The sequence below is a fragment of the Loxodonta africana genome, chromosome 11 (assembly GCF_030014295.1).
Source record: "Loxodonta africana isolate mLoxAfr1 chromosome 11, mLoxAfr1.hap2, whole genome shotgun sequence".
NCBI lineage: Eukaryota > Metazoa > Chordata > Mammalia > Proboscidea > Elephantidae > Loxodonta > Loxodonta africana.
The window spans coordinates 56,553,899-56,698,077 of NC_087352.1; the positions used below are offsets into that span (position 1 = coordinate 56,553,899).

At 46.1% G+C, this 144,179-nt stretch overlaps 1 protein-coding gene across 1 annotated transcript; it reads right to left on the minus strand.

Moving 5' to 3' along the window:
• Positions 1-16,957: 16,957 nt before the first annotated feature.
• MAPK4 (mitogen-activated protein kinase 4) lies at positions 16,958-75,518 on the minus strand. The gene is made up of 5 exons (XM_010586733.3): positions 74,035-75,518; positions 29,684-29,828; positions 25,832-25,993; positions 22,752-22,953; positions 16,958-18,690 (listed from the first exon to the last, which is right to left on the minus strand). Exons 1-5 carry the CDS (start codon positions 74,662-74,664, stop codon positions 17,994-17,996), a joined length of 1,836 nt encoding a protein of 611 aa, XP_010585035.2. The 5' UTR covers positions 74,665-75,518; the 3' UTR covers positions 16,958-17,993.
• Positions 75,519-144,179: the final 68,661 nt, after the last annotated feature.

Consider the following 144,179-nt stretch of genomic DNA (forward strand, 5'->3'; position numbering starts at 1 on the left):
CAAAAGTAAAGGCTTGGGGTTCCTTTAACAATGGCCATTGTTTCTCCTACTCACCCCACCTCTTTTATTTTCAAGGCAGAAGGGAGCTAGGAGGGGACTGGGAGCCACCAGGGGTTACAGAAGGTCGAGGATGCCCAGGGCGGGTGTATGCATAGTGGGGACCGCGTTACTCTGAGTGGCAATCTGGGTGACTACTCTCTGTGGGGCTGCTTCATCCTGGGGTACTTGGCTGAAAGCGTTCTTCTCTTGGTTGCATGTAGTCACGACATGAAGAATGACAGCTTGGGCTTTCGCCCCAGCTCTCAAACCCTCAGTCCTTTCCAAGCCCCCCCCCCCCGCCCACTTTCTTGTAGAATACCCTACTTACCTCTCTGGACTTTCGCAGATGGTTTTAACTTCAAATAGCACAATTTTCCTCTGGGCATTGTCTCAGTCCCCCCCCCCCCCCCCGCCGTGAACTTATTCAGCTTTTGTCTTAGGTGGTTTACAGAGCTAAATTTATACATGATACTTAATAAACCTTTCTGGAACCCTGGTGGTGTAGGGGTTAAGAGCTACAGCTGCTAACCATAAAGGTCTGAATCCACCAGGTGCGCCTTGGAAACTCTATGGGGGTGGCTCTACTCTGTCCTATAGGGTCGCTATGAGTCGGAATAGACTCCACGGCATTAGGTTTGTTGTTTTGTTTTGTTTTCTGCTTTATAATCTTCACGTAGAACAATCCATCCTAAGAAACATTTTCACAGCATCCCTGTGATGGAAGTACAGCTAGTAAAAAAGGAGACCTTTAAAAAATCGATTTGGACTCACAGTGACCCCATGTGACAGAGCAGAGCTGTAATCTTTACAGCAGCAGATCACCAGGTCTTTCTCCCACAGGGCTGCTCAGAGGGTTCAAACTGCCAACCTTTCAGTTAGCAGGTTAGCAGCCGAGCTCTTAATCATTGCGTCACCAGGGCTCCTTAAGCCTCGGTTCCCATTACACCTCTGTAGTGCTTGCAGGTTATGAAAATGGACAGTTAAAAAGAAACATCATGCTTTCCCAGTAAGGTAAGGGCTGACATTGGCATAGTGGAATGAGTGGTGGCATGGCGGAGGAGGTGGGGTGGGGGGAGGTGGGGATGAGATATGGAAGCAGTGTGTAAACTCAGGGTCCCAACTCTTTTCCTCTGTGAACATCACTCTCACCTTTGGTTCAACGGGTGGTGTCTGGAATGAGACAACTTGCAATGCCAGTTGGGGACCAGGAAATGGGACAGCCTGGTGCTTGGCAGCATGGTGAACACACAGGATTATTCCAGGGTTGCTGAAGTTAATAGCTGTTGCTATTGGGTGCCATGGAGTTGATGTTTTACTCATAGGGACCACATGTAACAGAGCAGAACTGCCCCATAGGGTTTTCTAGACTATATTTTTATGGGAGCAAATTCCAGGTCTTTCTCCCAAAAGGAGCCCTTGGGTAGGTGTTATGGATTGAATTATGTCCCCCCAACATGTGTGTCAACTTGGCTAGGCCAGGATTCCCAGTATTGTGTGGTTGTCTTCCATTTTGTAATCTGATGTAATTATCCTATGTGTTGTAAATCCTAACCTTTATGATGTTTTTTTTATGATGATTAAGAGCTTGGCTGCTAACCAAAGGGTAGGCAGTTTTAATCTACTAGCTGGGAATTCACCTGAAGGTAATGGGTTGGTTTATGATGTTAATGAGGCCGATTTAGAGGCAGTTATGGCAGGACTCAATTTACAGTATTAGGTTGTTTTTTGAGTCAATCTCTTTTGAGATATAAAAGAATCCAGCAGAGAGGAGAGGAAACTCCTACCCCCAAGAAAGAAGCACTTAGAGCTAAACGTGTCCTTTGGACTGGGGTTCCTGTACTGAGACCCTTCTAGACCAGGGGAAGATTGATGACGAGGACTCTCCCCAGAGCCGACAGAGAGAGGAAGCCTTCCCCTGCAGCTGGTGCCCTGAATTTGGACTTGCAGCCCCCTCAACTGCAACAGAATAAATTTGTTTGTTAAAGCCATCCACTTGTGGTATTTCTGTTATAGCAGCACTAGATAGAAGAGGCAGTGGGTTTGCTAGTCACATAATAAATCCCCTCGAATAGAAATCCTTGTAGGATGCCTCGATTTTGGTCTTGCCATATTCATACATCCCTGTGTAATCCTCCTTGGTGCTTTATTTTATTAGTAACCTGTCACTAAATCAGATGGTGAAAGGATGGCACTCTTGGGCTAACCTGGCACATCTGGGCTCTAGCTAGGATTATCTGGTGAAGTGGAGTTCCCATTGACAGAAGATAAGATTCAGTTGGCGTCAGAGAGAGAGCCCGAGATAGAGAGCAGGCTCTCCTGTCCAGAGCTTGATTCTGATCCCACAGTCCCCTCCTCCCTAGGAATCCTCCTCCCTCCCTGGAAGGGTCAATTCAGGATTCCAGCCTGTGCATATTGATGGCAGATCTGCCATCCCCTGATTTGTGCAAATGAAATATCTCCCCCAGGCTGGGCTGGAGCAGGTGAGAAAACAAGTGGTGGGAAATCACTGAGGAGATTGATTTTGGCCAGTGGCCACCACCAAGGGATGTGAAAAGAAAGGAAAATGAAATTTACATTCAGTAACTTTGAGGTCTTCACAGCAAGCAGCCAGGGGTGTTAAGAGTAAGAATTCTCTGCTTGGAATTGCTCTGGGCATCCTGCTTGGTCTTGGAGTGGGGGAGGGCATGGGAGAACAGCTGGTGGCAGTGGGATAATCACGCACACAGCCAGGCCGGTGTTCATAAAACTTTAATAGCAACTTTACAGAGCTTAATCCTATAACCCTGTTGTTGTTGTTACAGAACGAAATGCTACCTGGTCCTTCACCATCCTCACAATTGTTGATATGTTTGAGCCCATTGTTGTAGCCCCTGTGTTAACCCATCTCGTTGAGGGTCTTCTTCTTTTTTGAAAACCCCCTACTTTACCAAACATGATGTCCTTCTCCAGGAACTATTCCCTCCTGATAACATGTCCAAAGCACATAAGGTGAAGTCTTGCCATCCTCTCTTCTAAGGAGCATTTTGGCTGTACTTCTGTCAAAACCGATTTGTTCTTTCTTCTGGCAGTCCATGGTATATTCAGTATTCTTCCCTGACACCATAATTAAAATGCATCAATTCTTCTTTGCCTTCCTTATTCATTGTCCAAACCCTAGCAGGTTTTTCCCCCCTCCCTCTTTTGAATCAACAGACTTTCTTTCAAGAAGAAAAAAACCAAGTAGTGACCTATTTCTCACTTTCAAGGCAGGGACTCTGGCTTGAGGCCTAGGAGCGGGGAGGCATGTCTGGGCTTGTTTGGAGGCCTGGTGAGGAGACCCTGCCGGAGAAGACTGTCCCCTCCCCCTACCAGTGTTGAAGGGAGAGAGCCTTCAAGCAGTAGGAAAAGACAGCAAAAGATAAAATGGCTGTATTTATATAATTTATGGGAGACCCTGGCAGCCACAGGAAGGGGCTCTGTGTGGTATACCACCACCACTTCCTTGCAGCTCCTGTGGCCATAGCAGCTGCCGCTTGGACATTAGGCCCCAGTGGCCTCGACAGCAGACAAGACCTCTCAGAGTCTGAGCTGCAAAGGGAGGAAATGGTAGGTGTCATGAGGTGGCCAAGATGGCTTCTGTGGTGCACACAAGAGGTGCACCCTACGGACTCCAGGAACGATTGAAGAAAGAATTGGCTAGGGCTGGAAGACCGGCAACGTGAGACTACAGAACAGACAAATAAATGCTATCTGCTTACGAAATAAGGCTAGTTTGGTTCTCAGGCTTCAAGGCCTGGGAAACATGGCAACATAGCTTTTAAAAGGATAAATAATCTGCCAAGGACAGATCACTAAAGGGCTTCAGATTAGTAACCAGGCCAACCCAAGGAGACAACACCCGAGACACTCATCTTCCACAGTTTGGATGAAGCGAAGGTCAAGCTGCAGGGCCAAGGTCAGGCACACAGAGGCTCCATGCTCCTGGGGTTTTTGATCCGACTGATCCTCCTTCCCTGTCTCCACCAATCTTTATTCTATACAAGGTTTCATCTTAGGGCGGGACTGACTTTCTCTGAGGGACTGCAGATTCTCTGTCCAGGAAAAAAGTCTTTTCCCAGAGGGCCTTTTCCCATCGCTCCCTATGGAAATGCATTCTCAGTACAGTTTAACCTCGAGCTCTTTCACCAAGGGATCAGTGCTTCTTCCACCTGGTTTTTATCTCTTTACTTTGAAGAGAAGTCCTGTTGCAGGCTCGCATTTTTCCTGACCGTCTCATCAAAATTGGACTGATCTCTGACCCTCAGGCTCTGCTGTGACCCTAGCTAAGCTAGTGAAGGATCTCATGCTAGTCGAGATGTGTAGTTCCTTCCAAGTAATGTGGTTTGCACGTGACCTCAATGGAATGATTGTGATGGGAGAGATTTGGGCACCCTGTGACAGACTGACAGTCTCTGGGTAGCACAAGTGGTTTGCCATTGGCTACTAACCTAAAAGCTGACAGTTCAAACTCACCCAGGGTACCATGGAAGAGAGGCCTGACAATCTGCTTCCATAAAGATTACAGCCAAGAAAACCCTATGGAGAAGTTCTGTTCTGTAACACATGGGGCCGCCCTGACAAACTGGAGTGGGAGGGTGGGTGAAGGGTTTTCTCTGGGGAGCTTTGTTTACTCCATTGGGGGTGGGCCTGACTGCTTTTTGTCTAACCAAGGCCCATTAGATTTTTAAGGAATGCAGTTTTGTATCTACCATCTTCTACATATGCACATCTTCATAATAATGACCATAAGGGTGCTCCATCCCTTCTGACCTAATTTTGCAAGACTAGAGACAAGCTCCCTGAGAGTGGAAAAGCCTGCCCCCTATTCCCCGCATTAAATCAGAGAACACCCTTGGCAGCAGCTCCTTCCACTTTCAGATGAAGACTGAAATTTCCTCTGCATGCACCAGGCAGACTGAGCTCATTGGCAAGTCTAGTAAATAAATCACAGCCCAGAGCCACGGGACCCAAATGTACAATGCAATGTCTGGCACCAGTGGAGATGAAGTAAATTACCTGTAATCTGGTAAGCAGGTCATCTTGATTCCCCACTCTATTCTGGTGGCTCCAGTGATTGATTTTGTGAAACTCAGTTGAAGCAGAAGGACGTTCAGGTTTAGGGCCTCAACTGAAATGAAAGCAGTTGGACCAAGAGATACATGATAAAACCTTTTGCCCAGGGAGGTGAAGAGAAGAACCTTAGCTCTTGGCTTCTCAAGGGCTTGAGTTGAGTCCCGCATGAGGCCCAATTCTGCTTCTTGCCCTCAGATTCTAAGAGATACCAGTGTATCTATTTAAACCCAGTTAAACCAGTTGCCATCAAGTTGATTCCGACTCATGGCAACCACGTGTGTGTCAAAGTAGAAATGTGCTCCATAGGGCTTTCTTCTCTTTTTTTTCTTTCTAAATTTTGTTTTGTTGTTGTTGTTGAGAATACACACAGCAAAACATACACCAACCCAAGAGTTTCTACATGTATAATTTAGTGACATTGATTACATTCTTTAAGTTGTGCAACCATTTTCACCCCTCTTTTCTTATGTTTCTCCCTTATTAACGTAAACTCATTGCCCCCTAAGGTTCCTAACTATTCTTTCAAGTTGCTGTTGTCAACTTGATCCAATATAGACAGTTCTTAAAAGAGCATAATATCCAAAACCCATTGCCATTGATTCCGACTCATAGCTGTTTTTGCTTGTTAAACTAAACTATTGTTAAGTTTTAAGATGACTTCAGGGCATATCTTTGGTTTAAGGTTTAAACATTATCTCAGGGCAATAGTTTCAGGGGTTTATCCAACCTCCATGGCCCCAGAAAGTCTAGAATCCATGAAAATTTGAAATTCTGTTCTCCATTTTCCCCTTTTTGATTAGGATTCTTCTTCCATAGGGTCTTCAGTGGCTGATTTTCTGGAAGTAGATCACTAGGCCTTTCTTCCAAGGTGCTTTTGGGTGGACTTGAACCTCCAACCTTTTGGTTAGCGGCCGAGGCATTAACCGTTTACACCAACACAACTTTTTTTTGTTGTTGTTTAGGGTAGCTTAAGTGAGTTAGCAAACAATCTTTAAGACAAGAGCCCAACACTTCTATGATACGATTGGAAAGAAACCTGTCCCACAAAGGCTGCATGAATCCAGGAGTTCTACTCTGAGAGTCACACCTTCAGGTTGAGAGATGAAACCCCCACTGAAATGAAATATTATTGTAAGACGATTAAAGCCATAGTCAGCCCATAACACTCTGTATCTACATTATACAGTAGAAGTATAAAGTAAGCCACATGTGTAATTTAAAATTTTATATTTAGCTGTCTTAGTTTAGTTATCTAGTGCTCCTATAACAGAAATACCACAAGTGGATGGTTTTAACAAAGAGAAATTTATTCTCGCATAGTCTAAGAAGCTACAAGTCCAAATTCATGGTGTCAGTTCTAGGGGAAGTCTTTCTCTCTCTGTTGGCTCTGGAGGAAAGTCCTTGTCATCAATCTTGCCTTGGTCTAGGAGCTTCTCCACGCGGGGACCCCAAGTCCAAAAGACATGCTCTGCTCCCAGTGCTCCTTTCTTGGTGGTGTCAGGTCCCACTGTCACTCTGCTCACTTCTCTCTTTTATATCCCTAAAGAAATTAGCTAAGGACAAAATTCAATCTTGTAGATTGAGTCCTTCCTCGTTAACACAACTGCCACCTATTCCCTCTTATTAATAGCATAGAGGCAGGATTTACAACACATAGAAAAATTACATCAGATGACAAAATGGTGGACAATCACACAACACTGGGAATCACGGCCTAGCCAATATGATACACATATTTTTGGGGGACACATTTCAATCCATGACATTAGCCAACCACATAAAAAAAAGAAACACGTGGAGTTAGTTTTAATATAATTAATTTAACACAAGATGCCAAAAATATTATCATTTCACATGTAATCAACCTAAAAAATTATTAATGAGATATTTTACATTCCTTTTTTGTTACTAAGTCTTTGAAATCTGATGTATATTTTATACTTACAGTATATCTCAATTTGCACAAGCCACATATCAAGGGCCCGATAGTCACATGTGCCCAGTGGCTAGTGTATTGGACAGTGCGGATTGGTAACTTCCATTAAGCAGGATTTTAAAGGGATGAGATGTCGTGTGCCATCAAGTCAATTCCAACTGATAGTGACACCATAGGAGAGAGTACAACTGCCCCATAGGGTTTCCTAGGCTGTAATCTTTATGGGGGCAGATTGCCAGGCCTTTCCTCCTGTGGAGCCACTGGTGGGTTCAAACCACAGACCTTTCGGTTAGCAGCAGAGTGTTTAACCATTGCGCCACTAGGGCTTCTTGGATGAGACATAGAAAAAACCCAGTGCCCTCGAGTCGGTGATGAGACATAGGGCAAGTAAATTTTGATAAGAAGAGGATTGCATAGAGAAGGACCTCATTAAAATAACGGCCGAGAACAGAATGACTGTTCATCATGTACAATTCTTAGTTCAGAGTCATGACTGTCTGTCCTACATAGGGAATGGCTTAGGGAACAGGGGTCGAGAGTGTGTGATTCTCCAGGCTTCTGGGCTGGGTCTGCAACGCTCTCTCATGGTCTCCTCTTTCACCACAGCCACTCCTCATCCCTCCCTTTGAAGGAAAAATAAGACTGGAAATCATGAGGGAATGGGACTTTCAGGGGGGTTTCCCTGGATGGATGTCTGTCTTCTCTAAGCAAGTGCAGAGGTGGGGGACATGGCAGATATTAAAGTCAGGGAGGAGGACTTGCAGAACGGGGAATGAGGTTATTCTTGAGAGGGGCTAAGTGTCAAGTAAACATTTCAAAAAGTAGGCTGGAGAGATGCATGGCTAGAGAATTATAGGTTAAGGACATAATAAATAATGCAAGGTTTTCACTAGGTGGCAGGAGGGGGTAAGAATGTATATACTGGCCGTAGGTAGAGTCTACAACAGAGCCAAACACTCGCTGTGGCTTGAAACTTTTGGTTCTGTATTCTAGGAAAAGTCATGTTCTATGTAATTAAAGGCACATTGCTGGGCAGATAACTGCCCCTGAGGTTAACTGGTGTGGCCACAGCATGTAAAAAAATGTGCCAACTGTAAGCATCAAGACTGCTCCAAAAATCTACTATGCCACAGGGAGCCCAGGCTGCAACTCCTTGGATAATGCAGCAGAAATGAAGCAGAAAAAGACAGTGGAAGGATCAGGGACTTTCAAATAATCCCTGTATTCACAGGGATGCCTTCACCTGCAAGTAAAAGAAAACTTGCAGCTAAGGACTGTGCCTAATCATAAGGATATTTATTATTTCCTCAACAAAACATGTGCATATAGGCAGTTGCAGGGCTGGCACAAGGAGTCCTGGTGGTGCAACTGTTAAGCACTTGGCTGCTAACCTAAATGTTGGGGGTTTGAACACACCCAGTGGCTCTGCTGGAGGAAGACCTCATGACAGTCCGTTTCTGTAGAGATTACAGCCAAGAAAACCCTATGGGGCACTTCTATTCTGTCCCACGGGGTCGCCATGAATCAGAATCGACTCATGGGCACTAAACAACAACAACAATGACAATAGGGCTGGTTCAGTGGCTTAATGATGTCATCGTGGACTCAGGCTCTTTCTGCTCCTCTTTTCTACCTCCCAGGTCTATTTGCCTTTTGTCCTTTGGCTTGTTGCCTCATGATCATAAGACGACTGCTGTAGTTCTGGCATTGCATCCACAGTCAAAAGCAGAGGCAGAGGTAAAAAGTATTTTCTTTTTTTTTTCCTTATGAGGCCCTTTTAATCTGAGCACAGGTGCTTTCTTAGAAGCTTCTCAGGAAACATCCCTTTATATCTCATTGGCCAGAACTAGGACACAGGATTGTGAATTGTTTCCGGAAGGCTGGGAAAGCTAGTTTTCAGCCTCTGTGGAGGGAGAGAGATCAGGGAGTTGGAACTGGTTTTTGGGTAACCAACCAGAGTGAATGCCCCAAGCCCCAAGAAAAGGCCTCATGCTGTAGAAGAAAGAGCACTAGATTATGAGCCAGGAGCCACCAGCTCGCTGTGTGACCTTGTGTCAGCCACCTAGACTCTCAGAAGCTCTGACCTGATCTCTAGGGTGAGACAAGGGTAATAAAAACTTACCATGATTTTATTAAAACTCCTTGAGGGCTTTGAATGAACTGCCCAGTAGTAGTGTAATTAATTTAATGAGATCCATTTGGTAAAAACAGCTGTGGCTCCTCTCCTTCCTATGGTCAGGAGACATATGCTGGCTGGATAAATGCTTATGCTAACAGGTTTTGATGGATGTTTAATTACACCAGTGGCCTGGTGTCTTTGGTCTCTTGATATTCCCAGCTGGAGCATAAGGCCCAGGATGGTGTTGAAAAGACCTTACATATGTGCTAAGTCAAGGTAGGGTCTGTCCTAGGTAGGAGTGAGGAAGAGATGACATGGGCTTCCCAAGGTCTCTCCACATCACTCTTTCTCACCTGGCCTTCAATTTTCTTCTACTATCTGCTGGCTTGGAAGCACCCATGGTTGGGGTGACCCAGCTCTGGCCCAGATATGGGCTTCATCTAAACACTTCCCAAAGTCCTTCTCCTCATAGAGCTGCTGACCTCCTCCCTTTCCTCAAGGCTTGGCTGTCAGGGGAGCTGCTGTGATGAGCTAATGCTGCCAAAGTTTGAGTGGATGCAGAGGGAATAAGGCTCCCCCAAGCCCAGGTTGGATATGGGTGCTCAAAGAGGGCTCCTACAAACTAGGCAGGCCAATAAAAGCAGCTGAGTCAAGGCTCTGCTGGGTTGCAAATAACAGAGTCCACTATTCTAAGATCACAAGGTACCTGATGGAAACCAGGTCAATAGGTGCAGTCAGCCCTACCAGGGACTGAAACCAGGGAGAAATCTGACCAACACCAGGGTAGCTTTTCTCTTTGTCTTTCATTCCTCTCTCTGTTCTCCTACTTTGTTCTTCCCTCTCTGTGATGAAGGACACACAATGAACTTGGTCACCCCATAGTTCCTTGGTTGGCTTATCCTCAGTTCAAGGAACCAGCAAAGAGTGACAAACATCTCTGAATCTTAACTCTAAATTCCCAGGAGAGAGTATGATTGGCCCAACTTGGGTCAGGTTGTCCCCTTAACTCCCCGTTCAATCACTAGAGTGGGGGTATGATGGGTGAGTGAGGAAGGTCACCATGGTACAAACAAGGATGCAGAGGCCTCCCCTGTGGGTGGAGAGGGTATCCTCCTCAGAGACGGGAGGATGTAGGCAGGCAAATACTCCAACCCATTGCTGTCGGGTCAATTCCAAGTCATGGTGACTCCATGTGTAACGGAGTAGAACTGAGTTCCACAGGGTTTTCTTGGCTGTAATCTTTACGGAAGCATATCGCCAGGACTTTCTTCCATGGTCCTGCTGGGTGGGTTTAAACCACCAACATTTTGGTTAGCAGCATCACCCAAACCAAAAAACCTGTTGCCATAGAGTTGATCCTGACTCACAGCAACCCAATAGGACAGAGTAGAGCTACCTTCTAGGGTTTCTAAGGAGCAGCTGGTGGATTTGAACTGCCAACCTTTTGGTTAGCAGACGAGCTTTTAACCACGATACCACCAGGGCTCCATAAATGTTCGTTAATGAAAATAATCACAAATACTACAGCCTCCACCAGACTGAATCCAGCACAATTAGACGGTATCTGGCTATCACTACTGACTGCCCTGGCAGGGATCACAGCAGAGGGTCCCGGACAGAACTGGAGAAAAACGTAGAACAAAATTCAAACTCTCTCTCTCTCTCTCACACACACACACACACACAAAAGACCAGACTTACTGGTCTGACAGAAAGTCTGGAGAAACCCCAAGAGTATGGCCCCTGGACTTTCTTTTAACTCAGTACTGAAGTCACTCTTGAGGTTCACCCTTCAGCCAAAGATTAGACAGGCCCATAAAACAAAATGAGACTAAATGGGCACACCAGCCCAGGGGCAAGGATGAGAAGGCAGGAGGGGACAGGAAAGCTGGTAATGGGTAACTCAAGGCCGAGAAGGGGAGAGTGTTGACATGTCGTGGGGTTGGCAACCAATATCATGAAAAAATATGCGTATTAATTGTTTAATGAGAAACTAATTTGCTCCGTAAACCCTCATCTAAAATACAATTAAAAAAATAATAATCAAAATGAAATAAACAAGATTATATTAATAGTAAATGGTGGACCCAAAATTTGAACCTAATAACAATTTCAATATTGTATGTTCTCTGGGATTTTTACATTACTCTAGATCAAACAATGTGGAAAATATATTTCCCCATTAAAAACAAAAATCAACAACAAAAATAGCCCCTTTGGAGCGTTTCAGGTAAAAATCTCAGAGAACATATAACCCTGAAAGCGTTATTAGGTTCAAATACTGGGTGCACCATTTAGTATTATAAGTTTGTTTATTTTATTTTTATTTAACAAGCACTTACGTAGTATTTTCTACATGCCAGAGATTGTACTGGTTTAAGTGATTTACATATTTTATTTAATCCTTGTAATGACTCTATGGAATGCATATAATTATTATCCCCATTTTGCAGATGAGGAAACTGAGGCATAGAAAGGTTAAGTAATTTGCCCAGGTCACACAGATAGTAAGCGGTGAAGCCGCAATTCCATCCCTGTCTGTCTGGCTCTATTGCCCTTGCTCTGAACCCCTGTTATGCTGACCTTCCATAAATTATTGAAACTTTCTGTGTCTCAGTTTCCTCATTTGTAAAATGGACATAATAACACCTACCTCACCAGTTGTTGTAAGGATTAAAACAAGGTGGCAGTGTAAAGCCCTGACCCCTCTAATCATGCCTGGGTTGGGGGGAGTGTTGCTGTCTAAGTTTCCAGGTGTTGCCGTAACAAGAATACCATAGGTGAGTGGCTTTAAAGAACAGAAAGTTTATTTTCTCACATTTAAGAGGCTAGATGTCTAAATTCAGGGTGTGGCTCTAGGGGGAGGTCCTTCCTTGTCTATTTCAGCTTCTAGTAGTTGGCAATCCTTGAAATTCCCGGGCTTGTAGATTCTTCTGCCTCCATGGTCATCAGGCTGTTTGTCTTCCCCAAGTTTGTGGTCACTTGTCTCTGTGTCTATGTGTTCTTTATATTACTCAGAGATTAGGTTTAGGACACACCCTACACTGGTAAGGCCTCATTAACATAACAAAGAAAACCCTATTTCCAAATGGGATTACATCTACAGGTATAGGGGTTAGGAATCTAACACATATTTTGGGGGACATAATTCAATCCATAACAGAGCCCATATGTGAGGAGTCAGAGCTTTTTCTTTCCTTCCCATCTTCCAGGTTCCCCAGAGAACCCAATGATTCTGCATGTCTTTTGACATCTCCTGAGGGTGGAGCTGGGAAGTGGCTCAGCCTGGCTGTTGACATCCTCAGCTCTCGGCCTTGACTCTCGCTTCATGTGGCTCTCCCTCAGGCAGCAGCTACACATACAGAGAGTCCCTGTGGCCACAGAACTCTGTGGACCCCCGCTCTGTGATGCTGTAGAGCTCTGGGTAAGCTGGAAATGACTGCTTTCCAAAGCAATCCATCATGCACGTAGCACAACCACCCCAGAGGTGAAAACCACGCTAATAGAATAAGCAGGGAGCTAGCTTGCAAATCTGTTGACAGTCTCGGCTTTCGTAAGCAGACCTTGATTTAATAACAAAAGAAATCTCAGGTGTTAAATCTGCTCTGCCTCAGCATGCGTGCTTCTATTATTATATTTTAATAACATGGCATATGCCTAAAGACATGTAGGCATATTGTTCCAAATAAGATCTTTATTATACGGGTAGTCCCCCACTTAAAGTCGTATTCAAGTTACAACAAACCACACTTATGTGGACCCCTATCCTATGTCGGGGGCTACCTGTACTATACAATGTTACAGCATTGTAATGTTTCCAACCTCCCAAAGATAAATAAAGATTGCATTTATAATAAAACAGAGCAATAATAAAAGACAATAATAATGACAATTAAAAAAAAAAAAAAAAAGAGGTATTTGACTTACATCAGAACCGACTTACAGCGGAGTCTCCGGAATGGAACCCCATCGTAAGTCGATGACTACCTGTGTTGCCTCAGCTTTGCTGTGATGTTCATGTTAAACTAACTCTCATACAACTTTAGAGTTGTGTTGTTGTTAGTTGCCATCGAGTCAGCTCCGACTCATGGTGACCCTATGTATAACACGACCCTGTGTTGCTTGGTCCTGCACCATCTTCATGATTGTCGGTAATTGGACAGTATTCTGTTGTGATCCATAGGGTTTCATTAGCTAATTTTTGGATGTAGATTGCCAGGCCTTTCTTCCTAGTCTTAGTCAGGAAAAAAAAGCTCTGCTGAAATCTGTCTATCACGGATGACCCTGCTGGTATTTGAAATACTGGCGACATAGCTCCCAGCATCACAGCAACATACAAGCCACTGTAGTATGACAAGGAAACACAAATATATTCAATATCACTGTATGGTAAAGGGTTAACTCAGCAGGCCCTGGTTGCTCATACCTAAAGAAAAAAAAAACTGGCCACATTTTATCAGTTTGAGCTGGGAGGAGCGGGGAAGGGCTGGAGACTGAGTAGCTAAGGTCAGCCACGTGGGTGCTCTGTACCTACCTTACTGATTCCCTATAAAAACTCTGGACACCAAGACTTGAATGAGCTTCCCTCATTGGCAACACTTTACACATGTTATCACACATCATTACTGGGAGTATCAAGCAGGTCCACACGTGGTTGCACTTAGAGGGGACACCTGGGAGCTTGTGCCTGGTTTCTCTTGGGCTTTGCTGATTTCGATATTTCTTTCCTTTGTAATAAATTATAACCATGAGTATAACAGCTTTTCTGAGTCCACTGAGTCCCTCTAGTGCGTCATCAAGCCTGAGGAAGGTTTTGGGGTCCTCCAACATGGTCTTTCTGCTAAGGGTTCTGTGGTGGGAGCAGTGGTGAAGAAGTAAAAATTGGGAATGTTAACAGCAGGAAATCAGTAATGAAGGGGCTAGAATTAGGCCTTGGGGTGTTTACCAGGTGGGAAGCTTTGAATATCTTCCACTTGCACCTCAGAAAAAAACAAAACCAAACCCATTGCCATCGAGTCAATTCCAACTCATAGTGACTCTATAGGACAGGGTAGAACTGCCCCATAAAGTTTCCAAAGAGCACCTGGTAGATTTGAACTGCCAGCCTCTTGGTTAGCAGCCATAGCATTTAACTGCTACACCACCAGCGTTTCCCAGAGGTCTTATATTTTTCCCCTGTTTTTCCAAAGTATAAAAATCCTCTCGGACAGGTCCTTCTTCTACCTCTTTATCCCATAGTGCTTAATGCAGCTTGTTCTTTGCCCAAATGGTCAGTATACCCATCCCCCAGCTGCTGTGAGTTCTAGCTGGTAAATGGCTCACAGCTATCTTTGGGAAAATTGCCTTTGGCTGAATAGGTTTAGCCCCTCTCCCCCTGCCCCGCCAGCCAGCAGGCAATGAATGATTGACATGGGTGTACAAAAGGCCTTCTCCTTTTCCTCCAGGTGGGATCAACCCTGTGTACAAATCATGATCCCCATGGGATCAGGCTTAAGCTGATCTGTAGCCCAGGCCACATGCTGGCTGAGCGTTCTTCCTCTGCTCTTATCTTCTTCTTGTGGTCCTCTTCTTTTTTTAAATTTTTATTGTGCTTTAAGTGAAAGTTTACAAACCAAGTCAGTCTCTCATACGAAAATTTATATATACCTTGCTATTATATACTCCTAGTTGCACTCCCTCTAACGAGACAGCACACTTCTTGCCTCTACCCTCTGTCTTCATGTCCATTCTACCAGATTCTGACCCCCTCTGCCCTCTCAGATCTTCTCCAGACAGGAGCTGCCCACATAGTCTCATGTTATCTACTTGATCCAAGAAGCTCACTTTTCACCAGTATCATTTTCTATCCCATAGTCCAGTCCAATCCCTGTCTTAAAGAGTTGGCTTTGGGAATGGTTCCTGTCTTGGGCTAACAGAAGGTCTGGGGACCATGACCTCTGGGGTTCTTTTAGTCTCAGTCAGACCATTAAGTCTGGTCTTTTTGCGAGAATTTGGGGTCTGCATCCCACTGCTCTCCTGTTCCCTCAGGGGTTCTCTGTTGTGTTCCCTGTCAGGGCCGTCATCAGTTGTAGCTGGGCACCATCTAGTTCTACTGGTCTCAGGCTGATGTAGTCTCTGGTTTATGTGGCCCTTTCTGTCTCTTGGGCTCATAATTACCTCTGTCTTTGGTGTTCCTCATTCTTCTTTGCTCCAGGTGGGTTCAGACCAGTTGATGCATCTTAGATGGCTACTTGCTAGTGTTTAAGACCCCAGATGGTGTGGTCCCCTTCTTAGAGCATTTCTTCAGTATATCACTTTCCCAAGAATCCCCATCTCTCAGGGACTGCTTTGAGGGAACCAATTCCAGTCAATGATGACCCAACTCTAGCGGCCACAACCATACTTTTGAATACCAGCTAAAATAGCCTGATAAATGTCATGGCCCTCTGTCCTTATATCTGCAAAGATTTTTCAGGCATTTAAAGCTTTTTCTCAGTATTGAGCCCCTGATGGCATCTGTGAGATATGGCTCTGGGAGGTATTTTTGGGTGGTTAGCTCCTGTACATCTCAGGATGTAAGCACCTTTTATGACTGAAAGGAAAGAGCAGCCCTGGTCAGGTTTGGAGGTGCTCCAAGATATGGTTTTAAATCCATAATATGGACACCAGGCCTGACCCAGATGATTCTGGAGTCACTTTGATTACCAGTCTGTGTGGGTTCCTCCTCCCCTCCAACCTCAAGCCCACAAAACAACTGGCCTTCAGGGAGAAACCAGCCAGGTTCTAATGAATCAACTGCTGTCAAAGACAGGATTAGATAACACATAAATGAATGAGTGTGATTATGTTCCAATAAAACTTTATTTGGCCTGTCCAGATCAAGTTTCAAAACATTTAATAGATTTTTTTCCAAAACATGAGTAGTAATAACAATTCCTCTGTAACAACAATTATATATGAACTGGTCCAGGTCAGCAGCTTGTTCCTTTACCAAAAAAGTAAAGCCGCCCCATGAGGACAAAATGGCACATGAAGAGCGGCATACATTTCCTTTTCATTAAAAAAAACCCAAACACTTCATATTTACATATTTCCCATTTAAAAATTGGTCACTGTGATTAATTCTGTTTTTTAAATATAAGTTTCTACCGTGTTGCAGGTTTCAATTTACAAATTGTAGTGAGCTGATTAGGTTTAAGGTGCAGTGAGGCGAGGATGAACACAGTCCAAGACCAATCCTTGGGAATCCTCTACTTAGAGACTGGCTAGACTTCCTGTGGGTATCTTTGGGGGCTTTGGGGTAGGTGTGTGAGAAGAACTGAATACCATTGGTGGAAATGGCAGAGTGCTCCAGGAAACTGGTTTGGGACTGGGGGGGAGGCTGTTGGTTGCCCCTCTGCTTCTGCAGAGGACCTGCTGTGTCCATGTACCACCACCCCATGCTCTGGGTATGATGGACCTCTGGGTTGGGTGCTACAAAGGCATCCTGGCCTAAACTATGAGGGGCATGGCTGCCTGGAGTCCCTTCCTTTGTCCTGGGGTCCCCATGCTGGTGCCTGACCCTGAGGGCCCTCACTGTGGTATTCCACCTTTCCTTGATTCTTTGCTCCAGTACATTGATTTGGGGCCTCCTCTTTGCCAAGTAGATGCTTACATGGATGGGCTAAACGGGTGCCCAAACCGAGGGGCAGTGTTCAGGAAGCATGACGGGTTCCAGTGAAACCCCATGGTAACACGTTTGCTCTGTGAGGGCACATCATTGCTGTCACCCAAATGAGCAATTCATGCTGAGAACAGGTAGGTCCCGAGGTAGGCTTGGAGAGGAGCTGTGTGTATGTGGGTGGGTGGGTGGGTGTGGGCGACTGTCTGGTGGTGGTGGTGGTGGGAGGGCTGAGGGGATTCTTGGAATTGCTGTCTTCAAACTCACCTGTGATGACAACCACTCAGAACAAGGGCTGTCTCTTTGTTTCTGCGCGTGTGTTAGGAAAGTGCATAGGGTGTGCTGGGGAGGTGTGTGCACAGATCTGGGAGACCCCAAACTGGTCTGGTCTGAAACCAAGACTTCTGACCAGATTGGGGAGGAGGGGTCCCCAGCAAATACAGGGGTGTGGCAGATGAGAACATTTAAGTACTTGAGGAGCCAGAAAAAAACTGCTTGGTTACCCAGGGAAATTTGCTGGCTCAGTTTCCAATTTCTGAATACAAGACACATTGCTCTGAATAAAAAGATGTTGAATGGGTTAGATGGTAACATGCAGGGAAGAAACATCTTGGATCCGGTACTCTGACTGGAAAGCCAGAGGGACCCTGGTAGAGGAAGACATTATCTAAAGACAGACATTGGCCTGGGGTCAGGAGACTGGAATTCCAGGCTTGCCCTGACACTGACTAGATCTGAGATTAAAGCAAGTAGCTTTGCTTCTTGTCCTTCCTACTGGGGCCACATGGATTCAAAGCTATGTCTGCAAGATTCCTCTGGCCCAGCCACACTGGTAGGGGCTGCAGACAGCTAGAAAAGATTTTTCCCTGCACACTACCACTTATAAAATGCACAGCCCTCCCCTCCGCTGGGAAGCCCCCAAGAGAGGCTCCTGCTCCAACCCGCTCCCAGAGGTTAAAGGCTAGTTATTAAGGCAGTTTAGGAAATGGACATTCCTCTCCCTCCTAGGATCCTTCATGTGTTCTGCTAACCCCAAGGCAGCAGAGGGGCGGGAAGAGTGGTAGAGATGCCAGGGCGGCTGCCCCATCTGGCCCAGCCCAGCTTCCCCGGGGGGGCAGCCCCTGGGGTCTGTGAGGACAGTCCTGGGGCCTCGGGCACCCCCTCAACCCTCACCACCTTTCTTTGGAGAAGGCTTCAGTCTGCACGAGGTCGCTAGGGTGTTCGGAGATGCACGCGCCATTGAGATCGCCCAGTTTATTGTCCGGCAGGTCCTCGGGCTTGGTGCAGAGCTTGAGCGCTCGGGAGATAAACACGTCCAGGTCGAAATGGGGGCTGGCACTGTCAGTGCCAGGGGCCGGGTGGCCTGGGGGTGAGGCAGCCAGGCGGCGCTCGGGGCCGTCAGGGGGTGGGCTGGAGCACTCGGGACCGCCCTGAGTGCTCTTGACCCACTGGGCGATCTCCAGGAAGAGGCTGGCTGGCTCTTCATCGCGGGTCAATGCATCCGCCGCCACCGCGGTCGTAGGGGGCGCGGCGGCCGCCTGCTTCCAGTGAGATAGGTCCAGGATGAGCTTGGGCTCCGAGTAGTGGTGCGGCTTGTTGTCGCGCCACAGCAGCTTGTCCAGGTAGGACGGTGAGCCCACCTTGTAGTCGCAGGAGTGTCCATAGTCTGTCTCAAAGGCGCGCTCCATGGACGAGTGGGACTGCTCCAGGAAGCGCTCGGAGCTGCTCTGTGAGTCCTTGCGCGGGTCCACCTGCACGTCCTCTGCCAGTGGCGCAGAGCCCGCGCGTGGGTCCCGCTGCACCTCGCTCGCGTCCTGGCACCTGTCGGGCCGCCACTCCAGGTCGGATGACAGGCTCACAGGGTACCTGCCAGGGGACAAACGGGGCAGTGATTGGATTCCCAGCGCGGATGTCTTCGCAGAGGGTGCTAAGCCCCCTAACCCCCATCTGCCTCCCACAGGCCCACTTTCCACCTTGGGGGGAGGGTGAGCGGACAAGATAATAATGGGCATTAAGGGCTCAGGTTCGGCTTGGCCCTTGAAGACAGTTAAGTTTCTTTTGTATTCATTCAGTACCCTACAAATATTTATTGAGCACCTACTATGTGTCAGGCATTGCTCTAGGCACTACCATCACCACCAAAACAAAAACCAAACCTATTGGCCTCGAGTGATTCTGACTCACAGTGACCCTATAGGACAGAACAGAACTGCCCCATAGAGTTTCCAAGGAGGTGGACCCGCGCAAGGACTCACAGAGCAGCTCCAAGGGCTTCCTGGAGCAGTCGCACTCCTCCATGGAGAGTACCTTAGAGACAGACCATGGCCATTGGATTTGAACTGCCAGCTTTTTGGTTAGCAGCTGTAATGCTTAACCACTACACCACTAGGGTTTCCTACTACCGACACGGGAGTGGGCAAAACAGGCACTTACTTTCTAATGGATCCACCTATGCAGTGTTCCTAGACCGCTGAAGGGCACACAGATCACCTGGGCTTCTTGTTAAAATGCAGATGCTGATTTATTACCTCTAAGGTGGGGCCTAAGAGTCTGTGTTTTTAACAAGTTCCCAGGTGATGCCCATGCTTCTGGTCCTTGGACCACACTTTGAGTAAGCAAGGCCCCAGTGAGTGCTTCTTAACCCTGGCTGCAGATCAGCATCACACCGAGAAAAAAGAAAAAATGCCTGCCCACACCCCCAATTCAGATTCTGTTGGTGTAGGGTGGGGACCTGCATCAGCGTGTTTTTAAACCTTCCAGGTGACTCTAAGGTACCCCTGCCCTAGTGGATCTGGCTGGATACCACACATCATCCTGCAGAGATGCAAAGCAGACAACCTTGGAAGAGGCGAGAGATCCTTGGGATTCAGACCCCTGCTGGCTGCTCTGTAGCCATGGAGATCAGGGTCAGTTCTTGTTGTTGTGTGCCCTCGAGTGGATTCCGACTCACAATGACCCTGTTGGACACAGCAGAACTGCCGCATGGGGTTTCCAAGACTGTAATCTTTATAGAAGCAGACTGCTACATCTTTTTCCCACAGCAAGGCTGGTGGGTTTGAACCACTGACCTTTTAGTTAGCAGCTGAGCTCTCTAACCATTATACCACTGGAGCTCCTAGCCAAAAGGAAATGAAGGGCAGATAGGCTGTCAGCTTTGGCTGAGCCCTCTGCTCTTGTACCAGGTGCTCCATGCTGAACGGAGGGGAGGCAAGGAGCCCAGGGGAGGCGTCAGCCAGCAACCAGCTAATCCCCTAACAGGAGGTCTAGTGTTCACACAGGATAAACAAACCAACTAAGGACAGACCGGCTTAAGTGTGTGAAAGGGCAGATGGGTCACTGGCAGTGCCCTGGATGTGGGCTGGAAGTCATGGAAGGCCCCCATACTGACCATCTCTGACTGAAGCCATTTAAGCAAGAATCACTCCTAGAGATGAACATGCCCCCTTGAGTGTCCTTGAATCTGCAGAGATTTCTAGGAAGAACTTGTGAGGACCCTAACCCTTGGCTGCTCCACACCAGCGTCATGCATCAATTATTTGTAGTCTTCATAGCAACCTTGTGGGGTTTGTGTTATCACTCCTGCTTTACGGATGAGGGAACTGGGGTGTCAACAGGTTAGTTTGCCCAAAGCAGCAGAGCCTGTAGGAGGGGGCTTATCATCCCCTGAAATTCCTGTTTCCTCCCTTGAGCTCATCATCATCCAACTCATGAGTCAGAATCAACTCGACGGCAATGGGTTTGGTTTGGTTTTGGTTTCCCTCGAGCAGGTGTGACAGCAAAGGTTGGGAGTACAGGTGCACCAGGTTAGAGGTGGTGCACCAGTTGATGGGTGGCAGCCAAAGAAACTCTGCTACAGTTTTTCCTGGCACCCACCTTGTGACACAGCCATGATAAGCACAGCAGAGACCTCAGAGATCCAATGCTCTGCACCCCCAGAATGCTGTGGAGTGGGGGATATTGCAGGGACCATAGTCAAGGGAAGGCCTTGTATGGGGCGGCAGAAGAGTCATCATTAATTTCTATTTGCTGCCAACTGCTCAGAACAGTAATTGACAACAACAACAAACCAACAGATCTGTCCAAAAATACAAGTGCCACCCTAGCCCTCCCCTCGGTGCCTCCTTATCTGAAAGCCATCATCTGTCATGTGACTAAAAAGAAGAAACTGCTCATCTGTCACTTACGTAACTAGCTGTCACCTCCCACGGCAGTGGGACTCCCACTTGGTCCCCCTCAGAGTCCCAGCTGCACAGCCCTCGGGTTCTATTTCCACACTGAGCAGCTACCAGCGCTGCCTCCCAGGATTAGCAGGTGGGGATGCCCCAGAATTTAGCTGCCAGATCTAAGAACCTCAGAACAGGAAGGGACCTAGGCAGAGTGTCTAAGAAATGTGTCTTCTCCCCAACCCTGACTCATTGGCAGTGGCTTCCTGTGTTGAGGAGTATTCTGATGCTGAGGCTCCCCCCAGTTTAGCAGGAAAGAGTTCTGTAATTGATTAGCAGTGTCTTGCATGGATGCAGATGGGGAGGGCTGCACACAGGCCAGGAATTACCTGTGTGACATGGTGCAATCTCTTAACCTCTCTGAGCTCTTAACTTCCTCATCTGTAAATGGGCCCTCACAATAATGAAGCCTCTCTTAATAGCACTGTCAGGAGGTGCCAATGATGTCACACACATGAAAGTGTTTTGTAATGGTAAATTTTACATTTTTTTCTTGCCTTGCATTGTTGTGTTGACTTTTCAAGGGCAAACTCCCAGCCTGCTGGAAGTGAACTCCTTCAGTGGGGATCTTCAAATAATTTTTGTTTTTGTTAGTTGCTGTGGAGTTGATTCCAACTCATGGCGACCCCATGTGTTTAAAGAGCGGAACTGCTCCACAGGATTTTCATAGCTGTAATCTCAACAAAAGGAGGCCTGGTGGACCAATGGTTAAGTGCTCAGCTGATAATTGAAAAGTTGGAAGTTTGAGCCCACCCGTGGCTCTGTCAGGGAGAAGACTTGGTGATCTACTCCCATAAAGATTACAGCCTTTGAAACCCTATGGGGCAGTTCTACTCCCTCCACAGGGTTACGAATGAGCCAGAATTGACTTGATGGCACACAACAACAATCTTAACAGACAGATCACTGGGCCTTTTCTTCTGCAATATTGCCAGGTGGGTTCAAACCAACAACTTTTAGGTTAGTACCATCTGTACCACCTAGGGACTTCTATAAGGAGCCCTGGCGGTGTGGTGGTTAAGCATTCGGCCCCTAATTGGAAAGTCAGCAGTTTGAACCCACCAGCCACTCCACAGGAGAAAGATTTGACAGTCTGCTTCCATAAAGATTTACAGCCTTGGAAACCCTATAGGGCAGTTCTACTCTGCCCTACAGGGTTACTATGAGTTGGAATTGATTCAATTCCAATTCGGGCTGCTAACCCAAAACTCAGTGGTTTGAACCCATCAGCTGCTCCAGGAGAGAAAGTCGTGTCAGTCTGCACTTCAGTAAAGATCACAGCAATGGAAATCCTATGGAGCAGTTCTACTCTGTCCTATAAGGTTGCTATGAGTCAGAAACAAGTCGACAGCAGTGGGTTATACACAGTAGGTGCTCATTAAATGCTTGCCGAATGCTGTACTGAACCCTGTGTTTGGTACACTCAGGTGGTGAGGGAAGCTGGTGGTGGCTGTATTGCACAGAGAAAGGCCCTCGTCCCATATATGCAGGACACACCTGGGCACACTTGGGGTTTGACCATTTACTGGGAGTGTCTGGGGACAGGAGAGGGAAAAACAGGAAGTTAAGTTGGAGAAAACACCCAATGGACTATACAACTCGGAAGGCAAAAGGAAAGATCACAGAGGACCAGAGGCAAAATAGATATGGGGGGGCAGGGGATGTGGACTATAGACAACAGGGCTGGGGCCCCTGGAACCGTACCTGTCCCAGTTGGAGAGCTGGCTCTGGTTGGTGGCCATCAGCAGGATGTCGTCAATCTCATCCTCGATGCGGAAGGGGTGTTGCGAGGTGGGCTCATCCTCAGGGCACGAGTACGGGCTCATATAGGGGTGCTGCAGCCCCATCTCGGCCGTTAAGCGATCCATGGGGTTAAAGGTCAGGATCTTCTCCAGAAAGTCAATGGCTGTGGGAAGCAGAGCAGGACACGCAGGTCACTCGTTGCCCCTGCTAGGCTGAGAATGAGACTCCTCAGCATGGTGACATTCCCTGGTGTTTGTAATTTTCTGTTTGCAAAGCAGATTTCTAGCCATTTTCTTTCTGAAGATCCTCACCACAAGCCAGTGATAAAGGCACAGTAGAGACTGTTTTTCGACTTCACAGGTCAATAAATAGAGGCCCAGAGGGGGGAAAGTGACTTGCTCAGGATCCCACTGTGGCTGAGAGGAGGTCCAGGCTAGAGCCTTGCCTTAGGCTAGATTTGCTAGAGAGAGAACCAGAATAAAGATTTGGTGTAGGTCATTTATAGGGCAGGTGATCCTGGGAAGCACTGGTGGGAGTGGGGCAGAAGTCAATATAGGATGGCTGAAGAGCAGCTGGGGCTTAGTCCCACTGGGGCCCTCCAGGAGATGGTGTAGAGCACACCTCAGGGGTGGTTCCACTTGAGGCGTGAGGGAGCTGGGATATGTGTACACCCACTCCCATTTGTCACACAAGTTGAGAGCTGCTGGGGTGCAGTTGAGCACGCTCCTGAGAAAGCCCTCGGGCTGAGTCACAGGTGCCTGTCCTAAAAAGCCTTAGGGATGGGGCCTTGCTGGCCCAGCGCTCCCGGTATATATCCGGTGTTCCTTCCATTCTCTGCTGCCGCTGGAGTTTTGAGGAGCACATGAGGGCAGGCGTGATGTTCAAAATACTTAACCACCAAGCAGAACCCTGTCTGGAAGTTCCTCCGCTGTGTAACCCTTTAGTGGCTAGATCGATGGGCGGCTCTGGGCAGCTGGGATCTGGGGAAGGGAAGGGAAGGGGCACTTGGTAGCCTTGTGCAGTGGCTACTGGTCAACAAGCATGTACGTATTTCAAGGTTTCAGCAGTCAGTAGGTTGTTATGGGTGTGTGCTGGTTGAACATCAGCTCTGCACACAGGTTCCGGTGCCCGTTTCCTCTAAGCAGGGGTAGGGTGCCCATCTGCCCTATGAGCTCTGCCCTGGGTTATCTCATGGCAAGGTCTAGCCTGGAGGCTCATGTTACTTCTCAGCACTGGAGTCCCTGGAGGCCCCACTGAAATCATGACTTGGCTAATCATGCTACAGCCCACACAGAAAGGGAGAAATCAAGCTGGGCTCAGGCCTAGACTGCTGTCCCACCCCCACCCCTCACCTCCCAGTAGGCCTCAGTTGGCACCATTAACCTGACCCTCCATTGGCCCTGGATCTCTTTGCAGAAGAATTCATTAATGATTCAGGAAATCGATGGACTGAGAAGGTCACTGGCCTCCCAGAAGAACACAGTGCTACTTGGTAACGCTACACTGAAAGGTTAGTTAAAACCAAAACCAAACCCGTTGCCGCCGAGTCGATTCTGACTCATAGCGACCCTATAGGACAGAGCAGAACTGCCCCATAGAGTTTCCAAGGAGCCCCTGGTGGATTTGAACTGCCAACCTCTTGGTTAGCAGTCGTAGCACTTAACCACTACGCCACCAGGGTTTCCAAAAGGTTAGTTAGGCAGCAGTAACTCTGACGGCCCCACATCTCTGGTGTCCCCAGGGTGATTCGGGGTCCAGGGTTGAGGACCTGAAAGAGGATCAGCCTCAAAATTCCCAGGATTCAGAAGAATCGGCTACTGCAGTACAGGGCCCAGCTCTAAACCTGGGTACATCTTTCCCTCTGTGGGCTCAGGCCCCCCCCCATTATACTCTCTCGGCCCCACCCACTACAGTAGAAGTTTTGGTAAGGCAATGAGAGAGTTAAAGCCCTACACATTGGTAGGCATCATCAACCTATAGCTGCTGAAAGCTTGAAATAGTTTCATGCTGGTTGGCCATTAGCCATCGCACAAGGCTCCCGAGTGTCCCTTCTCCCACTGATGCTTCATTGATGCCTTGTTATCCTAAGGCCAGAGACCAATTGGGGTAACTGTTCAAGGTCAGAGAATTTTGGTTGAAGTTGGTCCACTGGGACCTGGGGAAGGGGAGTACTCTCAGCAGCCTCTCAACCATTTTCAACTCTCTATCTTTACTTCCTACAATCAGGCTGTGAGTCGTCCTGCTGATGGGGGCCCTCACCAGCTGTCACAGCTCACCCAAACCCTGCCTGTGCCAGGCCAGGTTCTCTGACCCTTTTGGTACTTGCTGGTCTCTCTTACCATGCATCCCCCAACCCCACCCCCCCAACCCCGCCACTGAATACCAGGAGCTCTCTCTGACCCCTTAGGCCATGTCCATTAATACTCCTATTCATCTTTGACAGATATTCCCTGTCTTCCCAGCTAGACCAGACTGTCTTATGTCTGAATTTCTAGCCATAGCACAGTTCTCTGCCCTCAGTGGGTTCATAAATGTGGCTGGTGTTGGGAATGACAGTGAGATTCATGGAACAACTCGACTGTGCTAGGAACTTTTACAACTTCTATTTTACTTTATCCTCACAACCACTCTATGTGATGGGTATTATTATACCCATTTTACAGTTAAGAAAACTGAGACTCAGAGAAGGTTAGTAACTTGCCCAAGGCAACACAGCTAGTCACTAGTAGAACTGGGAATTGAACCTGGGTCTATCTCTCAAAGTGGGAAAGCTCATGTTCTTTGCACCATACCATGCCTTCCAAGGGAAAAAAAAGTAAGAAGAGGGGAAGAAGACAAGAGAGAAAGAGAAGGAAAGGAAAGCAAAAAGAGGAGGTAGAATAGGCAGGACCACAGACTCCAGATTGCATGTAGCTATGGCAAAGGCCCTATGCCGGGGAGTCTCAGCTTCTATATCCAAGGACTATGCTTTTTCTCTTGTGGAAAGAGACCTGCCTGCCCCAGCCCCCAAGGTGCTAGGCCTGATGGTCAGCCTCAGGTACCTTCACTGTTCACTTCGGGGAGCAGCTTGCGCAGTGGCCTTTTCACCTCCCAGGTGCTGTTGACGAAGGAAGGCATCACCCTGAGCAGCTCGTCCTTGTCCTCCTCCCTGATCACAGGGATGGTCTCCAGGATGAGCTGCATCTGCTCCAACTCGTGAGCCCCTGAAAGGCAAATACAGACGATCACAGGTGCCGCCCAATGGCTGGGTGAACAGAAGGCCAAGAAGTGGCTCCAGGTGGCCTGGGAGGGCAACCTGGGGCAGACAGTAGGGCATACTGGGGACCAGAAGACCAGGGTTATGGTCTTCACTCTGCCACTCCCTTGCTGTGTGACTGTGGGTAGGTGGCTTCATCCAGTGTAGAAAGAAGAGGTTTGATTCTGGTCATCTCTGAGGCCCTGTCCATTCCTCTAATGTTCTGTGACTTTGATTGGCTGGTCTGCATTAGAGTGAGTCAGCCAGAGCTAAAGAGATGGGCATAGCCTGGCCCACGGCTTTCCAAGTGTCCATTCCTATATGCCTCTCTGCACACACTTTACCAGGCCAGAGCAGGAAACAATTTTAAGGCTAGGAATGAGCCTTATTCTTTAGTTTCCAATGAGGATATTTCCATCCAGAAAACTCTCAAGAGAAAAAACAATTAGGGAGAACAAGTTTGGTTGGGATGCGTCTCGGTCAACTGAGTTGACAACACAGCAAAGACACTGCCACTATGCTCCTTGGGGCAGAGGGAGGAAGACAGGTTATGCCAGGCCTAGGAAAGGAGGGTGGCCGGACAAGAAGGATCAAGCATGCACTCATGCATTCCCTCACTCATTCATTCAAAAAATATTATTTTACTGAGCACCTTCTCCACGCTGGGCATCATGGTGGATGCTGGGAAGAGTTAAGCATAGTTCTCAGCCTTGAGAAGCTTAAGTCTTCATGTGTCTCAGCAACTCATCTCATTCTATCTTTCACCCCAGGCAACCATAAACAACTGTCTCAGAGCTTTAGCAATGCTGGTGTTGGTCAGGCCTGTCTCCTTGCTGGCTTCCTCTGACTTCTAGGCCATTCTTAATTCCATTTTCTCTTTTGCTGAGTAGCCTTTCCACTTTCCTCTAGCACGTTAAATCTTCATCCAATCCTCTGCTTTCTCATGCAACCTCCCGACTCCCCTAGCTGTGCACAGGCCCTCCTTACCACTGACTTGCATGGGATTTTAGTCTGTCCGAAGCTGGTGGCCTAGGGTGGGGGGTCCCATTCCCTCTATCTTCTATGTTCCCCATGATGCCCCGTGCTGCATGAAGCATATGTGGGTGTTGTGAATGCTGACTGGACAGGTGCCTGCAGAATCAGGATCTACCTTGGAGGTCTCACCTTGGCCTTTCTGTGCAGTGGGCTCAGGAAGAGTCAGTTCAGGGACTCTGGGAACCCTCTGGGGGTACCCTCTCCAAATGAATGTCCAGACCCCCACCAAGGAGCACTGGGGTCAGTGGGCAGTCCTGCTGCAGACAGAGGAGCAGACCTTGCTTACAGCCCCTGACCCTACTCCCCTGTGACACACAGACCAGTGATCATGGCCTTGTGTTCTGAGTGGTTTCTTCAGCGACCAGGGAGAGTCTGCACAGAAAGAGCCCCCTTACTTGTTTGCTTCTGCCAGGGTGAGGGAGGTGGGAAAACCCTTAGGCTAGGATATTAGGTGAGCTAACCAGGTCAGCCACATAGCCCAGAGTGATGGTGGACAACGTTGGAAGGGGAGGCCATGTTGTTGGTGCCAGAGTCCTTAGTGTGGGGAGTGATGAGGACATCGGTGGGTGTCAGCACAGGGAGGATGAGGCGGGGACATAGAGAGGCCATCTGGTTGGCATGTGTCACAGAGAAGGGGTGGTTTGCAAATAGCAAAGCGTCAATGGTGGGCAAGGAGGACATGGGCTTGCAGCCTCTGCAAAGTTAGCCTGAGGTGGAGGGGGCTGAAATTCCCTGAGTGCATGAGAATGGCATTGAGGGTGAGGATGGAGCTGGGGGAGGATTGAGGGCCATGGGTCCAGAGGAAGCAGAAGCAGTAGGGGTGAGAAGCTACTGAGGAGGACTAGCCAGACAGCTAGGAGGAGGGTGCAAGCAGAGGCTAGTGAGGGAGGGCTAGAGTGGGGCACTTGCCCCCGGTACAAGTCCAAGGGGGCACCAGATGAGGTGCAGAATGACATCCTGAGATGCCACAAATATGAAAGGTGCCTGACTCATGCAGTTGGACAAGGGTGGGGGAGTATTTCTGCCGATGCGTCACTGCTATCAATATCTATTCATCTTCAAATTGGGTGGGGGGGTGCAATTTAGAGGTTGCCCTGGGTGCTTGTTACCCTCTCTATGCCCCTGGGTGCATGTCCAGGCAGGACAGAGTGTCGAGAAGGAGAGGCCTATCAACACTGAGCAGAGCTACAGGGTGAGGGCTAGAATGGACTAAGAACATGGGGCCTGGGTGGGCAGCTTCAACACGATGGAGAGGGGTGGAAGTGGATTACAGATGAGTGAGAAGAGAATGGGAAAGAAGGAGGAAAGAGAGTGAGTACAGACTTCTTAGCAAGGAGAGAGAGAGACAGACAGATAGACACATGTATACACACACAGAAAATGAGGAGAGAGAGGATGGGTACAGAGTACACTGGGGGCACAAATGGGTGACCCACACCTTGAAGAGTTGGGGAAGGCATCACCAAGGACAGGACACAAGCTGGGTTTTGAAGGTTCAGTAGGAGCTTTCCAGGCAGAGAAGGGACTCTGTGCCAAGGTGAAGGAAAAACTGATAATGTATTCAGAGAGCAGTGGGTGATGGTGTGGCAGCAAAACAGGGGACACAGCAGCAGGGAGGGAGGAAAAGGGGCCTAAAAATGTAGGGTGTGTGTCTTTGGTATTCAATCTCAAGGTGTTCTGATACAAGTAGTTACTTGATTTCAAAAGTTCTATGCTCAAAATGCATTTTTTACCCTCTCTAATATTTTGCCTGAAATTATAAGGTACATCAAAGTGGTACCCTAAGAGCCATACAGGTCATTTCAAAGAGCGAGGTTAGCATGTTTTGTGATTACCATGAATGGAAAAAAATTCAGCTCTCCCTTTTTATGAAATGACATCATAAGAGTGGCATCTGGAGTCTTAAATGCTAGCAAGTGGCCATCTAAGATGCATCAATTGGTCTCAACCCACCTCAAGCAAAGAAGAATGAACACCAAAGACACAAAGTAATTATGAGCCCAAGAAACAGAAAGGCCACATAAGCCAGGGACTACATCAGCCTGAGACCAGAAGAGCTAGATGGTGCCCGGCTACAACCCATGACTTCCCTGACAGGGAACACAACAGAGAATCCCTGATGAAGCAGGAGAGCAGTGGGATGCAGACCTCAAATTCTCATTAAAAAAAAAACAGACATAATGGTCTGACTGAGACTAGAAGGACCCTGGAGGTCATGGTCCCTGAACTTTCTGTTAACCCAAGACAGGAACCATTCCCAAAGCCAACTCTTCAGACAGGGATTGGACTAGACTATAAGAAAATGATACTGGTGAGGACTTGAGTTTCTTGGCTCAAGTAGATACATGAGACTATGTGGGCAGCTCCTGTCTGGAGGCAAGATGAGAAGGCAGAGGGGACAGGAGTTGGCTGAATGGACACAGGAGATACAGGGAACAGGAATGTGCTGTCTCATTAGGGGGATAGCAACTAGGAGTACATAAAAAAAAAAAAAAAACAAGGTATATATATGTTTTTGTATGAGAGACTGACTTGATTTGTAAACTTTCATTTAAAGCACACACACACACACACACACACAAGACACCATAAGATAACAAAGGTGGCATGGTTACTAACTTACCAGCAAAGAGCATTCTCCCCGTGAGCATCTCTGCTAGGATGCAGCCGGCAGCCCACATGTCAATGGCTTTGGTGTAGTTGTTAGGGGAGAGGAGCAGGCGAGGTGAGCGGTACCACTTGGTCACCAACCCTTCTGACAGATAACCCTGAAAGACAAAATACCCCATTTTCAACAATCCATCATTTTCAACTACCCTCTGTTATGGATTGAATTGTATCCTCCAGAAAGATATGTTGAACTCCTAACCTTTGTATTGTGAATGTGGCCCTGTTTGGAAATAGTTTTTCTTTTGTTATGTTAATAAGGTCATAAAAAAATACTGGAGTAAATAAAAGGGGTAGCTTAAAAAAGGGAAAACAGCAGGGAGAGACACACACATAGGGGAAAGAGACCATGTGAGGCACCACCTCCAAGACTAGAACGCCAAAGAACACAAAGGAACACCTGGGGCTACAGATGAGGAGCGATCCTTCCCTAGAGAGCTGATATCCTGATTTGGACTTCTAGTTTCCAAGACTGTGAGACAATAAATTTCTCTTCTTTAAAGTCACCCACTTTGTGGTATTTTGTTATGGCAACCCTAGGGGACTAAGACTTCTCCCTGCCTCCCTCCCTCTCACACTTCTAGTTTCCCCCAACATGGAAACAGGACCCCTTTCACTCTCGTTCCTTTCCTGTTGAGATCTTGAAGGAGGCTTAGTGAACAGAGGTTTGGTTATGGGCGCTGGGCCTGATTTGTGGGGCTCCCAGGCTTTGGTGGGGATTATTAGGTCCTGGAGTTCTCTGTAGAATGAGATCCAGGATATGGATATTTTAAAACGAATGATTTCCTACCCCAACTTGATGTAACTATGTATATGATATAAATCTGCACTCATCTAGTAAGAAGATGCATAAATGGAAACCATGCTCAAGGTCATTACTGCTATCAGCAGAGTAATGACAAAAAGTTTCACCTGTCCAGTGGCCAAATCTCAGAAATAGCCACAAATTCAAAATCAAGCTTTGGGTATTACCAGTTGCTTTGCTGACGATAATTAGAATTAATGCCACTATGACGCCAGACATCAGACCCCTGCTGAGAATGGATAAGGCCATCTTCATCGTGCATGTAGGTAAATGGCACATAGATGCAGCCTTAAACAGCAAAGCTGAATCAGCTTTTGTTGGTCCAGAGGATTATGTGAGTTCAACATCATATCTTTTGGGGGAAGAGATGTTTCGGTTGATTTCAGCCACTGCTCAGTGATTTGTGGTCTGGGATGGAATCCTTCACTCCAGCATATTGTGATGACATACGTGTTTCAGCACAGTTAGGAAAACATATTCAGGAAATCAAGACATTGTTTTCTACATAATTCAGAAAGCTGGCTCAACAGTGAAACTTGAGAAACATCCATTTGGAATGCCTGGAGCGGTCTCTCTGAGTAAGGAAACAGACCCACGCGGGGTCAAGGTGGGGAAACCTTGGTGGTGTAGTGGTTAAGTGCTGAAGCTGCTAACTAAAAGGTCGTTAGTTTGAATCTACCAGGTGCTCCTTGGAAACTATTGGGCAGTTCTACTGTCCTATAGGGTCACTATGAGTTGGAATCGACTAGATAGCAATGGGTTTGCTTTTTTTTTTTTTGGTTTGGGGTCAAGGTGAGACAATTAAGACCAAGGAGACCCCATGCAAGATTCTGGGCATGATCTGGTCATTCCTGCTGTGCAGTTCCCAGTTTTGCACATGAATTTTCCTTTTTACCGATGTAAAAATTATCACCAGACCAAAACAAGCAAACAAACAAAACCCATTCGGAAGCCTAAGTACCAAGAGCTTTTGATCAATTAATCTGATATCTTTTCATTTGCTGAGCAAAGATTAAATGTCTAAAACCTTCTGAGAGCCCTGAATTATGAGCACAGTTTTCTCCCCTCCGTGGTACATAGTTCTTTAGTAATAGGGCCTCCAACTGGCACCTAGGTGGAAGAAAGAAGAAGAGAGGAAAACAGCCAGGACCTCAATGCTCCAACCCAAATAAACTCCTGACAATGTTTTAAGCAGGTCCCTCTTTCTATCCCCTCGGGCTGTTGCATGTGCAGGTTCCAGCAATGGAGGTCCTCATCCACTGCCCTACCTGGCTACCTCACCCTCAGGCCAGCTGCCTCTGGGAAGCTTCAGACTCCCTGGGATGGGGTCAGATGCCCTCCCAGGTGCTCCAAGGCCCTGGTATGGCTACGGTTGCTTTATTTCACTATAGCAGCCCTCACCTGTCCCTGCCCCCTCAATAGTCTATAAGCCCCTCATGGGCAGCAGTTGACTCTTGTTCCGCATCTATTTCTGCATCGCCCAGCACCAAGGCTGCCTCCTAGAAAGAGTTCAATAAACACTGCTGAATAAACAAATAAAAAGCTGAACGAATAAGATACATCTCAAATGGTCTGAATCCCTTCAAAATTAGGTACCTTCTACAGGAGCCATTGACACTCTTCTGTGACATCCTTGATTTGATGGCAAATTCCAATTCCCAGTTTGAAAAGTAGAGAGGAGTTTATGTTCCAAGAGGGACTGGAAAATGTAATTTCTATAGTTTACTTCTTATAAAGTCAGGTTCATTGTAGTATAATTTACACCCAGTAAAATTCACCCTTTTTAATATACAGTTCTATGAGCTTTGACGAATGTATAGAATTGTGTTAACACCATCGCCATCGAGATATATAACAATTTCCCATCATCTCAAACAATTCCCTCATGCCCCTTTGCAGCAGGGCTTTAAATGGGTTCCAAGATATACTGAATGGGAATCTACATTTTAACAAGATCTCCAGGTGATTCTTCTGTATAACTTCCTGGGAACTTATTAGAAATGCAAATTCTCAGCAGGGGCTTGAACCAGAATGAACTGGTCCAAAGCCCAGCTTTTAGTCAACACCCACTCTGCCCTTAGCAACCTCTGTTCTGTTTTCTGCCCCTCTAGTTTTTTTTTTTTATAATTTTTATTGTGCTTTAAGTGAAAGTTTACAAATCAAGTCAGTCTCTCACATAAAAACTTATATACATCTTGCTACATACTCCCAATTATTCTCCCCCTAATGAGACAGCCCGCTCCCTCCCTCCACTCTCTCTTTTCATGTCCATTTCGCCAGCTTCTAACCCCCTCTACCCTCTCATCTACCCTCCAGGCAGGAGACGCCAACATAGTCTCAAGTGTCCACCTGATCCAAGAAGCTCACTCCTCACCAGCACCCCTCTCCAACACATTGTCCAGTCTAATCCCTGTCTGAAGAGTTGGCTTCGGAAATGGTTCCTGTCCTGGGCCAACAGAAGGTCTGGGGGCCATGACCACGGGGGTCCTTCCAGTCTCAGTCAGACCATTAAGTCTGGTCTTTTTATGAGAATTTGGGGTCTGCAACCCACTTCCTTCTTGCTCCCTCAGGGGTTCTCTGTTGTGTTCCCTGTCAGGGCAGTCATCGGTTGCAGCCGTCTGCCCCTCTAGTTTTGCCTTTTCTAGAATGTCATATAAATGGAATCACAGTATGTAGTCTTTTTAGTCTGGCTTCCTTCACTTAGCAAAATGCATGTGAGACTTATCTAGGTTGTTGTGTAGTTTGTTAAGAGTTTAAGTTCAATTCTTAAAAATACAGAGACAAACCAAACTGGCTGCAGAAGTTCCTTCCAGGTAGGTTGGTTAGAAATCAAGAAAGGTCTGAATTTATTTTCCAGGCAGAGGGTGAGATTGTCAGGAAAAGCCTAAAGCAAAGAGAACCTAAAAGATAGGTGACATAAGGGCAGTTTTCTTTGATATGTCCATGGACAGTTTTTTCATGAAACGGAATCTCCTGTAATTAATGCCTATTTATCTGCAGAGACTAGGGCTAGAGAGAAGAAGGGACACAGGGGTACTTCCTTCTGAAATATCTGCCCTAAAAGTAAAAGAAAGACATTTGCATGGGCAAGCCTGCTCCAGACCATGCCATGATAGCAGTGAAGAAGGTTGTCCTGGCTTTTCATCACATTTGAACAATGACCAAGGACCTGCTGGGTTTTTGCTACCACTGGCTGCTTCCCTATGGAGTGCTGTTCTACTCTGCACATATGGGGTCGCCACAAGTCTGAATTCACTTGAAGATAATTAACAGCAACAAGCTGCTTTCCTGTCTCTCAAGCCATTTCAGAAATTTAAAGGAGATTTAGTCAGCCCTGGTTAAGCGCTCGGCTGCTAAATGAAAGGTCGGCGATCCAAACCCACTAGTGCCTCCGTGGGAGAAAAGACCTGGTGATCTGCTCGTGTAAAGATTACAGCCTAGGAAGCCCTGGGGGTAGTTCTACTCTGTCCTGTAGGGTCACTATGAGTTGAAATAGGGGTGACCGCACACAACAACAAAGGGGATTTACTGATGTGTGTCAGAAGCCACAGGACAGAGAAGAATTTGTGAAGTTGCGGTGTCTTCTCCCCAGCCCTGATCAAAAAAGGAGCCCTGGGGAAGGGCAGCTAGGAACCAACAGGAGGCCCCACTCCTGGGTCTGTGGGGGCAGAGGCAGAATGTCAAGGGGCCCTGCCCTCAGCCGAGACAAGCCCTGGGTGTCTGAGCGGGAGTGGCTCTGGGGCCCACACGTGATGCTGGTGATCTAAATTCAAGACAGAAGTTTTAGTTGAGTGGATGGGGCAAAAGTCAGAATTGTCTAGGATAAAAAAGAAAAAAATCTTTAAAGAATACCCAGGAATAGGGACTCAATTTTATCAGAAGGGCTCATAAATCAACAAGCATATTGGCTCCAAAGAAATCTTCAAATGGCCTTTCTGCCTGAGCCTGCAGGATGAGAATAGTTTCAGCCCCATTTGAATGTAGAGGGGGACATGTACTTGGTATGTATCAGATTTGGGCTCCCTGAGGAGGGCTTGCTCATCTGCAGGCTAAGGAGGTGGGGGTGGGTCATACCCCAGGCACAGGTGTTACGCCCCAGCAGGCACTGACTGCATGCAAGTGTCACAGGCCAGCTGGGCCTGGGTTCTGTGCGTGCGGGTGGAGGATCACTGCTCTGCAGATCATGAAGCCGGCATTCCTGCAATCCCTGCAATTCTCAGTAACAACTGGTCAGTATGCAAGAGGCAGGATTGAACACCAGCCTGAGCCCAGAACAACTAGATGGTGCCCAGCTACCACCACCAAACACTCTAACAGGGATCACAGTAGAGGTTCCCAGACAGAGCAAGAGAAAAATTTACAACAAAATTCAAGTTCACAAAAAAAAGACCAGACTTACTGGTCTGACAGAGACTGGAGGAACTTCCAAGCCCATGGCCCCTGGACACCCTGCTAACTCAGAACTGAAGCCACTCCCAAAGTTCACCTTTTAGCCAAAGATTAGATATGCCTATTAAAAAAAAAAAAGGTAACACACGTGAGGAATGCGCTTCTTAGATCAATCAACTATACGAGACACCAAATGGGCAAGACCTGCCCAAAAGCAAAGATGAGAAGGCAGGAAGGGACAGGAAATCTGGATGAATGGAAATGGGAAACCCAGGGTAGAAAAGGCGAGAGTGCTGGCACATTGCAGAGATTGCGACCAGTGTCACAAAACAATTTCTGTATAAATTTTTGAACGGAAAACTAATTTGCTCTGTAAGCTTTCACCTAAAGCACAATTAAAAAAAAAAAAAAGAGGCAGGACTGGAGTTGCTCCTTCCAATTGTCCCTTCCCTCCTGCTACCTTGGTGCTCCCAGCAGAGAAGCTGGCTCTGGAGGGGACACCAGGAGGCAGCTAGGCACCGTTTCCTTTCTAAAACTCATCATGGGGACCTTCTTCAGCTATTGTTCCAGTGGTTGCTTCCAACCAGGCCATTTCACTGCCCTTTAGTCATATAGAGCCAATGGGAGACTTTGACTGTGAAAGCATCAAAGGTGTTTGGAAATAATCTAGCAGCAGCTGCCCTGTGAAAAGGATAATTAGGGGCCCCCAACTGATCCAGAGGAAGGTATAATTAAAGTGCTGCATTATCTTTGCAGAAGGAGCATGCAAAAGGCACTCCATCCCAGCTGCCTGCCAGGGAATTCAGAACAGCCTCCAGCAGACTTGCTCTGGAAGGTGGGCATCAGCTCTGTTCTGGAGCCATGCCTCCTTACTTGCCCCCTCTATTCCCCCACCTGCCTGCCACCCCAAACCCTCTGCCCCCAGTCTGACCTCTTGTGTCTGGGAGTGGGAAGGCTGGCGGGGGAGGCATGCTTCGATAAACCATTTACTTGACCACAGGGTGTGGTGAATTTAAGTGGGAACAATATCCCCCCAATAGTAAAAACCCAGTAGAGAGAGAGAGTGTGTGTGTGTGTGTTGGTGGGTGGAGTGGGAGGGTTGTTTCTCCATCATACTCCATCATACCTCTGCTCCCAAGCCAGGAGGTAGGGCTCTGACAGCCTCACCTTCCCAACCCAAAGTTTCCAGGAAGCCCAGAACGACTCAGTGCCTGTGTGGAGGTTAGAAAGATGATTACAATCATCCCTGCCTTCAAGGAGCATGTAATGTGGTTAGAGACAGGAAATGTTCAATATGGAAAGACGATCATCAGGGCCAGGAAACGATCACGGTCAACATTTATACAGGGCTCACAGTGCCAGGCACTGTGGACGCATCTTACACTGGTTATTTTTGATTCAGTAATCTTTGTTCTAGCTGGGGTTCCCACACTGGGAGGGGGCTTCCGAGGTGCTTAGGGAGCTGATAATAGATGCAGGTCGAGAATTCCACCCTGAAGTTCCAAGTCTAAATGACAATCTGCATTTCTCACAAGTACTGCCTCCAATTCTGATGCAGGGGTTCCTTGGACCACACTTTGGGGAACACTGACTTTCAGAACAAAGGTCATTCTCCTCAACCCTCCTGCCATCTCCCACTTGCCCATAGATCCAAATGTCTCACTGTCCCCTGTGCACATTCTAGGTATTCCCACCTCCATATCCACACTGCCTATCCATCATCACCTCAAATGTTTCTCCAACACAACTGTCTAAAACGTCCTCCTCTGTCAAGACCAACTCAAATCTCACCTCCACAAAGCCTTCTCTAACCCACCTCAGGGCAAAATTGAGCACCTCTGTCCACCACCTGTCTGTCAGTTTGTTGTACTCTGGTGGCTTTCATGTTGGTGTGATGCTAGGAGCTATGACATCAGTATTTCAAATACCAGCAGGGTTACCTATGGTGGACAGGTTTTAGCAGCACTTTCAGACCAAGACAGGCTAGGAAAAACGGCCTGGTGATCTACTACTGAAAATTAGCTGATGAAAACACTATGGATCACAACAGAATATTGTCCAATATAGTGCTAGAAGATGATCCCCTAGGTTGGGAAAAATCATCGCTAACGAGTCAATTCTGACTCATAGTGACCCTATAGGACAGAGTAGACCTCCCCCATAGGGTTTCCAAGGAGTGGCCGGTGGGTTTGAACTACCAACGTTTTGGTTAGCATCCAAACTCTTAACTGCTATGCCACTGGGGCTCCCCTGGATTGGAAGGCACTCAAAATACACAGTGGTCGCAACAATGGACTTGAGCATACCAATAATCTTGAAGATGGCGCAGGAGCAGGCGAGGTTTCACTGTGTTATAAATGGGGTCTTAATGAGTAGGTGACTTGAGGGCGACTAACAACAACAAGCACTCCATAGCATAGTTTTCTCTGCATCTCCCTTGCCACTTACTATTTACTCTGTAGGATGTCATGGTGGTGGAAGTCCTGCAGTGTTCACCTTAAAGAGCTTGGGCTCTGGAGCCAGACACCCTCCACCACTTTCCAGTTATATGGCCTTGGAAAGTTTCACCCGTGAAGAACCTACATCAGAAGGAACAAAACGATGATTGTCGAGTAGGGAAAGGTTGTTGAGTGGGAAAAGAGGGACTGTGGGTAGGGTGAGTTTCAGTGCCGGCTTTTTCAGTGTTGGCACCCTGCCTTTCTCCTTAGTCCTGGGTGGGCCCCTGCCCTGTCTGAGGGCGCCGCTGACGTGGTTGTGGGTTCTCACTAGTGGGTGGGATATTCGTGGAGACAAGGCGGTGGCAGGCTCTGCACTCCCATTGCTCAGCCTGTAGAGGCTCGTGCTGCTCTCTGGAGAGCACCAGGCCACCGGGTGCAGGAAGGCCTCGGGAAGACCCCTGGCATCACACTTCCTCGGAAGAGGGAAGGAATACAAATGTGCACCCTGTCTGATCTAGAAGAAACTAGGCCAAGCCCAAAAGAAACCAGGCTACGGAGAAGGAAAACTTTAGCCGAAGGGGGTAACTGGAGGCCACTGCATGGATTCTTGCAAGGACATGAGTTCCCAGGAGTTCCCCTGGTAGATGTGCAGTGTCACACAAGGAAGGGCACAGCCAGGCACTTTAGCCTGGAGAACACTATGGGGAGGGAGGAGACAAGAGAGCTGTCTTCAAACCTTTGCAAAGCTGTGGTATGGAGGAGGGGTTAGGCTTGTTTGCTGAGGCTCTGGGGACAGCTGAAAGCTGAGGGGTAAGGGACAAAAATCTACGCAAGAGAATAATTAAAAAAACAAAAACCACACAATTGCTGGTGAGTTGATTTCTACTCATGGTAACCCCAAGTGTGTCAGAGTAGAACTGTGTTCCACAGGGTTTTCAGTGACTGATTTTTCTGAAGTAGATTGCCTGGCCTTTCTTCCAAGGCACCTCTGGGTAAACTCAAACTTTCGGTCAGCAGCTGATTATGTTAACTATTTACACCAGCCAGGGACTCCATAATAATAATAGCTAACATTTATTGAGCACTTAAAGCTGTTCGAGTTGCTTTGTATGGATTAACTCATCTCATCCTTATAACAACTCTGTGAGGTAGGGCTCTTATTATAGTCATTTTTTAGTGAGGAAACTGAGGCCTGGAAGAGGTAAGCAACATATCCACATTCACACAGGCTCTCAGTAGCATGGCCAGGATTCAGCCTCATGCTGTGTGGATGTAGCATCTTTGATTTGAATGTGGGGCTCTACTGCCTGTCTCGTGAAAGGTGTCTAAAGCCATCAGTGCTGCCCAAGGAGGGTGGTGGGATCTCGGGACCAGCAGAGGGTCCAAGCACAGAAACGACAATCTTGTGCCAACATCTCCCCACCTGGTGAGTCCCCCAGAGCAGGGCTTTTCAAACTTTGGTGTGCAGTCAGCCACCTGGGGATCATGGCTGATTAAATGCAGACTCTAGTCGCCCATCTAACAGGGTGACGCAGATGCTGCAGACCAGAGGACCACACCAGCATGGCCCTAGAAGATCTTCAGTACCCTGACCTGCCCAGAGAATTTACGATTTGCCTTGTTACCTGGTCAGGTGGATTTTTCAGACTGAGCAGCAGTCTGGCCTATGATAGGGGTTAATTCTTTCTCCACAGACACTCATCTAAAGATCATTTAGAAAACAATACCTTCCCAGAGGCCCGGTTCAAGCAGAAATAGATGGCCTCCCTCTCCACAGTCTTCTCCCTCTGAAGGTATAATTCTTATTTGTGCCAATATATACATCAGGCATGTTAGAGTCCTTTCTAAAAAGGAATAATACCACAGCCAAATACCCTTTCTTACTGCTGGTTCCAAACTCATTCTATTAAACTCATTCTCATGAAAATACGCAATAAGGGATCTCTCACACTGAACACACAATGTTAATAGCCCAGCCCACACCACAATCACTGTTAAGTCTTCTCGACACTTTCCATTTCTGCAGCTAAAATAAACACGAGTGAAGAAAGAATACAGTGAAACCAGACTTGCTGAGTTTTCATTAACTTCTACCACCAACAGCACCAGTTGCGGCTGGGTTGAGCACAACTGGTGGCACAATGGTTAAGCGCTCACCTGCTGCTAACTGGAATTTCGGTGGTTTGAAACTACCAGACGGTCTGCAGGAGAAAGATGTGGTGGTCTGCTTCTGTGAGGATTCCAGAAAACCAGAAACCAAACCCGTTGCCACTGAGTCGATTCCAACTCATAGCGACCCTGTACGACAGAGAAGAACTGCCCGATCGGGTTTCCGAAGAGCAGCTGGTGGATTCGAACTGCCAACCTGTTGATTAGCAGCTGAGCTCTTAACCACTCTGCCACCAGGGCTCCTTGTAAGGATTACACAGCCTTGAAAACCCTATGGAATAATTCTACTGTGTCCTACAACTCGATAGCAACGTGTTTAGTTTTGGTTTGGTTTTCTCATGTGCTCTGTAAGCTCTCTCTACATGTTCTTTCAATCACGATGGCAGCCACAGAAGGGGCATTATTATTATCCCTCCTCTACAGATGAGGAGGCTGAGGCGTTAGCTCTATGGTGCCAATGTCGCAGGGCTCCACATGACATTTCAGTCCCCAGAGTCCTCTCCTCCTACCTTTCACCTCATGTCTGCTCTCTCCTCCCCCTCACAGCTGCTCTCACCTCCTTAACTCACCAGAGGATTAGAATTCTCCCCCGTTCTGCTTGCAAAGCCTGCTCAGAATAAACGGAACTTCCCTAGGTTTGCCCCTTCTCAGAAGGCTTTGAGGTATAAGCCACAAGTTTTGTTGTGGTGTCTTGGTCATCTAGTGCCACTACAACAGAAATACCACAAGGGGATGGCTTCAACAAAGAGAGGTCCACTTTCTCCAGTAGGCTAGAAGTCTGAACCCAGGGCGTCAGCTCCAGAAGGCCCTCTCCCTCCGTTGGCTCTGTGGGAGGTCCTTCACATCACTCTTCCCCTGGACCAGGAGCCTCTCTGCACAGAAACCCTGGGTCCAAAGGAGGAGCTCTACTCTCACCGCTTCCCTCCCGGTGGCATGAGGTCCCCAACTCTCTGCTTGATTCCCTTTCCTTTCATCTCTTGTAAGATAAAAGGTGGTGCAGGCCCCACCCCAGGGAAACTCCCTTTACACTGGATCAGGGATGTGGCCTAAGCAAAGTGTTATATCCCACCCTAATCCTCTTTAACCACAGGCAGAGATTATGATTTATAACACATGGGAAAATCACAAAATGGACGACAACCACACATGGCATAACCAAGCTGACACATATTTTTGGGGGATACGATTCAATCCATTTACATGTGGGTAACAGATGGAATCAGTAGATTAAGAACAGTAGAGAGAGAGAGAGACATAGTTGTGGTGAAATGAGTTCCTTTATGTGGCCTTTTACCTTGGTTCTTTGGAAAAACACCTTGAGAGATTTTTTCCCCTAAATCCTGAGGAGTTACCTTTGCTGTAGTATTCTACCCCAGAGGGTCTGTTACATTTCCTGGGTAAGCTATAAACAACTTGGTTTGATCATTTTTGTATGGTTCTGGGTTGCAGCCTGCCCTATGATTGGTATGTACCTTGCAGGGATTGGTCAATATACTATGCAAATGGCTATTAACTATGCAAATGAGGTGGCTATAGCCTACTATGCAAATGAAGTGTCCATGGCCTACCAAGAAGGGATTGGTCAGTTTGTGGCCCCCTGCTGGGAGGGGCCATGCTTTGAAATAGAAATGGAGTTGTGTATATATGCAGCCAACCCCACAGAGGTTTTTCACACAGAAAGAAACGGAAGAACAGAAAGAAGAAAGAAGAGAGAATGAATGAGAGAGAGAGGAGGCAAGGAACCTTCTAAGATAGGTGTAACACGGGTCAAGGGTTGTAATACTGAAGACAGTGAGAAGCCCAGTGGCAGAGCTGGTGGCATCAGGCCCGGAAGAGGCCCTGTGGCAGAGTGGGTGGTGACAGATGGCAGGGCCAAGAGGAGCCCATCCTGAGGAGGGCAAGAGGAGCTGAGAGAGCTGTCCTGCACTGAAGAAGGGAGACTTTGCCTACATGCTTCCTGATCCAGGTGCTGAGTTATATAGACTGTTGATCCTGTACCCTGTTACTTCCTTAATAAACCACTTAGCTGTAAATATGGTCTGTGAGTTCTGCGTGGCCACTGCAGTGGATTACGGAACCCAGAAGAGAAGTAGAGCATACTGTGGGAGGGACAGCTAGTGTCAGAACTGGTAAAAAGGTTGGAAAGTAGAGGTATGTCTGACTTCCACCTCATGGGAATCAGCTTTGTGCTGATGGTGATTCTCATCACTCTCCCGCATAGATTTAGACAGGCTTTGATACTACTACTACCCTTTTACAGTTGTCTTGCCTTTTTCCATTGATGCAGGACCAGGTGGAACATAGACGGGTTTGAAGGCTGTAACAGATTTTAGAGCACCCAGGTGGCTAAATTATACAGATGGCTGTGGGACGTGCCTGAGACCAAGCCCAGAGGAGCTTACTTGAAGGTGTTAGGGGTACCTTTCTCCCAGAGTCAGTCTGGGGAAGGAGAAGCACCTTGGTCAGTTCCAGGCTCCCTTTGCAGGAAGGTCCCTGACCAGGGCCCCACCTCTATGCAGGCAGGAGGTGGCTGCCTGAAGAACATGGTAGAAGGATCCAGAAGAGTCTTGCTTCCTGTAAACTTTGCTACCTGCTTGTCCTGGTGTCGGAAAGTCTCACCCACAGGGTCACTGCTTTAAGTTAAGGCAGTGTTTTCCGCAGTGGGTTCACATCCCAAAGGGCTAATAAGGGTGTGTGGCCAACCACCCTTGTGACAGGTTGTCAACAACCAACATGCTTATTTATAGTCTTTGAATTTCCTAGAAGAGAATTTAGTATGTGACACTTGCCCAACAACCTCTTTGACCACACAACCATTTCTCCTAGGTGCATCTTGGGGACCTGTCAGTGGTGGATAAGATTTCCAGAAGGTCCCTGTTATATGTAAATATGGCACCTGGGAGGGGAACATATTGACCTATTATGTCCACTGTCATCTGTTATTACATTAGCAAAGAGTAACTATTATGGCACCTACTGAGTTCAACACTGTCTGGATGGGACATGGTGCCTCGGGCCTGCACAGAGATGTGGAATACATGATGGCTGCATGCTACAGAAGTCACTTGAAATGTTAGCTGCTCTCACTTCACAGGGCTCTGCCCTGAGAAAAAGAAGATGGGACATTTGGGTTGGGAATGGGGAGGCTAGGTTAGGTGGGGAGGGCAGGTTACTGGAGGGAGGACAGGCCTGCTGGGTGACCGGAAGAAGGAGGCTGTAGGGGATGGAGGAAGGGTGCTGGGATGAAGAGGAGGGAGGCAGAAAGGCCCTGAGGCCATCTCTATTGTTGTTGCTAGCTGCTGTCAAGTGGGCCCTGACTCACGGCGATCCCATGCACAACAGAACAAAAATACTGTCCAGTCCCGTGCCGTCCCCATGAACAGTTGTGTATTGGACCACTGTGGTCCACTGGGTTTTCATTGGCTGATTTTTGGAAGTAGATCACCAGGCTTTTCTTCCTAGTCTATCTTAGCCTGGAAGCTCCACTGAAACCTGTTCAGCATCATAGCAATATACAAGTTTCCACTGACAGATGGGTGTTGGCTGCACATGAGGTGCACTGGCCGAGAATCAAACCCGAGTCTCTTGCCAGGAAGGTGAGAATTACACCACTGAGCCACCGCTGCGCCAAGGCCAACTCTAAAAAACTAGCTCCCTCTAATGTTCTGTCAGGGTCAGAATCCAACTCTTGCTCAATAACCCTGTCTGACTCAGACTTTCAGAAGGGCCTTCTCACCAGGCCCGGTACAGCTGGGGACCCAGGCAGCCTGCGTGGGTCACAGTATTAATCAGAGGCCACACCTCTCATCAAGAACACTTCTCTTCCTAGAAACACTGCAGGTACCCCCAGGCTACCACCTTGGAAATGCTGCACCTGCTGGGAGGCTGCTGGATTACCTGCTTCAGGGACACAGGTTCTTTCCTCAGGTGTTTGTGAAGTGTTTCCTCGGGGGCTGGCACTGTGCGGGGTGGCCTCAGTAGCGGATGTTTTCAGGGGGCTTATATCCTGCTCTAGGTGTAAGTTCGCAGGTTCAACTGTGAAGACCATCAGGAAGCCATGGGGCAGTCAACACTGGTTGAGGGAGGGAGGGAGGGTAAGGCATTCACTGTGTGAAGGGAAAAGACACAGAAAGGGGGCCAGGGATGGGTCCAGGATTGGGAGGCCTCTTAAAAAATACGAAATTACGAACACAAAGTTAGGTATGGAAGGGAACATTTATCTTTAACTGGAAATGCAATTACAGCAAATTACAAATGATAAAAAAGCTGGCAAATACCACAAACATCACAAAATTCATAAAAATAACACTTTTACTAATTAGCTGCTTGGCAAACCCCTGTAATCCTTTTTATCCACACGAATTTACTGCACAACCTTTGATCTCTTCTACAGCAATAATTTTGTAATATATTTTTTTCACAGAGAGAATTGAAAGATGACTCAGTCTTTGAAAGATAATTGAGAAGATAACTCCATCTTTCCTGGTTGGTTGATAGAATGGGTAGTTTGCATGGTTAATATAATTTTTTTAATTGATAGTTTAAAAATTTCTGCTTTAAAAATGGTTATGTTTAATATATATATAATTTTTTCTTAATTAATAGTTCAGAAGTTTCTCTCAGCTTCAAAACTAGTTACTGGTAATGGCGTAATGCCATGTCTTTCTCCCTTGGAGCAGCTGGTGGGTTCAAATCACAGACCTTTCGGTTAGCAGCCATGTGTTTAACCAACGTGTTCTTTTTATAAATCTTTAGGATTATAGTCAAATTTGGGAAAATCTCTGTTAAGTATTCTTTTGCAAATGAGATGCAAGATTTGGGGCCATTTCAAGTTTTCTTATGTAGTGACTAAACTAGTATGCTCTTTGAATTGATGACACTCATTAATCAGACTGTTGATGTTCTAGTTGTCGTCACATATTATGAGTTGTGGGGTTAGCCTGCTACTTTGTGCCATGATACCCCCTGTGTGGATTGAGCAGGCCATTGGAGGATTCCTAGAAGCTATTCCTACGCCAAGTAGGCTAACAATGACTTAACTATATATAGAAGTAACTGCAAACCAACCACATCAAAGTATCCCATTAAACCTACACAAAATGTTATCTTTAGCTGACCCTCCCTTTAGTCAGAGTCTTACAATGCTGTTCATGCCAACATTGTCCAACATTGCCCAACATAAGGGGAAGTGTGATGGAGGGCAAGTCAGAATGGAAAAAGGCTGCTTTCTAACCAACAGCAGTCAAAGTATCTTTCTTTGCAAATGCTACGAAAACACGTGACCATGTGAATACACCGACAGAGTTCCTCACAGGGCCCTGGAAGAGGTCGTGTAAGTAAGGGGCCCTGGGACTTAAGCTTCATTAGCTCCATGGTAAATTTGGCTCCGAATAAAGCAGTAAGAAGGGCAGAATAAGAGGACGGCACAGGGAGGCATCTTGTCAGAATTTTTAAGACAGGAACGTAGGTACATATTCTAGGAACCTTCCTTGAAGTAAACCATGGTAGAGCCCATCTTCTCACAGGCTGAGGCGAATTATCTAGAGTGCTGGTCACTCCGGAGAGTTTGTGAAAGGCTCTAGGTATTCTCCAGGAGAGGAAATATGTGTGCAGATTAAAGAGGAAGCTAGAGTCGTTTTGAAAGATGTTTCTTTCCCTCCTTGTACCCACAAGTGGGTGTGATTTTTGGCCACCAGGAAAGGTCTCTCTGCTTCCCTCCCCTTGCCACCTTAAACTGTGTAGCAAGGGAGCCCCTTGAGCCCTTAAATTCCTTTAAACCAAAGAACCAAACCCGTTGCAGTTGAGTTAATTCTGACTCACAGCGACCCTATTCCGACTGGTGGCACAGTGGTTAAGCCCTCGGCTGCTAACTGAAAGGCTGGCAGTTTGAACCCACCAGTGGGAGAAAGATGTGGCAGTCTGCCTCCATAAAGATTACAGCCTTGGAAACCCTATGGGGGAAGTTCTACCCCATCCTACAGGATCACTATGAGTAAATTCCTTTACCAAGGGCCAAAACCCTTTGTTTCACTTTCAGAGGAATAGCTAGAAAAGCAATTTTCCTCCCTCCCCTGAGAGAATATGCAGGGGTATTATTCTCCACACTCAGCAATGGACCTGACAGGCTTTTGGACAGCTAAGGGAGGTTAAGGAGTCCCCGAGGGGTGGCAAACAGTTAACACACTTGGCTACTAACCAAAGGATCTAGAGGTTCGAGTCCACCCAGAGATGCCTTGGAAGAGAGCCTGGCAATCTACTTCTGAATAATTGGCCATTGAAAACCCTATGGAATACACTTCTACTTTGACATACATGTGGTAATCATGAGTTGGAGTTGACTCTCCAGCAACTGGTTACCTGGTGAAGGGGGTTGGAGAATACAGGAGCCCTGAATACTTAGAGGGAAGTAGGTCTCTGAGGGGCAGGGGCACAGGAAGTGGGCTGTGGGCTCTGAAGATAAAAATCTGCCTTCTTCACAGCTCTCCACAATCCTGCTTTGTGGGTCCTGCCCACCCTCCATAGAAGAGGGGTGAGCTTTATTTCACTGTTTATTACATAGTGCTGTCAGTGAATTTGGTTTTCAAAAGCTGTAATACCTGTCACAGATGATGTGTGAACCTATAGTTGATCCATTTTCACAGCTGTATAGTACTCTGCTGTATGTATACAGAGAGCTTTGCGAGAAACACCAGATAAAGAATGATGCTATTCTTAGATTTACTTCCAGGTACCTTGTATTTTTGGCTTCTATTATAAATGGTATATAGCTTAAAACTGTTTTCTGCTTTCAGTTATTGTATGGAAACGAATTTTTTTTTCTGTATTGACCTTATCACCAGTAACACTGCTAAAGTCTTTTTAAAAAATTAAAAAAAAATTTTTTTCTTGTGCTCTAAGTCAAAGTTTACAAATCAAGTCAGTCTCTCATACAAAAATTTATATACACCTTGCTATATACTCCTAGTTGCTCTCCCTCAATGAGACAGCACACTCCTTCTCTCCACCCTGTATACACCATGTCTATTCAGCCAGCTTCTCTTCCCCTCTGCCTTCTCATCTCCTCTCCAGACAGGAGCTGCCCACATAGTCTCATGTGTCTGCTTGAGCCACAAGGCTCACTCCTCACCAGTACTCTTTTCTATCTTATAGTCCAATCCAGTCCCTGTCTGAAGAGTTGGCTTTGGGAATGGTTCCTGTCTTGGGCTAACAGAAGATTGGGACCATGACCTCCAGGGTCCTTCTAGTCTCAGTCAGACCATTAAGTCTGGTCTTTTTTTCGAGAATTTGAGGTCTGCATACTGCTAGTCTTTTATGAAAACTATTAATTTGTCTGTAGATTGGAGTTTTATCTAGACAATCAAATCACCCGTGGATAATAAATCTTGTCTTATTTGCTTGCCAGGAACACTAGTGCAGCGAGGAACAGAAATGGTGCTTGTGGGCAATCTTAGGTATGTTCTTAGTTTTAAAGAAAAAGCTTTTAACGTTTCATTGTTAAGTAGAACATTGCTGAAGGTTTTTGGTATCAGTCATTTTTGGATGAAAGAAGTGTTTTTTTTTTATTCCTAGCTGGTGTGCGTTTTTATCATTCACAGATGCTGAATTCTCTAGAGTGTGTTTTCTGCATGTATTAAGATGATTACATGGGGTTCCCCCCAACCCCCATCTAATCTCTTTCTGGTAAATCAAAATAATAGATTTTCTGGGATGAACTCAATTTGACATGACATATTTTTATTATGTATATTGCTGAACTGGGTTTGCCATTGTGTTCAGAACTTTTGCAACTATGTTCACACGTGAGACAAACCTGTAACTTGCCCATGTTACCCTTGTCTGATTTTTGTACCAAGGTTACAGTGTACGGGAGTATTCCCTCTTTTTCTATTCCCTAGAAAAGTCTGATAAGATCAGATTTGTTATTTAAAAGTTTGGTTAAAGTTGCTTGTAAAACTATTGGGTCTGATGTCTTCCTTCTGAGATTTTTAACTGGTGACTCGATTTCTTTAATAACGATCAAATGTTCTGGTTTTCTATTTCTTTTTGAGTCAAATTTGATAAAATCATATTTTAAATAATTTATTCATTTCATATAATTATTTAATAAAAATTTCTTTCATATATATATTGTTAATAAATAAAAATTTATGGCCATAGAGTTCACCCTATTAGTTTTCGAGTCTCTGTTGTGTCTGTAGTTATGTTCCTTGATAATCGAGGACTGTCTGAATAGTCTGGTGCTATTTTTTTTTTAGAGGCCAGTTGGCCACTCTGTGGAAGGCTGATACACAGAAGCTGACTGTCTGCCAGCTTTGATTTTCTTTTATGTTGATTAAAGATATACCACACGCAGGAGTGTTGGGGGCAGGGCCCAAAAATGTAATCTAGTCCATGACTGGGTTTTGCTATTTGTTCCTTCGGGAGAATGAAAACCATGATCAATTTTTATTCCCAGAGGTAAAGAGTACTATTGTTGCTTCAAGAGCTGATTGTTTTAGTGTTAATGTAGTATTTTCTAGAATGACAGGGGGTGGTGGGTCATCTCTAACTGAAGTGAGTCAAGAAGGTCCTGACAAGCCCTTTTCACAGACAGCTTTGGAACACTGCTCCCAGAGCAGAGCCCAAGAGCCCTGAGGCCCAGGAGCCCTGAGGGCAGTTTCTCAGGCCCTCAGGAGCCTCCGTGTTGAGGGTCTAGGACTCAGACTCAGCTGATATGAGTGACTTGGGCCGTTGAAACACACAAGCAACTCAGGGGACCATTGAGCTCTCTCCAGCTGGGTGAGAATGGCTCTGTAATGGGTGGGCCCAGAGGTTAAGTATAACATTGTTTAGTATAACACTGCTGAATGTTGCCCTGCTTCCTTCTGTTTCCCTCTGTGGACCCACTGACAGCTTAGCTCCTCTCCTCTCACTATTTAGATATTCTGAGATAAGGTTAGAAACCTCAGAGGCAGTGCATCTGACCTGTCTCCTACTCTAAAGGAGACACTGTAGGTCATTAGATGCAGTCTCTCCTTCTGCAGAAAAGGAACTTGACCATCACCATCATTACCAATAACAGCAGAGATTACTACGCACTTACTATGTGCTGGCCAAGCACTGTGTAAGAATCTTAGGTAATACTTTACCATAACCCATTAGATTATTAATACAATAATGTGGTACTAGGACAGAGGGGTCAGCAAAGCAGATAAACTCCCCCTCCTGTGGTATCTACACGCTATGCCTGTAGACCAGGTGTTCTTATTCCCATTTTATACATGGGTAAAGTGAGGCTTAAGGAGCCCTGGTGGCCAAACGGTTAAGCGCTCGACTACTAACCGATAGGTTCGAACCCACCCAGCTGCAATTACAGCCTAGAAAGCCCTATGGGGCAGTTTCTACTTTGTCACATGGGGGCTGCTACGAGTTGAAATTGATTCAACAGCACCTAACAACAACAAAAGGAGGCTTAGAAAAGATAAAGTGACGAGACTAATCAAGTGTTGATTAAACCCAGGTCTTGTTTCGAACAGCAATGCTATGTGCTACATCAGCAACTCTCAAACTTAAGCACATATCAGAATCACCTGGAAGCTGTTAAAATGCAGATCGCTGGGCCCATCCCAAGGGTTTCTGATTCAGTAGGTTGGGGTAGCGCCTGAGAATCTGCATTTCTAGCAAGTTCCCAGTTGATGCTGCTGATCTGGGGACCCTACTTTGAGAACCACTGCTCTGCACTACAAAACCAGTCTCCCAGCCTTGGTTCACTGCTCCTTTCACACCCCACTTCCTTCTTTCCCTTGACCTCTGAGGGGCACATGTCAGGGGCCCCCCACCAGGCCGGCTCCCTGCAGATCCCCTGTGTTTCCACCCCACTCCCATCAGCTAGTGGTGGTGTGTGCTGCCTTCCACCATCTGTGTCTATGTGTATAATTACCCTAATTAAGCAGGTTCTCACTTACAATCCATGTAAACAAGTTACACTGCAAAAAAGGGCTGTTTATTGCACCTGATTTCTCAGGCTGTATTACAGGCAACACACACAAATCACACCAGCTGATGCTGGACACTCTGGCTCTAGGCAGATGATGAGGAAGTTCTCTGGATTCAGGAAAGAACAGAGCTGGAACCACATAGTCCTTCAGGGTAAGTGCTGCCAAGCCTTATTCTCTTGTACCTGCAGGTTCTGCTGAGGGTGCACTGACTTTTCTACTCCTTTAAGGAAACCCACAGAGCCCTGGGTTGTGCAAACAGTTAATATGTTCAGCTACTAACCAAAAGGCTGGAGGATTTGAGTCTATCCAGAGGCATCTTGGAAGAAAGGCCTGGCAATCTACTTCTGAAAAATCAACCATTGAAAAACATATGGAGCACAGTTCTACTCTGACACACATGGGATCACCATGAGCTGGAACTGACTCCACGGCAACTGGTAAGGAAGCCCACACTTTTTACTCCTTGAAATCCTAGTGTTTGGGCAGCAAGATTCATTGTCAAGGGCGGCATCGTCTCACTCGTCCTCTCGGGTCTCAGGTGTATGAGTCTCATTCCACCTGGAGGTCAGGATGTCTCAGCTCAGTGGGTCCACAGCCCAAAAGTTAGGAACTGATACTATTATGGGACCCGTCTCCTGTATGTAACTCAAATAAAACCAATACAAACCGTAAAACAATGTAAGGAAGGCTAACAGAGGTCTTGCGGTCTTCCCACAATGACTACTTGGATTTTTTTTTTTAAATAACAAAAGTGAAATTTTTGACAAATCTCATTTGGGTGGCCCTGCTCTGTGGGTGCTCTGACTCTTGCTGCTCCAGCACTGGGGGTGCCTGGCATGCGTTTTTGGCATATCTTAGCAGAAGAACCTGGCTTTGGCCTTACCTAGTGCAGCCTGACTCACCTGCCAGACAAAGATTCTTTGGAAGTGGCATATTTGTGTTGAGAACATGAGCATTGGACCTAAGTTTAAATTCTGGGCCAACCACTTACTTGCTGGTGACTTCGAGCATCTTTTTTAACCTCTCTAAGCCTCAGGTTTCTCATCTGCAAAATGGAGATAATATCTACTTCATATGGTGGTTGTCAGGATTAAATGGAAAAAAGATGAGGAGTCCCCAGCTTTGAATAAATAAGTAAATGAATAAAAAATTTCTTCAAATAAATAAATAAAATTTTGATCAAGAACTTCAATGGCTTGCATTTGCCTGTTATGTTATGTCCAAACTCCTCAGCCTAATTTCTCTGGTCCTTCATGGGCTGCCCTCTTCTCCCCGGAGGACTCATGTTCTACTTTGGTATGACATGCCCACTTCTAGCCCTTTGATTTTTTTAAGTTATTATGGATATATAAAACAAAACATTTACCATCCGAACCTTTTCACGCATACTATTCAGTGACATTAATTACGCTCACCATGTTGTGCAACCATCCTTTTCCAAATTTTTTCGTCACCCTTAATAGAAACTCAGGGCCCCTTAATAACTTCCTGATCCTCCTCCTCCTACCTGCCCCCCCCCAAACCCAAACCCATTGCTGTCAAGTTGATTCCAACTCATAGCGACCCTATAGGACAGGGTAGAACTGCCCCCCTAGAGTTTCCAAGGAGTGCCTGGTGGATTCGAACCGCTGACCTTTTGGTTAGCACTGTAGCTCTTAACCACTATACCACCAGTGTTTCCCACTCGCCCGCAATAACCACAAATAAGATTTTTGTCTCTACATATTTGCCTGTTCTAGATATTTCAGGTAAGTGGGATCATGCAATATTTGTCCTTTTGTGACTGACTTATTTCACTCAGGATAATGTTTTCAAGGTTCATCCATGTCATAGCAACAGTTAGGACTTCATTTCTCTTTATTGCTGAGTAAGATTCCACTGTTGGTCTGTACTACATTTTGTTTATCCATTCATCTGTTGATGGACATTTAGGTTGTTTCCATCGTTTGGCTATTGTGAATAGTCCTGCAATGAACATTGGTGTACACGTGTCTGTTTGTGTTCCTGCTTTTAATGCTTTTGGGTACATAGCAAGGAGTGGAATTGCTGGATCCTGTGGTAATTCTACGTCTAACATTTTTAGGAACTGCCAACCTGTTTTTCACAGCAGCTGCACCATTTTATAATCCTATCAGCAATGGATGAGGGTTCCAATTTCTCCACATCCTCACCAACACTGGTGGTTTTCCGTTTTTCTGATAATAGCCATCCCTGGGTAGGTGTGAGGTGGTATCTCCTTGTGCTTTTGATTACCAGCCCTTTGCTCTTGCAGTTGCCCTCACCTGGAATGGGTCCTCCCCTGCTTCCTATTCAGAGCCTAATGACCCACAAGGCTCATTTCAAGCCGCATGTCCTTCAGGATGTCCTCTTCCCTCCTTCCCACTCCAAATGACTTACTTATAGGAAAAGTAGGGCCAGGCAGGGAGGAAGGGGATAGGAAAGTTTCCCGTGAAAGCCCAACCCTGTCTCACTCATTCTACGCCAGGTATATATCACCTTGTCTGACTTGTTAAGTTTCTAGTCTATGTTCTGTCTTTCCAGTTTGATTATAAGGTCCTGCTAGGCAAGGTGCACCAGCAATAGTAAACACTGCCATTTATCAAGCACTTACCATTTAGACTCATCTAACGATTTGCTGAGTGGCCAGGCGAAGGAATGGGGGTAACATTCCCCTCTTAAAATACCCAGCACAGAAACAGATTTCTCACATTCAGTAGGTGTCTATTGATGGCAACAGCAGTGTATATGTTAATGATGAGTATCTGGATGCCACTTTTATACTCTTTCATTTTCTCTCAATGAGGGTTAGGTGGGTGCAGAGTAAAGGAGCAAGCAAAGCCAGAAGTCGGTGACGGGATAGGCAGGCCAGAGCTATACTGGGGAGTTAGTAGCCAGTATACAGTGTCACCAAAGGCCTCTCTATCCAAGTAACTCTCCCTGGGTGCCTGATATTCCCACCTGCAGAATGAATTACTTGGGGTAATACTCTAGGTTTGCAGGAGGCCACTGTTAAAATGCAGAATGACACCCATCATTCATTCGGTAAGTATGAATGGTCGCAGGTGCGGAGATACGTACAGCCACGAGCCCACCTTTGGGGGTCTGCAATAGGGCTCTGCTGGGTGGAGGCCACACAACGTAGAATAATCACATTTTATGAGCTGAGTGTCATTTAGGAGTTTGTGAGCTATCTCTCTGCAGGACTTTGAGGAAAAACAAGCAGACAGGGGACTCTGGAGGTGCAAGGAAGGGATACATTTGGCCCATGGGACAGGGACTGTGAAGGGTACTGATGGCCCTGGGCCGCCTGAGGACCCTGAGTGATGGGGGCAGGGTGGAAAATGGAGGCTTAGAGCGTTCCCTGTACCGTCAGTGACAGTCGCCTGGGATAGTCCTCAGAGAACCTGTGTTCAGTAAGACTGTGAAGTCATCGGGGGATGTCATTTTAGATGGTTGAGTTTCCAGAGAGTAGAGAGTTTGCCCTTTTATGCACATAGCCCTAAGACTTTCTTTTGATTTTAATTATTTTGGATAGAAATGTTCCCAAGATGTTAGGGACACCATTTTCAGTAGTTTAAACTTCTTCCCCCATCTCTTACTCTTGTTTTCATCAAACAAAGGACTTATAAATTTTCCCTATACAAAGTCTCCTGCAAATAAATACGGAGCACTTCTCATTGACTCAGAGGTGGAGAAGCCACAGCCCTGCTCACAGGCCTCCCACCACCCCTGCGGCAGTGGCCCCTCTGCAGAACCCTGGGGCTCCCAAGAACAGTGTGAAAATGGCTGTGGTGGAAAAAGCATTGGAGCCCCAGTCAGAAGTCCTGGGGTGAAGCCCCGTTCTACCACTCACTACTTAGATAAGCTGGGCAAGTCTCTTAGTCACTCTTAGCCTTAGTTTGCTCATCTGTAAAATGGTAGACAGTAGTACAAACCCTACCTATATCACAGGCCTGTGGATGGTGCAAGTGGTTTGCACTCGTCTACTGACCTAAAGGTTGGTGGTTCGAACCCACCCAGTGGCACTGTGGAAGAAAGGCCTGCTGATCTACTTCTGAAAACTCATCCAGTGGAAACCCTATGAAGCAGAGTTCTACTCTGACACACATGGGGTTGCCATGAGTTGGAATCAACTCAAAGGCAATTAGTTTGGTTTTAAAATATCCCTGAGTGGTGCAAACGGTTTTGTTTTGACTAACCTAAAGATTGGCAGTTCAAACCCACCCAATGGCACTGCAGAAGAAAGGCCTGGCAATCCACTCCCAAAAGATTCCAGCCCTAAGGAGCACAGTTCTACTCTAACACATGGAGTTGCCATGAGTCAAAACGGAGTCAACGGCAATGAGTTTGTTTTTGTTTTACATATATCACGGCATTATCAAGGGAATCAAATAAGGTGAAAATGTGAGAAGCATGTGAACACCTGAAAGAGCTGTTGCACCCAAGGTACTATAGTTCATATTATACACACAACTGGCATCTTAAAATAGACTGCAATTTAGCATCGATCTACAGGGTCAAGGTTTTGAATATTGGTTATCATTCTGGGCCATCACCTAGTGCCACTCTCAGAGATGGAAGCAGGGGAGGAACTCCTCTAAAGGGCCTAATGCCAGTTACTCTTTGTTAATTCTCATGTCTGCTTTATGTTTTCTGTCTCCTTCCTTGTCAGACTATGAACTGTCACCTCTCTCTGCTCTAAGTGTACCTGTCTACTCCCTCATTTGCTGCCTCTAAGGCACTGTGGATTTGGCAACCAGATAATTAAGTTTATTAGAAATGTGTGTAAAGTGAGGGTACTCAGGCTCAGGTACAGTGTGTGCACTGAGTGTATGGACTGAACCATCGCTTAGCAGCTTAGAATCTTCTTAACTTCCATCCTGCATGTGTTTCAGATGAGTGAGGCTACAAAACAGAGGAGCCTGGGTTTAAAACTCCTGTTCCACAACACAGGAAGGAGAGTCAGGAATAGAGGAGAAAATGGAATGTGTGGCTAATTGCCTGAATGAACAACTGCCCCCTTTGCCATAAGATCAGAACTGGATGATGCCGGGCTACCACTACTAAATGTTTTGATCAGAGATTCTATAGAAGAACCTTGATCAAAAGGGGGAAAATACACAACGGAATTTAAAATTCTCATGGAATCCAGACTCCCTGAAGTCGCTGAGGCCAGATGAACCCCCAAAACTATTGCTCTGAGATAATCTTTAAACCTTAAACTAAAAATATCCCCTGAAGTCTTCTTTAAACCAAACAACACTTTAGCTTAATTAGTGAAGAATGTCTACTTTGAGCATTGTGGTCTTTCAAGGTCTACATGGGATCAAATTGACAAAAGCAATTTGAAAGCTTAGACAGGAAACTTAGGGGGCAGTGAGTTTATGTTAATGGAGGAGGAACAACTCGGAAAAGGAGGATGACAATGGTTGCCCAACTTGAAGAATGCAATCAATGTCACTGACTTGTACATGTAGAAATTGTTGAATTGGTGTATGTTCTGCTGTGTATATTCTCAACAACAACAAAAACCTCCTGCTCCAGTTGGGAGCCAAGCAGCTATCTCTACTCAGTGCTCTACCCCTTCCTACCTCAGGACCCTGGAGCAAAGGTGGAGATGATAGGAACAGGTGTTCTTGCTCCACGTTCTCTAACCCCAGCTTGGCGTGCCTTGGTCCCTTTGTTTTCTTTCCTCCGACATGCCCCTGGCTCCACTCCACCAGGAATAAGAGGAGCTCCGAAGAACTCACATTTACTGAGGACTTCCTCCCCACCAGCCACTGAGCTGAGCACTTTGCATCCTTTATCTCAGTTAGTTTTCAGAGCAACCCTATAAAGTAGGTACTATGATTATTCCTTCTTCACAGGTTAAAAAACTAAGATAAATAACTGAGCTTGGAGAGGAGCAACAACTTGCCTACGGTCACACAATTTTTAAGGAACAGAACCAGTGCTTGTACCCTGTCTGCTACTCCCCAGAGTTATTTCTCCTGGGCTCTCAACAGTGAATCCGAGGCTCTGTTCAGTCCTGGATGTCCAGGTTCTCTCTAAAAAAGATGCCGTGGCCTGTGAAGTTGTCTCATTCTCCTCATTTCATCTGCAGAGAGAGGTAGACTTCCCCCAAAGGAGCAGAGAGGACCCACCAGGACTGGGCAAGGCCTTGCACTGAGGCTCCAGGTGAGAATACTCAATGCCTAGGCTACACCGTGTTGGTACAATTTCTGGAGCAACAGAAGGGAAGGTTGCTCAGAAAATACTGCCTCCACCTGCTGGCTGATGCCTGAATTCCTTTCACTGGGACTCCATTTTCTTTCACAATCCAAAGTAAAACTTCAAATATAAACATCACCAGGTTATTTGGCCCTTCCTTAAAATTCATACTAAAGTGTAAATAACTGACTAGCTTCCTTTTTAAGATTGATAGAGGGCTTTGAGAGGAGGAAGAGGCACTCAATGGCTTTCTGTGAGTGTGTGTATGGGGGCTGGTGGCGCTAAAAGACAGCAAACTGTGGATGGGAGCCGTAATGTGGAGAATGGGTGCAGAAAAGGGACACTTGGAGTTTTGTCTAAAACCACTTCTGGCTCCAGACAGGCTCACTCTCTTGACAATCCGGCAGATCCACTCCCTTCACAAAGGTACGCTGAGCCACAGCCTGCTGAAAACCTATAGGTAAAACCTGAGAGTGATAAAAGCCTATTTTACCAAGGAATTCTCCAGACTAAATGCTTCTTTCTATATGCTCGAACTGGAGGATGATGGGTTTTGCTCAACTGTGACTTTCTTGAGTTATTTTACCCTCGTGGGCATGTAAATTACAACGTGTTCATATATGGGAAATTCCGTACATACATAGACTAGGCTCTTGAACATAATAAAAAAACAAAAAACCAAACCTGTTGCTGTCGAGTCGATTCCGATTCATAGAGACCCTATAGGACAGAGTAGAACTGCCCCATAGGGTTTCCAAGGAGCAGCTGGTAGATTCGAACTGAGATGGGAAAGCTCAGTTGAAAACTACCACTTTAAAATATGGGGTACAGCTATCATTCTCCTTTTCTACTACTCATAAAGGAGTTTCGGGGTACTGCAAACAGTTAATGTGCTCAGCTGCTAACCGAAAGGTTGGTGATTCAAGTCCACCCAGAGGCATCTTGGAAGAAAGGCCTGCCCATCTACTTCCAAAAAATCAGCCATTGAAAAGCTGTGGAGCATAATTCTACTCAGACACACATGGGGTTGCCATAGCTGGAATTGACTCAATGGCAACTAGTGCTATTTATTTTAAAAAGGCCCTGGAGAGAAGCAAGGTCAAAGCTGCCAGCTGGGAGGTCACTTCAGCGATCCAAACTGATGAGGCAGGTGAAGAGGGCAGGCAGAAGAGCCCACCCTGGAGACAGAAGCCTTCTGGGGCTCTAGCTCAGGTGAAGAACAGGACAGGACACCTGTCCCCTCTTCTGCCTGCTCATCTCCTGCCCCTCACACCTACACAACCAAGCCTACAGCTGCTTAGCATTGTTCACACATGGACCCAGCTCTGATACTGGGCCTCAAGGATCCTGTCCTAGAAGGGTTGACCAGACCTCAAGGCCCACTGTGCAAACTCTGCTCCCCCTCCTCGAATCAGCCAAAGCTGAGCAGACAGAACCAGTACACCCTACACCACCTTTCTTGGATGGCCCCAACTGACAGACTTCAGGAGTCTCACTTCATATAGAAGACATGCCCCTGAAGAACTACACCTGTGCTGGAAGGAGGAAAATTTGATCTGTTTAACAAACGTAAGTTTCAAAGGAATTTGCAGAAAAGTCCACTAGCAAAATGAATAGCAGTTTTGTGATGTGAACTAACACCCCTTAGTTAGCTACCCACCAAGTACTAAGCTGGGTGGATTTGGTTTGCTTAAATCAGAAGCCACATCTAAGTAGAAAATCTATCGTTTAAAAAGGAAGCAGGATGCTGCAAAGGGTATAATGTGGACAAAGTTTCGGTGCTGTTCAGGAGGCAGTTTGGTGTTCTGGCTAAACAAAGGTTAAGTAGAAAAGACTGTGTTTCAACCCTTGTTGTTGGAAATAGCTCTAAAATGTCCTCATTCAATTTCCTGCCTTGGTACATCATGCCCAAGGAAGAGAATTTAATTTTTGATGACTAACTGACTTCCTTAACTTCCGGATCTTTCTGAGTTTTGGGTTATTATGGTGCAAGGCTTTGGTAGAAATGTAGAAAACTTGGGAGATGTTTGGCAGCTTGGTCTACAGAATATTCATACTAGGAACCCATTTGGAAGTTAAAACAAAAACCAAAGAGCAATGAAATGTCTGATGAGATTTATTTTTGTTCTGTTGTCCTTTGCTTTATTCCTCAAAGCCAAATCCAGATGCTACCATCACCTTCGGCAAATGTTTGCTTGTTTTTCTGGGCCTCTCTGGGTAGTTGCTGTTGTTGTTAGCTGCCATTGAGTTGGCCTCTGACACATGCACAATGGAACAAAACGATGCCCAGTCCTGTGCCATCCCCATGACCTGTTGTGGATCGGACCATTATGATCTACGAGGTTTTCATTGGCTGATTTTCAGAAGTAGATTGCCAGGCCCTTCTTCCTAGTCTGTCTTAGCCTGGAAAGCTCCACTGAAACCTGTTCGGCATCATGCCAACACAAGCCAGAATCTCCAGGGTCTTCTACATGGAAGGTAAAAATTCTACCACTGAACCGTCACTGCGTAAACCTGGGTAGTTAGACGAGCTGATTTCTGAGTTCTTACCCGTCTCTCACACTCTGTGTCTTTGAGAACCACGCAGCTCAAGTTAACTGTGTTCCTGTATACGGATATTTTTTGCTATTTGCTGCATGCCATGATCTCATCAGGAAACTCACTGAGCATGGACATGCTGGCTCCCACAGCAGGATGCATTACACAGCACTGACATATGTCCCTGAAGCAACGGGACACTCCTGGAGAGCTGGGCATACTTCGAGTGTCATTATCTGATGCCTAATCTCGAGAGGATGAGAGTCCTTAAACTCAGCATCTCCTCCCAAACACAGGCTAGAGTCTAAGGTGTGAAGGGAATGGAGCTGGCCTCCCAGGGTGGATGCAGGGCCAAGACAGAAGTTCAAGGATGGAGACTGTTTCGATCTCACACATCCATGCAGCTGGAATCTGGGGTCTGTCTCAACCAACTCCAGGGGAGTTGCTGGGACAAGAGCCCTGGTTGGTCTGACCTCCTCACCCTTGTGCTGTATGTTCATATCATATGTTCATCTGCTGTTCACATCTCATATGTTCATATGCTGTTCAAGTCTCATAGCACATGTTCACCTGCTGTTCACATCTAATCTCATATGTTTATCTGCTGTGCATGTCTTATATGTTCACCTGCTGTTCACATCTCATATGTTCACATGCTGTTCACGTCTCAATCACATGTTCACATGCCGTTCACATCTCTATCTTGTCTCTTAATGCTGATCTACCCCGCAGCCATGTTTGGGGTGTGGGCCCCTATTCTTTCTTTAATTTGACAGTGAGGAAACTGAGCCTCACAGGGTTGGGTAACTTGCCCAAGGTCACATAGGTAATATGTGGGAGGTAGGGCTGGAACCCCTGATGCCACCCCAGTAGCCTTTCTTCTGGTGTTTGAAAAGACCCCACAAATGCTTGAAGTTCTAATACTGCTTCATTCCCCTTGGGAGAGAGGGAAACCAAGGCACAGAGCAGTTATATTTGCTCCTGGTCACTTGGTGAGTTGGGGGTGGATTGGAGACAAGAAATGAGATCGTCTGAATCTCAGGCCAGGGTTGAGCAATTTCTTTCATCCTGTGTTTTCCTAGTGGGCTGAAGAACGTCCATCAGGACTGCTGTGAACACGGAGGCCCAGCAGAGGAAATAGGAAGACATGAGGGGGTAGAGAAGACAGAGCAGGAGAGAGAGGAAAAGCAAGTGAGCACGCCAGAGCCAGCCACCCCCTCCTGGGGTATTTATGTATGTTCAAGAGTTGACCCAGGGGTACCTCAAAAGAAAGGTCTGGCGATCCACTTCTGAAAATATTGGCCATTGAAAACACGGTGGAGCACAGTGCTACTCTGACACACGTGGGGTTGCCACAAGTCTGAACCAACTTGATGACAACTGGATTTTAGGGTTAGGAGGTACGACGGAATTTTGGAGCATGACAACTAATGGGAGCAAGGCTCCTTTTTAGGGTGATGAAAATGTTCTAAAATTGATTCTGGTGGTGGATGGACAACAGTATGAACATACAAAACCTTTGAGTTGTATACTTTAGGTGGGTGAATTATGTAGTATGGTCATTATATCTCAGAATAGCTGTTTTTAAAATAAGAGTTCAAAGGCAAATATAAACCATTGTTCTACTGAAAGTAGCATCCCAGCTGGCGGCCTTTTTCCAGCGGGCTGTGTGCTGGGGCAGCGAGCTTGGTCTCTCGGTAGAAATCAGCATTCCTAAAAAGCAGCCCATGGGCCTCAGTAAGCTTCCAGAGGGAAGAGTCGGGAGGAGGGAGCATTGTGGGAACGCTGTGGGAGGACAGCAGGAAGGTGGGAGCACGGCGAGAAGGCTGGAGTCTGTGTGGGGAGCCACAGAGAAGGAATGGCCCAGGACACAGGCATTAGAACTTCCTGCCCTGGCTCCCTCTCTGCTCCCTGAGGAGAACAGACAGGGCTGTTCTGTTCTAAATTTTCCTCATAGGGAGAACAGAGGCAGGCATCCCCAGTTTCATGACTCTCTTCCTTCTTCACATCACAGCAAGTGCCAGAGGAGTCCGGGAGCCGAGCTCAATTGCATCAGCTGCTGCTCCAGGTCCCTGGGGGTAGGTCTGGTCCAGCTCTGCCTCTCATCATTGGCAGCAGTGCCTTGGAGGACCTCCTCAACCCCAGTGGAAGGGGCCTGGAGGCACAATGGTTAAGAGCTGGCTGCTACCCAAAAGTTTGGCGGCTGGAACCCACCAGCAGCTTCGCAGGAGAAAGACCGGATGATCTGCTTCCATAAAGGTTACAGCCAAGAAAACCCTATGGGGCAGTTCTACTCTGTCACATGGGGTCACTATGAATCGAAATCAACAGCACCCAGCAACAACCACCCCAGTGTGCTCCCTAATCCTCATCTATCAAATGAAGGCAATAATTAATCTGGTCTGCTTCTCTCCAAAGGTTGATGTGAGAACTAAGAGTTAACCATGGGTAGGTAGGAAAGAACCCCCAAACCAAAATAATCCATTGCCATTGGGCTGATTCTGACTCAGAGTAACCCTAGAGGACACAGCAGAACTGCTCCACAGGGTTTCCAAAGCTGTAATCTTTACGGAAGCAGATGACCACATCTTTCTCCCATGGAGTGGCTGGTGGGTTCAGATCATCAACCTTCCCGTTGGCAGCTGAGGGATTAACCACTGTGACACCAGGGCTCCTTGAAAGAACACCCAGGGTACATTATTTTGAACTGCAGGAAATACTTCAGGGTAGAAAGACGCCCTGCTTTGTATATAAATATGATGCTACTGATCCCCAGTGATAGGAGTCATCGGTGGTTCATGATCTCTCACTAGCTTCTGATCTACACTAGACACGATCGGCATCACAGAGCAGAATGCGCCCAAGGGTCTGTGTGAACATACTCCCGGGCCAGATGCTGGTATGCTTGACCCCTCTCCTGATAACTGAGTAATTTAAGTTTACCCTTCTTTTTGCAGTAAACATGTTCTTGGTATGTTTACTCTTGCAGCAAACTCCCCTTACCACCTGCTTGAAAAAGTTACTATTATAAAACAATGTATGCTTGTTATGCAGATTTTTGGGCAATTACAGCAAAACTAAAACAAGGGGGAAAAAAACCACATGCATTTTCCAACCATTATTAACATCTTGGAGTTTTTAGCTTCTAGTCTATTTTCTATGTACAGTTTTTTTCTCCTTGTTTTAAACCGTTAGGATCAAATCATCTATACAATTCTGTATCTTGCTTTTGAAACTTACATTACTACATAAAAATGTCCCATGTTATTGTCAACTCTCCAAAACCACCACTTAAAATAGTTGTATAACGTTCTATTGAGTGATGAGCCATGGTGTACTTAGCTGTGCCCTAACTATCCAACGAGGAGCCCTGGTGGTGCAGAGGTTAAGCACTTGGGTGCTAACCAAACGGTTGGTGGTTTGAACCCACCAGCTGCTCCTAGGGAGAAAGATGTGGCAGTCTGCTTCTGTAAAGATGAGTCTTAGAAACCTTATGGGGCAATTCTACTCTGTCCTGAAGGGTTGCTATTAATTGGAACTGACTCAACGGCACCGGGTTTATGGGTAACCACGCAACACGATTTTTAAGTTTAGATTTTCACATAGCAGGTTTTCTCTAAGCAAATTGGCGATGCTTGCCAACATCTGTGTTCTGTGTATCTAGGAATTAAAGTGTTACATCTGATCAGGCAGTTCGAATTTGGCTTTTTTTTTTTTTTTTTTACCTCTAGGGTACATTTAAAATTATACCGAGGCAGAACAAGAGAATTCTATAGAAAATGTATCCGAACCTCAGTAAGGCATTTAGCTAAATCTCTTAGGACATCTCCATAGATAATGAAGAAACAGCATCAGACAACTGTAAATTCATAACCAGTTGGACGACTAAGCCCAAAGAATGCTAGCTTAAGGCCAGTGCCACTTTGCAGGGAAGTGTCTAGTAGCCATGAGGTTAGGCCTTTGGCCTAATCCCATGACACTTTTTTTTTTTTAATCAGCAATATGGGTAAAGTCCTAGAAGGCAGGCTTATAAATTATAAAGCTGTAAGGGATAAGATTGTGTGACAGAACAAAGATCCAAAGAGATCTCCTCAGGTTTGAATATTTGCCTGAAGCCAACAAGATGAAATCTACCAGGGATAAGGATAAAGTCCGGGACCTGGGCTAAAAAATCAACCACATGAATGTAAAATAGAGAAAACTGGGTTTAACAGAGGTTAGTTGGCTGCACACTCATTATGAGCCAATATATGAGATGGCTGCTAAAAACAAACAAAAAACCTCCAAACAAAAAAGCCCATCGGCAGCATTAATAGGGTGTCATTTCCAGAGCAGAACTGTCACTCTCCCACTGGCTCTGTGCTGGCTAAATCACATAGTGGCTGCTCTGGAAGCCACGTTTTAAGAAGGGGGCTGACAAGTAGGTGGTGGTCAATGAACAGAGTGTGAGCTCTGGAAAGGCCGTCATCGAAAGAGCCATCTATGCAGGGTAGCTCAGTGCCTAAAAGCCTGGCCTCTGAAGCCACTGCTGGGCTTTGAAATCCAACTCTGCCATTTACTAGCTGCGTGGCCTTGGACAAGTTACTCTCTGTGCCTGTCTTCATCTATAAAATGGGACAATAGCACCTATCACCTCAGGCTGTTGTGATAATAAAGGTTGACCCCCGACAAGCACTTAGAGCGGTGCCGGAACATCACTGTATAAAGATGAAGGTAGTCTAGCCTGCACAAATTTCGAGGGACAGGACAGATGACTTCAAGTATTTGAAAGATGCCCCAGGGAAGAGAGATTACGCTTTGTCCTGAGAGGCTCTTGAGGAAAACACTCAATCTCATGGAAAAACAGAGGCTTGGTGGCTTCTTCATTAGTCAATAGTCAATAAGCATTCCGTGTGCAGGCACTATGGGTCAGATATTGTACAAGGAGCCAGGAATACAGAGATGAATGAGATACATACTCTGTCCTCAGGGGCCCCACTGGATCTACTGGGGAAGAGGCATGTAAATTAATAATCACGTTGGTATGGGGATAAGTGCTTTGGGCACCCAGAGGAAGGGGTGAAGCTTCACAGGGGTGGGACATTTGAGTAGGATCCTTAGGAATAAGTAGGAGTTTATGTGGGAGCAGAGAGAACAGTGTGTGGAATGAGAGTTGTCACAGGGTATGGTGTTTTTCAGGGAATGATGACAACCCTTGGTTGCAGTAAAAGGTGAGTAGGGTGGCAGCAAATGAAGCTGGAGATAGGCTGATCTCAACCAGGTCAAAGATGTGTGGTACTGATGGAGAACGTGGCCATGAAATTCAGGATGATCACAGCAATATGGTACTCATCCCCCAGACTTCTATTTCTATACCACTTCTCAACAGTTTACCATAGCAAAGATTGAATAAAGAACCACATATCAGGGAAAATGGAAAAGGACTTGATTCAATTTTCTGATCATCCTTATGTATAAATGCAGGACTATCTGCCTACAAAATAAGAGAGTGTCATGTTTCTGAGACATTTATAACTTGGAGTGCAATGTACAGACCCAAGAAGCTCAGCAAACCACAAATAGAATAAATAAAAAGAAACTCACACCTGGGCACATCACCGTCAAACTGCTGAAAATCAAAGAGAAAATCTTGAAAGCAGCCAGAGAAAAAAGACACATCACGTACAAGGGAGCAGGGGTATGCGTGAAGACCAACTTATCTTCATAAATAATGCCGTTGTATGCCATCGAATCGATAGTGACTGTAAATGGCGTGGTGAGGGTGTTTGACCTCCTCTAACTTCACAAGGGGGAAGAAGAATAAAACCAACAGCCCAGGGCTGATTACTATGAGACAGAAGTCAGACATACCTTCTTTCTCCAACCTTTTTACTAATTTTGACACCAACTGTCCCTCCTACAGAACTCTCTACTTCTCTGCTGAGTTTGATAATTCATTACGATGGACACACAGAACTCACAGACCACACTGAGAGTTATGGGGCTCATTAGGGAAGTTAACAGGTTACAATTCAGGCCCAAGAATGCTCAGGATAACAGCTGTTTGATCAGGACAGCTTCTTCTCAGCTGTGCCACAGGCAGTCTTCTCTCTGGCCCTTGGCCCCTCAGCCCCTCAGGCCTCTTGGACCGGCCTGGCCTCTGCCCTGCTTGGGCAAGTGTTAACAAAGATCTTTTAAAATTAGCAAAGGGTCATGGGTCAATGAGCCTAGCTCTACTGCCAAGTGCTTGGAGGCACCGTACTCTACCAGCAAGCCTCCTGCTGGAAGGTGCTTAGCTCTTGTTCCATGGGTTAGCACACCCATTGCACCCACCATGCTCTGTGGGCCAGGAAGCCCACTGTGCTGTCTCATGCTGGTCTCCTGATTCTGCTGCCTCTGCTGTTGCTGTTTTTCTGCTGCTGCTTCTCACTGTCTCCAGTGTTACAACTATCTGTCTCCTGGGTCTGGGAGGTTTTTCAGAGCAAGACTTCCAGGTCCAAAGGAAGCTCTACTCCTAGCTCTTCTTTCTTGGTGGTAGTGAGGTTCCCCCTCTGCTCTAGGATTGGCTCTCTTTTAAGCCTCCTGGGATGGCAAAACTGACCAATCCCCTTGTTAGGGTTCCATACACCTTATTTGCATGGTCCCACCCCCACAAGGGTGTCATGCACCTTATTTACATTAATAGCAAGCGATCCAATTCCCTTGGTGGGCCACAAGAACCTCATTTGCATAGTCCCACCCAGTCATTTGGTGGAAGTTACAAAGACTATGGCTAGAAGGGCCATATTAAGTAATTCACGGCACTGCAGCAACCCTATATGACAGAGTAGAACTGGCCCATAGGGTTTCCAAGGCTGTAATCTTTATGGAAGCAGATCGTCAGGTCTTTTCTCCTGCAGAGCCAAGCGACCTTTCAGTTAGCAGCCAAGAGCTTAACCATTGTGCCACCAGAGCTCCTTAGAAACAAGAACCAAAAAAAAAAAAAAAAAAACCTGTGGCCGTTGAGCTGTTTCTGAGTCATAATGACCCTATAAGACAGAGTAGAACTGCTCCAAAGGGTTCCAAGGCTGTAAATCTTTACGGAAGCAGACTGCCACATCTTTCTTCCAAAGAGCAGCTGGTAGGTTCAAGCCGCTGACCTTTCGGTTAGCAGCCATGCTTGGCCACCGCACCATGGAAAATAAAGCAGTGACATTTTTTAAGTACCAAAAGAGAAAAATACTCTAAATTCAGAATTTTATAACCAGAGAAAGTAAAAATGAGAGTGAAATACAGACATATTTTAGATAAACAAAGCTGAGAGAATTGTTTACCAGCAAGCCTGTACTATAAGAAATAGTAAAGGAAGTCCTTTAGTCTCTCTCCAGCATCCACAGCAGGCAGGCTGACTTCCTGCTTCTCTTCAAATTGTTCTGGAGCTTGCCATAGGACTGGTAGCTCTAATTGTGAGTGAGCAGTAGTCTGGTTGCAGTAAGGGGCTCAGAAGTGGGAGCTCTTGACCCCTTAGCACTCTCAATCGTTCACCTCAAGTGAAGAACAAGGTCCACAGGCACACGTGAAAGGGTGAGCTTTGAAAAGTGGAGGAAGCCAGCAAAGCCTGGCTGGTATGCACCAGTACAGCTAGGCCAGTTGTTAGAATAATGAAATTCCCCCCAAATGGCTGGGACATAGCCACTGCCCCAGGCTCCTGACTACCTCCCTCATCACTGTGGCCCTATTTCCAGATACTCCCAGACCTCCCTAAGATTCAGCAATACCAAGCCAAACCAAACCAAACCCAGTGTTGTTGAGAGATTCTGACTCATGGTGACCCCATATGTTACAGAGCAGAAGTGTACTCCATGGGGTTTTCATGGCTATAATCTTTATAGAAGCAGATTGCCTTTCTTCCGCAGTGCTGCCGGGTGGGTTCAAACCACCACTCTTTTGGTTAGTAGCTGAGCATAAGCTGTTTGTGCCATCCAGGGACCTATGAATCAGTAATATAAAGGATTAACTCCTGGTAAGCAGGGACCCCCCCAGGACCTGCCTCAGCACTCTGGCTGGCTTCCTTTCTGATTGGTAGGGGCCTGGGGCTAAAGATTTATAAGATCACCCCTGGAGTTAAGTGGAGTTACTTCCCAGGAAGGGAAGCCTGGATGTGGGCTTCTTCTGGAAGAGGGTAGAAGAGGACCCTGGAGGCTCAGGGACAGAGCGAAGACCCTGCTCCTGGAGAGGGGACTGCAGTGGGAAAGGGAATGGGAGGTACAAAAGCCAGAAAACTGGCTTTCTAAGTCTGAGTGTTCAGGGATACTTGACTCTCTAGTACACCCTCTGTTCTAATCCTTAGGTCATATTTTCCCCTTTAAAAAGGGATATTTCATAGTCTTTTAAATAAGTCTTTTCAGCTCCACTGATTTGGAATAATGTGCTTAGCGGTTTAAGAAGAAAGTGACCTTCCCTGCTAGCTGGGCCCTTATCAAGCTGTCCTTCCACGAACCACTTTCTCATGGCCCCTCCCAGCACCAGCACTGTGGACCCCAGTTCTGTTGCAGGATTCTGGGCCAGCCCTTCCCCTACTCCCTGCACCTTGGGGTACATATGGAGACCACCAAAATGTAAGCACGTGGGATACCAGATGGACACTCTTTTGATCACCTACAAAGACTCTGCTTGAGCCACCAAAATGAGCATTCATCTTTCTAGGTTCGGTTTCAAGGGAATTCGTGCTGTAGGAGAGCTTTCCATATATCTGCCTACGCAGCAAGGGAGAGGCTCTCTGGGCTTAGACAGACAAGAAGCCGCTAAAAGAAGGCACAGTGGCCAGGAGAGGGAGGAGGTGAGGGTGATCAGTGTGACCAAACCAGTGTACACTCTGCCGCCCAAGCTTCTGTGCAGAGCCTTTTTAAGGTGGCTTTATGTGGTTAAGAGCTTGGCTGCTGGCCAAAAGGTCAGCAGTTCGAATCCACCAGCAGCTCTCTGGAAACTCTATGGGGCAGTTCTTCTCTGTTCTATAGGGTCGCTATGAGTCAGAATTGACTTGATGGCAACGGGTTTGGTTTTTTTGGTTTTATATGTTCAGCATCATATACCTCTTGTCCTTCTCTGGGGCCTTGAATTGAACCACAAGCCTTAAACTACAGCAATCTGCTGAGCCCTCAACCAAACGCTCAATTTTACTGAACTGTGAAACCAGTGTTTTGTTTTTAAATAACATCTAGTGAAGCAGTTTATACCAGAATGAAAAGTATACGCTTTCCAAAATCATTGTTCCATATCGTCTAAATATTGCTGAAAATCAAACCTAACCAGGACCCGTTATTTCCTTTGGGTTTAGGTCTCTGGTTTGTGTCACTTTCTGCCAAACTTGTGTGAAGGGGGAACGGGAGTTTCCAGTGTGATGCGACTGAGGCCATACAAAGTCATCCTGCCCGAAACAATCTCCACAGACCCTGGCATCATGCCTCATAATCCACCATCAGCTAGCCCTTTGGGTTAAGGTACCTGCCGCAAATACACAGGTGATACCAGGGGGAAGTTCCTGGCCAGTCACTGTGCTGACATTTGAGAACCAGAGCTTCAGGGCATGAGCAAACACCCCAGGAGCACTGGATTTCTGTCCACAGATCAACTATTCCATCTCTTTAGATCGGTAGTTCTTTAAGTTAGCAAGCATTACAGTCACCTGGAGGTCTTGTTAAAACCCAGATTGCTGGGCTCCACCACCAGATTTCCTGATTTAGTAGGTTTAAGGCGGCACCAGGTTCCCCAGGGGGCACAAACAGTTAATGTGCTCGGCTGCTAACTCAAAGGTAGGAGGTCCAAGTCCACTAGAGGTGCCTCAGAAGAAAGGCCTGGTGATCTACTTCTGAAAAATCAGCCATTGAAAACCCTACAGAGCACAGTTCTGCTCTGACACAGATGCGGTTGCCGTGAGTCAGAATTGACTTCCCAGCCGCTGGTTTAACTGGTAAGATGAGACCTGAGAATTTGCATTTCTGACAAGTTCCCACGTCAGGCTGATGCTGTTGGTCCAGGACTATACTTTAAGAACCACTGGACTTGTTGATTTTTATGGACTCTTCAGAGTGACTCTGGTGTGTGATTCTATGAAGCATGGAGACAAAGTATGGAAGCGTTCTGATGGTGAATAAGGTAAGAAAAAGACAGAGGGCTCTGAAGTAGAAAGGGTTTAGGGCTCAAACACAGGCCAGTCCAGCAAAAAACAGACTTGCTCAAATGATTGCTCAAAACGCAACAGCTTTTGGTTGCCCAAATCCCAATGGACCCTGTACTCTTCCTTTCTCCCCTGGATATCTTCTGTCTATAGTCCTAGGAAAGGCCTGTCTGCTGGCAGCCTCCGGCAGCCCCGAACAAGGACTCAGTGCCAGGATGGAAGGTTGGCCTTCCCTTGTCCAGGGCTTGGGGGTCTGGGACAGAGCTTCCTCGGGTGGTTCTTGCATGGAGGGAAGCATTCTCCCAGCTAATCAGTCTGCCTGCAAGCCGTTCAGGCCCTCTGCACACTCTCCCCAGGGCTCCTGGCATTTCTTAGAATTTACACAGGGCTCAGGGAAGTCTTAAACGACAGACTCCCCCCACCTCCCTTTTTTGACATCTTCTACTTCCTAATAGTATCAATTCTAAAGAAAACACGCTCTGATCCTTCAGCCGCCTCTTCTCAGACACAAACAGCAAGGGACTAATTAGTGGGCCTGGTGAGGTGGTGGGTGGGGAGGATTCGGAACAGGACCACAGGCTGGGCTGCCCTGGGGTGGAGGCTGGCTGTGAGGCCACCCTCCAGGTAGGGCCTCCTGACTCAGCCAGTGGCCATCAGGTCAGAAATTGGCTCCCTATTTCAGTGGAGGGGAAACTGATATCTGGGTATCTGCCTGGTATTACCATGGCATCTGTTTAATGTTACTGATTTAGCCCCTGGTACATCTGAAAGCACTCTGATATCCACAGTCACATCTGACACTATGAATAAACAGAATGGGAATGAGTATCCCCATTTGGATAGAACAATTGAGGCTCAGAAAAAAAGTGGGCATGGAGTCAAGACATATGCATTTTACTGCTTGTTCAGCCACTCATGGTGTGACCTTGGACAGATCTCTTCCCTTTTAGGCCCAGTTTTATCATCCATGAAACAAATGGAACGGAGAAGATGATGGTGAGGTCCTTTCACAGATCTCTTTTTCTAGGAATGAGCTACCCAAGGAAAAGAACTTGCCTGAGGTCAGTTTGCAGTGGTCTACTAACCTAAAGGTTGGCGGTTTGAACCTATCCAGTAGTACTACAGAAGAAAGACCTGGAGATCTGCTTCTATAAAGATTACAGCCAAGAAAACCCTATGGGGGCAGTTTTACACATGCGGTTGCCGTGAATCAGAATCCACTTGATGGCAACGAGGTTTTTTTTTTTTAGGTCATGTAGTTAGCAAAGTGAATGCTAATAACATAACAGACGGGCGTTTCCCATGCCTCCTCTGCTGAGAGAAAACCATGAGAGCATCCCACCACTGCCACCCACTGACCATCCACCTCCATCAGCAGTGCAGGCTACAGGGGCCTCAGGTTGCCCTCTGGACTTTGCAAAGACCTGGGCCCATAGAAGCAGTGTGGGAGAGTGACACATACCCAAAGTGTCACTTGAAGCACCAGTACTGCTCGGTGCTTGTTAGAGAAGAGAAGGCCATTTCCTTTGGCATCTCCTTCACTCGACAAGCACAATGGGCTACTACCTGTGCCAGGCCCTGTGTTAGATGAAAGGACATGGAAGCGAAGGAGACTCACTGTCCACCTTGAGAAAGTCCCAACCAGGATAGCGAGAGGCAGGCTGCGGCACATAGCTGAGTAGGTATGCGTGGCCACACAGCAGAATCCAGCCCCCACTGGATTCCTAAGACTGTCCCTGGCACTGGGCAGCACCGGCTGAAAAAAGGAGTGCCCTTTTTGTAGCCCACACAAAGGCGCCAGCTGTGACCCCGGTGAACACAGTCTTCTTCAAGGGTGTTATGGACTGAATTGTGTCTCTCCATAATGCGTTTCAACTTGGCTAGGCCATGATTCCCAGTATTCTGTGGCTGTCCATTTTGTAATCTGATGTGATTATCCTACGTGTTGTTAATCCTAACTTCTATGGAGCCCTGGTGGAGTAGTGGTTAAGAGCTTGGCTGCTTACCAGAAGGTCAGCAGTTCAAACCCACCAGCCACTCCTTAGAAACCCTATAGGGCAGTTTTACTCTGTCCTATAGGGTCGCTCTGAGTCAGAACCAGCTCCATGGCACCTAACAACAACAATGATGTTAACGAGGCAGGACTTAATCTACAGGATTAGGCTGTATCTTGAGGCAATCTCTTTTCAGATATAAAAGAGAGAATCAAGTAGAGAGGAGAGAGACCTCATTACCACCAAGCAAGAAGAGCCAGGAGTGGAGCACGTCCTTTGCACCTGTGGTCCCTGTGCTGAGAAGTTCCTAGGCAGGGGAAGATTGATGACAAGGACCTTCCCCCAGAGCTGACTGAGACAGGAAGCCTTCTCCTGGAGCTGGTGCCCTCAATTTGGGCTTCCAGCCTCCTAAACTGTAAGAGAATAAACTTATTTGTTAAAGCCATCCACTTGTAGTAGTTTTGTTATAGCAGCAGTAGATAGTTAAGACAAAGGGAATCCAGGGTCCACAAAACTTTAGGTAGGGTCAAGTTAGAGCAGCTCACATGTATACATCGTCCTCTAAGCACACATCTGACCCACCATTCCAGTGGCTGAAAGAAGGATGTGCTCCTTTCCTGAGAGTCAAAGCCTTCTAACCACATGGAATCAATGATGCCAACTAGCGTTCTATCTGTAAGGTGCCGGTAAATGACTAGGCTTACACCCACTCAGTATTTGCTATTGTTGTTAGTTGCCACTGAGCCAATTCCAACTCAGGCAACCCCATGTGTGCAGAGTAAACTGCTCCAAAGGGGTTTTAAGGCTGTGATCTTTTGGAAGCAAATCACCAGGCCTGTCTTCCACGATGCCTCTGGGTGAGTTCGAAACGCCAACCTTTTGGCTCGTAGTCAAGCACTTAACCATCTGCGCCACCCAGGGATGCCTCCATTCAACATAGTCAGCAAAATAAACTGAGAGCCATGTCTCAGGCACCAGGGAAATCAAGATGAATAAGGGACTGTGCTCAAGAAGGCAGAGGGACTGTCAGCTCAGAGAGTACGTGGGGCATAGCACAAATACCCAGAAAGCTGAGCAGAGAATCGTCAGTGTTAGAAGATACGGGTGAGGGGATGGGGAAATGGTGACATGGGGATTGAGAGGAGGGAAAGATTAGGTTCAAGCTGGGGATTCCAAGAACTTCCTGAGGAGGAGGAGCGTGGGAAGACTCTTCATCAAGATAGCAAGAAGGGCCAACCTCTAGTGCCCCAAGGCCATGGTCAGCCATGCAGGCCTGAGAAAGCCCTTTCTCTCAGCTTTAAAATGGACCATTTGCCTGCCCTAAGTGCCTTACAGCATCATGAGGATTAACTGACTTAAATGCACACTGGATAAACAAAAGCACCAAATATAAAGCCTTTTCGTCATCACTCAGGGAAGCTAAAAGCAGAAAGTCTGTGAGGGAGGGGACAGGGTGAGGGTGTGCAGCGCCTGCCAAACACAGAGCCACAGGGATGGCAGAAACACCTACTGGCTCCTACCTGCTCCAATTATTTTTTTAACCTCCCACGGTCAATGTTATTGAAGGGAGTAAGCCAGAATATCCAAGTACTTCTGCATCATGAAGTTGCAAGTCCTGACGGCAGCAGTGGCTTCCCACCTTGAGTAACTGGCTGACAGTCACAACCACGGCCACATAGGGTCTTGGAGCCTCAGTGCCCCCCGCCATGGTGTCCCCCCATGGCTCCCAGCACCAGCCTGGCACAAAATATGCTCAGCAAGCATTCTCTAAGAGAGTGGATGCAGTCCTTATTGCCTTCCAAGGGATTGTGCATTCATGGTCCATTTTGATCCTAACCACAAGCCAGTGGGTCAGACAAGGCATGTATTACTGTCCGTGTCAAAGACGAGGAAACTGAGGCTCCCAGAGGATGAGTGACTGGCCTTGTCCCAAGCTAGCACCATCAGAGGGAGCTCAGACTTCTGACTCCTCATACGTGGTCCCTTTCTTACACCGTGCCACCTCCTAAGTATCATTACTACAAACAATCTTTGCCACAACAAATCATCTTTGTTGACTACATGCTGTTTTAAGCACTTCCCCTGTAATACTTCATGCAAGCCAACCCTTTCACCAACTCACAGTGGAGGTTCTATCACTATTCCCAAATGTACTCTTTTTTAATTCCAACTCAGAAGAGGGTTTGTGCATCCCAGAAGTAAGAGTGTCATGAATTTCTGGCCTTTCTACCAAATAGGAACTGATTTGGGTTTAAAACCTTTGGTTTGATTGCTTGGAGCCATTGCTCCTTGGAAGAGGGAGAAAGTAAAAGCTGCACTGGGCAACAGGGAGACACGGAGGCATTGTTTTTTCACCACAGACATTCCTGCTTACAGAGTCGGCCATCAGTAGTGACAGATGGCCTGGCTGCAGGAGGAGGGGCAGAGGGCAAATGCATGGTAAAGGCGGCTAAGTAATTTGTGGCACAAGGAGCCATAGAGAGCTAGGCTGATTTGGTGAGCCAGAGTTCCAGGCCAGGGAGCCCTGCCTTCCCCTCCCCTAGTCACCCACCCAGACAAATCAGTGCTTTTTGTATGTACCTGTGGCCTTCCAGCCACCAGCAAACACAGTGGCGAGGGGCAGCAGAGGAGTGGGGTCCTAGAGGGAATGTTCAATGTCATGACCCTCCTTAGCCCCTTGGTCAATAACAGTTTACGGTGTGCCTACTCCCTAGTGGATATTTTTATTTTAATAAAAATATTCATAATACAAAGGTCTTGGCACGAGGTTGGAAGTCACACACCCCTAGCCCTGTTGAGAGGTGTTAGGTCAGTGACTCCCCTCAAGTGGCAGGAACTTGGGAGGGAAGGAATAGAATCTTTGAGGGCTCCGAGGTCCTGAAGAGCACAGTCGATCAGGTGAGAAGTAGTATGTGTCCTTTAGAGTAAATGGCAGTGCCTGCACCTGCATCAGCTCTGATGGCTGCAGCTGGTGGAGCCTTCAGCCACCCATGTGAGGTCTCAGTAGTACCATCCTGACACCTGTAGCTTTAATGTCACATTGAGGGGCCAGGGCATCATGGGACCTGAGAGAGCTGAGCCATTAGCTGACAAATGTACAGTGAAGGCTAGTTTATCAGGTTAATTATTGTGCCTGCTGTCCAGTGACTGAGAAAATGCGACATAGAATGGGTAAGCTCTGATGAGAGGGAGAGATGACAGGGACTAGAGAGAGCACGAGGCTCTGCCCCAGATGGTGGGGAGCCTCACAGGAGAGTCCTGAGCAAGACAGCAGGGAGATGAGATACTTAGGAGGATAGCAGAGAGTTAAAGAGAGAGAGAGAGAGCTAAGAAGATGGCAGAGGCAAATTCCTCAGCTGCTCAATTTTAAAGCCACAGACCTTAGAGCTGGAAGAAATCTTGGGGATCATCTAGTCCAACCCCTTCCTTATACAGCCCAGCGTTATTGATCACATCCAATGTGGCAGAGCCAAGGCTAAGACCAGATTCCCCCCACCAACAATTTTTCAGGCCAGTGATCTTTCTACCACCCTCCAGCCTGCCCCAAATACTGACCCCAATGCCCATGGAGTGAAGAATACCCTCTGGAACACTGTGAGTCTTCCTGAAGATTCTGATGACCACCTGTGTGAGCCATTCCAGCCAGACCTACCTTGTGTGAATAATGCTGGTCAACGATCCTTGCCAAGCCGAAATCCCCAATCTTGAGCACCAGGTCCTCAGTGCTGATGAAGATGTTGGCGGGCTTTAGGTCTCTGTGCAGCACGTTGGCGGAGTGGATGTACTTGAGCCCGCGTAGCAGCTGGTACATGAACAGCTTTGCATGCTCCTCTGTCAGCGTGCCCTGCTCCAGCAGGCGCGCCAGGTCTGTCTCCATGTACTCCTGGACGATGTAGGCCACGCTGAACTTGAACAGCTCACCCTGCAGGTCGGTGCCCTGGGGCCCCAGCACCTCGTGCACCTTCACAATGTTGTCGTGATCCAGGCGCCGGATTATCTTGATTTCCCGGAGTGCGTGCTTCATGCTGCGGGCATCGCTCAGGGCGATCTTCTTCACTGCCACCTTCCGGCAGGCCCTGCTGTCCATGGCTGACAGCACTAGCCCGTTGACGCCGAAGCCCAGGGGTTGGAAATCAACAAAGCGCCCACCAAGGTCATACCCATAGACGCTGGCGATGCAGTCGCCCTTCTCAGCCATTGTTGGCTCAGTGGTCTGGGTTTGCCCACGCAGTGAAGAGGCAATCAGGAAAGGCCAGGTCCCAGCTGGTAGCTTGCCCAGCATACCTCATTCTGTCAAATCGCAAAGCAGAGGGATGCTGTTCCTCCTGGGTGATGTCACTGACACCAGTTTTCTGGGGATGAGAAGGTCATATGTTCATGTTGACTGAGCTTTAGAAGTTGGCGGCTCAGACTGTTGGCCTGCATTGGTAGGGCTACTACCCACCACCTCCTACATATCCCGAATGCTCCCTGAAGCTTGGAATGCCTCATGCTTCTTTCAAACAGAGCATCTTCGGAGGAAAAGTATCATTATCTCGGCGAACATAAAGTTTCCTATAATGGAGCTCAAAGTAAAAGATGCAGAAACTCTCCCCTTTCAATCCTCTGTTAAAAGAGGTTCCTTCTCGCTGAAATGCAGGAGCTGTTTGCTGAACTGTGTTCGTTTACCTTAAGATGGTCCAAAGCTCTGTTGTACCACAGCCTCCAGCTGCCTAGCAGTCTCTGTGTCCCGAGCAGTACAAAGGAATCCTGTCCATGAATTCAGGAGGCTTCTAGGGACTTCTTTCTACCTCTGTCAGCTCCCCTTTCTACCAGCTCATTTTAGATACTGAAAGCCAAGCTAGTCTGGTGAGCATGGGTAAAGAAAGCTGCAGAAGCCCCAGCACATTCATGAGCTCTACACCAAGTCGCACCTGAAGTCCCAATCCAAGGGAAGCTCAGCAGCCAGGCCAGGAGCCTCCAGAGGGGTCAGATGTGGGCAGCATCCTCTTCCACTCCTTCATCCGTGCCACCTGGAGTGAGACCGTGTTCTGCTGGACTTAGAGAGGCCACAGGAGCACAGCATCTTTCAGACCGAGTTTCCTTCCCTGTCAACGAAATAACGTTGGGTAAATTTCCACACTCTGGCTTCCAACACCTTCCCACTTGCATGTCTTTTGTTAACCAGCCCAAGTGTTATTTGATCTGTCCAGCCAGCTGAAACACTGCTTGCTCAGGGGATTCCAGGCTTGGCACTGCCCAGCCACCCTCCTGCTGCGAGCAGTGCTCCCCTGCAAGAAGAGAGAAGACGGATTGATTTGATAAGACCGGCACGTGGTGCACCTTCGTGTGAATGCCTGCTCCTCAAAGGTGAATGTGTGCAAACCGTGGGTGGGAATTACCAGCTGTGAACTTTGCAAAACTCATCCATTATGCCCACCAAACACACACATCAGAACTAGCTCGGGAGGGTCAGAGTGAAACATAACTAGTTGTAGACAGAAAAGAAAGGATCAATCGTTTTGTTTTTCCACATGGGCCCCTTTTCTTCCTTCTTTTTGCAAATATCTTTGTATATTTTAAGAGAGAATTTGCCATGGACTGAGATTTAATTACATTTATATCCCTTCCTTTACATGTAGGTGGCATAAACACACATGCCAACCATATTACAAGGGAACTACATCGCCACTCATAAAAAAGGGGCTCTCTGCCCAGCAAACCACTGAACAGACTTCCAGTGCTACAACAGGATGGGCATGGTGAGCTGTACTCTGATTGATGGGACCCAGCTCTTTAAGGCAGTGAGTCCAATCAAAGTCTTACTCCCCCTTATGGCTGCTGACTCAAATTACAGGCATAGGACCCAAATGGGGAGAATAAAACAGCAAAATTAGCAATGTAAATTCAGACCACTTCTAAAGAGTGGCAGGTTTTCTAAGTTCATTAAGTCCATGGATACACAGAGAATGAACACTGTACTCAGCACAATTCTCATTGTATTGCAGGGTTCCCTATAGGGGCACTTTCAGATCTGAACTCTGTACAACACCGCAAATGATAAATGAAGTAAAACGACAGTCAGCTCAATACTCTGAAATTAAGGTGGCAAGTGAAGAGACACAGATGATTGGAAATAGGAGATAATCAGATCCCCTCTAAAAACTCTAAAAGAAAGAAATTTGTCGAGGGTCCGGAACACAGTAATTGCTCAACAGATGTTACTTGCTATTGTTGTTAAAAATTCCCTTACTTTTGAGTAAGATGTGCCTACAATTCTGATGAATTGCCAAATATAAAGCAATTCTCCTCCACACGTTTTCATTAGGCCCAACCACAAAGTGATCACAGGCTTACAGAATTTCAGATTGGGAAGCAATCTTACAGGTCAAGTCCAGTGGTCCTTAACTGGGTACTGCTCTCCTTGGTTCATTTAAGGGTCACGGGGCAGGGTCAGATTTGTAACCATCCTGCCAAGAATTCCCATGAGTAAATAACAGATCCACCCTGTTATGGACTAAATTGTGACCCCCACCCCACCCCGAAAATATGTATTGGAATCCTGACCCCTCTAGCTATAGATGTAATCCTGCTTGGAAATAGGGTTTTCTTTGTTATTTTAATTAGACTGCACTCTAGTAGGGTGGGTTCTAAATCTAATCAGTTCTTAGTTACAAACACAGCAGATTAGACACAGAGATATGCACAGAAGCCATGTAAGGATCACCAAGATACCAAGAACACCTGTGGCTACTGACAAGGAAGGAATAGACAGGGCCAAGACCAGGGTCTTTTTGGATGTTTAGCCTCCAGAACTATGAGAAAATAAATCTCTGTTCTTTAAAGCCACCCACTTGTGGTTTTTCTGTTACAGAAGCACTAGGAAATTAAGACACATCCCAAATGCCAACAGCACATCCACTAAGAAATGCTGACTGCGGTCCAGCCTCTCACTTTGCAGATGAGGGCACTGAGGCTCAGAGAGCTTTCCACATAGCTGGTGTCAATAAGCATGTGATGAATGAATAAATGGAGAACATTCACTCTGCTGACGCCTAGCCAGTCAGAGGCGGCACTGGGGCCATCCACCGAGTCACAGCCTAAGTCCTGTGCTAGTGAAGGCCACTGAATACCTAGCTCAGGGGAACAAAGAGCTGCCCCTGGTCTCCCTTCCGTCTCTCCTCTGACTACTGCAGCTGAAGTCAGGAGAAGCAATGACACGTTTTGCTTTATGAGGAGAGATGCTGAAACCCCCTTCCCTTTGCAGCTTTGGGTTGTAAATGGAGACAGGAATGAACACCTAAGCATGGAGGGGATGACCTCATAAGCAAGCTGGAAGCAGGATTTGCCAGAGATAAGCTGCAATGCAGATAATCTGTGAATAATTAGGAAGTGATTTATTTATTTTTAAAACTATTTCCTTTTCCTCTCATGAGGGAGGGACTATCTCCCGTTTGTGTGTGTGTCTGTACGTACGTGTCTGTCTGTCTGTCTGGCTCGGTGGCCTTTTCAAACCCAGGGAGTTTGTATTCACTGTCAGTTTTAGTGGGCAGGAACCATGTCACCTTGGAAGGCTTGATTCCAGCCACTCCAGCTTCCTCATGGGCCTCTAAATGCTCTCTTTTAACTCCCGTCTTGCTTCTTTGGGGCACCGTCCCAGTTCCTGAAATGTTCACCTGCTTTGGCGACACTTGTGAAAATCCTGCCGTCACCTGGATTCCAGACAGTCTCACCTCCTCTCTGAATGTCCCTGACCACCCAGTTCTTAGTGACATCTCCCTCCTTCCTAATCTCCTATAGCATTCATGTGTATACTTTATTAGGCATTTACTATACACTATCCTGGTGGTGCAGTGGTTAAGAGCTATGGCTGCGAACCAAAAGGTCGGCATTTCGGATCTACCAGTTGCTCCTTAGAAACCCTATGGGGTAGTTTTACTCTGTCCTATAGGGTCGCTGTGAGTTGGAATTGACTCGACGACAACAGGGTTTTGTTTGTTTGTTTTGTCTTATATACTAACCTATGCTCTTATTTAACTTTTTATACATGTCCAGCTCCCAACTAGACTTCAAGCTTCTTAAGTCCAGAGCACAAGGTAAAAACTAAACCAAACCTGTTGCAATAGATTCGATTCCAACTCACAGTGACCCTACAGGACAGAGTAGAACTGCCTCATAAGGTTTCCAAGCAACAACTGGTGGATTCCAACTGCCAGTCTTTTGGTTAACAGCTGTATCTCTTAACCACTGTGCCACCAAGGCTCCAGAGCACAAGGTAAGTGCTTAGAAAATAACAGTGAAAAGGAAGTACCTGAGTACATTTGGAGTCCCTGAGTGGTGCAAACACTTAAAATGCTCAGCTGCTAACTAAAAGGTTGGAGGTTCGAGTCCACTCAGAGGCACCTTGGAAGAAAAATCTGGTAATCTACTTCCAAAAAATTAGCCACTGAAAACTCTATGGAACATAGTTCTACTCTGACACGTGTGAAGTTGCTCTGAGTTGGGACTGACTTGACAGCAACCGGTTTTTTTCTTGCATGATATACTGAGGGCCCGGACCCACTAGTCCTGGGGTTCTCCCAGTGGGGCCTGACATCTAGATGTGCCCACTCGGGCAGAGGAGCAGGTATGGCTGCTCTGGGCATGAGGCAGTCTCTCAGAACAAAGTGCAGCCATTCTTCCATCAGAGGTGGTGGCTCAGAGCTGTTCTGAATCAGGCGTGATTTCAAACCCAGGGAGTTTGAATTCACTGTGCGAGGGTCACCAGTTCAGCTGCGCTCAAATGACACCCAGCAAGAAGAATGCATGTAAATCTTACAAGCTCAGAGCTGGCTCCCACGATTCCTTGGCTAGGGTCATAATAAAGCACAGGAATGGAAATATCTGTCCCCCAGGACTCCAAACAATGGCACTTCATTGTTGCATCTGACTTCTCACTGACTCCCCAGCAACATATTGAGTCCAATTAATTATTCTCTTACTCATCCAGGCTTTTTACTTGTGGAGGCAAACCAGAGAGAAGATGGTGTGTGCCAACTGTCCCTTTCTGGGATTCCTGGGGCTCTGCTTTACAAATCTTCTTTGGAAAGTCTAAATTTAGACTCACCTCCCCTGCCTGCTCAGATCCTCCCAAAACTCACGCTGTTGACTTTCAGCAGGAGCTTCGGTCCCTAGTGAGGGGTTGACATTTCACAGATACTGCTTTCTTTCCTCTCCTGAACCCCACAAAATTTGCAGGAAATCCTTCTCAGGTGGGGCTGATATTTATAGTTGAATAGGCTGTGCACTCCACAAGTCTAGGAGGAGCCATTCCCATCACAGTCAGGTCTGTCTGACTCCAAAGCTCATGATCATAATCACTGTAGTCTATGTGAAAGCATCCTCTAGACCAGGGACTGGAAATTTTTCTGTAAAGGGTCAGAGAGTAAATATGTTAGGCTTTACAGGACATACAGTCTCTGCTGCAACTATTCAACACAACTACTTAACTCTGCCTTTGTAGCACAAAAACAGCAATAAATAATACCTAAATGAATGGTCCTGGCTGCGTTTCAACAAAACTTTATTTACAAAAACAGGCTGTCTTAGTCATCTAGTGCTGCTATAACAGAAATACTACAAGTGGATGGCTTTAACAAAGAGAAATTTCTTCTCTCACAGTCTAGCAGGCTACTACTTCAAATTGAGGCTGTCAGCTCTACGGGAAGGCTTTCTCTCTCTGTCGGGTTTGGACGAAGGTCCTTGTTATCAATCTTCCCCTGGACTAGGAGCTTCTCTGTGCAGGAACCCCAGGTCCAAAGGACATGCTCTGTTCCTGGCACTGCTGTCTTGGTGGTATGAGGTCCCCAATTCTCTGCTTGCTTCCTTTTCCTTTCACCTCTTGTAAGATAAATGGTGGTACAGGCCACACCCCAGGGAAATGTCCTTTACATTGGATCAGGGATGTGACCTGCCTGAGCAAGGGTGTTACATCCCACCCTAATCCTCTTGAGCCACAGGCAGAGATTATGATTTATAACACTAGGAAAATCACAAAATGGAGGACAACCACACATGGCCTAACCAAGCTGACACATATTTTTTGGGGACAATTCAATCCATTACACAGACAGTAGGGCAAATTTGATCTGGGGGCTGTGGTTTGCGTACCTCTATTCTAGATTGTACGGTGAACATCCTCCAGCTTCTTTGTAAGGAGGCACTGAAGTATAGTGTAACTCAGGCCCTTTCTCAGCTCTTCTTTCACCGTCCCCTCCCTCCTGGACTAGTCTTCCTGTTGCCCCTGATGGGGGCACTATTCCATGCCTTCCTCCCACTCCAGGCTTAGCAAAGCTCATCTGTAGGTTCTACTCCCTCAGGGCTGAGCTCTTTGCTTTTAGATAGCTACCTAATCTGAGCTGAAAGTCTATTCTACTTCTGCAAGTCTACGGTACGTTAATATGGCTCTGCTCCCTAACCTTGCTTGCATTTTAACATAGGCCTTCTGGGGAAATGACCAAGATGACCATGAGGACAATGAAGATGAGGTAACGGCATATACTGAGGATTTACAATGTGCCAAAGACTTCACTTGATTATTTCAGTAGAGTCTCACAATAACCCTATGAGGCTGATATTATTTTACGAAGTTTACAGAGGGAAATGACTTGCCCAAAGTCACACCACTAGCAAGTGGTGAATCTGGGATTTGAACTCAGGTCTGCCTGACTCCAAAGACCATGCTTCTCATCACTATGACCCATTATCTTATTCAAGTGAGTGATTCTCACCAGGAACCATTGAGGCCCCCTGGGACTTCTCAGGTCCAGTGAAGAGAAAGTTTGGGGTTGGCACACCTGGTGGTATTTCTCAAATTAAAGCAAGAGGCAGCCACCTTTTCAGCCTGTGCTCAACCCCAGTGTGGAGACAATGGTTAGCAAGTCTATTTTATAGAATGAGAAACTGAGAAATAGAATATCGAAATGAGATTAACAGTTGAGAACAAACCGAAGATCAAACGACCGTTAGCCCTGCTTTCCAACCAGCCTTTCTCGTTTTCTCTGTGAACCTCAGATGTGCCAGAGCCTGTGGCCACAGGGACTGGCCATCCTGAAGCAGGGCTGAGCACTCACCCAGCTGCTGACATGCAGAGGCCCTGACCCATCTGGGCCTCACCTTGGAGGCAGCACTGGAGCTCCCAGAAATTAGGAGAAAAAGCTTTCCTGACCTCCCAACTTTTGAACTTAAGTATTTCTCAACCTCCCCAAGAGGTGAGCAAGCTGGCCTAGTTCACATGAAGTCATCTGCCCACACTGGGAAATCTGACTTCTTTGTGGAAACCAAGGTGCATGGGTAGGTTGCTGCTCCCCAGGTTGCCACCCATAGGCAGCATTTCCCAACCCTGTGCTTCTCTCAGGTCTGGGTGGCACACGTGACTTGCGCTTGACTGCTAACCTAAAGGATGGCAGTTTGAACCCACCCAGCAGCACGACAGAAGAAAGGCCTGGTGATCTGCTCCCACAAAGATTACAGCTAAGAAAACTCTCTGGAGCAGTTCTACTCTGTAACACACGGGGTCGCCATGAGTCTGAATCAAGCTGATGGCAAGAGGTTTAGTTTGGGTTGTTTTGGTGCTTCTTTTGCCCCTACCACTGCCAGCATTCCCAATGGAGGTCCTGGGATAGCCCTTCACACACCGGCCATCAGGACGCCCACCAATCCAAGTCAAAAGAATCGCTTTGGTTAATTCTAAAATAAAAATATCTCGAGCAGAAGAGCCATGGACTGGTAGCAACCCTCAGGGCAGGCCACAAGTGAATATCCCCCACTTGGATGAGTGAGTCTGCAACGACTACAAACACCTTAACATCCCTGGTTTGGTTGAACGTATCCACCCCTAGGAGGCAGTGATTCCACCCACCCTAGCTTGTTTTCCTAAGAAGACCTTGGTTTCCCAGAGAACATGCCTGTGGGGACGCTGCTGCGTAAGAAACAGGATTGCCTTTACCTCTCTGAGTGGGAGTTAGAGAGGAGGCTATGAGTTGAAAGAAAAAAGTGAGAACAGGGAACATCAGACCCTGGGGGCTACCTCCTCCCCAATGAGCAAGCTTGAGGAGCTTTCAGTCTTTGCTTTTTCTTTTGAAAATTATGTAACCAGCCAGGAAGAACAGAACCTTTACAGGCCTCCCAACAGCACTAAAATAGCACAGAGAGAAATCCCGGCTGCCTCATTGGCGCTCCATCCCATCAGGGAGAAACTGGGGAAGGGGAGAAGCTAGGTCCCTGCGTTTTTGAAGCATGGATTCTGGTCACCACGGGAACAGCCCAGGCAGCTCAGAGGCACCTTCCCAGCCTGGGGCCTACTTTCCGGTTCACGAGCTGTGAGAGATGTGTGAGTGCCAGTGCTTAAATCCTTCCAATCTTAAGACTCCTACAACATTGGATGTTTTTAGATAGAAGGGGAAACTCCTCATTCTCTCTTTTTAAGGAAGGAAACCATGGATAGCAGATGTCAGCCTCTTTCACATCTAAATCAGTGTAAGTATGACCAGTGGTTCAATCAGGTGGGCCCTGTCTGGAGGCTTGCTGCCTTTGAGCTGTGTTGGCAAAGGGCAGAGACCACAGCTGGAGTCTACACTTCTCAGCGTTTGTGTCTTTAATTCTCCTGAGTTTGCTTTAGCGCCTACTGGATGGGTGCCCACTGGCTAATGTGTCTTCCCTGCATTCAGAGGCTCCTGTCTGTAAGCCCAGGTTTCACAAACCACCGTGGGACAGCAAGGCATCCCTGGTCCTTTAAGGAGCTCCTGGTTTTCATGCCCTGGCCCTTCCTGCCCAGCTTCTGGCCCCATACACGGGACCACTTCCTCCCTTCCTGCAGGTCAGACTGTGGAGGGGTGCTTAAAGATTCCTGATTTGTGGCTAAAGAATACTTGTAGTTAAACTCATCTTGCTTTAAGACCAGAAATGGCAAATATGTATCATATGTACTACCTGCCATTACCCCATTTTGTACCACGGCAGAACACTGCTAACCAACCATCACCTCTCTTTTCTGATGAGCCAGTACAATCAGAATCCTTCTCAAATAGCCCTCCAGAGGGCCTCTGCCAATTGGGTTTAAGTTCGCATTAACACTGTGAAGTAGGTGTAACCATCCCCCATTAGATGACTATACACAGCACCTGTCAAACAGAGCAGGTGTTCTACAGGTGACTGCGTTCTTCCTCTTCCTCCCATTTTACAGTTTAAATGACCTCCTCAAGGTCACATACTAGAAAGTAATAGCGTTTGGTTCCTAATCCAGCCTTGTCCCAACACCAGTGTGTTCTCTGCTGTATTCTGTGGTGACTTCCTGTTACAGAGACCCTCCTTCCCTTATCCTTCTTGTACTTGAGTGCTTGCTTTTGTTTCTCTGGCTTTCCCAGTTTCTTGGAGAAGAAGGCTTTACCATGCTCCACTAAGTCATCTTGGGGACTGACATCCTTTCTAAGCATCTCTAGCCTCATCTCATATTTTCCTTAACTCAACTGCCAGCCAAACAAAATCTCTTTCATTTCACTGAAAATGTCATGTTCTCCCTTGCCTCTGGGCCTTCATGCATGTTGTTCCTTTTGTAGGGAAAATTTTCCCTCCTCTTCACCTGGCTAATCCTAACTTATCCTTTAGGCCTACATTTAAATGTCCCTTCCTCCAGGAAGCCTTCCCTGAGGTCTCCTGTTCTCTCCACATTAGCTTACCTGTTCCAGCTGTGTCACCTTATTCTCATCTCATGACAATGGCTCACTTTCTGTTTCAGCTTAACTTGTCATCAGTGTTTGACTGGAAGCTCTGTGAGCATAGGGGCTCCTTCCATCATGTGTATCACTATACTCCAAGTACCCAACTCGTAACCTACTCAACAGTAAGTAATAATAAATATTTGGGCAGAACAAATGCACTAGAAAAAGCCCTACACTCCAGACCACCTTCCTCAAACTCAAATTTATATTAATTGCTTCTCCCTCCCTCCCCCAGTGCCGATCCTGTTAAAAATCCATTGTTGTCAAGTCAGTTCTGACTCACAGCAACCCCACAGGAAGAGGAGAATTGCCTCATTGGGTTTCCAAGGAGCGGCTGGTGGATTTGAACAGCTGACATTTTAGCTAGCAGCTGTAACTCGCCATAGCTGTCAATCACTGTGCCACCAGGCTCCAGGTGCCAATCAGGCTGAGAGTTTCTCAAGCCTTGTCTGATTCAAATCCTGGACTTGGTCCCTTTAAATGTCACAGAGTTCTGAACTTCCTGTCCCTGAGCCACTTCTCACCCAGTCACGCTGGCCCATTATCCAGCTAATGCATGTACATGGTCACCTCCCACTATTCCCACAGAGGCTAATCATTGACAGGGGTTGTGCTCCCAGGTAAAAAGTAATCATTCTTAGATAAGAAAAAATGTCCCCTCGCCTGCAGTAGTGTCACTAGGGTTGGTGGTGTCACCCAGTGCAGTAACTCATGGTGTCACACCTCCCACCCCCCATGCCTGGACTGGCCCCACCCTGCTCCCTCCCCCCAACATAGGGCAGAGCCAGTGCAGTGCTGAGCCCCACCCTCCTCCCCCGCCCCCCACAGCTCCTCCCCTCTCCCACTGGCCAAGGTGGAGACCCTGCCCTCTGCCCAATGGTGGGTGCCATGGCCCAGCTGCTCACAACCCGACTGGTGGGTGACGGATGGGGGGAGGTGATGAGTTACCACACTGGGTGACAGGTGACACCAACTGCCACTGCCTTGGTGGCCCTTTTCCCAGCAGTGCCAGCCTGCCTGCCACCGCCACCACTGCCATAGACCCTGGGGTCATTTTGGTGTTACCCCCTCTCATAGTGTCACAGAGTGCAGTCTGCACACCACTGCCATCACCCTAGTGATGCCACTGGTTGCCTGGTCATTGCATCTCTGTGTTCACAAGTGACAGAAGAAGCGGTATTTCACAGCCCAGGTGACAGCAACCACCCCTGGACCACACGGAGCCAGGAGGCCTGTGCTCTAGTCCTGACACAGCCCATACATTGTGCAATCTCCAGCCAGGAGGAGTCTCCTCTCTGTGAGGGTCGACCCACGCTGCCCCACTGACTCACGGGGCTAACAACAGAGGCCAGCAATATGAACACACTTTCAAAAGTAAAAAGCACAAGTTGGAGATCATGACAGCAACCCAATAATACTAAAATGAACAACTTCCATATTACAGATCTCCCATTAACCGGGCTCTAGTTACCTGCTGTGGAGTTGGCTCTTGACTCGTGGTGACCCCACGCACACTAGAACAAAATGCTGCCCAGTCCTGTGCCATCCCCATGATTAGTTGTATATTTGACTGTTGTGATCCATAGGGTTTTCAGTGGCTGATTTTCAAAAGTAGATCGCCAGGCCTTTCTTCCTATTTCATCTTGGTCTGGAAGCTCTGCTGACCCCCATTCAGCATCACAGCAGCATGCAAGCCTCCACTGATAGGCAGGTGGAGGTTGCACATGAGCTGCACTGGCAGAGAATTGAACCTGCATCTCCCACATGGAGGACAAGAATTCTACCACTGAATCACCACTGCCCCAACTGCGCTCTAAACTCATTGCCTTCGAGTCGATCCTGACTCATAGCGACCCTACAGGGCAGAGTAGAACTGCCCCATAGGGTTCCCAAGGCTGTGATCTTTAAGGAAGTAGACCACCACATCTTTCTCCCGTGGAGTGGCTGGTGGGTTTGAACCACTGACCTCTCAGTTAGGAGCTGAGAGCTTTAACCACTATGCTACCAGGGCTCCTTAACCGGGTTCTAGGGGGTTGGAAACATTACCCTTTTAAATCCCTCAAGCAGATCTCTTAACACTCTTTCAAGAGTGAGTGGTCTTCACGTGGGAATATTGGCCCAACAGCCATTGCACACATGTTCCAAGTCTTTTTGGCTGGGGACAAGTGGAGGGAATTTTAGGCTAAATTATCCCTATCCTCTTTTGTGATCCAGGGCACAACCAGCCTGAGGAAGGGGTGACCTGGAACATAACCAATCTCACCACCTGGCTACCCAAGTCCACGATGACAATCTCATTAGCTCTGTTCTAACTCACTATGTCCAACGCCCTCTTTCTGCTCTCCCCCGAGAGCCTGCCTCCTTCACTGAAAGGTGACTAGACGCTGAGAGTCAGAATGTGCCATAGAGATCACATAAAAGGAAGGTGACCCACTGGAGAGGAAAGGTGTGCTGCTGTGTGCTTGGTTTTTCATTTTCCCCCTTGTTCTCTCAGGAGATACCAGGGACTCTTGTTGGTCTCTTAGGAACCTGTAAGGGATTCCACACACAGATAGACCTCTTATGTCTTGATGGTCAGGGTCCCATGGGAGGCCATCAACCAAACTATACATGGACGGAGAGGGAGAGAAGTAATCAGCCTTCAGATTATGAGCTCCCTGGAGGGAGAAGAAGACAAAGAGGTGCAATGGCTCCACTGCCTGGGAGGGGAGTAGAGGAAGGTTGGGAAAGGAAGCCATGGAAGCAGTAGAGAGGGACCAGGGAGGTGGATGCTGGACTGACGAACCTGCCCTGCTGTGACCAGGGGTTCTTAGATAATCCTGGACAGTGACACGGGTATCCTGTCAAATGGCTTTTGTGCACTCTTCGCTGATTTGGTTTCATTTTAAGAAAGCTGACCATCCTGGCCTTCAGAAGTTAGATCAGTGCCAGGTCAGTTCACACAGCACAAACCAAGTCTCCCTCCACTGACCAATGAGGAAACTGAGGTCCAGAAAAGGGAAATGACTCTTCAAGGCCACTCAGAGAGCAAGGAGCAGGCTCCATAGAATGCCCAGGCTGCCTTCTTTTGGAGCAAGCCCATCCAGGAGTTTCTTGGGTCGTAGGATAACCTAAAGTAGTAGGATGACCTTGGGCCACCCTCCATCCACCATGTGGGAAAGGGTCTCCTGACCCAGCTGGCAAAGAGTTGTGTGTGGTAAGGACTGGCTAGCTGCCAAGGAGCAGCTCTTCCTCCTCAAATAATCAGAGAATTATTCTGTGTCAGAGAAAAAAGTCACATATGGACCATGTGGCAGCAGCTGTCAGCATTCCAAACTGGAGTCATCTTCCTTAACTGAGAGCAGAGCCAGAAGCCAGGCTTGTCCAGCAGGGAGGAAGAGCGAGCAGGGAGGTGGCCGCTGGCCCCTTGAGGATGTTTGGGCTGGTGCCTAGCATGGTGTGGCCTGAGTAGGGACTGAGCCAGGGTTTGCTGAGTGAGGAGAGCTCCATTTTCATTTTAGTCTGAGGAGAGCTGCACCCCTAAAGGCCAGGAGTAAACAATGCCTCTGTCTGTTCAGGTGTGACCAGGACCGAGCACAAACCACAGGGAGGTGGGGAGTGTGATGTGCATGGATGGGAAGCCAGCACTCAGAATCCTGATGACACGAACCAAGGTGTAGGCCAGGTGGGAGAATAGGGCTGAAGAGGAGGGACTAGGGGAAGAGAAAGAGTGGTCAGGAAGGCAGAACGAGGGGAGAGAAGGGAAGAAGGGGAGAGAGGAGTGGAAGTGGTGGGAGCAAGGAGGGCGAGAGAGAAGGCCATGAGGCAATCTAGCCTCTACTCCCAGCAGTGGCTGCTGCCTTCCTTCTGAGGTGCTCAACCATCATTAGCTCTTGGCACACAGAACCACCTTCACTGCACAGGAGATCAAGTCCCCAGTGCAGAAAATGCTGGAACTGCTGCCACAGCAGCAGCATGACCAAACCAATACAGCCTGTTAGCCTGACAAATGTAATCCTGCCAGCAGTCAAGAACTGCACAGTTCTCCCAGGCTTGCAGAGTCCTGAGGAAGGAACTGGATTTTACCTGCCCAGTGTGGTTAGCTGGGAGCACAGCTCAGAGCTGGCCCTGCTGCCAAGGCAGGGTGTGAGTGCCTGGCCAGCAAAGGCTGGATGGTGACGTAGGAAAGCATTCCTTTGCCTCTCCCTTTCTCTACATGCTCCAGATAACCGAACCTCAGGGTTTAATGAGTTCTGGAAAACCAGCACAAACCAGGCTCAGTCTTCTTGCAATGACCTGGGGCTCTCGTGTGCTGGGAACAAGAGGAAGTCACCGGGTCTATGCAGGCGGCTGCCTGAGGAAGGTCTCAGCAAGCCTCAGGCTTATATATGGACCCAGCCTCCAAGCCACCCTTTGGGAAGAAGGGTTCTTTATAGGTACCGTATTTTTATGCAAATAATGCACATCTTCTAAGTTTGTTTGCCAACTGTGCCCTCCCCTGCCCCAGGGCCAACCATGCCCTCCCTTGCCCAGCACCATTATGCCAATTTTTTTTACAAGTTGCTGTTAAAAAAATTAGCATATCGAGATTATAAAAATACCTCCAGAGGGAGGGTGAGGTTGGCAAACAAATGTAGAAAGCACGTGTTATTTGTGTAAAACGTGGTACTACCCTCATTCCAGTGCCCACAGGGCCAGGGCAATGGGGCTCAAAGGAGCAGGTAAGGCAGGTGACTCCATATGCCTCACAGACAGAGTGTCCTTTAGGAACAGGAGGGAAGAGGTGAAGGCTGGGTAGTGAGAAGGGCTGACTGGATCAGGTCAGCGTAAGCTGGAGGGAGCTGCCTCTCCCAGTACTGGCCACTTCTCACTTGGAGTGAGCAAAGTCAGATGACTAGGCAGAAGGCAGGGCCATGGAATAGGCAGACTGCTCACTGAGGGTGGTGGGAGAGGGCAGAACCCCTACTCTCCAGAGCTAACCTTCTGGGCAGAAAGAAGGTTGCTTTGAGAGCAAGGCTTTATATTGCCAAAATCGTTTCCTTTTTTCAAGTAGCAGTGCAAATTGTTTTTAGTTCTGAATCTGTTTTAACCACCGAATTTGCAAATTAGGATCCCAAGTGTGGGCAGACATAGAGTCTTGGGACAATTCTGGAAGCCTGGCCTCAGAAGGCCTGCAGAGAAATACAGTGTGGGTATTTTACAAGGTTTAGCCAAGCGTTCCTGGAAGATCTCTGATCAACCGGAGCTGAGATGGGGTATGCTAAACCCAAAGCCTATACCATCCCTCCAATTTAGTTTTATAAAGCAAGTATTTCTTTAAATGGGGTGGGGGGAGGCAGTGGTGGTTCAGTGGTAGAATTCTCGACTTCCATGGGGAAGACCCAGGTTCAATTTCTGGCTAAGCACCGCATGTGCAGCCACCCCCTACCTGTCAGCGGGGGCTTGCATGTTGTTATGATGCTTAACAGGTTTCAGCAGAGCTTCCAGACTAAGACAGACTAGGAAAAAAGGCTAGGCGGTCTACTTCCAAAAGTCAGCCAATGAAAACCCAGTGGATCACAATGGTCTGATCCCATTGTGCACGGGGTCACCATGAGCCAGGGGCCAACTCAAGGGCAGCTAACAACAATAAGTTCTTTAAAACAAAACACTGGCTTTGACAGTGATCTCTTTTGACCCTGAGGATCATTTTGTTCCATCTTTGATATAACCGCAGAAAGGGATCAAGTGCCAGCTCTAACCCTCTGCTCATCCAGACTCCAAGGATCTAAGATTCCCTCTGATTTCTTCTGAGCTGTGGGAAAAGGTGATTGGGAGGCAGGCCTGGGAAAATTCTGGTGTCCTTTTACTCCCTGTGCCTCTGCTTGGGGTGTTCTCAGGTGGACTTGTTCTTTCTCTTTCCACCCCCTTCCAAGGCCTCGTTATGAGCCCACCTCCTAGGGAAAACGTCGTGAGGAGGGTTTCCAGAGGGAACTGGGTTAGGTGGTGGTGAGGGAGGGGAGGCAAATATTGCAGTCTGTCCCCTTTCTTCATCCATATTGCCTCTTAGCTTAACTCTTGGGGTCTCTTAATGGCCAGATTCTGCATCTTGCCACCTCTCTGCTTTGTCCCCCTTGCAGCAGCAGGGGGCAAGCACCATTCACTTTTGCTTCCCTGCAGCTGAGGGCACTGGAGGGTCCACGGCATCCCTCAATGATTCATTTACAATAAATGAATGACTAACGTCCCAACAGCCCCCAGTACTCTCTGCCTCCTTCCTGCACCCTCTCCAATCCATCCTCCTTTCTGTATCCAATTATCCCCAAAACACATCTGATCACTTCATGCTTCTATTTTGTCATAGTTCTCCACTGCCCAGAGGTTAAAGCCCCAACTGTTCCCACAGCTCCCTCCCACATTCAGATCTGCACCCACTTTTCCAACTTAGAGTCAATCACTCTCCATACACTGCTCCCCCCATCGGCTCTCCTCGTTCCCTGCACATGGGGATGATACTCTCCTCTTTGTGTGCCTGCAGTAACCCTCCCCATGCTGCGGACCCCAAAGTGCTGCCACCCAAATGCCACCCTATGTCTTCAGAGTTCTTCTCTTAGCTCAAGAGTGTGATACACGTGCCTCCAGCAGTTACCTCACAGGGTTGCATTTCTCTGTGGGTCTCTCTTCCCACTAGACTGGGAGTCCCCAGAGGACAAGGGCAGTGGTTGGTTCACTCTTGTATGCCAGCCTCACATGGTTTCTGGCACGCTGAAGGCACTCAATGAAAAACTGATGAATAAATGAAGAGACGGGGATGGGAATGAAGCTGGGAACTTGAAAGTGGAAAAGGGTTAGAAAAGGTGCAGGGGGGAGTGATTCCTAAAGGAGGGGGTGACTTACTGGTGGTGAATCACCAGCCGTCTAGGACAAGAGCAGGATGTCTGGGGGCAGGCAAGTTGGGTTTGGTAGAACAACATGAGGGGGCAATTGAAGTGGGTGGGCATGAAAGACAGGTTGAGCTCCCAGGCTACAAAAGGATGACACCCAGGAGCCGTGCCAAAAGTATGGGCCACAGTGGGGTCAGGTGGGAGCTAAGAGAATAGGAGGGATCAAGGAAACAGAGGTTTGGGAAACGTGAGGGGCAGACTGAGCAGGAATGTGGGCAAGAGTCCAATAGACATGAAAGAGGCTGGCATCAGGGAAGGAATTTTGCAAGCAGAATCCTGGTAACGGCATGTTATCTCAGGTATCACACCAGCACAGGGTGTCAAACAACACAGTAGAAACAGACTAACGCAGACAAAAATAAACCTAGAGAGCACCCGCATGCCATTCCCTCAGGCATTCGTTTCAGTGTTTTTTCCTCTGGGCTTTCAGATCATCAGACTGACAAACTCGGGATGCTAAATCCAGGTTGTTTACCGATACTAAGTACAAGCAATATCCTCAGGCTCAGTTCCCTACCTCCCTTCATCAGGAACAGCCACACCACAAGATACAATGCAGCTGACGCTTCTTACAAACTGTTTTGGCTGAGTCTCCCAGAAGCCTCAGCTGCCATGGACGTCTCTTTTATGGTTTTGTAGCTCCATGAATAGCAATAAAAATAAGATGAAAACACATTTGCAGACCAAGTTTCCACTGTCCAAAGCACTTTCATACCGTATTATTTAATATTTAATACTTTCATGTAATATTCATCGAACATCACTATGGACCAGGCTGTCAGGATCCAGGAGCAAATACAATGGATGGAACTTACAGTCTGGGGTGGGGCGGGGGTAGGTGGAGAGATGGCAGAGATGGCACAGATGACAACTGTGTATGATTACAATTGTGATCAATGTGTGAAGGAAAAATATAGGATGCTATAAGCAGGGGCAACAAGGAGACAATTACTTTGGGGGAAAAGGGCAGACTCCCTGAAGAAGTGACAATTAAACTGAGACTTGAAGAGTAAGTAAGGGCTATCCAGGAAGTGAAGGACAGCTCTTTGGGCAGGGTCAGTACCACCAGTGCCCTGAAAAGTCTGATATTGGAGGCACAGAGGGAAGGCCAGTGCGATGAGTCCTGCTGGCAATGGGTGGCCTGATGGAACACTGAGGCTTGGCGGGGGGAAGGTGAGGCCATCAGGAGGGTGGGGGCAGAAGGTGGCATTCTCATCTATCCTATGAGGAGGAAGAGGCTCCAGGTAGCCTTTTCTCAACCACTGCCCAGTCTGAAGTAGTTGGAGAGCTGGGGAGAGAGGCCCAGAGCTGGTTCTGCTCACCATCCTTATATAAACCCACGTCCTAGGGTCTACTTGGTCATGCTCAGGTGGTCGTAGCTGGGTCAGGAGCTCAGTGATTGTTGAGGTGGCCCACCCACTCTGTTCCATTCCATGCTCCCAGTAGGAATCCTCACTCTGACCAGCCAGCCCTGAGGTGTGGGAGCATCACAGGTTTGGAAAACAAGGCTACCTGACCACCAGCAAATGGCCAAGGGTAAATGACCCTTGAAGCACTCTCATTCTGTGTGAAGCACCTGATGTAGTTTGTTGGGAATGACAGGAAGAGGCACAGTCCCCCATGGAGGGAGGGCCTCGGGCTTGCCTTGGCTTTGGCCAAGGGAAGTGGGGCAGGGGAGGAGGCTCACTGCTTCCAGCATAGACCCTGCTTTAATAAGCAGCTTGGCTACAATTGCTTTCTTTCCCAGAGTTCTGGGAAAGGTTTCCTTTGAGAAAAGGGGCACGTGGGGAAAAACAGTGAGATAACGGAAGAAGGAAAATTCTGCAATCAATAATCTTGTGCAGTGGCTCTTTTTTTTTTTTTTTGGTTGTACATAAGCAGCCTCAGCAGCTGCTCTCTCTTTCTTTTTTTTTTATTGTTGTTGTAAATATATCTATCACACAGTACTTGCCAATTCACTTTTTTACAGTACAGTTTACTGACATCAATTACATTAATCGGCTATGCAACTGTTACCCTATCACAGTGGTTCTTGAACCGGGCAAAGGAGTAGACCCACCTAAGAAGGCTTTCCAAACATGCTGATACCCAGGTCCCATTCCAAACCAGTTGGATCAGACTCTCTTTGAGCAGATGATCCTAACACGCAGCAAGATTTAGAACCTCCAGCTAGCAAAAAGAACGCTGAGTTCAAAGCTGACCTCTGCCACATACAGATCACGTGACCTCAAGCCTCCATTTCCACATCTGTTAACCAGAATATTTATCTCACAGGGATGTCATAAGAGTTGAAAACAATAGCCATGGAGGCAGTTTGAAAAGTAAAAATATCACAGAAAAGATGGCTGAGAAGATAATAACCATATAGTTGTTATTCACCTTCCTGCACTAAATAATAACAGGTAGCAATGTACTTTATCTTACTTAATTTCACAACTACATTTCCAGAAGCATACTATTATTGCCTCTGTCTTACAAATGGGGAAACTGAGGCACAGACTGGTTAACAAACTTGTCCAAACTTACACAGCTGGAAAGTGGTGGAGCTGGGCTTCAAACCCCAGCTGTCTTGCTTCCAGAGCCCATGTCTTGAACTGTTAGACTATGCAGACTGAGTGAATTAAATGCCACAGGACAGGAGCTGTCCTGGCAATTTGACTATGGGGCCGTGAGCTAAGTGACACAATTACATTGCCAATAACCTACTGTGTGGCCCTTGACAAGGGACTGCCCTTCTCCTGCTTCTGTTTCCTCCTGCTCAGCCCACAAGTGCAGGGACAGCAATCAGCTTAATGGGTTCGCTGCAGGAAAAACCAGAGAAGATAACTATGGCTCCCGCTGCTAGTATCAAATGGCTATATATAGCGTTTAATAATCACACAGGCAGCAAGAACCCACGCAGATTCCCACAGGCTGATCTCTCCCTCAACCTCAACACAGCAAAAGTGTCACTGCCAACTTTGAAAGCTCCTGGTGCTTTGCCGATTTCTAGGGCCCTTTTGGATGCCACGTTGGCATTTGTTCTTCATCTTTAGTTCCATAGCTTTAAGTGCTCTGCTGAAAGCTCTCTCGCCTTCCAGCTTTTTGCTGCCTTCATCAGCCAGCTCTGTCCTGCCTTCCATCATTTCTCTTCCACTTTCCCATGGTCACCCTGTTCCCTCCACAAGCTCCTTCCTCAGACTCTACTCTCTCCTTCTCTCCCACCACTCCCATCTTCTCTCTCTCTCCCATTGTCCTCCCCTTGCTAATCCTCATCCCATTTTTTATTCCCCACTGCAACTCTGAATAATGTCCCCTTTGAGCTGCCTCTTGGGAGTTTAACAAGGGAATGGGGACATAAGAGCAGGGTGGAGGATGGGGGAATGAGCCAATCTTATGCAACCGGTGAAGACGGATCTATCTGCATGGTCCCCAAGGTCATTTCCAAGTATCTTCCTAGCTCCTTTCAAACACTCAGAATCTTCCCTTTAGCCCCTATGTAAGGGTTCGAGTTCAGCCACTTATACTTCTTTAGGGCTAAGATCCCAGGTGCCCTCTCCCAGGGATCTGCATTTTAAGCTTTATCTCTAACTATGAAATGAAAATCCATGGGTCCTGCTTACGAAATTCTTGGCATCACCTTAGCTATTTTAGAGGAGTGGTTCCAGGGACTCTAGAAATGTCATCATGGAGGTAATCGAGGAGCCCTCTGAGCAGTGGGGTAAAAGATAATGTAACTAAGCTATACCCCTCCCTGAAGCCCTGCTGTCTGCTCCCCCTCCTCTACACAGCTCCCTAGTCTTCTGCTCGCATGACTGGCCAGGCTTGGGGCCCTCCAGATAGCAATGACAGGCATGACTTTGTTCCCAGCCATCTAGTCTGATCCTTGCCACTCAGTGGTTCCAATCTGGTGATCACCTTCTGTTCTCCCACCTCCAACTAATCCCCGGCCAGACCAGCGGACAGCAACTCTCTTCTCCCCTTACCTCCCCAGATGTTATTTACAGAGGGAGGCTGTTACCAAGGCAACTAAATGTGGACATTATTTTAAACTATCATATTCTGCCCTCTTCCCTCGTTCCCCCAAAGGAAAAGTTATCTAAGCAAGGTCTGCTGGACTCTCCAACGCAGAGGTTCCAAATCTCTTGGGCTCAGCCGCTACTGGGAGTAGCTGCAGAGAGAGGGGGAGCCGACTCAGGTGTCATGCTAAGGGGTGCTGGAGGACTATGCAACATTCATCTCCCCTCTCACTGAGATGGCACTGAAGTGATTGTAAGGGGGCCTTAAGTCAGTATAAACCCATAACAGTACAAAGAGCGGGAGGGAAACAATCAGAGGACAAGAGATTTTAACACATTTCTGAAAGGCTGAGGGGTCAGAAGAAGTCTCAGCCCACAATGTACAGTGGAGGCAGGGGCCAGAGGAGAAAGCCTGTCTGCACCACTGACATCTGGAGGGGTCCCAGGTTGAGCTCAACAAAAGCAATGGCCAGCGGGTGAGAGGGATCTAACACCACGGACCTATTTAGAGGCTGGCATATGAAACAGCTTGGCTGTTCTTCCCCACCTCCCTGACCTCTGAGTGTAGAAAGTCAGGCAGTTCCCACGCCCCACTCTCCCCTTCCCATCCCTTCTTCAAACCCAAGTGGCAGTTCTGAGGGGACATTGTGAAGAGCTGCAGCTATAGAGCCGAGTTCTACTTAGGGCTTCCCTGCGTTTGTATTAGAGGGCCAAGCTGCTTCTGAAAACAACTTCCTGATTGTTCTTACTCCTTGAGTTGAGGTTAATTTTTTGGGAGTTTTTCTTCTCTCAATATATTGGGGTGATTGCTTTACAAAATAAGATAAAGGAAGGAGGGAAAATGCATGCACCAGCAAAGTTTTTCTAAACCAAATCTGGAGTCAGTATTCAGTAATTCAATTTAGGATGATCAATTGAGCAATCGCCCAAAACCCATCCCCTAAAATCCCCTGGGGTACAGTTCTTTGGCTCTGGTGTGTTGGCTAACCATCATGGCCTTCAAGGAAATTTCCTCTCCCCAAATATGCAATAATGCATCTCAGCTGACAACCACACAGCAGCCAGACAGTGGGAAAAATTATTAGCAAAGTCATTAATTAAGATACTGCTTACATTTCTTTTATCATGTCATTTGCTTATTTAAATCATAATCCCCTCCCTTTTTATTAAAATTATGTTAGAAGGGGCCCTGGTGATGCAATCATCAACAGCTCTGCTGCTAACTCAAGGGTCTGTGATTTGAGCCCACCAGCTACTCCATGGAAGGCCCGGTGATCTGCTCCTGTAAAGATTTCAACCTAGGAAACCCTATAGCGCAGTTCTACTCTCTCCTACAGGGTCATTATGAGCTGGAATTGACTTGATGGCACACAACAACAACAACAGTATATGCTATGTTTGGAGGGCCCCAAATATATTTTATTTTACATGTAAAAATGTAATTTATATAGAGCATCAAGTCTGGAGGGTTCTCAGAGGTAATGCAGCAGTGCAACTCATTTTTAAAAATAAAAATCTTCCATGAAATCAAATTATACAACAGAGAACTGTTAATAGTTATTGATCATTTACTATAAGACAGATACTGTATTATGCTATTTAATATAAATTTAGTCTATTTTTAGTATAGATTTTAACCATTTAATTATAAAGACAATCAATGAGAACATAGAACCTGATTCTTATGTAGCACTTACCCAGTTTATTTCTAAGCTTTGTTTAATTGCACAGTACGGAGACAATCCTGATGACAGAGAGCGGCTATGACAAATGGTCTAACAGTCACATTGACAACCTTGAGTTATTTTTAAGTTAAAAAGAGATGGCAGACAATGGATGAATGGGTAAATAAATTATGGTATATTCACACAATGGAATTCTATGCTTCGATAAAGACCAGTGATGAATCTGTGAAACATTTCATAGCATTGAGGACTCTGGAAGGCATCATGCTGAGTGAAATTAGTCAGTTGCAAAAGGACAAATATTGTATAAGGCCACTATTATAAGAACTCAAGAAATAGCTTAAACAGAGAAAAAAATATTCTTTGATAGTTACGAGATGGGGGAGGGAGGGAGGGTAGAAGAGGGGCATTCACTAATTAGATAGTAGATAAGAACTACTTTAGGTGACCGGAAAGATAATACACAATACAGGCAAGGCCAGCACAACTGGACTAAACCAAAAGCAAAGAATTTTCCTGAATAAACTGAATGCTTTGAAGGCCACTGTAGCAGGGGCGGGGGATTGGGGACCTGGTTTCAGGGGACATCTAAGTCAACTGGCATAATAAAATCTATTAAGAAAACATTCTGCATCCCACCTTGGAGAGAGGCATCTGGGGTCTTAAATGCTAGCAAGCGGCCATCTAAGATGCATCAATGGGTCTCAACCCACCTGGATCAAAGGAGAATGAAGAACACCAAGGACACAAGGTAATTATGAGCCCAAGAGACAGAAAGGGCCACGTAAATCAAAGACTACATCAGCCTGAGACCAGAAGAACTAGACGGTACCGGCTATAATCGATGACTCTCCTGACAGGGAACACAACAGAGAACCCCTGAGGGAACAGGAGAGCAGTGGGATGCAGACCCCAAATTCTCGCAAAAAGACCAGACTTAATGGTCTGACTGAGACTAGAAGGACTCTGGTGGTCATGGCCCCAGACTTTCTGTTGGCCCAGGACAGGAACCATTCCCAAAGCCAACCCTTCAGACAGGGATTGGACTGGACAATGGGTTGGAGAGGGATGCTGGTGAGGAGTGAGCTTCTTGGATTAGGTGGACACTTGAGACTATGTTGGCATCTCCTATCTGGAGGGGAGATGAGAGGTTAGAGTGGATTAGAAGCTGGCAAAATGGACATGAAAAGAGAGAGTGGAGGGAGGGAGCGGGCTGTCTCACTGGGGGAGAGCAATGGGGAGTACGTAGCAAGGTGTATATAAGTTTTTGTGTGAGAGACTGACTTGATTTGTAAACTTTCACTTAAAGCACAATAAAAATTTTAAAAAAAGAGAAGAAAATGTTCTTTGATGGTTACAAGAAGGGGGAGGGAGGGAGCGAGAGAGGGAGAGGGTATTCACTAATTAAATATTATATAAGAACTACTTTAGGTAAAGGGAAAGACAACATACAATACAGGAGAGGTCAGTACAACTGGACTAAACCAAAAGCAAAGAAGTTTCCTGAATAAACTGAATGCTTCTAAGGTCAGTGTGGCACGGTCGGGGGTCTGAGGACCATGGTTTCAGGGGACATCTAAGTCAATTGGCATAATAAAATTTATTAAGAAAACATTCTGTATTCCACTTTGGAGAGTGGTGTCTGGGGTCTTAAACGCTAGCAAGCGGCCATCTAAGATGTATCAATTGGTCTCAACCCACCTGGAGCAAAGAAGAATGAAGAACAACAAAGACACAAGGTAATTATGAGCCCAAGAGACAGAAAGGGCCACATAAACCGGAGACTACATCAACCTGAGACCAGAAGAACTAAATGGTGCCCGGCTACAGCCAATGACTGCCCTGACAGGGAACACAACAGAGAACTCCTGAGGGAGCAGGAGAGCAGTAGGATGCAGACCCCAGATTCTCATAATAAGACCAGACTTAATGGTCAGACTGAGACTAGAAGGACCCCAGAGGTCATGGTCCCCAGACATTGTTTTAGCCCAAGACAGGAACCATTCCCAAAGCCAACTCTTCAGATAGGAATTGGACTGGTCAGTGGGATAGAAAAAGATGCTGGTGAAGAATGAGTTTCTTGGATCAAGTTGACACTTGAGACTATGTTGGCATCTCCTGTCTGGAGGGAAGATGAGAGGACAGAGGGGGTCAGAAGCTGGTGGAATGGACACGAAAAGAGACAGTGGTGGAAAGGAGCGGGCTGTCTCATTAGGGGGAGAGCAATTAGGAGTATATAGCAAGGCGTATATAAATTTTTGTATGAGAGACTGACTTGATTTGTAAACTTTCACTTAAAGCACAATAAAAAAAAAAAGATGACAGAATAAACTTTGGGGTGAGCTGAAAACAAATTAGCACATTGAAGGTTTTCAGTATGTTGAAATTTGGTAAATAACACACCTGAGTGTGTGCTCTGTTATAATTTTAAAAAGAGCTAAAATACATTTAAAAAATGAAGTTCAAATCAATCACTTATGAAGCACCAAAAACACCTTTCAAACATTAAGTTTAAACTACTAATCTGTATGGACCTCTTTTTTTTTTTTTTTACAGATGAGGAAACCAAGGCCCAAAACAGGTGAAAGATTTCTCCTAACCCCACACAGGGAGTTAACGAGGAGGTGAGGTTAGAACCAACTTCTCCTGACAATACGTCCAGGCCATTTTTGAGCCACACAGGAAATGCTTTAAGGGGGCTTTTGTGCTTGAAAAGTGGCTCCTCTAGGCTCCTTTTCACTAGTGAAAAGGTAAGGAATGGGGTCTGATTTTCTGTGACAAACTGGACTTCTCACTCAGCTCCAGTTTTTTCAGCTGACAACATATGGTTCTCCTGAAACTGACAAATAATGGCCTTGGATGACAGCGAAGTTAAAAAAACAATACTCATTTGTGAATATTAAAATCATTTTTGTTTAGTACAGGACAATAGCCTTTTCTTATTTCTTAGATACATAGAAGGCTGCTCTATCAATCTGTAAGTTGTCCTCTCCTCTCTTCTCCTGGGCTGCTCAGCCACTAACATCAGTATGTGTAAGTGTGTGCAGCCATGTGTGCACACCTGTGTGTGCACACGTGCACCTGTTAAGGACAATGGAAGTAATGACAGCAGCCACCACTCCTGCTTTTTCGGCAAGATCATCCATATGAATTATTGCAAGCAAAGAGGAAAACGGCCACACTGCTGATGTGGACTCCAAAGGAGTGGGTTAAAAGACCATTTTGACGTATGTCTCTAATTGTCAATTGCTTTCATTGTTGTAAGAACATTTCTATCCCCAGTGTGCATATAGAAGGATCATGTAAGCATAGAATACATATATGTGTGCGAATGTATATAAATAACATATTGGGCTGTGCCTGAACCTCACAAGATGACTCATCTTTCTTTTAATGTTCACTTCTAGAAGAAAAGGTTTGTGACACATTTGATCTGTTTCTATAAGGAGGATAAAAGAATGTGAGGTGGCTATGAATACTCAATACTGACACTGGTTCAGACCTCTGGCTAGTTGATATGAGAGATAATAATTAACAGAGCAGACAGTATATAAAGACCATGGATTTCCCAAGACAGACGCCAGCCCTGCTGTTCTGAGGTTTCTAGGGGGGTGTCCCACCTCAGTGCTAGTCAAGGGCACGAACTCTTAACCATCCCGACATCCAACAGGGAACCCGTTGCTGTCAAGTTAATTCTGACTCATAGAGACCCTATAGGACAGAGTAGAACTGCCCCATAAGATTTCCAAGGAGTAGCTGGTAGATTTGAACATCCAACAGGGAAAGAGTAATTAAATTACGGTACATCACATGCTGGGAAAAAATGTTCACAAAGAACACTTAAAGCTATTGGGAAATGCACATGACATAGCCCTAAGTGGTAAAAGGTTACAAAATGATGCACAGTGTGACTCCTTTTTTAAAATTGTATATAATAAAGACCAGAAGGGTAGTCCTTTAACATTTTTGATGGCTATCTGAGTATTTTGATTACAGGAATGTTTTTCCTTGATAGTTTTCTATTTTCCCCCCAAATTTTCTGCAATGACCATATGTAACATTTATAACAAGAATAAATAAATAAATAAGGAAAGGGCTTTGACATTAAGATTACAGCTTTTTCCCATTTTCCTCCAACTCTCTTAATAACACATCAAACTTCCAGAACCCACTCAAAAAAACAACAATTCTTACTATGCAATTAAGACCTTTCAGGGTGTGAACCACACACTGTAAATGCAGATGACGAATTACTGTCTTCTAGAACTTTAACTAGTTTGACTGGCTGGCTGGCTAGGTGGGTAGGGGGTGGATGGGTAGATGGATGGGTGGGTGCGTGGGTGGGTGGATGGGTAGACAGGTGGGTACGTGGATGATGGCTGGACAGACAGATGCTTTCCCAGTTCATTCCCATTTCCAGTCATCGAGCCTGGCATCAGCCCTTAGGAAATTCTTTTGAGGTCACTCCATTTCTACCTACAAGAGGTGTAATTGTGTTTTTCTCAAGGCTTCCAATCGGTTCATTTCTAACAAGTTCTACCTAAGAATCACCTAGGGATCTTGTTAAAAAGTACATTCTGATTCAGTATATCTGGGGGTGGAAATGCAAATTCTCAGCAGGAGTTTGAATGGAAATCAACCTGTTTGAAGCCCTGGTTTTTCTCCATTCCCCGGATTTCTGAAGCAGCAAGATCATTTTGTGTCTGTGTCCCAGGGTCACTCCCTTCTGATCGAGGATGGACCCATTCTCTTCCATCGATCTGGTGACTTACACAGGGTCCCTAGGCTGTGTCCATGGAGCCCCTGAGCAGCCTTTCTGGATGAGCAGGCCTGGCTTTGAACGCTGGCTCTGCTGCTGACTAGCTGTGGGACCCTGGGAAAGTTGTTTAACATCACTGAGCCTCTTTCCCTCAACAGGGATCATTAAACCTACTTCTCAGAGCAATATAAAGGTTGGAGACGATGTGCATTATAGTAGGAGTTTTGCTCAGTGCCTGGCATGTAATAGACACTCGGTCAATGGCCGCTGCTCTAGTACTATGGTGCTGCTGCTGCTGCTCAGTTCTCTTTTCCAGAGCTTAATTCCTCCAAAAAGGCGCTCACATTTCTTTTCATGTCCACTTTACATGCTAGAAAGTCTTTATTAACTCAACAGCACTGACTTATGCTTCGTCTCCCTGGCTCCTCTTGGGTGGTTCACCTCTAACCTTCTGTGACTTTGGAAAGGTGAACTCCCTGGAGGAAAAATGTAACCCAGCAATAAACAAAAGAGAACGAACCTTCAGGGTACAACAGCACTTGGCCATTTTAAAATGCCTGTTGCTGTTTGTCTTCTAATTGCTTATGCCTCAGCTATTCAGCTGCAAGGGGAAGGAGATGCTACCTGACTTGGGACAGAGGGATAAATTCACATTGAAAAGCGAGAATATGCTTGGATAAAATATGCCAGCCAAGTTTGAAAGATTGTGATTTACCATAATATTTTTCAAGGCCTCCAGTGTTAACTCGAGGACTGCAAAACATGCCGTAAGCAATCTAAAATGAGGGAGAGATTTTTTTCCACTCCAGAAATAGCTGCCAAGCAGACAGATTCCACCCAATGCTCGCTCGCTTGCTGCCAACAGAGTATTGTATCTCGTCATTACCCAGGAATAAAAATGCCTACTTTGTATGCTTGAGGGTCCCTAAAAACCCGTTGCTGTCGAGTTGATTCAGAGTAGAACCGCCCATAGGATTTCCAAGGAGCAGGTGGTGGATTTGAACTGCCGTCCTTTCTGGTTAGTGTCCAAGCTCTTAGCCACTGTACCACCAGGGTCACTAAGGTGGTGCAAATGGTTAAGCACTTGACTACTCACTGAAAGGTTGGCAGTTCAAACCCAGCCAGAGGTGCCTCAGAAGAAAGACCTGGCAATTTGCTTCCAAAAGGTCACAGCCTTGAAAACCCTATGGAGTGCAGTTCTACACACGGGGTTGCCATGAGTCTGAATTGACTCAACAGCAACTGCTTTTGTTTTGGTATTTTTTGGCCTCTATGCTTGTAGAGGGAATTAAAGGATTTAAAAATGAGTTAATGCATGTAAGATACTTAGTGCTTGACCCATGGTGTCTTAGTCATCTAGTGCTGCTATAAGAGAAATACCACAAGTGGGTAGCTTTAACAAAGAGAAATTTATTTTCTCACAGTCTAAAGTCCAAATTCAAGGCATCAGCTCCAGGGGAAGGCTTTCTCTCCCTGTTGGCTCTGGAGGAAGGTCCTTCTCATCAATCTTCCCCTGGACTAGGAGATTCTCTGTGCAGGAACCTTGGGTCCAAAGGATGCGCTGTGCTCCCAGCACTGCTTTCTTGGTGGTATGATGTCCCCCACTCTCTGCTCGCTTCCCTTTCATCTCTCGTAAAATAAAAGGTGGTACAGGCCACACCCCAGGGAAGCTCCCTTTATATTGGATCAAGGATATGACCTGGGTAAGAGTGTTACATCCCACCCTAATCCCCTTCAACATAATCTAACCTTGCCTCATTAACTACAGGCAAAGATTAGGGTTTACAACATATAGCAAAATTATATCAATCACAAAATGGAGGACAACCACACAATGCTGGGAATCATGGCCTAACCAAGTTGACACATATTTTGGGGGGACACAATTCAATTTATGACACATGGTAAGCACTCAATAAACATTAGCTAATACAGAGAAACCTGTTAGAGCCAGAAACAACAGGACTGCCTTGTTTTACAGGGTCTGCAAGTTTTCCACCTTCGACAGGGTGCAGTCTTACTACTTTTCTATGGCTCATTTTATTGGAAAATATTTGAGTTGTCCTTCTATGACAGGTTCCTGCCTTCTACAGGTTCCAGCTGTCACAGGTTTTACTGTATTATTCTTATTGTTATCATTATTATGACTATTATCTTATTACTGAAGGATCCTCAATGATCTGGCCCAAACTCCTCCTTTTACAAAATCAGGAAAGTGAAGCTCAGAGATGGGAAATGTCTTAGAAGGTCACAAAACCAGGTAATTGAGGTCTAGTCCAATGTTCTCTGCATGGTTTTTAGAAAGCTCATAGACAAATGTTTGGATGCAGGGTTTCATTTCTAGTGGCTTTGAGATTAGGGGAGAGTGTGCTGTGGAGTGAAAACAGCAATATGGTCAGAGTCGGGAAGCTGCGATCCCAGGCCTCAGTGTTCTCATCTGTAAGTAGGGATAATTTCACGTACTCCACCCAGCTTCCCCATAGGACTACTATGAGGCCACAAACACTAATGTGTGGAAGCACTTGAATTCCATAAGACACTATGACATGGGATTCAAAAATGAAAACGAGCAATTGCTGAAAATCCAGGGAGCCAAAGGGTGGTAAGACCCTAAAAGTGAAGACCTGGGGAAGTTTTAGGGAGATTAAGAAACATCAAAAGATTCGTATAGAAAAGCAATTGATGGATGTGGATATTAATAGATCTCCAGGAGGTTGCTGAAAATAGGGCAAAGCAGACATGCCATGTGGGATGTTTTACATAACCATGCCATTAGGACCCACCACATGGGTCTCAGGCAGGAGAGGCAGCCCCTGCCAAAGAGAAGAGGGGACAAGAGAAGCTACCTGGTCACAGAGCTCCAAGAGCAAAGATGTCTGGACCTGACCTGCAAAAACATCCAGTTAGTTGTTCAGGTGACAAATATTTATCGAGAACTTTTTAGGTGCCCTGCCCTTGGCTCTGTGTGGAATAAAAAATCCCTTGGCTCTGTACCAGGGATAAAATAGGCAAAATCAGAGACCCCTCAGCTTCAGTCAGGCGGGGCAGAGAGACATGAATCAAATAATCATATAAATAGAAGTTGAGCTACAAATTGAGGGACCTGCTTAGAGAGAAGTGGGTATGTAATGCTATTAGAGTATGTGACAAAAGACTCTTTGGCTGGGGTCCGAGAAGGCTTCACCGACTTAGGGTCTCTTGAGTCGATTACTAAAGGATTAACAACAATTAAGTAGGCAAAAAGGGAGAAGGAGAGAGGGAGAGTTCCAGATAAAGAGAAGCAGATGTGCAAAAATCCTGAGGGAGGAACGAGGACAGAATTCAAGGAAACTAGAACGGCTTTTTTTTTTTTAGAGTGGCTTGAGTGCCAAGAATAAGGCAAAGAGTAGAGTGAATTAAGACTAGAAAGTAGATCGGACCACCTAGTTCTTCTCACTATAGCACGGAGAAAGGATTGGGGGAAGGGGAGGAGATTGCACATAGGTAGCCCAGCTAGAGGAGCCCTGGTGGTACAATAGTTAAGCGCTCACCTGCTAATTGAAAGGTTGATGGTTTGAACCCACTCAGCAGTTCTGCAGGAGAAAGACCTGGCAATATGCTTTTGTAAAGGTTGTTGTTGTTAATTGCCGTTGAGTTGATTTTCAACTAATAGTGGCCGCATGCAACAAAACAGAACTGCCCTATAGGGTTTCCTAGGCTGTAATCTTTACAGGAGCAGATCACCGGGTCTTTCTCCCATGGAGCCACTGGTGGGTTCAAACCACCAACCTTTTGGTTAGCAGCCAAGTGCTTAACCTTTGGCACCACCAGAGCTCCTATACCAAGAAAACCCTATGAGGCAGTTCTACTCTGTCATATGGGGTCACTAAGTCAGAAATGACTCAACAGCACCCAACAACAGTCTAGTTAGGAGGTTGTCTTACTTAGTGTGCTGTAAAGAAATAAAAGTGGGTGGCTTTAAAGAAATTATTTTTCTCACAGTTCAGGAGGTTAGAAGTCCAAATTCAAGGCATCAACTCTAGGGGAAGACTCTGTTGGCTCTAAGAAAAGATCCTTTCTCCTTTCAGCTTCTGTAGGTCTGGTGTTCGTCGGATGTCTTCACACAGCATGGCATCTATCTCCCCATTCGTGCTTAGTTGTCTCTGTGTCTATACTGCTCCTTATATCTCTCAGAAGTGATTAGTCTTAGGACATACCCTACACTGATAATGGCCTCATTAACATAACAAAGAAAACCCTATTCCCAAAAGGGTTTTCCAAGAATCTAGCAGTTGGAGCCCTTGTGGTGCAGTGGTTAAGAGCATGGCTGCTAACCAAAATGTTGGCAGTTTGAATCCATCAGCTGATCCTTGGAAACCCTTTGGGGCAGTTCTGCTCTGTCTAGGGTCGCTATGAGTTGAAATATGAGTTGAAGTTGATTCAATGACAATGGGTTTGGTTTTTGTTTTTTGTGTTTTAGGGGTTAGGATTCCAACACATATTTTGGGGGGACACAATCAAATCCATTAACAGGGGCTTTGGGGTAGTTCAGGGTAATCAGTGCTTTGGATTAGGATGGTGCTGGTAGCTATGGAAATAAATGCACAGATGTGAGAAGTATTTAGTGTGTAAATCACCAAGCACAATGAAAGACCAGAATCCTGGAGAAGGAAGGAGAAAGAGGGACCCAAGATGAATCCTCAGTTTCTGGCTCATTCTACTAGACGGATGGTAATGGCAGATACTGAGACAGGGAACCCTGGAAGAGGGACAGGCTTTGGGTTTGGCTTTAGGATCACACTGTTTGAAGGTTTTGACACCCACGAGGAGATGCTGACATTTACTGAGTATCCACTCTGTGCCAAACATGATAGGAGTCAATGGAGAGAAAATGATAAGATAGAGTCCCTGCCCTCAAGTAACTCACACTCAGCCTTGGTGCTCACTGGAAACACCTGGGGAACTTAACAAATACCGACACCAGAGATTGTCATTTAATTTGTCTGGAGAGCAGACTGGGCACTGGGATCTTTAAGGGCACCCCTGGTGATTCCTATAAGCAGTCAGGTTTGAGAACTACTGCTTCACAGTTGCAGACCCAATGTGGTCTGTGTCTAATCACACAGAAAGAGAAGCAGCAAAAAGACTCATGATTTTAGTCCTTAAGAATGTAGAACAGAAATACTAAAGCACATGGGTGTAAGGGGAATAATATTATTTGGATATTAAACCAATACATTTTTATCCGTCATAATTCTTGGTTCCTCGTTGTTCCGTGGCTCCCTTATTAAGAGCTGAACCTGACTATCTTCAATCATAGAGGTTCTTCCATAGTATATAGTAATACCTCTTATGCCCATGGAGGAATTCAAAAACGGATGACAGAGGATCTGTACTCTAAAATAGAGTTGATACTCTAATAAAAGATATAAGTCAAATATAACATTAGGTAGGATGTGATACATGCCAATGACAACCACCAAAAAAACTAGGTGCTTTCATGTCAACTCTGACCCATGGCAACCCCGTATGCGTCAGGAGAACTGAGTTCCATAGGGTTTTCAATGGCTGATTTTTCAGAAGATCACCAGGCCTTTCTTTTGAAGCACCTCTGGGTGGAGTCAAACCACCAACCTTTCAGTTAGCAATTAAGCATGTTAACTGTTCGCACCACCCAGGGATTCTGCCAATGATAAAGGAATGAAATAAATGTAAAGGAGTTTCAGAGAAGCGAGAGACTTAAGTTACTGTGATGGACAACTCAGATTTCTTCCTCCTGGAATTGACCCCACCTTGCCCTTGAACCTAGCCTGGAAGCATACCTTTCTCAATTTCCCTGGAAAGGAAAAAAACCTGACAGCTATGCTGACAGGGAGTTGCATCTGCCAGGCAAACAGCACCTCAACTACCGTGCCAGGTGCTCGCATTGAGCCCTCTTCAGAAGTGCCAAGCACTGCTCAGAGCACTCTCGCTCATTTTTGCATCAGGCTGATGAGAAGGGAGGTGCTGGTTTTCATTAAGCATGTGTGGAAAGGAAAGAAATGATGCACCTGGGAGATATAAAAAGATATGCCTGTCCGGGAACAGCAGGGACCCGGGAAAAACAAATCCCGAACTTCAACCTTCCAAAGAAAACAATGGTTTCTCCTGCAAGATTCAAACTGCATTTGTATTCCACAATGTTCCCTGAATTCTTCCTAATGCCCCCTCCCCCCGTTATAAGCAAAGCAACACACCCCGATGAAATCCTGAACATGGCAAACTGTGCTTTTTACTTTAGAAGAAATGACTGAGCAGTAGACAGTTCTCGTCTCGCAATTACCCAGAAGTGACCATAGGGTCCCTGGGTAGTACTAACAGTTAATGAACTTGGCTGCTAAATGAAAGGTTGGAGGTTCAAGTCCACTCAGAGGTGCCTTGGAAGAAAAATGCCTGGTGGTCTACTTCTGAAATATCAGGCATTGAAAACCCTATGGAGCACAGTTCTGCTCTGACACACATGGGGTCGCCATGAGTCAGAACCCACTCAGTGGCAACTAGTTTTCTGGACCTTAGATAAAACTCAACCAACATCTGTCATTCCACCATGAACCAGATCAACCATCCTGAGGAGACTATGAAGAGTATTAGATGGAGTCCTCACTCTGATGGATTTTTTTTTCTTCTTCTTTTTTGTATTTTTTTTAACTGTTATATCCCCAGCACATGTGCCTGTCTCATATAATCAATAAGTACATGCTGAATGGCCACTCGATTCCACTCCTTAGGTATATATCAAACAGAAATGTGTACATACATTCATTAAAATGCACACATTAAAATGTTTCTGCATAACAGTATCATTCATAATCTCACCAAACTGAAAATTACATTTACATCAATAGAAGAATGGATACATATACTGATTGTCTTAGTCATCCACTGCTGCTATAACAGAAATACCACAAGTAGATGGTTTTAACAAGGAGAAATTTATTGTCTCATAGTCTAGTTGGCTTAAAGTCCAAATTCAGGATGTCAGCTCCAGGGGACAGCTCTCTCTCTCTGTTGGCTCTGGAGGAAGATTCCTTGTCATCAATCTTCCCCTGGTTAAGAAGCTTCTCAGGCATAGGGACCCTGGGTCTAAAGGATGCAAATCTGCTCCTGGTGCTGCTTTTTTGGTGGTATGAGGTTCCCAACTCTCTGCTTGAGAGATAAAAGGTGGTGCAGACCACACCCCAGGGAAACTCCCTTTACCTTGGATCAGGGAGGAGGCCTGAACAATCCCACCCTAATCCTCTCATCATAAAATTACAATCACAAAATGGAGGACAACCACACAATACTGGGAATCATAGTCTAACCAAGTTGATACACATATTTGGGCGGGGGGACATAATTCAATCCACGACACGGATGAAAACTGACTCTGTGTAACCTTATACAGCAGAATTTCTTAATCTCCTCACAATTGGTATTTGGGTCAAATGATTATTTGTTGGGGGGAGCTCTCAGGGATTTTTGAGTAAGATTTAAGGAGTTTAGGTTCCATCCCTTAGCCAGTGTGAAGTTACTTAAGGTTTCTAAGTGATACGATCAAGGTGTTTTAGTGACATTAACCCAGCAGCACTCTGCCCAAGTGACTTGGCCAGAGAAGCCACTGGGCAAAGAGAGGCCCCTGATAGTAATCATGCCTTCAGAAGTCCACGGTGCTATCAAACATACTAGCGATACGCTAGAGCGTTCCCTGAGCAAGTACTTGTTATGATATTTAAGGCGACCAGGTTAACTGCTAACTGTACAGGATGTAGGACCTCCTCAAGCCCTCCCACCACAGCAGCCCAAGGCCCAGGCCACTCTGACTGGGCCCAGCAATAGCTGGATGAGACCAGCTGTCCATCCCAGGTGGGCTCCTGTTCCCAGGCAGCCATTCCAGACAGACAATGTCTACTTTCTCCTAAGGATTTCAGCAAAAGGGATTCCCCAGTCCCTCCATCTCCCAAGAGCTTCTTCCACTCTAGAATTTACTTCCTTGTGTCCTTCCCATCTCGCTCACACCACCAACCAGGCTCTTTTCATACCACACAGGAGGAGAGCTAAGCCAAGTAGTCCCTGCCACACAGACACACCTGTGGCCATTGAGGAGGGTGTGTTAGACACACCTATTTCCTTATTGCTCCAGGCTCTCAGACATAGAACCTTAACCTCTGTTAAGGCTTTCATTAAATTAATCAGTTCAATAGATGATAATAATAATAATAAATCTATGACATTCTAGGCATTTATTAGGCATGGTGGTGTATAGAAAATACATACCAGCCCCAGCCTCTGTCCTTGGGCATTATTAAAGTCCAGAAGATATTTAACATAATTCACAAATGTCCTTGGTAAGAGAAAGAATATGAGAGAACCTGAAAGAACCCAAGAGAAAAGGTTGAGGGAGATACAACGGGCAGAGAGGCCGCCAAAGTGACTCATTCCAAAGGGAGAGATTAGGGATGGTGTCTAGACAGAGATGACATTTGAGTTGGGCCCTGAAATGATAGATTCTGACAAAACACAAAGAAAAAACGAGCAAATCTAATTATTCAGAAATTCTACAACAACAAGAAAATTGACTCCCACTGTTTAAAGCTGAGAAGAAACCAAGTGCGTGTACTCTGCAATTCACAGATGAGAACCTACTGGTTCTAGAGAGTCCTTTCACTAACAGGGCAGTGGAGACCTACCCTTCGTCATGCCAGGCCATGGAAAGGCTGAAGTGAAAACATAGGGCCTGGGCCAGCAAGAAGGAGGAAGTCCAAGCAGCCACCTGAAATCTCGTTTTTTCCCCTCAGCAGCATGAATTGCTTGGTTTGCCTCATAAACCTCTCCAATCCAAACCAGGGCCCCCTCTGGTGATCCCTTTCTCAAGATCACCTGCAGATGTCAACAGCAACCAACATCTGACACTCACAGGCACTTTCAAAGTCCTCCCTGTGCTTTTACAAATATCTCTGCTTCTTACAACAGTTCTGAGGGGCAGATGCTCAGACGTGTTTCTTGCTGATAAAGGTCCTGTGGTGTTATTTCCTACTGTGTCTAGTACATTCTACTCTAACAATTTCTCCACATGGGGCTTCAGCCCACCTCCCCAGGAAGGACACTGTGAAGGCCAATAGCTTTGTGCCCTAAAAGGATTTATCGTCCCCCATGGCGGGGGGGGGGGGGTGTCACATCTGAGAGTTAAAAATCAATTCACGGCGCATCAGAAGGCAGTGTCTAAGTGAGTTTCAAATAAAACAGACTGATGCGGACACAAAATGAGTTCACAGCACAGAGAAAGCACGAAGCCTAGACCAAGCAGGAAGCCACAAAGTACCAGGAGGGTCTGAACAACTCCTTGCAGGATGCCTGGCACTTAGGAGAAGCTCAACCTATTAAATTTATTTATATCTTGTTCCAGAAGTAGAGAGAGGCACTCAGTAGATGGTTGTGGAATTAAACTGAAGCTGCAAAGATAGGCGAGGGTTGGGGTGGGGGGCAATGAATGTGAACGTTGATGAGGTGAGAGGGAGAAGCTGGCTCTGTGTAATGAAGTAATGATAGGGGGCACTACTAGAAGGTAGCTTTGATCCCATGGTGGAGGGCTGTGAATATTAGGATAAGGAGTTTGAGCTTTACCAATATGAACCTGGGGGGTACGTGACCAGAAAACCAAAAAACCCAAACCCGTTACCCTCGAGTCGATTCTAACTTATGGCAAGCCCATATGTTATACAGTAGAATGGCTCCATAGGGTTCTCTTGGCTATAATCTTTACAGAAGCAGACCGCCAGGCTTTTCTTCCAAGGAACTGCTGGATGAGTTTGAACCGCCCACTGTTAGGTTAATGGTCGAGTGCAAACCATTGGCGCCACCTAGAGACCTTACCTGACCAGAAGAGAGCAGAATCTCAGGACCTTGAAGGATGGGGTCAGAAGAGGAGGAGGCTGTGGGCAGAGGGGCTGTTTCAGGTTGAGACCTGCCACTAGACACCCCTGGATCCACAGGCTGGTGTAGAGAGAAGAGCAATCGGCCTTTGTGCTGGAAGCATGATGTCCTTCTCCAGGAACTGATTCCTCCTGATAACATGTCCAAAGTATGTGAGACAAAGTCTCACCATCTTTGCTTCTAAGGAGCATTCTGGCTGTACTTCTTCCAAGACAGGCCCGTTTGTTCTTCTGGCAGTCCATGGTATATTCAATATTCTTTGCCAACACCGTAATTCAAAGGTGTCAATTCTTCTGTCTTCCTTATTCATTGTCCAGCTTTCACGTGCATATGAGGTGACTGAAAATACCATGATATGGGTCAGGCATCCCTAGTGCTCAAGATGACATCTTTGGTTTTTAACACTTTAAAGAAGTCTTTTGCAGCAGATTTGCCCATGCAGTGCATCGTTTGATTTCTTGACCGCTGCTTCTATAGGTGTTGACTGTGGATCCAAGTAAAATGAAATTCTTGACAACTTCAATCTTTTCTTCATTTGTCATGATGTTGCTTTTTGGTCCAGTTTTGAGGATTTTTGTTTTCTTTATGTTGAGGTGTAATCCATACTGAAGGCTGTAATCTTTGATCTTCATCAGTAAGTGCTTGAAATCTTCACTTTCAGCAAGCAAGGTTGTGTCATCTGCGTAACGCAGGTTGTTAACAAGTCTTCCTTTAATTTTGATGCCCCATTCATCTTCATATAGACCAGCTTCTTGGATTATTTGCTCAGCATACAGATTGTATAAGTATGGTGAAAGGATACAACCCTGATACACAACTTTCCTAACTTTAAAGCACACACTGTCCCCTTGTTCTGTTCGAACTACTATCTCTTGGTCTATGCACAGGCTCCTTATAAGCACAATTAAGTGTTCTGGAATTCCCATTCTTCCTGATGTTATCCATAATTTGTTATGATCCACACAGTCGAATGCCTTTGCATAGTCAATAAAACACAGGTAAACATCTTTCTGGTATCCTCTGCTTTCAGCCAAGATCCATCTGACATCAGCAATGATATCCCTGGTTCCATGCCCGCTTCTGAATCCATCTTGAATTTCTGGCAGTTCCCTACTGATGTTCTGCTGTAGCTACTTTTGAATGATCTTCAGCAAAACTTGTGTGTGATATTAATGATACTCTTCAATAATTTCCATGTTCTGTTGGATCACCTTTCTTTGGAATACACGTACATATGGATCTCTTCCAGTCACTTGGCCAGGTAGCTGTCTTCCAAATTTCTTGGCAAAGAGGAGTAAGCACTTCCAGCACTGCACCCGTTTATTGAAATATCTCAATTGGTATTCCGTCAATTCCTAGAGCCTTATTTTTTGTCAATACCGTCAGTGCAGCTTGGACCTCTTCCTTCAGTACCATTGGTTCTTGATCATATGCTACCTCCTGGAATGGTTGAATGCCAACAATTTCTTTCTGGTATAGTGATTCTGTGTAGTCCTCCCATCTTCTTTTGATGCTTCCTACGTCATCTAATATTCTCCCCACGGAATCCTTCAATATTGCAACTTGAGGCCTGAATTTTTTCTCCAGTTCTTTCAGCTTGAGAAATGCTGACTGTGTTCCTCACTTTTAGTTTTCTAACACCAGGTTCTTGCCCATATCATTATAATACTTTACTTTCTCTTCTTGAAGCACCTTCGGAAACCTGTTTAGCTCTTTTACTTCATCATTTCTTCCATTTGCTTTAGCTACCTGATGTTCTAAGAACAAGTTGCAGGTCTCTTTTGACATCCATTTTGGTCTTTTCTTTCTTTCCTGTCTTTTTAATGACCTCTTGCTTTCTTCAGGTATGATGTCCTTGATGTCATGCCACAACTTGCCTGGTCTTTGGTCATTAGTGTTTAACACGTCAAATCTATTCTTGAGATGGTCTCTAAATTTAGGTGGGATATACTCAAGGTCATACTTTGACTCTCGTGGATTTGTTCTAATTTTCTCACAGTCTGAACTCAGAAGTCTGAATTAGGGGTGCTAGTTCCAGGGGAAGACTTTCTTTTTCTGTTGGCTCTGGAGGAAAGTCCTTGGCATCAATCTCCCCCATTTGAGGAGCTTCTCAGTGCAGGGACCCTGGATTCAAAGGATGTGCTATTCTCCTGGTTCTAGTTTCTTGGTGGTATGAAGTCCCCCTGTCTCTCTGCTTGCTTCTCTCTTATATCCCAAAAGAGACTGATTGAAGACACAACCTAATCTTGTAGATTGAGTCCTGCCTCATTAAAGTAACTGCCTCTAATCTTGCCTCATTAACATCATAGAGGTAGAATTTACAACGCATAGGAAAATCACATCAGATGACAAAATGGTAGACAATCATAAAATACTGGGAATCATGGCCTAGCCAAGTTGACACACATTTTGAAGAGACACAATTCAATCCATAACAGCCCCAAAGGGAGAGCCTTCCTCATTACCTGCCCTCCAATGCTCCAACATCTGAGGTTCCGCTCCCTCCTGTATGTGCCCTTCGCTCCCACCACTCTATCACCACTGTTTACCTGTCTGTCTCCTTTGCTAATGTTCATTAAAGCCCTTAATGTGTCCAGACACTGTGTGCCTGCTAATGACTGGCTAGTCCTCACAACAAAAGTGGGTATGAGCGTCATTAACCCCATGGACAGATAAGAAACAGACAAGGTAGATGGAGCTCTTAAAACTCTGAGCAGACCATCTAACACCAGAGCCCTTGGCCTTAACCACGGCCTCTGCAAGCTCTTTCTTGCTCACTACTGAATCCCTAAGGCTTGGGACAGAGCCTGGGGCATCTGAGTGACTCCATAAATATGAGTTAAATGATTTTCATGTCTGACCTCCCAGGTGAGGAGCATTTGGTTCCAACAGGGCTCCTAAGCCCCAGGCTCATATCCTCCCTGCTTGAATGGCTTCTGACCAAGGCCAGCTTCCAGGGCCATAAACTGAGCAGTAATACAGCTCCCCACTCAAAAGGGACTAGAGTCACTGCTTTGAAATTCTTAATCTTTGGACAACAGGCCAGCATCTTCATCCTGCACTGGGCCCTACAAATTACGCACCTGGTCCTGCTTCCAACTCCCCCACCCCCTCTCCCACAGGGCCTTTTGTTATTTGTCAAACTTGAGGACCCGAGACAAGTCTGTGCAAGTTGCAACTGCTTTGTTGAAAACTTTCCATCCCAAATTAACACGTACATTTCTATTCTGGTTATGGAGCCAACTAATGCGTGTAACTTAATCACACTGTTGTTTGTTCAATCTGGCTTTGAACCATGTAAACTCCATCCTCCCGGGAGCTTTCTGCTACCGCTCTGGGAATTAACAGCACACGTCAAGCTCGTTCCATGACTCTATCAGAATTCTGCTCCGATTTCTGCTTTCAGAATTGCTAACCCTGAGTGTGCTGCATTGCAACCCTGAGAGACCTCCTTTCCACATTAGTCAATGTGAAAACATATGGTGAGTGAAGTGCCCACAGGTCGGAAAGAACAAAACCAAACAATGAAACTCTAACTACATATGGGCAGGGGTGGTTCAGTGGCAGAATTCTCAAGACCAGGTTCAATTCCCGGCCAATGCACCTCAAGCACAGCCACCTACCCGTCAGAGGAGGCTTGTGTGTTGCTATGATGCTGAGCAGGCTTCAGCGAAGCTTCCAGACTAAGATGGGCTAGGAGGAAAAGTGTGGAGATGTACTTCTGAGAATCAGACAATGAAAACCCCGTGATGACAATGGTCTGGTCCCTTTGAGCATGCGTCAAGCATGAGTCAGGGGGCCGACTCAATGGCGGTTAACAACACCACTAGGTATATAAGTCCTAAATCTCTTTCCATAAAGCATTTCTGGGAGGATAAGGAGACTCGGTACTGCTCTCCTTCCGAGTCTCACCTGGATGTAAAAATGAAAGTAAAATCAACAAATAATCTAATGTGTCTAAGCCTTAGTTTATTAATCAAACAAATGGGTTGCAAAATCTTATTTAAATCTAATACCATGGCCAAAGAGAACAGCAATGGCTGTTGCCCATGAGAACTGTGAAACACAAATATATAGCACAGCTGAGAGATACAGCATATTTCAAGGAGAGAAAGTGTGCAGGGGAGCAGGGGAGCAGGGGAGGGGGTGGGAATGGGGAAGGAAGGTTTTCAGGAGACCTGGTCCTGCTACTGATTAGCTTTTGAATTTGGGCTTATAAATTACTTCACTCTCCAGGCCTTGGTTTCTACCTCCAAAAAATACAAAGATAAAAATATTTGGTGACAGCGAGATTAAATAAGATAAGGGGTCCAAAATACACTGTGAAAACTTAAAGCTTTATTCTAAAATATGAGATCTTACTAGGACAAGATGCTGCACATGATTAATGGGACCTCTGAAGGTCTACCTTTGACTCCAGCAGGTCCCATGGAAACTGCCAGGACCCGAAAAGGGTTTCAAGGGAGCCCAAGCCCCCAGGAGGTAAGATCAGAATGCAATGGAAAGAATTTGTTCCCTGTGGCCTGCTAGCCCTTGGCCTCCTAGAGCGATCAGATGCTGGATTTGGAAACAGCCAACCCAATAGAATTCTTCACACTTCTAATTACTTCATGATTTGTACACATTTTGGCGGTTGCTTCAAGGCTGTTTTATTAGTTCACAGATTTTCACTATTTTTGCTTCTCCTTTTCTTGCCAATTAGCTGAGCTAGATGCAACTTGGCATCTGGGAGAGTTACAATGGGAACCGGTCCTCCCTCCTCGTCAACTACCACCCGGGAGCCTTACCACAGAGCGAGCGTCAGAAGTCACCACAGGGACACATGGTGGGGGTGGCCCGGAGGGAGCTTATTCCCAGGTGACTAAATCTCTGTTTCTCTGCTTTGAGAGAACACTCTAGATCACCTCTCCCCAGGCTGCGTAATGCTGACATAGCACACTCTCGGACCCTGTGGGCTCACCCTCAGAAGCTAACACATCAGACAGAAGGTTGCTGTCATGAGTTGTTTCGCTGATCCCATGGAGATTTTCCAACTGGCCCCTGAGAAATTAGAGAAAGGACCCTATGCAGCTAGGTCTCTGGTGGGGCCTGTAACTCCCACCCCAACCCACGGCCAAGGGCAGCCCTGCCCCTCTCTATCTATCTGGTTCCAGTCCTGGCACTGACTATGTTTGGACATGTGATCAGAGGCTTCACCTCAGCTCTCTAAAGTGGGGATGATAGATGATGCTCTGCCCTCCTTGCCAGCCTCCATCCTGTGGACAAATGTGTATCAGGCTCCCACCACACACAAGGTCTGTGGAATGTACTGCAGAAGATACTGAGAAGTAGAAGACACAGCTCCTTCCGTCATGGAGTTACAATTTAATTAGAGGGAAGACATGCTCTTGTGGCAAGGGAAAGTGTAAGACGTGAAACCCAGAGTAGACATAAGGCAGTAAATGCCAATAGCGAAAGCAGGGTGGATCCAGGATTTGTGAGGTCTGAAGCATATACAATATTTGAGGCTTCTTAAAAAGAAGAGATACAGAATTGCTCAGCCCCCTTCCAGGACTGCGGAAGGGGCTCTTGCCAAGTGAGGACCCTGGGCTTAAGCTTCATTAGCGTCCTGGTAAATCCACCTCTGAACATGAGGTCAGTGATGAAGAGGGGTGAACACTCTTAGTTCTAAATGAGCACAAGTGACCACTGTAACAGACAACCCTGGTTTGAAGGCAGGGTGTTCTGGCTGTTTTCAAATCAGAAGTACCTTGAAGCTGGGTTTTGGCATGGAGTAGGAAATGCAGCTGAAGCTTCCCCTTCCTCTAGAGCAGGCCGACTCTGAAGCTGCTAGTGGGAGCATAAAGGAATGTTCCAGAAGGGAGTGTCTGAGCCCTCACTGGGCTGCTGCTATCCATTGTACCCTCCTCAGATGCTTTTTGGCATCTACTTGCTTTTAGAACTTCCTTTCAGAGGAAAGTCCAGGAAGAACCCAGCAGAGGAAACACAACAAGAGCTGAAATGGAGGCTACTTAGCCAGGATGACACGGGGTGGCAAGAGAGGAAGCAGAAACGCTGAGCTGGAATGGTAGTACTCTCCCCTCCTGCCCTTAGTTACAGGCCTAATGAAAACACCCATTTGTCTTGTAGACCGAAGGGGGATTGGGATAACCAGGGGGCTGGTTTCACTGTGCAGTGAGCACAGAAAGGCTGCCCTGATAACTTACACCTACATGATGAATGACATCATGCACCGATTAACATTAGCAAAGAGTCACTTCGGCATAGGGCCAGGAATACCGGCAGCGGGACGGAGCTGCCTTCCGAACATCATGGAGATCTGGGCTCATGGGAGACACTGATGGGCCAAGGCTGTGGTTTATATGGGAGGGCATGGAATGAAGCTTCCTGGCATCTTCCTGTGAGTCCCAGGGGCCTGGTTAGGCCCGGGGTTTAACCCGAGGTAGGAGGGAAAAGATGGGAAGAAGCTGAGGAAAGGAAAAGGAGTGGAGAAGTCACAGGAAAAGGAGAAACAGGTTCCCATGCCGGGGAAGTGTAGGGCAAGTAGGCCACAAGCAACAGCCTTGATGACCACTTGGGCCGCAGGCTACCAACCCCTTTAACCATCACAGAATCCTTCCAGCCTCTGGCAGGACATTTGGTACAGGGCCACGGAAGGATGACACAGATTCCTTGGTCCATCTGGTGGCTTAACATGTAAAGACAGCAGGCGCCACAAAGCCCAGGCCATCTACCACGGCTAGTTCAAGTCCACCTCTCCCAAGAAGCCTTCACTGACCAGGTGGCCCATGCATTCCCTCCCTCCACCGACCTCAAGTTCAGAGGTGGATTTACCCGGACGCTAATGAAACTTAAGCCCAGGGCTCCTCACTTGCAAAAGCCCTTTCCAGAGTCCTGGGAGGGAGCCAAGCAATTCTGTGTCTCTTCTTTTTAAAAAGGCCCAAATACTGTATACATTTCAAACCTCACAAATCCTGGATCCACCCTGCTTTTGCTATTGGCATTTACTGCCTGGTGTGTACTCCGGATTTCATGTCTTATACTTTCTCTTGCCACAAGAGCATGTCTTCCCTCTAATTAAATTGTAAACTCTGTGACAGAAGGAGCTGTCTTCTACTTCTCAGTCTCTTCTGCAGTACATTCCACAGACCTTGTGTGTGGTGGGAGCCTGATACACATTTGTCCACAGGATATACGTTCTTGTCTCCTGTGAGTCTTCTGAGGAAGGAGGCGAGAAAGAAAAACCTTGTTCTTTCCGTACCCACGACTTCACTTTCCCTCGTTGTTATTGTCAGCTGCTGTGGGGTTGGCCCTAACTCATGATCACCCCCAAGAACAATGGAACAAAACACTGCCTAGTCCTGTACCATCCCCATGATCGGTTGCAGGTCGGACCATTGTGTTCCATGGGGTTTTCTCCAGCTGATTTTTGGATGTAGATTGCCAGGCCCTTCTTCTTAGTCCATCTGAGTCTGGAAGCTCCACTGAAACCTGTTTAGCATAGCAACACACAAGCCTCCACTGACAGACGGTTAGTGGCTGTATTTAAGGTGCACTGGCCAGGAGCTGAACCTGGGTCTCCCGCATTGTGGGCAAGAAATCTACCACTGAACCACGACTATGCTCTCTCTTTCCCTTAGGATTCCAGGATTCCGGCTGCCTGAGGCTCGGTCTCTTGAGGTCACGGAGGCACCAGCCATGCCCCATGCAAAGTGTGCACTTGCCAGGGCTAGTCCTGGGTCCTCTTGACTTGCACCTTCTCCAGCACTTCCTTGTGCTCTGTCAGCTCAGTGGAATAACAAAGCTGGCCAGATTTGCAGGGCAGCCTGAGCTTCAGCTTCTCTAGGCTGGTGTGCCAGGGCCAGCGCAGGTCAGCTAGGGTGTGAGTTTCATTTCCACGTACTTTCCATCTTCCAGGTACCCCAGAGAGTGAATCAGAATTGCATTCAGTGCCACCAGCTGAGGCCGAAGACATGGGCTCTGGCCCCACTGTAGGCTTTGACAAAGCTTTCAGCTGAGTCAACACTCACTAAGTGTGCCACGGGGTGCTCTCAAGTGTCATTTTCTGAACACATTAAGTTTTTTAAAGACTGTGAGGCAGCTAAAATGTCCCAGGTGCTATACCAGCAAAGTGTACCAGGCACACTACTCTGGAAGGGTCTCTGCACACTTAGAAGAGATCTGTCTTAAAATAATATTATCCCCAACGACACCACTACCACCAAACACCTGACTCAGAATTTATTTACAAAGAACAAGTCAACCAAAGTATTAAAATTTGGATTTCGGCAAAAGACAAATATCATGATCATCCTTTACTTCACAAAAGGAGTCACCATCGGTTTTGTTTAAAGAAAAAACAACAAAAACAATTGCTGCTTTTTTATTACAAATTTACCATATAAAAATTAGATAATAAATATAAGGAAAAACAAAATAGAAAGAATAGCCCTAACACCCAGGATAACCCCAGCTAATACTATGGTAGTGTCCTTCTATCCTTTTCTGTGTATACATAATATTATTTTTTAAACAGAAATAGGATCATACAGTATAGACTGTTTTGTAAGTGATATATTACTAAAAATTTCTGTGAGCAGGAAGACTGCTACATCATTTAATAGCTCCATTGCACATTATCACATAAAGTACTACAATTTACTCATTTGTTGATTTTCTTTAAATGGTGTACTCTTCTAGAACATTAGACAAAATTTTTGCAAATTACAATTTAATGTACAAATCTCTAGGAATGTAACTGGGAAATCATAATTTGTTTGGTGCTTTTGTATTCTGCTTCCATTTATACAACTGACCACTGCTATTGTTGTTATTGTTGTTAGGTGCCATTGAGTTGGTTCCGACTCATAGCGGCCCTATGTACAACAAAACGAAACACTGCCTAGTCCCGCGCCATCCTCACAATCATTACTATGTTTGAGCCCATTGTTGCAGCCACCGTGTCGATGCATCTCCTCTACGGTCTTCCTCTTTTTCGCCGACCCTCTACTTTACCAAGCATGATGTCCTTCTTCAGGGACTGCATTCATTCTTTCAACAAATGCTCATTATGTGCCTAACATGTCTCCATCATTTTGTTAGCAATGGAGATAAAGCAGTAAACCAGATGAACAGGTCCTTACCCTGCTGGAACTTATATAGCAGTAAGAGAAGACAGAAAAACACAAGCAAACAAAATCAGATTGTGACAAGGGCCATGAAGGAAATACATAGGGACAGGTGATGTAACAGCATATTTCAGGGGAGGGAATTATTTTAGATAGAAGACCTCTCTGAGAAGACCTGAAAGATGCGAAGGAGCCATCCATGTAAACACCTGCAGGAAGAGCAACCCAGGCAGAGAAAACAAGTGCAAAGGCCATGGGCCAGAAAAGGGCTTGGTTCTACTGGGGAAAGAGACCACCAATGGGGCCGAAGAAGTAAGACAGGCAGTGGGGGATGAGGCTGAAGAGGTAGACTGCATAGGGCCTTGTATGGCACAGTATGGAGTTTAAGTTTATTCCAAGTACACTGGGAGGCCATGAAGTGTGCCAAGTAGAGGAGCAATGTGATCCAATTAGCAGGTTTACAAGTTCCTTCTGGCTGATATGTGAAATGTGAAGAATGTATTTGGGGAAGCAAGCATGAAAACAGGGGAACAGTAAGGAAGCCACCGAGGTGCTCCAGGTGGGAGATGCTGGTGGTTTGAATTTTAACTCAGGGTGAAGGTGAAGGAGTACAGAGAGATCTAAAATGTATCCTGGAAGTAGAATTACAGGTACTCTCTGATGTACAACAAGGTTTTGTTCTGACGACGCCATTGTAAGTTGGTGCTGGTATTTTTTTTTTTTTTTAGTTTTCATTATCATTGCCTTTTATCATCAGTATCTTCATAAATTCGATCTTTGTCTTTGGGGGTTGAAAACTTTATATATAAACTACAGCTATATTTTAATACATACATAAAAAAATACACAAATCATTAAAAAAAAAAAAACAGGATCATAGCTGCAGTTCGTTGTAACTCAGATACATCGGGAGTCGGGGACTACCTGTAACAGATTTGCTGATGAGTTCACTGTTAGAAGCAAGGATGGGAAGGCCTAAAGAAACACTTCTAATTACTTTGCTTGACTGATTTGGTGTTTATGCTACTATTTAAAGTGATGGAAAGTCTAAGGGGTAAGCAAATATGGGGGAGTCTAAATGAGTTTGTTGAAAAATGTACACTTCTACACAAATGTTTACAGTTCTGTTGAGATCCAGTCCCAGCTCCCCGCCCCCCACCCCCCGGCTCAAAGGAACTTGGTGCTTCAAGCAATGAGAACTGCTGGCCCAGGTTCTGATTCTGGTTCAGACACTCCCTGACCTGAAACTTCAAGGAATTCACCTCACCCCATTGGGCTTTCCTACCATCTCTGATAGAACAAAATAAATGCCACCTTCTTAACTCCTACAGCTCTCTTAAAGGCTGATAAATGATGCCCACAGTGCTATTTCAGCTCCTGGGAAGGAGGCAAACTATAAATTACTTTGTTTCCTTAGCTGTCTTCTGAATTAACCAACAGTTGTATACACACCAAAAACAGAAAAAACAAAAAACTGTTGCTGTTGAGTTGATTCCGACGTATAGCAGCCCTGTAGGACAGGGTAGAACAGCCTCATGGGGTTTCCAAGGCTGTAAATCATCACAGAAGCAGACTGCCATATTGTTGTCCCATGAAGTCGTTGGTGGGTTCAAACTTCCAACCTTTTGGTTAGCAGCCAAGTGCTATAACCACTGCACCACCAGTTCTGTACACAAGGAAATATTTATTTTACTCCAAAGGCTCTGTCTCTGAAAAAAAAAATCTTATGGGGACAGTATCTGAAATGATACCACTTATGTGACTGTGCAGGCCACGAACTCCACTCCAACAATCATTAATCGACTCAGGGACACTGGCATTCACTTTCATTACCAATGATGCTCATGGTTTAAAGTCTGAAACCCACGTTCTTGGCAGTTCATGGTGGCTGTTACTCCATCATTCACAAAATGGTCTTTCTTGGTCTGTTAAGTAATTGTTTATTTAAACGAATGCTGCAGTTTCAAACCTATCCTACCTATGCCAGGGTCAAAACTCAGATGTCCAGTACCATCAGAGAAACAGCTGTTCTCAGTCAACCCATCAAATATTCACTGACAGCCTGTGTGAGGGATCCTGGATGGACCACCCAGACCCCCTTCAGGAAGGAAGGACGTATTATTGCTCAGCTGCTCAGCCTTCAGCTGTCAATCCCACCCCCACCAAGGATTGTGTCAGCTGGAGAGAGCTGCCTCACCCAGGACCACACTCTCTTCCTGGGGCCACCCACCTCCAGTGACAGATTGGCATGAGGGTAGAGAAGCCCTCCAACTTGGGGCAGCTCTGAAGGGCCCTTTCGGCTCCAGAAGTCCCAGAAGGTCAGACGAGGCCATCATTGAAACTGTATCACAGCCCAACTTCCCCTCAGTCCACCTCCTCCTTCCCCCTTTCATAGTTTTGGTCACGAGAGCACGCCTAAAAAACACCCTTCACGCTAATCTTTGTCTCAGAGTCAGCTTCCCAAGGAAACTAACCAGTGACTGCCTAGAACATAAGTGCCCTGGGCAAGCCCCCATGGGGACGTGAGTGGACCCTTTCCCTCTCAGAAGCCTTGTCAGGCTTGCCTGAAGCCCACGTCCTGGATAACGCTAGTCCTCCTGAAAAGGCTCCTTTTGAGCCTATCTTCTCCAGCAAGCAAGTCCCTTACAACCCAGGCCACACCTAGGTCCCATGAGGACTACTCCTCTGACAGTCTGGAGCACTTAAAAAAAACAGCTTTATTGGGATATAATTCACATAACCACAAGAAAAAAAAAAAACCTGTTGCCATCGAGTCAATTCCAACTCATATGACAGAGTAGAAAAGCTCCATAGGGTTTCCAAGGAGCGGCTGGTGGATTTGAACTGCTGACCTTTTGGCTAGCAGCCAAGTTCTTAATCAGTGTGCCAGCTGGGCTCTATAATTCACATACAGGGCAGATTATCCAATAAGCAAGTGAAAATAGTGAAACCATTCACTACAGGTTAGTAAGCACAAGTAAGCCTGTGCTTACCTTGCTTACTGTGTCATCTACACCTGTCAGGGATTGTAAATTTGAAAAGAGGCTTGGATTCAGTAGGAAGGTGCTGTGGGGTTGGGAGAGACACAGGTGCCAGCCATACCTAGACGCAGAATCTTTGATGTGGTGGAAAAATGTGAAATTTTCACTACAGATGATCTGGTAAGCAAGGTAAACACTGTGCTTACCTTGCCTATTGGATAATCTGCCCCTGTTCACATACCATTCACTCATTTAAACTGTACAATTCAAAAGGCTGAATTGCCAAGTGTTTTGTCATATATATTTTTACCACACACACACACACACACAAAAACCTGTAGAATTCAGTGGTTTTCAGTATATTCACTGATATGTGCAACCATCACCAGAGCCAATTTTAGAATATTTCCATCACCTCAAGGAGAAACTCCACGCTTTTCAGCTCTGCACTCCCTCTCCCTGCATGCCTCCCAGCCCTAAGCAACCATTCACCTACCTTCTGTCCATAGATTTGTGTATTCCGGGCATTTCCTATATAAGAAATCATATAATATGTGGCCTTTGGTGACTGACTTCTTTCACTTAGCATACCATTTTCAAGGTTCATCCACGCTGTAGCATGTGTCAGAAGTTCACTCCTTTGTATAGCTGAATAATATTCTATTGTATGAATAAAACACATTTTGTTTATCCACCCCACCTAGGAATAGAACTGCTGGATTGTATAGTATCTGGGCACTTCGGATCTGTACTCTTAATTGTTGGCCTGAGCTCTGCCTCACCTTATGATAAAGTCCACTAAGACCACAGTGAATGATAAGAGCTATTAATGGTATTATGGATGTGTCCTGTCTCCCCAGAGAGGTTGTAAATACTTAATGGGAGGATCATACAAGCATCTTTTATGCCCTGCACAGTGCGTGACATAACATCGTAAATGTCAGCTGACATCATTGACAGTCACGAGCAGTACCTGAAACGATGACATTTGCTAACACTAAGTGCCAAAATAATGGTAGAAAGCACCATGGATACTTAGAGAAGTGGGAGTGTCTTAGGCTGCTGGGTTCTCTAGAGAAGCCAAACTAGTAGAGCATATAATTATATAGAGAAAGAGATTTACATAAAAGAAATGGCTCACACAGTCGTAGAGAATGGAATGTCCAAAGTCTGTAGGTCAGGCTGGAGGCTCTTCCTGATTCAGGCAGCCGCCACAAGGGCTGGTGAACCCAGGATCGGCAGGTCAGAGAGTGAGTAAGATCCTCTTCCTCACAGGCTGCGAAGATCCACAAATCCCAAAATCAGCAGGCAAGATCACAGGTAAGCCGCTAGCTCTAGTCCCAAGAACCGGCGGTCAGGTGAACAGGAGTCAGCTGCAGGATCCAGAGCAAGTAAAAGCCACGAGTCTTGCCAGAAATGTCCACTTATATTTGATTCAGGCTACACGCCCAAGGAAACTCCCTTTCAGCAGATCCCATCACAGGGGTGATCACATTATTTCAAATCTCAACATGGAAGTGATCATATCATATGAGCAAACCACTGAGAATCACAGCCCAGGCAAGCTGACACACAATCTTAACCATCACAGGGAGACTGCAGACTCCAGGCAAATCTTGAGAAAAGTTCTTATGATAACTCTACCTCTGCGATGACAATGGAGATTTCATTTCTGGGGAAAATCTCAATCCTGGTAGCACCTACACTCTCAGTTATTAAAAGCTTGATTCTCCAGCTCATCTTCCCTTTCTCCTACTATTTGGGGTCCTGTCTGTGCCGATTAACAGCTCTGGAGAGAAAGAAGAGTCAAATCTCAACTCTTTGGTAGCTCTGGCAAAGGGTCTGGTGGGGCGTCAGGCTAAATTGACGGCTACGTGGCAGATTGGGGCTCTCTGACTTTTCATTTCACTGAGCCATTCCCCTGCCCCAAACCTGTCATAGCAGCCTCTGCCATCAGGAGTAAAGCCCCATTTGACTCACTGACATTCAAGGGTTCCAGCTCACAAAGGTATCTCCCTGTTCTTACTCACTACAGTACTATGTGCCTATAGCACAGGTTTTAGTACTTTAGTGCACTTGTTATTTTCTCTCTAGTTGCTTCCTGTTTAGGTCTCCTTTCCTCATGTAGATGCACACCTGAAGGTCAGGCATCTCTTCTGTCTGCGTGAGTGTCTGGAAGGCAGTGTGATGGGGTCAGAGGGTTTGAATCTCAGCTCTACTGCTTTCTAACTAGGAAATTTTGTGCTTTCTAAGCCTGTTTCCTCATCTGGAAAGTGGGGATAATAGCGCCTTCTTCCTAAGTGATGTGATTAATGGGTGAATGTATACAAAACACTTAGCATAGTGCCCTGTAATGCAGCAAATGCTCAATATGATAAAATACAATTTTTCCACCTTAACCGCCTTCAAAAGCCCTGTTTCCTAGCAAGTCAAATAACAGAGGCCGTTTTCAACAGAAGTAAAATTAGAATAATTGATCAGGGATGATACCTAAATGTTACTGTTGTCGTGGTTAGGTACTGGTTAGTTGACTTTTGACTCAGAGTTAAACCCATGTGGCAGGAGAATGCCCCATAGAGTTTTCTTGGCTGTAATCTTTACAGAGGCAGATCACCAGGTCGTTCTTCCATGGAGCTGCTAGGTAGTTTCAAACTGTCACCCTTTCAGTCAGCAGCCGAGTGCTTAAATGTTGTGCTACCAGGGCTCAATGCATGGATAACCACTCCAAAGATGGTAGGGAAAGCCCATAGATGGTTTGGTGGGGAGCTGGGTAGTACATGGATTTTTTTTTTCCTGCATGATATTCTAATGTTGCTATAATGTTCTTCATGCTATAATTTTTTTTTTTCTAATGAATGAAAATCTTTCTATGTAACTGTGTAGCATCACTTGCCGCCACATAAGCCAGAGGGATCTACTGCATGCACGGCATCTCAGCTCATGGTCCATGGACCACCTGCAACATGTCACCTGGAGATGCACGTTAAACAGGCAGATTCCATGCCAAAATTTCTGAAGATGGGACCTAAGAATCTGCATTTTATTAAATATGTTCCCCTAGGTAATTACATGCTGCCAAAAGTTTGAAAGATCCTGGGATACTGGAAAACAAAACAAAACAAAAAACAGAGGTATGAAGTTTTTTTTTTTTTTTATGAAGTCAGAAGCTGCAAGTTCTAGTCTTAACTCTGCTGATAACTGGCTTTTAGAAAGTCACGTGTCCTCTCGGGGTCCCATTTTGCTTTTCTCCTAGAATGCTTCCAACTCAAGGATTGTTAACGCCCCTTCTGAAAGGAGAAGGAGCCAATCACATTCCTCACTGGGAACCCAAGCCAAAGAAGAAAAGTTGGCTCATAAGCTTTGGTTCCTGAGGATAACTAAATAATCCTTGGGACAAATAAATATTCAGCAAGTGATCATGCCATAGCAAAAGTGAAGTGCATGCCTATTGTTGCCAACCCAAATAAAGAGGCTGCACAGCCTGCATTTCTTTGGGAGAGTCAATATTCTGTTTCATGGCTGGCAACTCTCTATAACACTGTCCAGCGTGCCTTCCCACCACTATCATGTAAAATGGCCCGGGGCTGTGCCTTTCTCACCAGCACTGCAGAGAAAAAGGACGCAGAAGGAAAAGGGAGGGAAACGTTTGTCAATGTGGCTTATGGTTCTAGGCTTTGGTGAAAGGATAAAGTGGTTAAAAAGAATGCCTTAAAAGAAGTTCAACATTATCTGTGATTTTCCATAAAGTGTGGGTATGCTCACTTCCTGGGAAAGGAAGGATTACTGAAAAAACACAGGAAGAAAGGGGCAGTCTTCAATGGTAACTCAGGTTTGCTTGTCTCCTTGGGTGAGTCAAGGATTCCAGGTCCAGTTAAATTTCAATTCCTTCTGAATTTTGATGAGACAGTGTGTGCGCTGGGTAAACATCACAATGACTCACAGAAAAGCAAATCATGGCTGATCATTTAATTTTTTTCTAATGAAGGAATGACAGGTCTCAAAATTGCAGACTCATATAATATCAGGACCCCAGGAGCCCTGGATGGGGCAGCAGTTAAGAACTCGGCTGCTTACCAAAAGGTTGCCAGTTCAAATCCATCAGCCACTCCTTGGAAACCCCATGGAGCAGTTCTACTCTGTCCTACAGGGTTGCTATGAGTTGGAATAGACTCGACCACAATGGGTTTTTTGTTTGGATCAGGACCCTGTACACCTTAAGCAGGAATCTCTGCCTGGATCATGTTAATCCACGTTTACAGAAATTTGGGTCTTACCAAAAAATCCTTCAAGTAGTTCTTTCTCTTTGCAGTGAAATGTCTTCATAAAAATGATACATTTTACCACTTCTTAGTTTATATCCACCTTCTTGTATAAGTGACATGTAATGACTTTAACTGGAGTCCTTGGGTGGTGTAAACAGTTAACATGCTCAGCTGCTAACCAAAAGGTTGGAGGTTCAAGTCCACCTAGAGATTCCTTGGAAGAAAGGCCTGGCAATCTACTTTGCAAAGATTAGCCATCGAAAGCCCCATGGAGCACAGTTCTGCTCTGACACACGCAGGGTCACCGTGAGTGGAATCAACTCAGCATTAACTCTGGTAAGACTTTAACCACTTGCATCATAGAAAGACATACTATAGAAAGGCAGTTACCCAGTCTAGGTTCTTAAGTCTTGGAGGGACTGGTTGTCCAACACACTGACTTCTGGGCAGTATTCTGTAGGGTGCAGTCTTTGCATTTTCTCTCCAGGGTTGGGATGGTTTTATTTAACCTGATCTATCCCTTCAAATACCTGTCCCCATGGGGGGCTCACTCCATTATGGTGATCACGTACTCACTAACAGAGCAAATACTTTCTCATTACATACCCACCTCTGTCAAGTCGATTCCAACTCATAGCGACCCTATAGAACAGAGTAGAACTGCCCCATAGAGTTTCCAAGGAGCGCCTGGTAGATTCGAACTGCTGAATTTTTGTTTAGCAGCCATAGCTCTTAACCACTGCGCCACCAGGGTTTCCCATTAGGCTTGTAGATGGTGCCTAATTCCTCATGGTCTCTAACGCTTCTAAAGATAGAGATTTAAACAGTACCTTGATACGTTTTAGAGATAATTCAAAAGTTCAAGCATCCTCAAAGCCAAAGAGGCTTAGTAGGGACAAGTCAGAGATGCAGCATGTACCCCGATTTTATTATAAAGACCTGAAATATAGGAACAGCCACTGGAAAAGGTCTGTGGATCTCAGAGGACCCAGATTTATACCTGAATCATTATGACAAAACTATTTTTAAAAGTCATCTTAATACAGAAATGTACGAAGAGAAATAGAACTTAAGAGCCTGACTATATTCCTTTTCTTTTTGTTCCCAGCATTAGCTGAACCATTATTAGGGGTATCGCACAAGCTTTAAAAGCAAAACAGGGAGATATGGAAAAGCAACAAAGAGAGTAGGTGAGGGTACAGTAACTGGTTTGGGTTAACTCACTTTAACAAGCACACTTTTGACAAAAATGAGGAAGCACAGAGGTTGATGACCAAGCAGCTGAGGGGTTTACAGCTGTGACATATCCGTATGATGAGAGAACTGGGCATGTTAAGCCTGAAGATGGGGGTGGGTGTGCTTCAAATATTGGAAAGACTGCCCATGGAAGAAAGAGCAAATTCATTTGGGGTTGATCAAAAGGGTTAAAAAAAAAAGAGAACACTTAGCTTAGGTATGTGCATATATATATGATGCATATATATTAGAAAAGCAAGTTTCATAGCAAAATAAGATTGTTTTCAAAAAAGTTCGAGCTCTCCCACTAAGGAATGGCTGACTCCTAACAACCCAGTGAGCTCCCCATCATGGAACATATTCAAGAACAAGCAGTGATAACCTGTCAAGGGTGACATTGAAAGAACTCTGTCTGACATTGGATAAATTCTGAGCATCATTTTAGGGCTAAGAATTTGCTCTCGACTACTAACCAAAAGGTTGGTGGTTCAAACCCACCCAGAGGCACCTTGGAAGCAAGGCCTGGCAGTCTGCTTCTGAAAGGTCGAAGCCTTGAAAACCCTATGGTGTGCAGTTCTACTCTGCACACATGAGGTCACTAAGAGTTGGAATCAACTCGATGGCAACTACCAACAACAAAGAAACAAGAATACTCACAGGGATAGCAAACTATATGGAGGAAGAGTGGTTAAAGGTCTTGTGGTTCCTAGTTGGAGTAAAGATTTAACAGGAATGTTCTAGAAGTATTTTAAATCATAAGATGGGTAGGTGGATCAGAAGGTCTGTCACACTTTTCCATCTGATTCTTGGTATGGCACGCGAGACTTGGCCCACAAGACAGCTGTAATCAATAGTCTCCAAGTCTCAGCTCCAGGATCTCACAGTTGGGTGTAATCATTTCATTGGCTCTACAACGAAGACTATAACATCACCCTCTCATGTAGAACTACTAAGCCTAACAGCCTAGAGTTTGTCAAGGGCTGAACAAAATGGAATAAGCAGGAATCTAAGATCAAGGTTGACTTTAATCCCTGGAAAGTCACATTTGACAAAGTAATACCATGGGGTTTTTCTGCTTATCCTGCTTTTTAACTTTGATTGCTTTAAACTCTAGACTTTATCTTCCTGACATGAGTAGCACTAAAAAAAAACTGAATCATTTTTTCCCTGAATTTGAAATATTGAAGTTTTTTGTTAAAAAAAAAAAAAAAGATATTTCAGTAATGTCTCTGAAGTTACAGAATCCTACCCCCTAATTGGAGCCCTTGTGGTGCAGTGGTTAAGAGCTTGGCTGCTAACCAAAAGGTTGACAGTTGGAATCCACCAGCTGCTCCTTGGAAACCCTATGGGGCAGTTCTACTCTGTCCTACAGAGTCGGACTTGATGGCCATGGGTTTGTTTTTTTGACACCCTGATTATGTTCAAATTGTTTTGCCCAGAATGGGGTAACTCTAGTTGCCTCATTTTGAGAATACCTGTAAAAATCTAAGAGCAAAGGAAAAAAAAAAAAATCCACTGATAATTACTCCCTAAAAGCATCCTTCATTTTGCAAAACAATTCAGAGAAACTCAGAACCTGAAAGCCAAAAATCAAAACCTTAGAGATGAGGCTGATGATGGTGACATTAATAATAAACATGTCTTTTATGCCAGACTTGGTGTTAGCCCACTTAAATACATTATCTCATTGAAGCCTCAAGACAATTTAAGAGGTAAAAACATTAACACAATTTTATAGATGAGGAAACTGAGGCTCAGGGAAGTTCAGTACTTTGCCCTGAGGTGCCAAAGAGGGTGAGTGGCAGAGCTGAGATTTAAATCCAGGCAATCTGGCTTAGTACCACGCTACCTCCACCAGGCATCACATTATACCAAAACCAAAACTAAACCCAGCGCTGTCAAGTCGATTCCGACTCACAGCGACCCTACAGGACAGAGTAGAACTGCCCCATAGAGTTTCCAAGGAGCGCCTGGTGGATTTGAACTGCTGACCCATTGGTTAGCAGCCATAGCACTTAACCACTAAGCCACCAGGTTTTCCATCACATTATACAAGCATTTTAAAACATTCTTTTTAGCAGTAGAAATCCCCCCATGCACACTCCTAAGGTTCCTTGGAACCCACTTTATAAGCTAATAGTTCAATCCATAGTTCTTGTCTTGCTGAAAAGGGAACTGAGGCCAACAGAAATAAAGTAACTGGTTCAAAGTCACTTTACTAGCTTGTAGCTGGTTGTGGATCTGAATGCAGTTCAATTCCCCCCCGCCCAGGTCTCTTGAAAGAGTCAGGAACCTCAGGTTTGAATCAATGGATGGATAGATAGGTAGGTGGGTGGGTGGACGGATGGACGGACAGACGGACGGACGGACGGATGGATGGACGGACAGAGGGGTGGACGGATAAATGGATGGATGGACGGACAGATGGACGGACAGATGAACTGACAAGCAAACAAATGGACTGTGTAATAGAAAACAGTGCAGGGCTGCAGTAGTGAACTTTGTTTAACATCAGGTCTCTAAACTTGTTTTCAGTTTTCCCATTAGTTAAAAAATGGAATTGTGTAACATTCAGTAAAAGATACGACATAAGTGAACATTTTTTAATGATTCCATTTATATGAAACTCAAAACCAGACAAAACTAATCTAGGTCAGAAACGGAGGGTAGAGGGTAGAGTGAACTTCCTGAAAGGAGGCAGGAAGAAGGCTCCTGGAGTGCTACAAACAGTCTATACCTCATCTGGTCACTGGAAACCCTAGTGGTGTAGTGGTGTAAGTGCTACGGCTGCTAACCAAAGGGTCAGCAGTCCAAATGCACCAGGCGCTCCCTGGAAACTCTACGGGGCAGTTCTACTCTGTCCCGTAGGGTCGCTATGAGTCAGAATCCACTCGATGGCACTGGGTTTGGTTTTTTTTGGTTTATCTGGTCACACGCTGTATACGTAGGTTAAAAAAAAAAAGATCAAGCTGTATATTTAAGATGCATGAGCTTTACTCTGTGTAACTTATACGTGATTTTTTAAAAATGTAAATTAAAAAAAGAGGATGAGAGAAGTGTGCCTGAGAGCCCTGTGTAAAGAGCCCAGCCCAGCCCAGCCCTGCCTACGGAGTCAGTATTCATCTCAGGGGAAAGTGGTGTCAACGTGGCAGGGACCTCGAAGGATCCAGATCAGAGTCCCTCTCAGCTGTTTAACCCGGTGTGCCCACGTCTTACTGACGTGAGTAGGTGCCTCCAGAGGAATGCAACCATTTCTTCTGGGCCACTTTATCTTTCTCTCCAGACCTTGGAGATCAAATGCTGCTTCATGAGATGACTCCCTGAAGCATACCACCAAGCCAGGGAACAATGTTTCAGCTTTCAGAGAGATGGCAATTCTCCCTGGGGTGACATTCACAAGGTCACACTCTGGCCCAGACCTGGATTAGGAGCTCAGTGACACCTTCTAGCAAAAGGTCTGCTTTGCTCGCTCATTAGGTGGAGATATGTGAGGATCATATTCATTTTCCAAAAATGTAGGAAGCTGCACACTATTGGGCTTATGACGGAAAGATGATGCCAAGGGGTAGCACAACATTGGAAGCCTCCAGAGATAGCAGAATAAACAGCTTCTCCCAAGCAAACACTATTTTTAAGAAACTGCGTCTCCAAATCAGTACATCGGAGGTTGGTAAGAAACAACTTCTTCTTGAAAACATACAGTCGATGTGGATCTTCCCCAGAACTCAAACTTCACCTGAACCTACCAATACTTGAGACATTTCATCATATAAGGAAAAATCTGCTCCCTGTTTATTGGGTTTATCTCACCCCCATAACAAGATTGTCAGCTCATTCATAAAAAAAGAAAAAAAAACTTTTTTTTTCCTTAGCCAGACCAAAATGCATGTCCTGCTTCCCCAAAGTCCCTGGCCCAGAGCTGGGTGCACAGTCGGTGGTCAGTGAATGCTTGATGACTTGCATATATATTAAAATTCAGTAATTCTAGCGGGTAATGAGTGGCCCTCACCAAGCACTGTCCTTGGCACTAGACAAGTATGGGAAAGAAAAAGGAAACATTAGGGCTCCTGATACTCACCACCAAGTCAGGAGAGGGAAAAAAGAGGATGAACTTGATAAGCTCATCTTTTCACTGTGATAGAAGCCTAGGAGACAGAGGAGATGGAGTACCATTCACCCTCTAGACACCATCTGTTCAAATCTCATCACTTTACAATAAAGATAGAGGTGGAAAGAGGGTGGCTAGTTATTAAGCTCTTGTCTTTCAGCTCTGAACTACCCCTTCTATCCTCTCTCAGTGATGCTGGGTTGGGAATCAGCAAATCTGCAAATCACATTTCTCCTCTGGCAGCTGTCTCTGTTTCTGCCAACAGAGGGCACTAGAGGGAGACTGCAAGGCAGGAGTAGGGTCCTGGCAAATCCCAGCAATGGCCCTTCACCCTAGCATTGAAAGCTTGTTCTTGTTTCCCATTTTCCCACTCTCCCAGAACCAGCCTCAAGGCACCCCTTGTAGGTACCAACAGTATCTGGTGGGGCCAACTTCTCCAAGGTCTGAGTCTCAGCTCTGAGAGGCTCCTCCTCCAAGCTCCTTTTCTTTGTTCTCTCAGCCTTGGGTGTGGTAGTTGCTTCCCACAGTTAAGGTTTCTGTGTTAATTCCAGGTTCCTTTTGCCTTTGCAGGCCTCACGCACCTGTTTAACCAATTCCCTATATTAAATTCTCTCTATTTATTAAAATAACTGGTGTGGTTCTATTCTTCTAACCAGGTCCTGGTTGGTACAGAAAGGAAGTGACCTGCCCATATCTCTTGGCTACTCAGTGGCAGAACTGGGACCAAGGCCCAGGCTTCATGCCTCGAAGTCCTGATTTTCTAGCTACCTCATCTATAGACCAATAGGATCAAAGGGAGTGAGTGCAGCATAGTGACTGAGTGGGTTTTAAGGCCAAACTGTTTGGAGCCAAATCCTGCCTCTACCATTTGCTAGCTGACAAATAGCAAGTTACTTAATCTCTCTATGCCTCAGTTTCTCCATCAGTAAAATATAGGTGGTGGCAGAACTTACCTTATAGGGATATTTGTGATATCTCTGTAAGTGCCTTTTCATACTCATCAAGCATTTAGACTAGTAGCTGGCGTGTAGGCAAAGAGCAACTGGCATCATTGTCATAATAGCCATTGTCAGCAAGAAACAAATTGCGGTATCCTCGAAAGAGTACAGTTCTTAGTCAGAAATCTGGGTTTACATCTTGCTTCTGCCTCTTACTAGCCGTGTGTCTCTGGCAAGTCACTCTGCCGACCTGGCTTCAGTTTCCCTGTGTGTAAAATGGGCATGTGGGGGAGTAAACACAATAAACCAAACGCCAAGCCTGTTGCAGTTGAGTCGATTCCGACTCATAGTGACCCTACAGGACAGAGGAGAACTGCCCCATAGAGTTTCCAAGGAGTGCCTGGTGGACTCGAACTGCCGACCTTTTGGTTAGCAGCCATAGCTCTTAACCACTATGCCACCAGGGTTTCCAAGTTAAAAAAAAAAAAAAAAAAACACAATAGAGCTTATAAAATCCACAGTATAGTATCCGGTGTGCCATGTTCAATAAAAAAGTATCTGCTGCTGTTACTAATTTTATCAAGTCTAATGAACTGAAAATCTCCTTCTAGCTTACTTGTACATGCATGTATGCTTTTACAACAAGGATATCTTTAATTGTCTTTGTAGAAAAATATATAAATTTGTATTTTCAAGGTATCCCAAACTAGGATTAGCCACACTCTTGGATGATATACAACACGGACCTCCAACCAGAATAAGGCAATCAGCAGCTCTAAATCTGCACTACTCGCTGATTTGCTATAACGCGGCCAAGTGAATGCCCATCTTGTAAATTATAATTTACATTATCTCTACTTCTAAGAAGGACTTTAGGTAATGTACAACAAAAAAATTACACAATCGTACAATTATAGTCAGAAGCAGAGATCGGAACCCACAGAGGTGAAGGAAGAGGGGGAAATGGGTAAAGATAATCTACCACAGTCCTGAGTCAAAATGGTTATTATCTTCAAGCACGAAAAAAAAAATTCTGTGTTTCCCAGCGGCCAAGGTAAAAAGGGAAATACAATTGCTTATGTTGCAAAAGACCTCTTTAAAGTGTTGAAAAGCAAAGATGTCACTTTGAGGACTAAGGTGCACCTGACCCAAGCCATGATATTTTCAATCACCTCATATGTATGTGAAAGTTGGACAATGAATAAAGAAGACGGAAGAAGAATCGATGCCTTTGAATTGTGGTGTTGGCAAAGGATGTTGGGTATACCATGGGCTGCCAGAAAGTGAGCAGGTCTGTCTTGGAGGAAGTATGACCAGAGTGCTCCTTGGAAGTGAGAAGGGTAAGACTTTGTCCCTCGCGTACTTTGGACATGCTATATGGAGGAACTGGTCCCTGGAGGACATCGTGCTTGGTAAAGTAGAGGGTCAGAGAAAAAGAAGAAGACCCTTGACAAGATGGGATGACACAGTGGCTGTAACAATGGGTTCAAACATAGCAACGATTGTGAGGACGGCGCAAGACTGGGCAGTGTTTTGTTCTGTTGTACGTAGGGTCACTGTGAGTCCAAACTGACTCGACAGCACCTAACAACAACAACATGTAAACCTTATTTTTTATTAAGGAAAATGTATCACTTCATTGACAGAATATTTTCCATGACACTAAACAGAGAAACTAAATGAAAATTTAAATAAGTATCAATGAAGAGCATAAGGAAGAGTTTCTTCAATGGTATAGCCTTGAGAAGCTACAAGAACTCATTATGTGGCTCCCTGTTGTGTGGTTAAACAGTTAGGCTGTTGCCACACGAGACTGGGGGATTATCTGCAAAACCATCAAAGATGACAGCCGCAGTTTGTTCAGTGCATCACCAGGCCAGATGGGGGAGTAACATAATTTCTCAAGACAGCTCTAGAATAAAAAAATTTTTTTTTCTTTTGAAGGAAAACAAGCACATGACTGAGAATGGAAAGATGACAACATATCTTGGAATGACTGATGGAAATACACGGATGCATGACTGAGAACGATTCCTAAGGACCTGTCCATCTCCAATGTGGTTATCTTACTCTGTGTTTTAAGTGCCAGCCTAATTCAGCCCTCTCGCTGTTTCCATCCATGTCCTACACTGCTCAGAGCAGCACTTTTCTGGAAGCAAGACTCTTTGTTCTCACTCTGCTGACAGGGCCACTGTGAATCATGTCAAAATAGCACATACAGTTAGGAACAGTGATCAAAGCAGCAAAGAGGCAAAAGGATAAAAGAAAACACCACCCAAAGACCAGGATTTGAGGCAAGATATATAGAGGTGAGGAACTTAGGATACAGAATTAGAAGACAAGAGTTCAAGTCCTCGTTTCTCCATTTACCCATTTGTCAGCTCTCAGACAAGATATTTTACCTCTCTAAACTTGCATTTCCATTTTCTGTAAAAATGGGTGTACTAAAAGTATCCATGCCATATGGCTACGGGAAGGAATAACTGAAATGATGCTGGTAAAGTCTATCACATGGTGCTTGGCACACAAGTGTTGCATCAATGATAGCTGTGGTGATGAGGACTAAGAGGATGATGGTAATGCTTCGAATCTAAAGATGATACTGTGACATTCAGCAGAGACAGACTTTGCAACAGATAGAAGTAACATGAAAATCTCAATGGTTTGCAAAGTGTGATGGAAAAGTTTGGAAACGGAGAGTGGCAATGATACACACCGTGGTGGTCGTAATTAATGTCAATGAACTGTACACATAAAAATAGCTGAAATGTCAAATGTTCTGTTACATATATTTTACCACCACAAAACAAATAAATAAAAGGTAAAACCTTTTTAAAAAAAATCTCACTGGCTTACCACTGCCAAATTTATTTCTTAGTCATGCTGTGTGTCCGACCTGAGTTGGCAGAGACCGCTTATGTGGTCACCCAGAGTCCCAGGCTGACAGAGGCTTCATTTCAACACATGCCTCCATGATCACTACAGTGGCCATGTATCAGGCACTGGCTGTTAGAGATTCTGACCAAAAGTGTCACTTCCACTCACAATGCATTGGTCCAGGGATCAGCAAACTTCTGCCCTCAGTCCAGCCGCCTGTTTTTCTAAATAAAGTCTTATAGGAACTCAGATACACTTGTTCCTTTGCATACTGTCTACAGTGAGTAGTTGCTACAGAGATAATACGGCCCATAGAGCCAAAAATATTTACTACCTGGCCCTTTAAGAGCGAGGCCCTGGTCAAGCATTGGTTAAGCATTTGTCTGTTAGCCAAAAGCTCTGGTTTGAACTCAGCAGCAGCATCTTGGACACCTATGAATCAGAATAGACTCGGTTTGTTTGTTTTGGTTTTGGTCCTTTAAGAAAAAGTTTGGGGACTCCTGCATTGGTCAGAGCAGGTCACACAGTCACGCCTAAGATTTAAAGCAGTCAGGAAAATGCAATCCTATTATGTTCCTGGACAGCAGAGAACTAGAAATATTTGGTGGATAGCACTAAAAACTAGCACAGTTACTCAGACCAGGCTATCCATACCAAAAACCCAAACCAAACCCATTGCCATCAACTTGATTCCAACTCATAGCGACCCTATAGGACAGAGTAGAACTGCCCCATAGAGTTTCCAAGGCTGTGATCTTTACAGAAGCAGACTGCCACATCTTTCTTCCATGGAGCAGCTAGTGGGTTTGAACCACCGACCTTTTGGTTAGTAGACAAGCACTTAACCATTGTGCCACCAGGGCAGCATTTTTAAAGTTATTTTCCCAGGAGCAGGCATAAATTTGAACTGCAGCTAATGCTGCAAGGCTAATCTCATTCAAGCAGTACTTTCATCAGGTCATCTCTGCTCAGTATCTTTCAGGGTTTCCCTGGTGTCCAGTAGATAAAATCCCAACTCCTCTGTCTGACACTTCAGACCTTTAAAAATCTGGCCCCTTTCTCCCATCCTATTATAGTTCCCTACTAATCCTTGTCTAGCGGTTAAGCACTCAGCTGCTAGCGGAAAGACCGACAGTTCGAATCCACCAGAGAAAAGACGGGCAATCTGCTTCCGTAAAGATTACAGCCTAGGAAACCTTATGGGGCAGTTTTACTCTGTCCTATAGGGTCTCTGGAAACTCTGGTGATGTAGTGGTTAAAAGCTATAATTGCTAACCAAAGGGTCGGCAGTTCGAATCCACCAGGTGCTCCTTGGAAACTCTATGGAGCAGTTCTGTCCTATCAGATCATTATGAGCCGGAATCAACTCGAGGGCATTGGGTTTGGCTTTTTTTTTTTTTTTTTAATAGGGTCTCTGGTGCCTTGGTGGTGCAGGGGTTAAGATCTTGGCTGCTAACCTTTTAGTGGGCAGTTCAAATCCACCAGGCACTCCTTGGAAACCCTATGGGGCAGTTCTACTCTGTCCTATAGGGCCGTTATGAGTCGGGATCGACTCAACTACAATGGGATGTTTGTTTTTTTTTTTTTCTTTTAGATAGGGTCTCTATGGGTAGGAATCAACTCGACAGGACACAGCAAAAACAGAGAGTTCCTGGGTGGCGCAAATGGTTAAGCACTTGACTACTAGTCAAAAAGTTGGTGGTTCAAACCCACCCAGAGGTGCTTCAAAAGACTGGCTTGGCAATCTGTTTCTGAAAACTCTATGGAGTAGTTCTACTATGTACACATGGGGCTGCCATGAGTCAGAACTGACTTGATGGCAACTAACAACAACTCCTTGCCTGGGTTGCTTTGCTTCTATCTGTCTAATTTTGCTCAGAAACTAAGACAAACGTCCAGTCACACAGTGAGTGGGAGGTGGGACTCGCCCATGTCTGTCTGACTCCAGGGTACCTGCTCTTTCCCTCTGCAGTGCTCCTGTTTGACCATGCTACCTGCTACTTCCCCTCTTTTTTTCTTGGACCTTATGAGAAACATATGGCCTCACTGTCTGCTCCAGCCCAGGCTTCCCTGGGATTCAGGATGCCTTCCCAGACCCTTTGGACTAAGCGATAGTCCGTCCTCACTTCTCTTCCCCTTTGAGATCTGTGGCCCGAATGTGCCCACTGATCTTTCCCTCTGCTGCCGCTTGCCTGAGGGAAAGGCAGATCCAGGAGGAACTGGACAGAGGCTACCATGCTTCCTGGGGAAGGAGTGTGGCAGCCGAGTCAGATGGAACAAAGAGGAATGGAGAGCCAGGGCCCCCCCTCCCCAGGGCAGGCATCCTGCTATGGAAGGCTCCCCCTCCGGAAGGAAGCTTGGGCTACTGGTCCTCCTCATCTCCACCTCCTGCTGCTCATCCTCTGGGAGAAATGACAGCTCAGCTGCCCCCTAAAAGACATTCCAAATGAATATCCAAGGAGATCAGCAATCAAACTGCTCAGTTAGAAATGACCCTGAAAGAGCCCTGGAGTAAGGCACACTGTCCATGGGAGCAGGGGAATAAAGAGCTTCCCTTGCACGGTGACAGGGGATGCTCCTGCTGCTGACGTGTTTGTTCTGGCCCTCAAGCAGAGAACCCACCTCCAGGAGAAGTGGGTGAACCAGGCAGTGTTTCATCAAGGCCCAATCCAAATCCTTGTGCCTGCATTTCTCTCTCAGAGCAGCACCTGCACACTCCTAGAAGCCCTCTCTTGGCTCTTTCCTCACACAAAGACCAAAGTTAGGCTGGTCCCAGGAAGAAGGAAATATTCTCCCAGTGTTCACCTAGTAGTTAAAAGCATGACCCTTGGAGGACGACAGATCTGGATTTCAATTTCAGCACCTTTTCAAGTTAGCTATGTGACCTTGAACAAGTCACTTAACCTCTCTGAGCCTCAATTTCTCATTACATAAAATAGCTACCTTATAAGGTTGAGCAGAAGTATTGATGTGTGCACAGTGCCTGGTATACAGTAAAACAAAAAAATGCAAACCTGCTGCCAAACCAAAAAACACCCAACCCACTGCCATTGAGTCGATTCCGACTCATAGCGGCCCTATAGGACAGAGTAGAACTGCCCCACACAGTTTCCGAGGAGCGCCTGGTGGATCTGAACTGCTGACCTTTTGGTTAGCAGCGTAGCAGTTAACCACTATGCCACCAGGGTTTCCGGTGTACAGTAAGAGGTCAATAAACGGCAGCAGCTAAGGCAGCAATGTCAGCTTATAATTACCACTCCCCTGCCCCTTCTTGATGGGAAAGGTTTTCAGTAATTTATGACTCTGTCTCTGGCTATATCTTTTGCCATAGATCTTCAAACCCCTTGCTTATTACCATCGTATATATCCCGCAGAATACGTAAGTCGGAATCCAGACTGGATCCAATCCTAGTCACTGGTGGGGCAAAGCACCCTGCTCCAGCCCACTCTACCCTCAAGGCCCGTCGCCCCCCCAAAAGCCAAAGCAAACTGAAGCACATGACCCAGTGACTATCTCTGCATTCTGCAGAGACAGTACTCCACAAGCCATACCCTGGTCCCTTTAAAATATATCTGCTCCTAAATTAGCAAACTATAACAGTGGATACGCGCCTTCTGGGGCAAGAAGAAAAGTAAGCATTAAAAATAGAAGTTAGAAAGGGCTGCTTTGTCTTCAAGCTCCAGCTCGCTTCCTCAGCTCCAGGACCTCCAATGCTCTGTTTGTTTGACGTGTGTCTGAAACTCCTCAGCATTTAGCAAGAGTCAGATTTGGGAGTTTTTGGTTTTTTTCCCTTCTACTTTCATGTGGATTGGGGGTATTTTGTAAATATTAACTGCTTTAACCACAAAAAGTGATGCCTCATTTATCCTGTGCGATCTGGGAACCAGGTAAGTTACATAAATTGCTTTAACAAAGAACAGAAGGAAGATTTATCACTTTCAGCTTCAAAACTGTAACATTCACCTCTCTGTTGAACGTGCCGCAGCGTATTGCATACGTTCCTGCCTCCTGAAACAAAGCATGCTAATCTCATTCGATTATCTCTCGGTGACTCCGGGCCATCGTTACAAACATTAATCAGAGCTGCAGAACAATGACACTGCTCAGGAACTACTGAGGTATGGGACTATTTTGTCTTGGTTCTACCAGAATTAAAAAGTTCTTATGTCTCATTTTTATAGTTTTATGGCTCTTCCTTCACTACTGGCAGGCACTTCTTGCTGCTTTCAGTATTCCCATTGCTGTGAGTTGATCCTGACTCACAGCAACCATAGAGGACAGAGTAGAACTGCCCCATGGGGCTCCTAAGGCTGTAATCTTTATGGAAGCAGACTGCCACATCTTTCTCCTGTGGAGCTGCTGGGTGAGTTCGAACCACTGACCTTTCAGGTAGCAGCCAAATGTTTAACCACTGTGCCACCAGGGCTCCTCAGCTTTCAGTATACCTGCCTGTCTGCTTCAAATTCCTTCCAATTTGCTGTTTCTAATCTACGAGGAGTCCCTGGGTGATGGAAATGGTTAACGTGCTTGGCTGCTAGCTGAAAGGTTAGATGTTCAAGTCTACCCAGAGATGCCTCAGAAGAAAGGCCCGGTGATCTACTTCCAAAAAAACAGTCATTGAAAACTCTGTGGAGCACAGTGTCACCATGCATCAGAGTTGACTTGCTGGCATTTGGCTGTGAAGCAGGAAAACAAATCAAGATTCTTAGAACTCCATGTAAAGCAGGAGCAAACAAGCTCTGAGTAAGGGCCTCGGGGACTCGGTATGAGTAAAGAACTGAACACGGGTACAAGGTCTTTGTGACGTCTATCTTGGTTCACAGAAGGCTATTCCAGCTCCCCGCGTCCCAGCACCGCTCCACCTTGTTGCGGTGGCTCCGTAGTGACTTCTGGAGGAAGGAAAAGTTAACCTTGTTTGTAAGCATCACTTCTGAGGCCCCTCTATTTTTGCAGCATCCTCCTCACTCCTTAACCTTCTGATTCCCCAAATCTTGGCTTCCCTGCCTGCACAGTCACTATTCCAAGGACAAGGTAATGCATCTTTGTGCCAAAAGCTGGCCACAGGCTTTCTCTCTGTCACCTGTGAATCTAAACTTTCTCTCTGTTACCCAATCAGGTAGGCCATAGGCATGGATTTAACAGTGAGCCCCACCCGGGCCTTCACCTTTTTCCTTAGATGTAAAAGCTAGAGTGAACACTCTTTGAAGGTACAGGCTATACCTTCAACTCTGCACACAGTAGGTGCTCAGTAAGGTTTTGTGACCATGATAAGCTCAGCTCATTTACATACCCGCCCTGGGCCACTGTTCTTTGGTCAACGTTATATTATCCTGTGTACCTGAAGGGGATCTACCAGTGTATTGCTTGAGCAAGAACTGTCTGCTATCCTCACCCTGCTCTGCCCTCCAAACCCCAAAGCCCACTGCCATCAAGTCAATTGTGACTCATGGCAACCCCATGTGTGTCAGTGTAGAAATGGGCTGCATAGGGTTTTCAAGGCTGGGGCCTTTTGGAAGCAGATTGCCAGGCCTTTCTTCTGAGGCACCTCTGAATGGGATGGAACTGCCAACCTTTTAGTTATAAGTCAAATGCTTAACTGTTTGCACCGCCCGCTGCCCTGCAGATGCTTGTAAGGCCCCGTGTTCATCCTTTGTTAGACACTGACAGACAGCTCACCAAACCCATTTCTTGAGTTCATCTCTGAACTGCACCACACAGAGACCCGTCTGCAGGATCTGTGGGAAGGAATCCCAGAGCGCCATGCTACCATGGGCATAATGGTTATGCATGTTTCTCCAAACACACAAAACCCGGATGTCAGCTGAAGCCTCCTTGTTCCTCAAGGTGTCCATATTGGCTTAAACTCAACAGATGCCACAACATCTGGAGGCCAAGTCCTCCTGGGGGGTTTCTGCAAACCCACCAGATAACCCATGTTTTTGGAGCTACCTTGGGCTTTGATTTCCTGCCTGCTTGAAAAGACTTTGGCTTGGATCAGGCTCACCTCAGGCATCAAAGCGACATCTTTGCTTTTCGGAACATTTAAGAGGTCTTTTGCAGCAGATTTGCCCAGTGTAATACATCTTTTGATTTCTTGACAGCTGCTTGCATGGGTGTTGATTGTGGATCCAGGCCCTCTGGTGTAGATTTCAATGATCTTGGAACTCTCTCTGGAAGATTCCTGACTGTTGTGTGCTGTTGAGCCAATTATGACTCATAGCGATCTCATATACAGTGTAGAACTGCCCCACAGCATTTCCTAGCCTGAAATTTTCATGGGAGCGGATTGCCAGGTCTTTTCTCTCACAGAGTGGCTGGTGAGTTAGAACTTCCAACCTTTCAGTTAGCAACTGAGCACTTAACTACTGTACCACCAGGGCTCCTTGATTCCTGATTGGGGTATTTCAAATGCTAAGTACTTACTCCTAGGGTATAGATTAGAGCTAACTTGTATCCAAACACATGCTGCACTTTATATATAGAAATATTTTGAAGTAAACTATCATGCAGACAGGCACGGGACTGAGCTAGGTTCAAGGGGCAGTACTGGTCATTCTGATAGACAGGGACGGAGGATATCCCAGGAAACGGAAACCCCCAAAGCAGTGGCTTAGGCAGTGGCAAAGTTCAAATAGGTTCAGATAATTTTAGGTTCTGCTTGGTGGGTTCCAGGTCCCTGGGTGGTGCAAACAGTTAGTGCTTGTCTACTAACCTAAAGGTAGTGGTTCGAACGTGCTTGGTGGTGAAAAGGACTGGTAATCTGCTTCCATAAAGATTACAGCCAGAAAACCCTAAGGAGCAGTCTATTGTGTAATACACGGGGTCGCCATGAGGCAGAATTGACTCAATGGCAAGGGCTTTGGTTTTGGGGAGGAGAGTTCCACAGGCTATTGAGTAGACCTCGTATGCGGGAGAGAAAAACCAGAAGTAAGGGAGTTGTGGTCAAATAGGTTGGTTTTCTATTGAGCTTCTCAGACCTATAATGCACCAACATGCAAGCTGACTCTCTGGGAAGGCCTGCTGCATTTCTCACATTACTTTGTCTATGGAATCCTTTTTCCACAGAGCACCTCAAGGGACTCTATTCTGAGGAAGGTAATTTAAGAAGCCCATATAAAGAAATAGTGGTAGATTAAGCTGGAATATACGAGCTAGGAAATATTGGGCTGTTGGATGGAAGGAAAATGAAACTTATTTACAGGGCTAAGGTTTAAGATACAAAAATAATTGGTCTTTTACACAAAAATAATTGGTCT

Coding starts and splice junctions, on each gene's coding strand:
- MAPK4 (XM_010586733.3), bottom strand. CDS start 74,664: ATGCTGGGCAAGCTACCAGCTGGGACCTGGCCTTTCCTGATTGCCTCT. Junction 29,829..74,034: donor ACCAGCATTATTCACACAAG/GTAGGTCTGGCT, acceptor TTTGTCTTTCAG/GGTTATCTGTCAGAAGGGTT. Junction 25,994..29,683: donor GGGGAGAATGCTCTTTGCTG/GTAAGTTAGTAA, acceptor TTTGCCTTTCAG/GGGCTCACGAGTTGGAGCAG.